This window comes from Ascidiella aspersa, chromosome 1 (assembly GCF_963924565.1).
Source record: "Ascidiella aspersa chromosome 1, kaAscAspe10.2, whole genome shotgun sequence".
Lineage (NCBI taxonomy): Eukaryota > Metazoa > Chordata > Ascidiacea > Phlebobranchia > Ascidiidae > Ascidiella > Ascidiella aspersa.
In genome coordinates, this window is record NC_139447.1 from 2,617,811 (window position 1) to 2,739,706 (window position 121,896).

The 121,896-nt window shown below is 33.3% G+C and overlaps 6 protein-coding genes, 1 long non-coding RNA gene and 1 pseudogene across 7 annotated transcripts; 1 reads left to right on the forward strand and 7 right to left on the reverse strand.

Moving 5' to 3' along the window:
- Positions 1–9,675: 9,675 nt before the first annotated feature.
- Positions 9,676–15,688, reverse strand: LOC146166533 (uncharacterized). The gene is made up of 4 exons (XM_083388766.1): positions 15,314–15,688; positions 10,752–10,887; positions 10,165–10,544; positions 9,676–10,080 (listed from the first exon to the last, which is right to left on the reverse strand). Exons 1-4 carry the CDS (start codon positions 15,686–15,688, stop codon positions 9,676–9,678), a joined length of 1,296 nt encoding a protein of 431 aa, XP_083244892.1.
- A 14,166-nt stretch (positions 15,689–29,854) lies between these two features.
- On the reverse strand, positions 29,855–42,146 carry LOC146166534 (uncharacterized). Its single transcript, XM_083388777.1, has 3 exons — positions 41,342–42,146; positions 30,177–30,819; positions 29,855–30,092 (listed from the first exon to the last, which is right to left on the reverse strand). The coding sequence occupies exons 1-3, from the start codon at positions 42,144–42,146 to the stop codon at positions 29,855–29,857; spliced, it is 1,686 nt and encodes a 561-aa protein (XP_083244903.1).
- Positions 37,387–38,907, forward strand: LOC146166535 (uncharacterized). Its single transcript, XR_014498700.1, has 4 exons — positions 37,387–37,586; positions 37,702–37,777; positions 38,054–38,153; positions 38,790–38,907. It is a non-coding gene; the product is annotated as an uncharacterized LOC146166535 (long non-coding RNA).
- A 2,143-nt stretch (positions 42,147–44,289) lies between the features above and the next one.
- On the reverse strand, positions 44,290–44,932 carry LOC146166536 (uncharacterized). The gene has a single exon (XM_083388814.1). The coding sequence runs from the start codon at positions 44,887–44,889 to the stop codon at positions 44,290–44,292; it is 600 nt and encodes a 199-aa protein (XP_083244940.1). The 5' UTR covers positions 44,890–44,932.
- An 11,435-nt stretch (positions 44,933–56,367) lies between these two features.
- Positions 56,368–63,315, reverse strand: LOC146166537 (uncharacterized; annotated as a pseudogene).
- A 21,877-nt stretch (positions 63,316–85,192) lies between these two features.
- LOC146166538 (uncharacterized) lies at positions 85,193–86,443 on the reverse strand. Its single transcript, XM_083388916.1, has 2 exons — positions 85,495–86,443; positions 85,193–85,359 (listed from the first exon to the last, which is right to left on the reverse strand). The coding sequence occupies exons 1-2, from the start codon at positions 86,441–86,443 to the stop codon at positions 85,193–85,195; spliced, it is 1,116 nt and encodes a 371-aa protein (XP_083245042.1).
- A 17,149-nt stretch (positions 86,444–103,592) lies between these two features.
- On the reverse strand, positions 103,593–104,893 carry LOC146166539 (uncharacterized). The gene is made up of 2 exons (XM_083388961.1): positions 103,937–104,893; positions 103,593–103,868 (listed from the first exon to the last, which is right to left on the reverse strand). The coding sequence occupies exons 1-2, from the start codon at positions 104,891–104,893 to the stop codon at positions 103,593–103,595; spliced, it is 1,233 nt and encodes a 410-aa protein (XP_083245087.1).
- An 11,907-nt stretch (positions 104,894–116,800) lies between these two features.
- Positions 116,801–121,463, reverse strand: LOC146166540 (uncharacterized). The gene is made up of 2 exons (XM_083389067.1): positions 120,727–121,463; positions 116,801–116,918 (listed from the first exon to the last, which is right to left on the reverse strand). The coding sequence occupies exons 1-2, from the start codon at positions 121,461–121,463 to the stop codon at positions 116,801–116,803; spliced, it is 855 nt and encodes a 284-aa protein (XP_083245193.1).
- Between the last annotated feature and the right edge of the window lie 433 nt (positions 121,464–121,896).

The window sequence follows — 121,896 nt, forward strand, 5'->3', positions numbered from 1 at the left end:
ATACAAGTTAGCATGTATTGTCGTAACAGAACACAATAAACAAAATGACCTAATTTTTGGTTTCCTAACTTGACATCTGTTCGGCCTATTTGGCATCATTACATTTTATAAATATAACGACACTCATCAAAATACGGGTTTGTGTTCTTGACGTGCCATTAAATCCAATATTTGATTTCATTGATGTCGCTTGCGAATAACTTTGTACCACCCAAGTAAAAAGCGAAGCTGTGCGGTCTTGCGCCGCCATGACCTACTTAAATTGCGCCAGCAATAAAATACGCGTGACGAAAACAATCTTTGGAAAGGATTTTTTCTAGGGCAAAGCTGTATCGCCATGAAGCTGATATATTTTTCAAGAACGTATGACGAATAGTAAGTATTATTTATTAAATGTTTGATTTACGATATATTTTAACTATTTATAGTATATTTTGTTTTGTTTTAAAACAAGTTTCTTTCATATTGTACATATAAAGTACATTCAATAGATAAATTCATGATTGAAATTATTTGAAATTGATTCGGTCCGATGAACATTTACAAAGCATCCACTAGTGTCTGACGCTGTGACGAACGCGGGATTTCAAAATGCCGAAAAAAGTTTGAACCGTTCAAGTTATATTACAGTTAAAGAAGCTTTTGCGTATTTTTGGCTTTTTAGTTGCTAAGATTGATGGTAAACAAATACTAAAGTGTATAGTGGTGATGTATATAAATATTACTTATTTTAGTTTGCTTTTTGATAGATGTGTAGTTATAATGTTTCATTAGCTGTGCAAGACTGACAGGTCTAGGATGTGAAAAGTATGTTAAAAGGAGTTTTCCAGGGGAAAACGAAATGCCTAAAATTGGATTTTTGTTTCAGAGTTTTAGGTATTTCATTCATAAATCCAAAAGCAATGAAAGTTTTAAAAGACTATTTCATAATAGTTTGGTGCTTACACATGTAGACATGAAGAGATTAAATGAAACAGGTTTGTAAGCTATTTCTTGTCCACTCCTAAGTAGCAATTTAATTATTCTGTTAAACAATCAAGTATTATTAAATTAATAATTATTAAAGGTATTTAGATTACACTTCTTTGTTTCAGGGTGCAGATCATTGACAGCAAACTTTTGCTCTTTCCACTTCAAAAAAACTTGGTTCACAGGAGATTAGGTTAAAAATGTAAGTAAATTATAATGCTTGGCTTATCAGTAACTAATTAAATAAGAACGCAACAACACCATTGAAAAATCTATACCGAATATCGCAACGAGACTAACAGCGGTATCTTAACTTTATTACGATAGTAATATTAAATTTTTTCGTGAAAGTTTGTCCACTGCTTGACCTGCATGCCGCCCAACTACATCACATTTACCAGCTCTGTATACAACCCTACACATATAAGCTTATATACTTAAATGTCCTACTGACCAACAATGTAAACAACTTTACATAATAGGTTACTGAGCGTAATGTACACTGTTACACACTTTACTCAAAGGCTCTAACGTCCTATAGTCGTTTATCACTGTTGACAACTGTGTTGTTATACAAACCTTAAAACTGCTGCCTAAATGCGGTTCGTACATAGCTGCTTTAAAAAGCACAACGCTTTTATCGCACATTGCTACTTTATGTGCCACTGCACGCATTACAGAAGTGCGTCTGCACACTGTACAGCTTGTCTGAAACCAATAACTTCCGTTTTCTCAAGCGCGAAACGCGTGGCTTGTTCTATAAAGCGCAAAGCTAATTTTACATATAAACAGAGTTAGTGTAGTTTATTTATTGTTGGGAACTTAAACAGTCAAGTTGTTATTATTTTCACATTAGTCAGTTTCGACAGATGTCAATGAAAAAATACAAGGATTTGTATTTAAGTCCGAAACGCATGGCTGGTTTCACATACATACAGCTTTAGCGTACACTGTCAGAACGGTGTTTTAATTTAAACACCAAAACGGTCTATGCACGTTTAAAATCTAAACACTTAAACACCTAATTTAAACACCTTCGTGTTTAATTTTAGTTTTGGTGTTTAAATTATAAACACCTGAACGATTTTATGTTAAACACCTGATATTTTGACGTGTTTAACAACGATTATTGGGAGATTTTAAGCACAATTGACGTATTTAAACATGTTTACGATTAAACACTTCAAATTTTAACACGCCAATTGTTAGACATGTTTAATTCGATACATTCTTGTTAAGTAATAGCTCAAGCCATTTATGTTGGAATATGTTGATGAGGGGTATTGGTACTTTAAAGCACTGATCAGTTGTTTTATGTACGAGTTCGTCTATCAATTTTGTCAAATATTTAACCATACAAGTTAGCATGTATTGTCGTAACAGAACACAATAAACAAAATGACCTAATTTTTGGTTTCCTAACTTGACATCTGTTCGGCCTATTTGGCATCATTACATTTTATAAATATAACGACACTCATCAAAATACGGGTTTGTGTTCTTGACGTGCCATTAAATCCAATATTTGATTTCATTGATGTCGCTTGCGAATAACTTTGTACCACCCAAGTAAAAAGCGAAGCTGTGCGGTCTTGCGCCGCCATGACCTACTTAAATTGCGCCAGCAATAAAATACGCGTGACGAAAACAATCTTTGGAAAGGATTTTTTCTAGGGCAAAGCTGTATCGCCATGAAGCTGATATATTTTTCAAGAACGTATGACGAATAGTAAGTATTATTTATTAAATGTTTGATTTACGATATATTTTAACTATTTATAGTATATTTTGTTTTGTTTTAAAACAAGTTTCTTTCATATTGTACATATAAAGTACATTCAATAGATAAATTCATGATTGAAATTATTTGAAATTGATTCGGTCCGATGAACATTTACAAAGCATCCACTAGTGTCTGACGCTGTGACGAACGCGGGATTTCAAAATGCCGAAAAAAGTTTGAACCGTTCAAGTTATATTACAGTTAAAGAAGCTTTTGCGTATTTTTGGCTTTTTAGTTGCTAAGATTGATGGTAAACAAATACTAAAGTGTATAGTGGTGATGTATATGAATATTACTTATTTTAGTTTGCTTTTTGATAGATGTGTAGTTATAATGTTTCATTAGCTGTGCAAGACTGACAGGTCTAGGATGTGAAAAGTATGTTAAAAGGAGTTTTCCAGGGGAAAACGAAATGCCTAAAATTGGATTTTTGTTTCAGAGTTTTAGGTATTTCATTCATAAATCCAAAAGCAATGAAAGTTTTAAAAGACTATTTCATAATAGTTTGGTGCTTACACATGTAGACATGAAGAGATTAAATGAAACAGGTTTGTAAGCTATTTCTTGTCCACTCCTAAGTAGCAATTTAATTATTCTGTTAAACAATCAAGTATTATTAAATTAATAATTATTAAAGGTATTTAGATTACACTTCTTTGTTTCAGGGTGCAGATCATTGACAGCAAATTTTGCTCTTTCCACTTCAAAAAAACTTGGTTCACAGGAGATTAGGTTAAAAATGTAAGTAAATTTTACTTACATGTTTTACATTAATATAGTTTATTCGCTTTTGGCTTTTATTTTGGTAGTAGCAGCCAGAAAATTAATGTTTTTTAATCTCTGTAAAATTTCTGAAGTACTTTAATATGTCTTTTAGTTTTAATTTATGATTTCCATTGTTTAAATATTACATTCAAGCTTTAAATGTAAAATTTAATCTGTAGTACTTTTGGTATGCTACTCACCCTTTAATAAAATGATATAGTTTAAATAATTATAGTTTTTATTTATTTACAGGAATTTAAATCCAGTGTAAGATGGTAAAATAAAAGTCTGTGACAAAGTTCAAGCGGAAAACAACAAAAGAGTACAGATCTACTGAAATTGATACACAAGGTAAACAAACTGAAATTTTCTTCTTAAGTTCTTTTATCGAACTTTAAAATTTGTGGTAAATACATAGTTAAATAGATATTTAATTTATATGTGTTGTGTTACACAACTTTTGTATAATGTTTGGTCTGCATGTCCCAGTAATGGGTGACTTTTTTGTGTCAGATTGTGTATCACTAGTTTAAGCAACTATTTTAATAGAACATAATGGCCAATACAATATTCTGGCCTACATTTTTACTTTTTATCTGAAATTATTTAATGGTTCAATTGGTTTTCAAAGTAGGGTTAAACCTTTTTTTTTTAATTTTAGAGGGTCATGGAAATATCAATACAAATAAAAATGAACTTATTTTGTAATCATTGTGCTGTCATTAAGTTACAGTGTAACATAAATATTAATTAATACATTTTATAATGCTATGCTTAAAGAGTACATTGCCACCAAACCTAGAACACATCATAATAATATGCTTTTCTAGTGATAGGTGACAAACTAAAACATAGTTTTATGACGTGGCATGTAGTGGTTTTGGTGAATAACAGCAAATGAACAAAAAGTTGTTCAGTGACAGTGTATAATTTAATTATTGCAGTATATTATATTGATCTAAATTTTATTTTTTAGGCAGCCATGATCAACTCGTCTTAAAGAAGAACTCTTTAAGGCCTTTAACAGGCAAACCTTTGTACGGCACAGCAGCATTTCTGCATTTGTATATTAGTGGATGGACATTAAATTTGTGGAAGAACAACACTTATTGAACGAATTGTTAAGTTATATATCATTGATATTCGAGCCTGTTAATATGCACGGGATTTAAGTTATCCACCCTGTTGCTCTGTGTTTATATGTTTTTAAACCACCTACTTAAGGCCCCACCTTGAAAATTTGCCAAGCATAGCAATTATAAATCTTATAATAAAGGTTTTAACTTTGTAATATATCTCCTTTTTCTGTGCTTTTTTTTTACTTTTTCTGTTTTTTATCACATTTTGTTTGCAAAAACAATTTGAACTATTACTCAATTTGGTTTCAAACAACCTACTAAAGACCCAACCTTGAAAATTCGCCAAGAATAGAACTTATAAATATTAAAAAAATATATCTTTTGTTGTTTTTATTTACTTTTTCTCTTTTTTATTTTTTGTCGCATACATATTTCTGTTTGCATAAACACTTTCATTGTTGTTTTCTGTTTTCCTACCTCTTTTTATTTCTAATATGAGCACTTCAATTTTTAATGTATAGTGTCCTTTCCAAGTTTAACCCTTTTTTTCAACTTTAACTGTGTTGAGCTTTTTGTGTTGTTTTTCACCTTTTTCGCACAATAAACTGGTTTACCTAATGAAATTTTTGTGGAATTGATTTGGAAACACTGAATACTAGCCCTAAACACCTGACCGAATAAACGGCAAAACGTCTAAACACCTGAAATTTAAACACGTTTATTTTTAAACATGTTACATTTTCGCCCATTTCAGGTGTTTAATTTTGGTGTTTAATCGAATGACAGTGAAAACACTTCTTCGTCAAACTGCAAACTTCAAGTGATGAAGTCCTTTGGGATTGTCGGATTGACTCAGGTATCCTATAAATGGCAAATGTGATGGTAAGAACACCGGATAAAACATCTGACCGGCAAGTTTTCCAAAGAAATAGACCAAAGGCCAGTTAAATGGCACTCAGATCTGTTGTAAAACCAGACGAACACTCATTTATTAGATCTTCACATAAAACAAGTTTCTTATAACAAATACGCGGACCTATATTAATATTGATGGAATACATGTCTTAAATACCTGCTACAAATGCTTTACACCATAGACGGAGCTGATGAGTAGAATCAAGTTACATATTAAAACAGTATCGACAGTTGCACTTTATAATTTGTACTCAAGGTTCGCGCAATATTTACATTTCCTTTATGATCAACCTTTGTTTAAGTCACAAAAACTTTTTTATCTTATTTACAAATTATAGTTTGTTGATTTTTTGATGAGATTTTTTTCTCAATTTGTCCATTAATTACGCTGGTGAAAGTGTTTTTCAAAAAGTATTATATCTAGAGTTTTTCTTCAAGTTTTGTTTTTGAAATATTTCTCTCAGAGTGAGTAATTTTATGTTTGTTAAAATGTCCCGTTTGGCGAAAACATTTTCCACAAACTTTGCATTTGTAAAGTTTTTCATCGGTATGAGTTTCTTCATGTCTTTTGATATGTCCTGCCTAGGTGAAATATTTTTCGCATTTGTAAGGTTTTTCTCCGGTGTGAATTCTTTCATGGCTTTTAAGATTTCCACTCCTGAAAAAATGTTTCCCACATTCTTTGCATTTGTATAATTTTTCTCCCGTGTGAATTCGTTTGTGTAATTTTAAGGCAGTTGAATGACTGAAACATTTTCCACAAACTTTGCATTTGTAAGGTTTTTCTCCAGTGTGAACTCGTTTGTGTCTTTTTAAGTTAGTTGAATAACTGAACCATTTAAAGCAATAATTACATCTATAAGGTTTCTCTCCAGTGTGAATTCGTTTGTGTGCTTTCAAGGTATCAGCTCGGTGGAAACATTTGACGCAATCAACACATTTGTATGGTTTTTCTCCAGTGTGAATTCTCATGTGTTTGTTGAGTGTTTTTGTTCTAAGAAACATTTTACCACAAACCTCGCATTTGTGTTTTTTGAGGTGAACCGTAGCCATATGTGCTTATCGGAAACTTAGTTTTCCGTTTTGTCTTTGCTGTAATTTCTTTCTTTCGCTGTTTGTCTGATTTTTTATTTTACATTGTTCTTCATAATCCAACGCTTTACTGATACAAAATTAATCCGGAAGTTTGACATACTTTCTCCTAAAAAGTACAAAATAAACACAGATTATTCGTGGCACTTTTAAACTATTGTGATGGCAAATGTGTTAAACTATCACTGTTCAAATGGGCGAAATATATTCACAGCCATACCGCCATAGCGTTTAATGTTCGCGATTGGTTGGTATATTTTAGTTTTACTTGAGAATGATATATAAGTGCACTGCACATGTAAAAATAGCACGTATAACATGAATGTAAAAAGTCACACAAAACATCACAGACTCCCTGAGACACAGTCGCCGGTGGTCCTAGTCTAGTCGATTCAAAGAAAGGTAGAAACCTTTACGTAATTCTCTGCCGATTGTAAAAGTTACTTGCATGTTGCAAAATGTTAGATTTTTTGTCACATAATATCATAATAAAAAAGCTCCTATTTATTTTCACTGTGACATCTTGGTGTAGTTTACTGCCAATAAAACATACTTTTGCATAAGAGTAGGAGTTCTAGTCGTCCAACTACATTATATCGCTTAACCAGGGCTGCCACTCTCAAAATTAAAAAAACACTAGATTGGACCATAAAAAAACACTAGATCCAGAGAAAAAACACTAGATTGTTATCGCGAAAACATATTGCCATTTTTATGTTGATTTAACATCTCCAGACGTTTAATCAATGTAAAAACAGACTATTTTTTAAGTCTGTGTGCCATAATTGCGTTATTAAAGCTACTATTTGCTAAATATACACAACAAAAGCTCTGCTTTTATTACTGTTTTTTGTTGAATATTAAGGCACCTACTTAAAAAAATGTAGCAACAGTGGTTTTGAGTTTAGCAGTATTATTCTTTTATGCTTAACACTGTCTTTGTAAGGTACATTAAACGCCACTTGTGTTTGGTTGTTTTAACTTTATATAGCAAGCTTGGCATATTGCTGAATATCTATGAGTCTTGTCCGGTTTCAGTCAGGCTTTAAAGTGTCATTATTCAACTAATTCACGGTAAAACAGGCGATAAAAACTTGTTTTTTCGTGGTGGAGTTACGTCACACTCCGACTAAGATATCAATTGAACTGTAAAGTACAATAAAAGGCCTAGGGGCAGTTCTATTCACTATAAATGAGTATAACTGGCCCTGGGGGTCCTAGCCAGAGATTGCCAAAAATTCCTCCCTAAAGGTCGACTTTTTGAAAGAATTTTTTTTTATTTTGCCGGCTAGTTTATCAGCTTTACCTATATACCCTACCTAGACCTGCTCCTTCCTCTAACTCCCTTCTTCTCCCTTTAGCACCTTTGGTTGGCAAGCGGTGATTAAATAGGCCCACACCCTACAGTGCAGCACTACAGCTGTACAAACTTCTAAATATAGTCTGGTGCCCGGCACTAACAGTAATCAGTATAGAAACTTGTTATTAACAAGCATCGAACCATTGACGATCACCAAACATGATTTTCTAGTTGTTGACATTTGCACAGATATTTATGTTTTTTTCGGTGGTTTTTAATGTGACTTTCCTCCACAATTCAAAAGTTTTATTCATATTTTAATAGAAATGGAAAATATAAATGGTGTTTTTGGTTCTATATCAATTGGTGCTAGCGGGCTAGTTTGGAGTAAAGTACATAATAGCTAATATTTAGTCGAAATGGTATTGTAACCAAGGCTTCCCCGTGAAAGGAACAAAAACTATATCAACATTTAAATAATAACTCCTCAGCTTCAGTAAATATAAAAAATGAAAAGCAAAGTTATGTGGTATGTTGCTGCAACATAAAATTGTAATGTGTGTTTTTTGCGCATCAATCACAGCTCCACATTCAATAAATCAACAATCTTATATCAAATAAAACAACTGCGTAATGAAAAGAGATGGGTGCACAACGTCCTAAAATATTTTGTAACAAAAATGATATTTTGTATTCCCTTTACTTAACAAGATTGCTTAGAAGCCTTAGATTTTTAATTGCGAAAAGTAAAAGTCATGACAGCGTTTGAAATGACTGATACACACAAATGGTATATGGGTAATTACAAACGCTTTATTTACCACTATTGCGACGAGTAAAAAAGACCAATATTAAATAAAGTTTCCACAAAACATCCTCATTAATTGGTTCGTCCTACTTTGACGAAGTGGCATAAAAAATAAAATGAATGAAAACAACACGCAATCTAATTTCAAATGATTTATATTTGTGGGTTTTAAAAGTTTTTGGAAGTAATTTTTTTACAAAAAAAAACTTCTTTAAGATTTTTGGTTAAAATTTTCTAAATTTAATTGCAAAACTTCACCTGAAAACTTTAGATGTAAAGAACGAAGACGTTTATAAATACTCTATTACACGTAGCGTTTTGCAAAAAACATCACTTAACATATGTATATTCCTTTACACAACAATCCGAAAAGTAAAAGTTATCACCGCGTTTGAAACGCTGTTGATTTAAAAGACCAGGAAATAAAGTTTCACAACTTAAAGCAACTGTTTTAATAATAATAATGGATTACGCAAAATGAATAGAGCTAATAGAGGTTCAGTGCGAAAAACAAGCAAAATTCTGCTTATTTATTGATTTAATAAATTGAATATATACTTATTAAGTAATACTTCCTTGTTACTTTTGCTTAGTGGTATAAAGTACTGCATAGAAAGTTACGCATTAATGTATGTTCAAAGCTCGCACATATTCACATTTCCTTTTACAATTATATTTCAATTTTACAATCATTGTTGTGTTTCATTTCCTGTAAAGCAATTTCCACTTAAATATATTAGAAAACAAATTTACAGGTATAACTATTTGTGAGATTTAACACTCATCACAAGTTTTGTTTTTTAAATGTTTCTTCTCTAGAGTGCGTTCTTTTGTGTCTAATAAGATTTGATGTCAAGCTAAAACACTTTCCACATTCTAAACAAACAATTTCCCACATTCTTTACATTTGTAAGGTGTTTCACTAATATGAATTCTTTCATAATCTTTAAGATGTGCTGCCTGGTTAAAACACTTTGCATTTGTAAGGTTTTTCTCCAGTGTGAATTCTTTCATGTCTTTTAAGACTTCCTGCATGGTTAAAACACTTTCCACAAACTTTGCATTCGTAAGGTTTTTCTCCAGTGTGAATTCTTTCATGATATTTAAGACTTCCTGTATGGCTAAAATACTTTCCACATTTTTTACATTTGTAAGGTTTTTCTCCAGTGTGAATTCCTTCATGATATTTAAGATGTCCTTCCGTGGTGAAACATTTTCCACATTCTTTGCATTTGTAAGGTTTTTCTCCGGTGTGAATTCTCGCATGAACTTTAAGACTTCCTGCATGGTTAAAACACTTTCCACATTCTTTGCATTCATAAGGTTTTTCACCAGTGTGAATTCTTTCATGTCTTTTAAGATGGCCTGCCTGTTTAAAACACTTTTCACAAACTTTGCATTTGTAAGGTTTTTCTCCAGTGTGAATTCTTTCATGTATTTTAAGACTTCCTGCCTCACCAAAACACTTTCCACATTCTTTGCATATGTAAGGTCTTTCTCCAGTGTGAATTCTCGCATGAACTTTAAGATGTCCTGCCTGGCTAAAACGTTTTCGGCAATATTTGCATTGGTGAGGTTTTTCTCCAGTGTGGATTCGTTTGTGTGCTTTCAAGTGTTGAGCTATGTTGAAACATTTATCGCAATAAGCACATTTAAAGGGTTTTTCTCCAGTATGAATTCTTTTGTGATCTTTAAGACTTCCTGCTTGGTTAAAATACTTTCCACATTCTTTGCATTTGTGCGGTCTTTCCCCAGTGTGAATTCGTTCGTGCGATTTCAATGTTTGGACATAGTTAAAATATTTGTTGCAATAAGCACATTTAAAGGGTTTTTCTCCGGTGTGAATTCGAGAGTGGTTTACAAGTTCGGTAATTGTTGCAAAAAGTTCCCTACAATTCTTGCATTTGTGTTTCTTGAAGTGAATCCTAGACAAATGTGTATTGAGTTTATGACGCTTTTAGAACAACTTTTCGCAAATGTTACATCGAAACTCCATGTTGTTGTTTTTAAATTTTTCCTTTTTTGTTCGATTAGCCTTACTTATTATATCATTCTTAGAAGTGGCCATTTGATCCAAGTCACTTTGTTCTTTACAATCGGAATCTTCACTTACATCTGTTATCGTGGCAACAGAATCATCAGAAAATCCATCATCGCTCTCTGTTTTTAACTGATTCTTAACAAAATCACTTTGGTGGTTTGACATGTTTTAGTTTTATGTCTGAAATGTATTAAGTAGCTCACTAATAATACGAAGCACTGTGTATCCACGACCTTTTGCCCATGCTCTATTATTTTGTGTACTTATAGTTTTTTCATTGATGCAACAAAGTTAAACCCCTTTTTTCACACGTGATTTAATTTTTATATATTTCTTAAGCCCCAATATGTGACCAGACTTTTATTGTTTTATTTGCGCTATTAACATGAAATTTTTTGAACCGGAACCTTTTATTAGCAGTTTGCTTTCCAAACTTGCACCAAATGCTTGGTTTATCAGTAAAAATAACAACGCAAAAAATCTAAAACCAATATCGCAACGAGACTAACAGCGATCTTTTAACTTTAATCCAATAACAATATTAAACAAAAATGAAACTTAAAAGTCTTTCACTTACGTTCGTCACCTACAGTTTGAAATGTAACATTATATTCTAATATGTACAGTAAGTATAAGGAGCAAGGCATTCCAATACTTCCTCGCGTTCATAAAACGCCCCTCAATCAAAAAACTGTTAGGTAAGTCCTTTTATTAACTAATGTGCAAAATTAGTTCTAGCGTTAAACGCAGCGTTCAGTGTTTTGACATCATAGAAGTCTGTCTACTGCCTGACCAGCATGCCGTCCAACTAACACCACTTACCAGCTCTGTATACAACCCTACATATATAAGCTACTGAGAGTAATGTACACTGGTGCACTTTACTCAAACAACTGCCTTGATATACAAAGCTTAGAACTGTTACCTTGCTGTGTATAGGTGCTATGTGCACACTAAAGTATACTTGTGTTTCACCTTATAATTCATAATCTTAAGCAATGTTGAACGTTTTTATTGCACATTGCTACTTTATGTGCCACTGAACGCATAACTGATGTGCGACTATGCACACTGTGCAGCTTGTCTGAAACTAATAAACTTCCGTTCCCGTACGCACGAAACGCGTGGCTGGTTCTATGAAAGCATGACTGGTTTCACATACAAACAGCCTTAGCGTAGGTAGTTTATTGTTTTCAATAAATAAATGTAAAAATACTCCATAAAAGTCATATATTGGCAGATTTCAAGAATACTTATTTTAGGTGAAAACTCTGTTGTTCAGTTATAATATATAAAACGAACGAATTGCAAAGATGCTTGTTGTAATTGTAATGTCATGTTGCGTATATATAGGTCATCACTAAAACAAGATAATAGAATCAATACAGCCTTTGTAAACATATAACATCTAGTTGCACAATACATCCCCTGTTTTTCGATAATAATAAAACTGTTTAAAAAGTAGAAGCATGACCAACTAAGAACGTATAGATTCGGTTTGGAATAGCAATACAGAATCACGTGTAACTTTAGTATTGTTATTTCACAGGTATGTATTAACCTATAACTTATATAGTTGGTTATATGCTGAATGTTTTCACCAGCTGATAATATCGTAGGTATTTATTTACTCTGTCATTAAAAAGGTTTGTTGTTATTTTTTTCCCGTAAATATATGGTTTGCATTTTGGTTGTTTCATTTGTTTAAAATTTAAAGTAATTTTTTTAAAGGTTTTTAAGTGTGAGTTAATTCATAAGTTTTAAGGCTTGATGATTTGGCAAAGCATTTTTCACATTCTTTACTTTTTCAATTTGTTTTTGTGTGCTAAAATATCTCTTGCTAAGCCTTTCAAACATCATCTACCAACTTTCATTTGTAAAGTTTTTTCTAGTGTGAATTCTTACATGAGCTCTAAGTTAAAAAGCTTTCTTACCATTGTGAAACCATTCATTCATTTTTACACACATTTTGGCCTAGGATAAAATGTTTATACTAGTTGAAAATAATGCCGGACTGATTTTTGTCATGGTGTGTCTGGCGATCGAAGCGATCCGAATTTTATTTTGATATACTGGCATTTCTTTTGAATTTCTTAGTTTTTAATTACATTGCCAAAAATGGAAAAATGTTAAACAAATGTCCAATATTTTTGAATACGTTTTCTTTCTGCAACCTTCCACGGCACAACGGTAACAAAGCGCTTATCTATAGTTTAAAAGACAGCATCAAAACGTAAACAAACCGGACGACGTTGAATGGTCATTTACGCGAAGCGCCCTTGCGTAGTTAAAATAGTCAGAAAGTAGAAATGGACTCGTGTCTAGTTTGTAGAGGCGGCGGGCTGTCGGATGAAATACATTGGCGGATCCGGCCTGCGGGTCATAGGTTGCCGACCCCTGCTTTAAATATACAAACATTTTGCCGTGTATAAAACGCTGAAGCGCAACCACAACCAACAATCTTACATGAGGAAGCCAATTAAAACGTGATAAACTACTACAAGTTTGCTTTACTAAAGTTGCCTTTCAAGCTTAAACGTTACATTACAGTGATGTTTCTACTATTTTTTATGTGATAAAAAAATTGCGGGAAAGTTATTTTATAACGCCCCTTTTGTGCGTTCAGCGCCCCGTTTTGGGTTAAAAGATATACGATAAATTTTCTACAAACAAATCAAGGAAACAACGACAAATTTGTTATTAAAGCGAGCCGTATACCTCGTATTCAAGTTAATTCATTCAAGCCTAGATCCTCGTGCGAACTGAACCAATTTTGGGGTCTCTTATATTTATGTTATTTCTTTTAACATGCATTGTAAAGCTTAAAGTAGGGATTTGCTTACCTAACTAGCTTGTATACGAGGTTGAGGCCCGGCTCTTATTTGCTAACATAAATATGTATATATATATTGTACCAACTAGTGAATACAGCCGTGTATACAATAAACTCCACTCAGTCGAAACATTAATGTGGCAGTAAACAAATTTACTTGATCCTGGCGCGGGGATTAACAAAGCGGCGAACACTGCACAGTAAGCCAGGATAACGACGGGTTCGATCCACGCAACGTTGCTGTTATTTGTCGCAGGACAAATCAGATTATTGCCTGTATGTTTGATGATACCTCAGTATTCAACACTATAAACATGAGAAAACTGTGTGGCCTTAAATAGCGAACAAACATCAGTTGTTCGACAAGGATTTTGTAAAGCTGAACGAAAGATAAGTAGATTTGTGTAACGTTTATTAAGTTTGGAAGCTAAACACATTTTTATTTTAGGTTTATTTGTTTATTAAGTTGTTGGCCTGGGATGAAATATTTGGACTTTTGTCCACTTTAGCTGGAAATAATGACTGGCTAATTAAATTTCACTGGATTACGACAATAATATTATATGATCGACCTGGAATAGTAATACCTTGAAACATTAATCAATGTTAAAACCTTTTCTATATTAGAACACCGTTGTCTTTTTTACATAATTGTAACCAGGTTTATTTTTACACAAATGTGCTGGCCTTTAAAGAAATATTTTTAGTAGAACTAGCTGGTGAAAAGGCTTGTTTGATTTGATTATTTTTTACTTTTGCTAACTTGAAACTTTTATCAAGTAATCTATCAAACGTATCGACAATTGTAATTTAAATATGTGTTGAACGCTCGCGCAATATTTACATTTTCTTTATTATGAAATTTTTGCTAAAGCGACAAAAAAGCATTTCCCACACTATTTACATTAATAGTTTGTTTTGTTCTTTTTGTTATCTCAATGTTTAATTGGCTAAAAGTGTTTTAGATAAAGTATTTCATACATTGGAAACGAATCTTTATTAGAGAGTTTTCGACAAGTTTTGTTTTACAATCGTTTCTTTAGAGTGAATTTTTTTGTGTCTATTAAGACATGATGCCCGTCTAAAACACTTTCCACATTCTTCACATTTGTAAGGTTTTTCTCCAGTGTGGATTCTTTCATGAACTTTAAGATATCCAACATAACTAAAACACTTTTCACAAACTTTGCATACAAAGGGTCTTTCCCCAGTGTGAATTCGTTGGTGTACTTTTAGGCTTTGAGCATAGTTGAAACATTTATCGCAGTGAGCACATTTAAAGGGCTCTTGTCCGTTGTGAGTTAGTTCATGCTGTTTAAGATTTCCTGATTGGCTAAAACACCTGCCGCAAACTTTACATTTGAAAGGTTTTTCTCCGGTGTGCATTTTTTTATGTTGACTGAGATATGACGGTCGTTTGAAACTTTTTTCACAATATTTGCATTCATACGGTCTTTCCGCAGTATGAATTCGTTCATGTCCTTTCAAGGTGTGAGCATGGCTAAAACATTTAGCACAATAATCACATTTAAAAGGTTTTTCTCCAGTGTGAATTCGTTCATGATATCTAAGATGTCCTGCCCGGGTGAAAAATCTGCCACAAACTTTGCACCCATATGGTCTTTCCCCAGTATGAATTCGTTCGTGAGCTTTCAAGATGTGAGCACGATTGAAACATTTATCGCAATATGCACATTTAAAGGGCTTTTCACCAGTGTGAATTCTCACGTGGTTTTTCAGTGCGGCCATTTCTCCAAACAGTTTTCCACAAAATTTGCATTTGTGTTTCTTGAAGTGTAATCTGGACAAATGTTTGTTGAGCTTATGTCGCTTTTTGAACAACTTTTCGCAAATGTTGCATCGAAACTCGATGTTGTTGTTTGTAATTTTGTTCTTATTTGTTGGATTAACTTTACTCATATTCTTCTGGGGAGTGTCTATTTGATCCAAGTCACTTTGTCCTTCACAATCGGACGCTTCACTTACAGCTTGATGTTCTTGTGATGACCAATCTGTAATCGTGGCAACAGAATCGTCAGAAAATCCATCATCGCTCTCTTCCGTCAGTTCCGTCGCAACAAAATCGCTTTGGTGGTTAGACATGTTTTTAAATTTTACTTCTGAAAAGTATCAAGTAACTCAATAATATTACAAAGCACTTTTACTTTTTCTGATATTATAAACTTGGTTATTCTCTTCTTCTGAAATTTATTTTTTTCAATCCTAACAACTTAATTCAATAAAATATTAAAAAACCTAGGCGCACATTAATGCCCTTACCACAAAACATCAAAGGTCATATAACACAATAGACTAGATGAACTACGTTGCCCAGGTTAAACACAGTATCTACTAGTTCAATTGTAACTATATAGAATCAAATTAATTACACCTGCAATATCAACACGACAATGTATACGAAGTCTACCTGAAATCTATGCTGTGGGCCTGTCGCAGACTAGATCAGTACACAATCACCAAAGTAGATGCTAAGGATAGGAATGACTTTACTTTCTCGAGCAAGACGTTTATTGGACAGAACGACAATCTGTATACGGCAAATAACCATGCACACCAAGTGCTCGCATAAGGCTATAGCTTGTCTCTAACCAACGAGATTGCAAACTGTGTTCAAAATGCGTCCGATTCTCTCGGTATCAAACCGACAAATAAATCATCAAAATGACACCACGCAATAACAAACGAAATCGACACAAAGATATCACCCAGCGCTGAGAAAAGGGAGGCTACGAAACTCACACAAAGTTATATTCCTGAGGGGAAACCGTGGCGGCGGGTAGCTGACCCGAACGGCAGTTTCCGCGGCCTAAACCATTAGTTACGCTTCAAAGGGTTACGACAGGGCCCTTCATCACTATTGCACATTACGTTGTAACATGTTAAACAGCTAGCCTTGTGTTAGCCTATGATAATAAAATAAATGTGAAAATCAGCATACAACAAGAAATTAATTATATTTTGAAAGGCATAACATTTTACTTATGCGTTTGCACTTCGTGTAAATAAATATAAATTTCAATTCAAAATACAAAATTTGTTATACAGCCAATTGCCATCGTTTATTGACAATATAAAAAAGTTGTGGCAATCACGACAACTAACATTTACTTCTGATATTATAACATTATGTTTGGAGACTAGCATTTACACAATTATATAGCTTGGTGTGAAGAAGCGAAAAGTCAGCCCACCGACGGACAGCTTACATGAATCATTTTTACTACACATCATAAGGTCAATCTATCTTCATAGTTTGCTTAAAACAAACGCATGCAAAGAGGCAGTTTTGTCAATTGTAAATGTTTTGATTGATTAAATAAACAAATTTTGGAGCATAATGGTTGGAGGTAGTAAGACGTAATAAAAATATCAAAGTACATACAAATAAACAAATGTTTTTCATGTGTAAATAAACGGTTTTATTTTTGCAAAAGCGCTTTCAAGATTAAAAAAAATTAGTGTCGAAACTCTGGCACGAAAAAAAGTAATATGACAAAATTTGGCGGCCCGCTATGTTTGAGTTGGGCACCCTTGGTTTAGGCCTACACTGTAACCAGGGCGCTGGCCGTCCCTATTCTGTCTGACGCCAAGTGTTTCTGAAATCGGCTAACCTATAACTTACTGCATTTTTCGGCATGAGCCACATACCTAACTTATAACTTGCATATTCAACAAAGAGCCACATTCCTTACGTCCAACAAATGCGTTTTTAAATACAAACGAAAACAGCAAAGCAATGAAACACAATTTTAACTTATCAAACTATATAGGATCAGTGGCGTAATTATCGACGTTAACATTCAAAAAAACTTTTATCTGCATAGAAATTTTCCGTTAGCTAGTCACCTACAACTACTAAATCAGTCAGCAACGCAAGTAGTTAACAACAGAAAAAACTATAGCATTAGCAGCAGAAAACAAGTTAGCGTATGACATAATTGTCGTAAAATAATCAGCAAATTTTCCTAACAGTTTAACATGTATTATGCAAAAAACCCATTTCTTATTCCAGTGCCAACATATATTATCCACAAAAACACATTCGTTAATTCTGAATTCATGTGTTGTTCGCAAACAACCAGACCTTTATGGGAGGATTATGACAAAAACGTTACTAATAATTATTACTAACCAATGGATATTAGATGATAAAAATGGTACAAACCTATATAATAATAGTCTAATTGCAGAAAGGTACACTGAACCTATATATAATACTGTAATTGCAAAAGTTACTTGCAACATTTTCTGTAAAATACTTACTATAATGAAATAGCTCCTAATTTTTCTAAGGTTGCATCTTGCTGCAGTTTGCTGCCAAGAAAATTACTGGACCTAAGTTAACTTACAAAAGCCTAAGGCTATATTACTAGCACCGTGCGCACTGGAGCGTAGCAGCAGAGCGTGACAAAAAAAAGGTTTAATCAGTGGCTGCTCGAGTTTTCGATGCTGCTTTTTTAATGCTCTTTATTCTTACTATTGTTTGGAATGGTTTGGCGAATTTTGCTGTAATAAATTCTGCATTTATTCTTGACGAAATTGTTGCTTTCCTAAACCAACACATACAAACCACTAACTAATAATCTCGCTGTTTAGATTAATACTCACCTGGCCTCCACTGATTAGACTCACACTTACCAGCACTGTAAACAACCTTATACATAAGCTACTGAGAATAACGCATACTTCAGTGTTCTATAGAGCTTTATCTGTTTTGATGTACAAGATTAAAACTGTGGCCTACCTGTTGTTAGTATTATGCTGTCAGATCCACGATAAATATAATGTAATCTAAATATATAGGTGACATAAGTAGTAAAGCAACACTTTGACATCACTTTGTCAAACTATATGCCACTGCAAGCATTACAGAAGTGCATTCTAAACGAACAACTTTCATTTGCTTAAGCCCCGAACGCATGGCTTTATATACGCATGGTTGGTTTTGTGTAACGCATGTCTAGTTTTACTTAACGGATGACTGGTTTTTATGTAACGGATGGCTGGGTTTATTTACCAGCTAGGATTGGAGTGGAAACTTTGATGTTGGAAAAATTTTATACTATCTCTACGGTTAGTAGTCATTTCTAGTTTGCCGTTTGCAAATATGTTTATTTATTTTTTGGTGGTTTCAATGTGACTTGGCCCACAGTTCAAAAGCTATATTTATATTTTAATACAAATGGAATACAAAGTACAAGTGATGTTGTTTGTTGTATATCAATTGGTGATAGCGGGGCTAGTTTTTGTACAGAATAACTAAATTCTGGTCAAACTGATAATGTTACCAAGGCTGCCGTGTGAAAGGAAAAAAGTTGACCTAGATTAACTCTTCAATATGAACTGCTTAATTTTAATAAATATGCAAAACAAAACTTAAAGGTGTTTGGTGTATTGCGAGAACATAAAATTGTAATGAGTTTTTTTTGCACATCAATACAAATAGCTCCACATTCCATAAATCATCTCATACCAAAAAAAAAATAACCTTGCAATCTTAAGACAGGGGTGTACAACGTCTTAAAATATAGCGATTTATAAAAGAAATAAGTAGTTCCTTTACTTAACAAGATTGCTTAAATTTTAAAATCCGAAAACTAAAGCTTAATACATACGGATGGCACAGGGATAATTGCAAACCCTTTATTTAAGTAAAATTAATAAAGGATCATTGGGTAAAAATTATCCCGTTGCTATATTGATGTTAGAAATTGAATATATCCTTATTAGGCCTAAGTGGTCCTTCCTTTAATTTATGTTGAAGTGGCATACAGAATAGGAAGTTGCACTATGATATATATTCGAAGCTCGCACTTATTTATATTTCCTATAAATTGCAGATATATCTTGAACTTATATAACCATAACATTGTTGTGTTTCATTTCCTGTTTGTGTGATTTAAAACTAGTCACAAGTTTTGGTTTTAAAGGTTTCTTCTTTAGGATGCGTTTTCTTCTTTAGGATGCGTTAATTAAGACTTGAGGCATGGCGATAAAACTTTCCACATTCGTTGCATTTGTAGGGCTTTTCTCCAGTGTGAACTCTTTCATGGCCTTTGAGATGGCCTGCATGGCTAAAACACTTTTCACAATCTTTGCATTTGTAAGGTCTTTCTCCAGTGTGAATTCTTTCATGATATTTAAGATTTCCTACCTGGGTAAAACATCTGCCACGATATTTGCACGCATATGGTTTTTCTCCAGTGTGAGTTCGTTCGTGTTCTTTTAAAATACTAGCTCGTTTGAAACATTTAGAGCAATAATTACATTCAAATGGATTTTCTCCAGTGTGAGTTCTGACATGATTTTCAAGTTTAAAACTTGTTCCGAATAGTTTCCCACAAACCTCGCATTGATATTTCTTGAAATGAACTTTCGACAAATGATCTTTTAGCGCGTGGCGATTTTTGAAACACTTTTCGCAAATGTGACAACGGAACTCTGTAGTTGTTTGATTCTTGCATTGTTCTTTCCTGGTATCAATTTGGTCCAAGTTACTCTGTCCTACGCAAGCCATCGCAAACAAAACGTTTTGGCGGTTCGCCTGCTTCTGTCTTTTGACAAATCTTTTTTAAATTTTAACAAATCAATTTCTTTAAATTATTAAAACCTAGATGCACGTTCAGCTACAAATATTTAAAGTTACGAGGCGTTTCAACAAAGGTCATGTAGCACATTGCTATCGTTTCATACTTTTGCAAATTCTTATCCGTGTCCCTTTCATTCAATTGACATTTAACATTAACTTTTAAAACTTTCAAAAACCCGTAAAAAAACTCGCGGTTCCTACCACAAACCCTCTTTCACGGCAAGTAAAACGCGGTAAGTCGTGTCTGATTGTCGCGCGTAAGATTTGCGTCAAGTCTGGTCGGTAGAGACGCGACACAAAAGAAGCAGCGTTACACCTCATTAGTCTCCACCATTCTAGTTTAAAGCGTTTTTGAATAAACGGTGGGGATTCAGCCTTACATCTTCGCACTAATTTGATTCAACGGTGGCGGTCATTAAAATCCCGTTCGGTTTCAGGATGTACCGCCCACTTTGGGAACCACTGAACTAAACGAATCATTTTTTACGTTTTGCCTGAAAGGGTTAACGCAGTGGTTCTTAAACAGGGCTCTATGGACTCCCAGGGTTAACAGAAATATTTGAGGTCCGTGAGCTTTACATGCATTTAAGATCTATGCAAAATAATAAAACAAATTACCCGCATGCGTGTTTCAATATGCAAAAGACGACACTTGTCATACTAAAAACTACTATATAGGTTAACACTATTCATTTACAGGTTGGTGTTCTTTTGATGACCAATCTGTAATCGTGGCAACAGAATCATCAGAAAATCCATCATCGCTCTCTTTTATCAAATCCGTCGTAACAAAATCGCTTTGCTGGTTTGACATGTTTTAGTTTCACTTCTGAAAAGTATTAAAGTAGCTTACTAATAATACAAAGCACTGTATACCCACGACCTTTTGCCAATGATCTTATATTGTAATGTATACCTATATTTTTTTTATTGATGCAACTAAGTTAATTCTATTTTTTACATGCGATTTAATTTTTATTTACTTCTTAAGGGCAAATCTGTATCATTATTGTTTTTTTGTTAACGTTTATCGAACCCAAATCTTTCAATAGCAACTAGCTTTCCGAACTTGCACCAAATGCTTGGCTTATCAGTAACTAATTAAATAAGAACGCAACAACACCATTGAAAAATCTATACCGAATATCGCAACGAGACTAACAGCGGTATCCTAACTTTATTACGATAGTAATATTAAATTTTTTCGTGAAAGTTTGTCCACTTCTTGACCTGCATGCCGCCCAACTACATCACATTTACCAGCTCTGTATACAACCCTACACATATAAGCTTATATACTTAAATGTCCTACTGACCAACAATGTAAACAACTTTACATAATAGGTTACTGAGCGTAATGTACACTGTTACACACTTTACTCAAAGGCTCTAACGTCCTATAGTCGTTTATCACTGTTGACAACTGTGTTGTTATACAAACCTTAAAACTGCTGCCTAAATGCGGTTCGTACATAGCTGCTTTAAAAAGCACAACGCTTTTATCGCACATTGCTACTTTATGTGCCACTGCACGCATTACAGAAGTGCGTCTGCACACTGTACAGCTTGTCTGAAACCAATAACTTCCGTTTTCTCAAGCGCGAAACGCGTGGCTTGTTCTATAAAGCGCAAAGCTAATTTTACATATAACAGAGTTAGTGTAGTTTATTTATTGTTGGGAACTTAAACAGTCAAGTTGTTATTATTTTCACATTAGTCAGTTTCGACAGATGTCAATGAAAAAATACAAGGATTTGTATTTAAGTCCGAAACGCATGGCTGGTTTCACATACATACAGCTTTAGCGTATCACTGTCAGAACGGTGTTTTAATTTAAACACCAAAACGGTCTATGCACGTTTAAAATCTAAACACTTAAACACCTAATTTAAACACCTTCGTGTTTAATTTTAGTTTTGGTGTTTAAATTATAAACACCTGAACGATTTTATGTTAAACACCTGATATTTTGACGTGTTTAACAACGATTATTGGGAGATTTTAAGCACAATTGACGTATTTAAACATGTTTACGATTAAACACTTCAAATTTTAACACGCCAATTGTTAGACATGTTTAATTCGATACATTCTTGTTAAGTAATAGCTCAAGCCATTTATGTTGGAATATGTTGATGAGGGGTATTGGTACTTTAAAGCACTGATCAGTTGTTTTATGTACGAGTTCGTCTATCAATTTTGTCAAATATTTAACCATACAAGTTAGCATGTATTGTCGTAACAGAACACAATAAACAAAATGACCTAATTTTTGGTTTCCTAACTTGACATCTGTTCGGCCTATTTGGCATCATTACATTTTATAAATATAACGACACTCATCAAAATACGGGTTTGTGTTCTTGACGTGCCATTAAATCCAATATTTGATTTCATTGATGTCGCTTGCGAATAACTTTGTACCACCCAAGTAAAAAGCGAAGCTGTGCGGTCTTGCGCCGCCATGACCTACTTAAATTGCGCCAGCAATAAAATACGCGTGACGAAAACAATCTTTGGAAAGGATTTTTTCTAGGGCAAAGCTGTATCGCCATGAAGCTGATATATTTTTCAAGAACGTATGACGAATAGTAAGTATTATTTATTAAATGTTTGATTTACGATATATTTTAACTATTTATAGTATATTTTGTTTTGTTTTAAAACAAGTTTCTTTCATATTGTACATATAAAGTACATTCAATAGATAAATTCATGATTGAAATTATTTGAAATTGATTCGGTCCGATGAACATTTACAAAGCATCCACTAGTGTCTGACGCTGTGACGAACGCGGGATTTCAAAATGCCGAAAAAAGTTTGAACCGTTCAAGTTATATTACAGTTAAAGAAGCTTTTGCGTATTTTTGGCTTTTTAGTTGCTAAGATTGATGGTAAACAAATACTAAAGTGTATAGTGGTGATGTATATAAATATTACTTATTTTAGTTTGCTTTTTGATAGATGTGTAGTTATAATGTTTCATTAGCTGTGCAAGACTGACAGGTCTAGGATGTGAAAAGTATGTTAAAAGGAGTTTTCCAGGGGAAAACGAAATGCCTAAAATTGGATTTTTGTTTCAGAGTTTTAGGTATTTCATTCATAAATCCAAAAGCAATGAAAGTTTTAAAAGACTATTTCATAATAGTTTGGTGCTTACACATGTAGACATGAAGAGATTAAATGAAACAGGTTTGTAAGCTATTTCTTGTCCACTCCTAAGTAGCAATTTAATTATTCTGTTAAACAATCAAGTATTATTAAATTAATAATTATTAAAGGTATTTAGATTACACTTCTTTGTTTCAGGGTGCAGATCATTGACAGCAAACTTTTGCTCTTTCCACTTCAAAAAAACTTGGTTCACAGGAGATTAGGTTAAAAATGTAAGTAAATTTTACTTACATGTTTTACATTAATATAGTTTATTCGCTTTTGGCTTTTATTTTGGTAGTAGCAGCCAGAAAATTAATTTTTTTTAATCTCTGTAAAATTTCTGAAGTACTTTAATATGTCTTTTAGTTTTAATTTATGGTTTCCATTGTTTAAATATTACATTCAAGCTTTAAATGTAAAATTTAATCTGTAGTACTTTTGGTATGCTACTCACCCTTTAATAAAATGATATAGTTTAAATAATTATAGTTTTTATTTATTTACAGGAATTTAAATCCAGTGTAAGATGGCAAAATAAAAGTCTGTGACAAAGTTCAAGCGGAAAACAACAAAAGAGTACAGATCTACTGAAATTGATACACAAGGTAAACAAACTGAAATTTTCTTCTTAAGTTCTTTTATCGAACTTTAAAATTTGTGGTAAATACATAGTTAAATAGATATTTAATTTATATGTGTTGTGTTACACAACTTTTGTATAATGTTTGGTCTGCATGCCCCAGTAATGGGTGACTTTTTTGTGTCAGATTGTGTATCACTAGTTTAAGCAACTATTTTAATAGAACATAATGGCCAATACAATATTCTGGCCTACATTTTTACTTTTTATCTGAAATTATTTAATGGTTCAATTGGTTTTCAAAGTAGGGTTAAACCTTTTTTTTTTAATTTTAGAGGGTCATGGAAATATCAATACAAATAAAAATGAACTTATTTTGTAATCATTGTGCTGTCATTAAGTTACAGTGTAACATAAATATTAATTAATACATTTTATAATGCTATGCTTAAAGAGTACATTGCCACCAAACCTAGAACACATCATAATAATATGCTTTTGTAGTGATAGGTGACAAACTAAAACATAGTTTTATGACGTGGCATGAAGTGGTGTTGGTGAATAACAGCAAATGAACAAAAAGTTGTTCAGTGACAGTGTATAATTTAATTATTGCAGTATATTATATTGATCTAAATTTTATTTTTTAGGCAGCCATGATCAACTCGTCTTAAAGAAGAACTCTTTAAGGCCTTTAACAGGCAAACCTTTGTACGGCACAGCAGCATTTCTGCATTTGTATATTAGTGGATGGACATTAAATTTGTGGAAGAACAACACTTATTGAACGAATTGTTAAGTTATATATCATTGATATTCGAGCCTGTTAATATGCACGGGATTTAAGTTATCCACCCTGTTGCTCTGTGTTTATATGTTTTTAAACCACCTACTTAAGGCCCCACCTTAAAAATTTGCCAAGCATAGCAATTATAAATCTTATAATAAAGGTTTTAACTTTGTAATATATCTCCTTTTTCTGTGCTTTTTTTTTACTTTTTCTGTTTTTTTATCACATTTTGTTTGCAAAAACAATTTGAACTATTACTCAATTTGGTTTCAAACAACCTACTAAAGACCCAACCTTGAAAATTCGCCAAGAATAGAACTTATAAATATTAAAAAAATATATTTTTTGTTGTTTTTATTTACTTTTTCTCTTTTTTATTTTTTGTCGCATACATATTTCTGTTTGCATAAACACTTTCATTGTTGTTTTCTGTTTTCCTACCTCTTTTTATTTCTAATATGAGCACTTCAATTTTTAATGTATAGTTTTCCTTTCCAAGTTTAACCCTTTTTTTCAACTTTAACTGTGTTGAGCTTTTTGTGTTGTTTTTCACCTTTTTCGCACAATAAACTGGTTTACCTAATGAAATTTTTGTGGAATTGATTTGGAAACACTGAATACTAGCCCTAAACACCTGACCGAATAAACGGCAAAACGTCTAAACACCTGAAATTTAAACACGTTTATTTTTAAACATGTTACATTTTCGCCCATTTCAGGTGTTTAATTTTGGTGTTTAATCGAATGACAGTGAAAACACTTCTTCGTCAAACTGCAAACTTCAAGTGATGAAGTCCTTTGGGATTGTCGGATTGACTCAGGTATCCTATAAATGGCAAATGTGATGGTAAGAACACCGGATAAAACATCTGACCGGCAAGTTTTCCAAAGAAATAGACCAAAGGCCAGTTAAATGGCACTCAGATCTGTTGTAAAACCAGACGAACACTCATTTATTAGATCTTCACATAAAACAAGTTTCTTATAACAAATACGCGGACCTATATTAATATTGATGGAATACATGTCTTAAATACCTGCTACAAATGCTTTACACCATAGACGGAGCTGATGAGTAGAATCAAGTTACATATTAAAACAGTATCGACAGTTGCAATTTATAATTTGTACTAAGGTTCGCGCAATATTTACATTTCCTTTATGATCAACCTTTGTTTAAGTCACAAAAACTTTTTTATCTTATTTACAAATTATAGTTTGTTGATTTTTTGATGAGATTTTTTTCTCAATTTGTCCATTAATTACGCTGGTGAAAGTGTTTTTCAAAAAGTATTATATCTAGAGTTTTTCTTCAAGTTTTGTTTTTGAAATATTTCTCTCAGAGTGAGTAATTTTATGTTTGTTAAAATGGCGAAAACATTTTCCACAAACTTTGCATTTGTAAAGTTTTTCATCGGTATGAGTTTCTTCATGTCTTTTGAGATGTCCTGCCTAGGTAAATTATTTTTCGCAAACTTTGCATTTGTAAGGTTTTTCTCCAGTGTGAATAATTTTGTGTCTGTCGAGGTTTCCTGCCCGGTCAAAACACTTTCCACAAACTTTGCATTTGTAAGGTTTTTCTCCGGTGTGAATTCTTTCATGGCTTTTAAGATTTCCACTCCTGAAAAAATGTTTCCCACATTCTTTGCATTTGTATAATTTTTCTCCCGTGTGAATTCGTTTGTGTAATTTTAAGGCAGTTGAATGACTGAAACATTTTCCACAAACTTTACATTTGTATGGTTTTTCTCCAGTGTGAACTCGTTTGTGTCTTTTTAAGTTAGTTGAATAACTGAACCATTTAAAGCAATAATTACATCTATAAGGTTTCTCTCCAGTGTGAATTCGTTTGTGTGCTCTCAAGGTATCAGCTCGGTGGAAAAATTTGACGCAATAACACATTTGTATGGTTTTTCTCCAGTGTGAATTCTCATGTGTTTGTTGAGTGTTTTTGTTCTAAGAAACATTTTACCACAAACCTCGCATTTGTGTTTTTTGAGGTGAACCGTAGCCATATGTGCTTATCGGAAAATTAGTTTTCCGTTTTGTCTTTGCTGTAATTTCTTTCTTTCGCTGTTTGTCTGATGTTTTATTTTACATTGTTCTTCATAATCCAACGCTTTACTGATACAAAATTAATCCGGAAGTTTGACATACTTTCTCCTAAAAAGTACAAAATAAACACAGATTATTCGTGGCACTTTTAAACTATTGTGATGGCAAATGTGTTAAACTATCACTGTTCAAATGGGCGAAATATATTCACAACCATACCGCCATAGCGTTTAATGTTCGCGATTGGTTGGTATATTTTAGTTTTACTTGAGAATGATATATAAGTGCACTGCACATGTAAAAATAGCACGTATAACATGAATGTAAAAAGTCACACAAAACATCACAGACTCCCTGAGACACAGTCGCAGGTGGTCCTAGTCTAGTCGATTCAAAGAAAGGTAGAAACCTTTACGTAATTCTCTGCCGATTGTAAAAGTTACTTGCATGTTGCAAAATTTTAGATTTTTTGTCACGTAATATCATAATAAAATAGCTCCTATTTATTTTCACTGTGACATCTTGGTGTAGTTTACTGCCAATAAAACATACTTTTGCATAAGAGTAGGAGTTCTAATCGTCCAACTACATTAGATCGCTTAACCAGGGCTGCCACTCTCAAAATTAAAAAAACACTAGATTGGACCATAAAAAAACACTAGATCCAGAGAAAAACCACTAGATTGTTATCGCGACAACATATTGCCATTTTTATGTTGATTTAACATCTCCAGACGTTTAATCAATGTAAAAACAGACTATTTTTTAAGTCTGTGTGCCATAATTGCGTTATTAAAGCTACTATTTGTTAAATATACACAACAAAAGCTCTGCTTTTATTACTGTTTTTTGTTGAATATTAAGGCACCTACTTAAAAAAATGTAGCAACAGTGGTTTTGAGTTTAGCAGTATTATTCTTTTATGCTTAACACTGTCTTTGTAAGGTACATTAAACGCCACTTGTGTTTGGTTGTTTTAACTTTATATAGCAAGCTTGGCATATTGCTGAATATCTATGAGTCTTGTCCGGTTTCAGTCAGGCTTTAAAGTGTCATTATTCAACTAATTCACGGTAAAACAGGCGATTAAAACTTGTTTTTTCGTGGTGGAGTTACGTCACACTCCGACTATGATATCAATTGAACTGTAAAGTACAATAAAAGGCCTGGGGGCAGTTCTATTCACTATAAATGAGTATAACTGGCCCTGGGGGTCCTAGCCAGAGATTGCCAAAAATTCCTCCCTAAAGGTCGACTTTTTGAAAGAATTTTTTTTTTATTTTGCCGGCTAATTTATCAGCTTTACCTATATACCCTACCTAGACCTGCTCCTTCCTCTAACTCCCCTCTTCTCCCTTTAGCACCTTTGGTTGGCAAGCGGTGATTAAATAGGCCCACACCCTATAGTGCAGCACTACAGCTGTACAAACTTCTAAATATAGTCTGCTGCCCGGCACTAACAGTAATCAGTATAGAAACTTGTTATTAACAAGCATCGAACCATTGACGATCACCAAACATGATTTTCTAGTTGTTGACATTTGCACAGATATTTATGTTTTTTTCGGTGGTTTTTAATGTGACTTTCCTCCACAATTCAAAAGTTTTATTCATATTTTAATAGAAATGGAAAATATAAATGGTGTTTTTGGTTCTATATCAATTGGTGCTAGCGGGCTAGTTTGGAGTAAAGTACATAATAGCTAATATTTAGTCGAAATGGTATTGTAACCAAGGCTTCCCCGTGAAAGGAACAAAAACTATATCAACATTTAAATAATAACTCCTCAGCTTCAATAAATATAAAAAATGAAAAGCAAAGTTATGTGGTATGTTGCTGCAACATAAAATTGTAATGTGTGTGTTTTTGCGCATCAATCACAGCTCCACATTCAATAAATCAACAATCTTATATCAAATAAAACAACTGCTTAATGAAAAGAGATGGGTGCACAACGTCCTAAAATATTTTGTAACAAAAATGATATTTATGTATTCCCTTTACTTAACAAGATTGCTTAGAAGCCTTAGATTTTTAATTGCGAAAAGTAAAAGTCATTACAGCGTTTGAAATGACTGATACACACAAATGGTATATGGGTAATTACAAACGCTTTATTTACCACTATTGCGACGAGTAAAAAAGACCAATATTAAATAAAGTTTCCACAAAACATCCTCATTAATTGGTTCGTCCTACTTTGACGAAGTGGCATAAAAAATAAAATGTATGAAAACAACACGCAATCTAATTTCAAATGTTTTATATTTGTGTGTTTTAAAAGTTTTTGGAAGTAATTTTTTTACAAAAAAAAACTTCTTTAAGATTTTTAGTTAAAATTTTCTAAATTTAATTGCAAAACTTCACCTAAAAACTTTAGATGTAAAGAACGAAGACGTTTATAAATACTCTATTACACGTAGCGTTTTGCAAAAAACATCACTTAACATATATGTATATTCCTTTACACAACAATCCGAAAAGTAAAAGTTATCAACGCGTTTGAAACGCTGTTGATTTAAAAGACCAGGAAATAAAGTTTCACAACTTAAAGCAACTGTTTTAATAATAATAATGGATTACGCAAAATGAATAGAGCTAATAGAGGTTCAGTGCGAAAAACAAGCAAAATTCTGCTTATTTATTGATTTAATAAATTGAATATATACTTATTAAGTAATACTTCCTTGTTACTTTTGCTTAAGTGGTATAAAGTACAGCATAGAAACTTACGCATTAATGTATGTTCAAAGCTCGCACATATTCACATTTCCTTTTACAATTATATTTCAATTTTACAATCATTGTTGTGTTTCATTTCCTGTAAAGCAATTTCCACTTAAATATATTAGAAAACAAATTTACAGGTATAACTATTTGTGAGATTTAACACTCATCACAAGTTTTGTTTTTTAAATGTTTCTTCTCTAGAGTGCGTTCTTTTGTGTCTAATAAGATTTGATGTCAAGCTAAAACACTTTCCACATTCTAAACAAACAATTTCCCACATTCTTTACATTTGTAAGGTGTTTCACTAATATGAATTCTTTCATAATCTTTAAGATGTGCTGCCTGGTTAAAACACTTTGCATTTGTAAGGTTTTTCTCCAGTGTGAATTCTTTCATGTCTTTTAAGACTTCCTGCATGGTTAAAACACTTTCCACAAACTTTGCATTCGTAAGGTTTTTCTCCAGTGTGAATTCTTTCATGTCTTTTAAGATTTCCTGCCAGGTTAAAACACTTTTTACAAAATTTGCATTCATAAGGTTTTTCTCCAGTGTGAATTCTTTCATGATATTTAAGACTTCCTGTATGGCTAAAATACTTTCCACATTTTTTACATTTGTAAGGTTTTTCTCCAGTGTGAATTCCTTCATGATATTTAAGATGTCCTTCCGTGGTGAAACATTTTCCACATTTTTTGCATTTGTAAGGTTTTTCTCCGGTGTGAATTCTCGCATGAACTTTAAGACTTCCTGCATGGTTAAAACACTTTCCACATTCTTTGCATTCATAAGGTTTTTCACCAGTGTGAATTCTTTCATGTCTTTTAAGATGGCCTGCCTGTTTAAAACACTTTTCACAAACTTTGCATTTGTAAGGTTTTTCTCCAGTGTGAATTCTTTCATGTATTTTAAGACTTCCTGCCTCACCAAAACACTTTCCACATTCTTTGCATATGTAAGGTCTTTCTCCAGTGTGAATTCTCGCATGAACTTTAAGATGTCCTGCCTGGCTAAAACGTTTTCGGCAATATTTGCATTGGTGAGGTTTTTCTCCAGTGTGGATTCGTTTGTGTGCTTTCAAGTGTTGAGCTATGTTGAAACATTTATCGCAATAAGCACATTTAAAGGGTTTTTCTCCAGTATGAATTCTTTTGTGATCTTTAAGACTTCCTGCTTGGTTAAAATACTTTCCACATTCTTTGCATTTGTGCGGTCTTTCCCCAGTGTGAATTCGTTCGTGCGATTTCAATGTTTGGACATAGTTAAAATATTTGTTGCAATAAGCACATTTAAAGGGTTTTTCTCCGGTGTGAATTCGAGAGTGGTTTACAAGTTCGGTAATTGTTGCAAAAAGTTCCCTACAATTCTTGCATTTGTGTTTCTTGAAGTGAATCCTAGACAAATGTGTATTGAGTTTATGACGCTTTTTGAACAACTTTTCGCAAATGTTACATCGAAACTCCATGTTGTTGTTTTTCAATTTTTCCTTTTTTGTTCGATTAGCCTTACTTATTATATCCTTCTTAGAAGTGGCCATTTGATCCAAGTCACTTTGTTCTTTACAATCGGAATCTTCACTTACATCTGTTATCGTGGCAACAGAATCATCAGAAAATCCATCATCGCTCTCTGTTTTTAACTGATTCTTAACAAAATCACTTTGGTGGTTTGACATGTTTTAGTTTTATGTCTGAAATGTATTAAGTAGCTCACTAATAATACGAAGCACTGTGTATCCACGACCTTTTGCCCATGCTCTACTATTTTGTGTACTTATAGTTTTTTCATTGATGCAACAAAGTTAAACCCTTTTTTTCACACGTGATTTAATTTTTATATATTTCTTAAGCCCCAATATGTGACCAGACTATTATTATTTTATTTGCGCTATTAACATGAAATTTTTTGAACCGGAACCTTTTATTAGCAGTTTGCTTTCCAAACTTGCACCAAATGCTTGGTTTATCAGTAAAAATAACAACGCAAAAAATCTAAAACCAATATCGCAACGAGACTAACAGCGATCTTTTAACTTTAATCCAATAACAATATTAAACAAAAATGAAACTTAAAAGTCTTTCACTTACGTTCGTCACCTACAGTTTGAAATGTAACATTATATTCTAATATGTACAGTAAGTATAAGGAGCAAGGCATTCCAATACTTCCTCGCGTTCATAAAACGACCCTCAATCAAAAAACTGTTAGGTAAGTCCTTTTATTAACTATGTGCAAAATTAGTTCTAGCGTTAAACGCAGCGTTCAGTGTTTTGACATCATAGAAGTCTGTCTACTGCCTGACCAGCATGCCGTCCAACTAACACCACTTACCAGCTCTGTATACAACCCTACATATATAAGCTACTGAGAGTAATGTACACTGGTGCACTTTACTCAAACAACTGCCTTCATATACAAAGCTTAGAACTGTTACCTTGCTGTGTATAGGTGCTATGTGCACACTAAAGTATACTTGTGTTTCACCTTATAATTCATAGTCTTAAGCTATGTTGAACGTTTTTATTGCACATTGCTACTTTATGTGCCACTGAACGCATAACTGATGTGCGACTATGCACACTGTGCAGCTTGTCTGAAACTAATAAACTTCCGTTCCCGTACGCACGAAACGCGTGGCTGGTTCTATGAAAGCATGACTGGTTTCACATACAAACAGCCTTAGCGTAGGTAGTTTATTGTTTTCAATAAATAAATGTAAAAATACTCCATAAAAGTCATATATTGGCAGATTTCAAGAATACTTATTTTAGGTGAAAACTCTGTTGTTCAGTTATAATATAAAAAACGAACAATTGCAAAGATGCTTGTTGTAACTGTTGTATTGTAATGTCATGTTGCGTATATATAGGTCATCACTAAAACAAGATAATAGAATCAATACAGCCTTTGTAAACATATAACATCTAGTTGCACAATACATCCCCTGTTTTTCGATAATAATAAAACTGTTTAAAAAGTAGAAGCATGACCAACTAAGAACGTATAGATTCGGTTTGGAATAGCAATACAGAATCACGTGTAACTTTAGTATTGTTATTTCACAGGTATGTATTAACCTATAACTTATATAGTTGGTTATATGCTGAATGTTTTCACCAGCTGATAATATCGTAGGTATTTATTTACTCTGTCATTAAAAAGGTTTGTTGTTATTTTTTTCCCGTAAATATATGGTTTGCATTTTGGTTGTTTCATTTGTTTAAAATTTAAAGTAATTTTTTTAAAGGTTTTTAAGTGTGAGTTAATTCATAAGTTTTGAGGCTTGATGATTTGGCAAAGCATTTTTCACATTCTTTACTTTTTCAATTTGTTTAAACCATTCATTCATTTTTACACACATTTTGGCCTAGGATAAAATGTTTATACTACACTGTCATTCGATTAAACACCAAAATTAAACACCTGAAATGGGCGAAAATGTAACATGTTTAAAAATAAACGTGTTTAAATTTCAGGTGTTTAGACGTTTTGCCGTTTATTCGGTCAGGTGTTTAATGCTAGTATTCAGTGTTTCCAAATCAATTCCACAAAATTTCATTGGGTAAACCATTTTATTGCGCGAAAAAGGTGAAAAACAACACAAAAAGCTTAACACAGTGAAAGTTTCAAAAAATGCAAAACTTGGAAAAGAAAACTATACATTAAAAATTGAAGAGCTTATATTAGAAATGAAAAGAAGTAGGCAAACGGAAAACATATATAATACACAAAATAACATGTTGGAATTGGATACAATGAAAGTGTTTACGGAAACCAAAATATATCTGCAACAAAAATTACAAAAGAGAAAAAGTAAATAAAAACAACAAAAAAAGATATATATGTTTTAATATTTATAATTTCTATACTTGGCAAAATTTTCATAGTGGGGTCTTTAGTGGGTTGTTTAAAACCATATTTAGTAGTAGTATAAATATCGCATGTTAAATACAATGAAGGCGTTAATGCAAACAAAACTGTGTGTGATAAACAGTAAAAAAAAACAGAAAAAGTTAAAAAAACACAGAAAAAGGAGATATTTTATTATAATATTTATAATTGTTATGCTTGGCAAATTTTCAAGGTGGGGCCTTAATTAGGTGGTTTAAAAACATATAAACACAAGAGCAACAGGGTGGATAACTTAAATCCTGTGTATATTTACAGGCTTGAATATCAATGAAACTAGAACTAAACAATTTGTTCAACAAGTGTTGTTCTTTCACAAATTTAATGTCCGTTCCATCCACTAATATACAAATGCAGAAATGCTGCTGTGCCCTACAAAGGTTTGCCCAATAAAGGCCTTGAAGAGCTTTTCTATAAGATTAGTTGAGCATGGCTGCCTAAAAAATAAAATTTAGATCAATATAATATACTGCAATAATTAAATTAAACATTGTCACTGAGCAACTGTTTTTTTTACTTGCTAAACATAGTAAAATTTTCAAGTTACCGACTAGAACCACTACAAGTCATGTCATAAAAATATGTTTTAGTCTGTCATTAACCACCACAAAAACATATTATTATGACTTGTACTAAGTTTGTGGCAATGCATTCTTTAAGCATAGCATTGAGGAATGTATTATTTATGTTACACTTTACCTGAATGACAGTGCAATGATTGCGAAACAAGTTCATTTTTATTGTAATTGATATCTTCATAACCCACAAAAATTAAAAATAGGTTCACCCTACTTTGAAAACAAATTAAATCATTAAATAATTCCATAGAAAAAGGTAATATGTGTTCCAGATTATTGTATTGGACATTATGTGCTATTGAAATTTTTGCTTAAACTGGTGATATACAATCTAACCCAAAAAAGTTGCCGATTACTGGAATATGCAGACCAAACATTAGACACAACACATGCAAATTAAATGTATTTACCGCAAATTAAAAAATTGGATAAATGAACTTAAGATTAAGAAAAAGAAGTAAAATTTACTTACATTTTTAACCTTAATCGTCCATGAAGCAAGTAATTTTTGAAGTCGAAAAGAGCAATCGGTTGGCTGTCATTGATTGCCCTGAAACAAAGCAGTGTAATCTTAGTATCTTTAATATTATTAAATTGTTAAAAGCATACTTGATTGTTTAACAGAAAAATTAAATTTCTATTTAGGATAAAAAAACATACAAACCTTGAATGATTCATTTAATTTAATCCTTTCATAAAGTGTAAAGCAACAAATCATCACGAAATAGTCTTTTACAACTTTCATTGCTTTTGGATTTATGAATAAAATACCTTAAATTCTGAAACAAAAATCCAAATTCAGTTACTTCGTTTTCCAAGACAAGGCTTTTGTAACATACATTTTAGATTCTAAACCTGACAGTCTTGCACAGCTAATAAAACATTATTACTACACATTTATCAAAAAGCAAATTAAAGTATATATGTCACCACTATACACTTTATAGTATTTGTTTGACATAAATGTTAGTAACTCGAAAGCCAAATACACGCAAAACCGGCTTTAACTGTAATGTATAACTTGTAAAAGTTCCAAGCATTTTCTCTGTTTGACGTTTCAATATCCCGCGTTCGTCACAGGCCAGTGCGTTGTTCAGCGGACCGAATCAATTTCAAATACCTTATAACTTTATTTATTGAATGAACTTTATATGACACAGAAAATTGTTTTACAACAAAAGATAATTACTATAATTAGTTAAATTATATCGTAAATAGAACACTTAATAAAGAATACTTACTGTTCGTCATATGTCAAACAATTTATTCTTGAAAAATATACAAGCTTCATGGCGATACAGCTTTTCTCTAGAAAAAATCCGTGCCGTAGATTGTTTTCATCGCGCGTATTTTTATTGCTGGCGCAATTTAAGTAGGTCATGGCGGCACAAAACCGCACAGCTTCGCTTTGTACTTTGGTATAAAGCTATAGGCAAGCTATATTAATGAAATCATATCTTGGATTTAATGGCGCGTTAAGCGCACTAAACCGTATATTTATTATTTTAACATAATGCCAAATAGGCCGAACAGATGTTAAGTTAGGAAACCATGATTTAAGCAATATTGTTTATTGTGATCTGTTACGGCCATATATGTTAACTTGTTAAATATTTGACGAAATCGATAGACGCAATCGTACGTAAAACAACCGCTCAGTGCTTTAAAATAACAATACCTCTCTCAACAACATAAAAAAACATGTCTCACAATCAACGTGTTAAAATATCAAGTGTTTAATCGTCAACGTGTTTAAAAACGTTAATTGTGCTTAAAATCTCCCAATATTCGTTGTTAAACACGTCAAAATATCAGGTGTTTAGCATAAAATCGTTCAGGTGTTTAGAATTTAAACATCAAAATTCAAATTAAACACAAAGGTGTTTAAATTAGGTGTTTAAGTGTTTAGATTTTAAACGTGTATAGACCGTTTTGGTGTTCAAATTTAAACACCGTTCTGACAGTGTAGTTGAAAATAATGCCGGACTGATTTTTGTCATGGTGTGTCTGGCGATCGAAGCGATCCGAATTTTATTTTGATATACTGGCATTTCTTTTGAATTTCTTAGTTTTTAATTACATTGCCAAAAATGGAAAAATGTTAAACAAATGTCCAATATTTTTGAATACGTTTTCTTTCTGCAACCTTCCACGGCACAACGGTAACAAAGCGCTTATCTACACTGTCAGAACGGTGTTTAAATTTGAACACCAAAACGGTCTATACACGTTTAAAATCTAAACACTTAAACACCTAATTTAAACACCTTTGTGTTTAATTTTAGTTTTGGTGTTTAAATTATAAACACCTGAACGATTTTATGTTAAACACCTGATATTTTGACGTGTTTAACAACGATTATTGGGTGATTTTAAGCACAATTGACGAATTTAAACGTGTTTACGATTAAACACTTCATAATTTAACACGTCAATTATTAGACATGTCAATTCGATACATTCTTGTAAAGCAATAGCTCAAGTCATTTATGTTGACGTTATAAGATGTTGATTAGGGGTATTGGTATTTTAAAGCACTGGACAGTTGTTTTATGTACGATTTCGTCAAATATTTAACTATACAAGTTTGCATGTATTATCGATTGATCGTAACAGATCACAATCAACGGAATGACTTAATTCATGGTTTCACTTAACATCTGTACGGCTTATTAGGCATCATTTCATTTTTTAAATATAACGACAATCATGAAAATACGGGTTTGTGTTCTTGACGTGCCATTAAATCCAATATTTGATTTCATTATGTAGCTTGCGAATAACTTTGTACCACCCAAGTAAAAAGCGAAGCTGTGCGGTCTTGCGCCGCCATGACCTACTTAAATTGCGCCAGCAATAAAATACGCGTGACGAACACAATCTTTGGGAAGGACTTTTTTCTAGGGCAATGCTGTATCGCCGTGAAGCTTATATATTTTTCAAGTTTAAATTGTTTAACGTATGATGAATAGTAAGTATTATTTATTAAATGTTTGATTGACGATATATTTTAACTATTTATAGTAAATTTTGTTTTGTTATAAAACAAGTTTTTGTCATATTGTACATATTAAGTACATTCAATAAATCAACTCATGATTGAAATTATTTGAAATTGATTCGGTCCGATGAACATCAACAAAGCATATCCACTGGTCTGTGACTGTGACCAACGCGGGAATTCAAAATGCCGAAAAAAAGTTTGACTTTTAACCAGTACAAGTTATACATTACAGTTAAAGACGGTTTTGCGTATTTTTGGCTTTCGAGTTACCAAGATTGAGGTAAAACAAATACTAATGTGTATAGGGGTGATTTATATATATATTATTTATTTTAATTTGCTTTTTCATAAATGTGTAGTGATAATGTTTTGTTAGCTGTGCAAGACGCTTGAAGACGGGCAGGTCTAGAGTGTGAAATTTATGTTTAAAAAAAGTTTTCCAAGCGAAAACGAAATGTCTGAAATTGGATTTTTGTTTCAGAATTTTAGGTATTTCATTCATAAATCCAAAAGCAATGAAAGTTGTAAAAGACTACTTCATAATAGTTTGGTGCCATACACATGTAGACATGGAAAATTAAACGAAACAGGTTTGTAAGCTATTTCTTGTCTAAAGTAGCACTTTAATTATTCTCTTAACAATCAAGTATGCTTTTATTAAATCATTATTTTTAAAGGTATTTAAATTACACTGCTTTGTTTCAGGGCAATCAATGACAGCAAACCATTTGCTCTTTTCAACTTCAGAAAAACTTGGTTCACAGGAGATTAGGTTAACAATGTAAGTAAATTTTACTTACATGTTTTACATTAATATAGTTTATTCCCATTTGGCTTTTATTTTGTTAGTAGCAGCCAGCAAATTATTTTTTTTTTATCTATGTAAAATTTCTGAAGTACTTTAATATGTGTTTTAGTTTTAATTTATCATTTCCATAGTTTAAATCTTACATTGAAGCTTTAAATGTAAAATTTAATATGTAGTACTTTTGGTATGCTACTGACGCTTTAATAAAATGATATAGTTTACATAATTAGAGTTTTTATTTATTTACAGGAATTTTAACTGCAGTGTAAGATGGTAAAATAAAAGTCTGTGACAAAGTTCAAGTGGAAAACAACAAAAGAGTACAGATCTACTGAAATTGATACACAAGGTAAACAAACTAAAATTTTCTTCTTCCCAAGTTCATTTATCGAACCTTAAAATTTGTGGTAAATACATATAATTGAATAGATATTTAATTTATTTGTTGTGTTCCATAACTTGTGCATAATGTTTGGTCTGCATGTCCCAGTAATGGGCGACTTTTTTTGGTCAGATTGTTTATCACTAGTTTAAGCAATTATTTTGATAAAACATAATGGCCAATGCAATATTCTGGCTCACATATTTACTTTTTATCTGAAATTATTTAATGATTTAATTGGGTTTTCATAGTAGGGTGAACCTTTTTTTTTAATTTTAGTGGGTCATGGAGATATTAATACAATAAAAATGAACTTGTTTTGTAATCATTGCGATGTCTTTAGGTTACAGTGTAACATAAATAATACATTTTCTAATGCTATACTCAAAGAGTACATTGCCACCAAACCTAGTACATGTCATAATAATATGCTTTTGTAGTGATTGGTGACAAACTAAAACATATTTTTATGACATGACATGTAGTGGTTCTGGTGAATAACTTGAAAAATTTACTATGAGCAAATGAATAAAGAGTTGTTTAGTGATAGTGTATAATTTAATCACTGCAGTGTATTATATTGATCTAAATTTTATTTCTTAGGCAGCCATGCTCAACTCGTCTTCTAAAAAGAAAAGCTCTTTGAGGCCTTTATTGGGCAAACCTTTGGAGTGGACGGCACAGCAGCTTTTTTGCATTGGTATATTAGTGGATGGAATGGACATTAAATTTATGGAAGAACAACACTTGTTGAACAAATTGTTAAATTATATTTCATTGATATTCGAGCCTGTTAACATACACGGGATTTAAGTTATCCATCCTACTGCTCTGTGTTTTTATATGTTTTTAAACAATGTACAAAAGGCCCCACCTTGAAAATTTGCCAAACATAGCAATTATAAATATTAAAAAAAGGTTTCAAATTTGTAAAATATCTTCTTTTTCTCTGTTTTTCTTTTTATTCCATACGCATTTTTGTTTGCATAAACACCTGCATTGTATTAAAAATGCGATATTTATATTATTATTCGTTTTGTTTGGTATAATAAAATTGTTTACCTCATAATAGATTGTGAAATTTGTTTGGAAACACTGAATACTAGCATTAAACACCTGGCAGAATAAACGGCAAAAGCCTAAACACCTGGAATTTAAACATGTTTAATTTTAAACGTGCTGACATTTCGCCCCTTTCAGGTGTTTAATTTTGGTGTTTAATCGAATGACAGTGTAGTTTAAAAGACAGCATCAAAACGTAAACAAACCGGACGACGTTGAATGGTCATTTACGCGAAGCGCCCTTGCGTAGTTAAAATAGTCAAAAAGTAGAAATGGACTCGTGTCTAGTTTGTAGAGGCGGCGGGCTGTCGGATGAAATACATTGGCGGATCCGGCCTGCGGGTCATAGGTTGCCGACCTCTGCTTTAAATATACAAACATTTTGCCGTGTATAAAACGCTGAAGCGCAACCACAACCAACAATCTTACATGAGGAAGCCAATTAAAACGTGATAAACTACTACAAGTTTGCTTTACTAAAGTTGCCTTTCAAGCTTAAACGTTACATTACAGTGATGTTTCTACTATTTTTTATGTGATAAAAAAATTGCGGGAAAGTTATTTTATAACGCCCCTTTTGTGCGTTCAGCGCCCCGTTTTGGGTTAAAAGATATACGATAAATTTTCTACAAACAAATCAAGGAAACAACGACAAATTTGTTATTAAAGCGAGCCGTATACCTCGTATTCAAGTTAATTCTTTCAAGCCTAGATCCTCGTGCGAACTGAACCAATTTTGGGGTCTCTTATATTTAAGTTATTTCTTTTAACATGCATTGTAAAGCTTAAAGTAGGGATTTGCTTACCTAACTAGCTTGTATACGAGGTTGAGGCCCGGCTCTTATTTGCTAACATAAATATGTATATATATATTGTACCAACTAGTGAATACAGCCGTGTATACAATAAACTCCACTCAGTCGAAACATTAATGTGGCAGTAAACAAATTTACTTGATCCTGGCGCGGGGATTAACAAAGCGGCGAACACTGCACAGTAAGCCAGGATAACGACGGGTTCGATCCACGCAACGTTGCTGTTATTTGTCGCAGGACAAATCAGATTATTGCCTGTATGTTTGATGATACCTCAGTATTCAACACTGTAAACATGAGAAAACTGTGTGGCCTTAAATAGCGAACAAACATCAGTTGTTCGACAAGGATTATGTAAAGCTGAACGAAAGATAAGTAGATTTGTGTAACGTTTATTAAGTTTGGAAGCTAAACACATTTTTATTTTAGGTTTATTTGTTTATTAAGTTGTTGGCCTGGGATGAAATATTTGGACTTTTGTCCACTTTAGCTGGAAATAATGACTGGCTAATTAAATTTCACTGGATTACGACAATAATATTATATGATCGACCTGGAATAGTAATACCTTGAAACATTAATCAATGTTAAAACCTTTTCTATATTAGAACACCGTTGTCTTTTTTACATAATTGTAACCAGGTTTATTTTTACACAAATGTGCTGGCCTTTAAAGAAATATTTTTAGTAGAACTAGCTGGTGAAAAGGCTTGTTTGATTTGATTATTTTTTACTTTTGCTAACTTGAAACTTTTATCAAGTAATCTATCAAACGTATCGACAATTGTAATTTAAATATGTGTTGAACGCTCGCGCAATATTTACATTTTCTTTATTATGAAATTTTTGCTAAAGCGACAAAAAAGCATTTCCCACACTATTTACATTAATAGTTTGTTTTGTTCTTTTTGTTATCTCAATGTTTAATTGGCTAAAAGTGTTTTAGATAAAGTATTTCATTCATTGGAAACGAATCTTTATTAGAGAGTTTTCGACAAGTTTTGTTTTACAATCGTTTCTTTAGAGTGAATTTTTTTGTGTCTATTAAGACATGATGCCCGTCTAAAACACTTTCACATTCTTCACATTTGTAAGGTTTTTCTCCAGTGTGGATTCTTTCATGAACTTTAAGATATCCAACATAACTAAAACACTTTTCACAAACTTTGCATACAAAGGGTCTTTCCCCAGTGTGAATTCGTTGGTGTACTTTTAGGCTTTGAGCATAGTTGAAACATTTATCGCAGTGAGCACATTTAAAGGGCTCTTGTCCGTTGTGAGTTAGTTCATGCTGTTTAAGATTTCCTGATTGGCTAAAACACCTGCCGCAAACTTTACATTTGAAAGGTTTTTCTCCGGTGTGCATTTTTTTATGTTGACTGAGATATGACGGTCGTTTGAAACTTTTTTCACAATATTTGCATTCATACGGTCTTTCCGCAGTATGAATTCGTTCATGTCCTTTCAAGGTGTGAGCATGGCTAAAACATTTAGCACAATAATCACATTTAAAAGGTTTTTCTCCAGTGTGAATTCGTTCATGATATCTAAGATGTCCTGCCCGGGTGAAAAATCTGCCACAAACTTTGCACCCATATGGTCTTTCCCCAGTATGAGTTCGTTCGTGAGCTTTCAAGATGTGAGCACGATTGAAACATTTATCGCAATATGCACATTTAAAGGGCTTTTCACCAGTGTGAATTCTCACGTGGTTTTTCAGTGCGGCCATTTCTCCAAACAGCTTTCCACAAAATTTGCATTTGTGTTTCTTGAAGTGGAGTCTAGACAAATGTTTGTTGAGCTTATGTCGCTTTTTGAACAACTTTTCGCAAATGTTGCATCGAAACTCGATGTTGTTGTTTGTAATTTTGTTCTTATTTGTTGGATTAACTTTACTTATATCCTTCTGGGGAATGTCTATTTGATCCAAGCCACTTGGTCCTTCACAATCGGAATCTTCACTTACAGCCTGATGTTCTTTTGATGACCAATCTGTTTTCGTAGGAACGGAATCATCAGAAAATTCACCATCGCTCTCTTCCGTCAGTTCCGTCGCAACAAAACCGATTTGGTGGTTAGACATGTTTTAAAATTTTACTTCTGAAAAGTATCAAGTAACTCAATAATATTACAAAGCACTTTTACTTTTTCTGATATTATAAACTTGGTTATTCTCTTTTATCTAAGTTAATTGCCTTTTTCTCATGTGACTTAATTTTTATTTCCTCGTAAACGCAAATATTTGACCAGACTATTATTGCTTTGTTTGCGCGACTAACATGCAAACGTTTATCGAACTTGAATCTCTCAAAAGCAATTTGCTTGCTATTCTTAAATCAAATGCTTGGTTTATCAGTTGGAAAACTACATCGAATATCGCAACGAGACTAATAGCGGTATGTTAACTAAAACTTAGGTAAAAAAATAGACAATTGCGTCAGTTTGGAACTTGTACAATATTTTGGTATGTGTGTCGCCATCAATGTTATCAGGGTTTCGCATGACAATATTAGAGGATATAACTATGAATTATCTTGCTCGCAATGATCCACAGCTTTAAAGTTACAAATGGTTTTGTATTACTGCTAAAAAACATTTCTTTTTTTCTCATTCCTATAAATTAACAAATATATACGTTCTATATTGTTCATATATAACTAACAAACCGCCCTGGAATATGTATAACATTTAGGCTAAATTTGCCACTTTCGTACGGAGAACTTGATTCTTGGTTTGGAAACGCAAGAATTTGTCATGTTTTTTGTCATGTTTTTTATCTTCTGAAATTTATTTTTTTCAATCCTAACAACTTAATTCAATAAAATATTAAAAAACCTAGACGCACATTAATGCCCTTACCACAAAACATCAAAGGTCATATAACACATTAGACTAGATGAACTACGTTGCCCAGGTTAAACACAGTATCTACTAGTTCAATTGTAACTATATAGAATCAAATTAATTACACCTACAATATCCACACGACAATGTATACGAAGTCTACCTGAAATCTATGCTGTGGGCCTGTCGCAGACTAGATCAGGACACAATCACCAAAGTAGCTGCTAAGGATAGGAATGACTTTACTTTCTCGAGCAAGACGTTTATTGGACAGAACGACAATCTGTATACGGCAAATAACCATGCACACCAAGTGCTCGCATAAGGCTATAGCTTGTCTCTAACCAACGAGATTGCAAACTGTGTTCAAAATGCGTCCGATTCTCTCGGCGTTTTATAAAACCAAAACAAATTATAAGTTATATTTCGTTTACGCAACAAGATTGTTTATATAATAAAATCTGAAAAGTAAAGTCATGGCAGCGTTTAAAGCGAATTATACGCAAAAATGGTAGGGATAATTGATTACAAACGCTTCCTTGGCGACGAGAAAAATAACTGGATTAAAAATACAGAATACTGTTACTTTATCGATATCACATCCTTATTAGCTGGTCTGTCTGTTTTACTTTGGCTAAAGTGGCAAAATTTAAAGCATAGACCAATGTTTCTCAACCTTTTTTAACTCATTGTAAGTAAACACAAATTTAAGTTTTCCCAAATTTGAATGATATCTTGCCTAGAACCAATCCCAGTAATCCAACCAAGTGAACTACAGCAGTGGATAACGAAGTTTGTGTCGCGGGCAGTAGGTTGAGAAACACTGGTATAAGCAGTTGCACTTCGATATATGTTCGAAGCTCGCGCAACATTCATATTTTTAATTTGCAGACATTATGTTTTGTGTTTTATATTCTATGAAGTTTTGGTTAGCAGGTTTTTTCGCAATTTTTTTTAACAAATAACTGAAATGTTTTACAGATATATTTTTGTAGGCTGAATAGACAAAACAACGCCAAACTTTGTAGTGAGAGGGTATGAGACTACTAATTTATTTAACACAATTTATTTAAAAGACTCCACAAATTAAAGCCACGGTTTTATCGATAATAATAGCTTAAAATGTATAGATGTCCAGTGGGTAAGAAAATATAGAATTCTTAAACTTTATCAATTTTTGAAAACTCAATGCTGTCTTATGAAATGGTACTTCACTTTTACTTTTGCTAAAGTGGCATGAAGAGCAGCATATGAAGTTGCACATCGATATATAGTCGACGCTCGCTCAATATTCATATCTCTTTTATGTTGCAGATTATTTACTTTGTTTTTAAAAGGTTCTTCTTTACAGTGCGTTCTTTTGTGTCTATTAAGATTTGTTTTTACTCAAGTGGTTTTTCCCCATTGTGAATTCGTTCATGTAGTTTCAAGCTATATTTTCGGTTAAAACATTTATCGCAATAAGTACATTTGTAAGGTCTTTCTCCAGTGTGAATTCTTTCATGGACCTTAAGATCTCCTGCCTTGGTAAAACACGTTTCACATTCTTTACATTTGTAAGGTTTTTCTCCAGTGTGAACTTTTTCATGATATTTAAGATGTTCTGCCCGGCTAAAGCACTTTCCACATTCTTTACATTTGTAAGGTTTTTCTCCAGTGTGAATTCTTTCATGTTTTTGAAGATTTCCTGACTTGGTAAAACATCGGCCACAAACTTTACACTCATACGGTCTTTCCCCAGTGTGTATTCGTTCGTGTGATTTTAAGTTTTGAGCTACTTTGAAATATTTAGAGCAATAAGCACATTTAAAGGGCGTTTCTCCAGTATGACTTCTCACGTGGTCTTCAAGTTCGCTATTTCTCCCAAACAGTTTCCCACAAACCTCGCATTTGTGTTTCTTGAAGTGAAATGTGGACAAATGTGCGTTGAGCTTAAAGCGCTTTTTAAACAACTTTTCGCAAATATTGCAACGAAACTCCATGTTGTTGTTTTCGATTTTTTTCTTTTTTGTTGGATTATCCTTACTTATTTCCTACTTAGAAAGTATCCATTTGACCCAAGTCCCTTTGTCCTTTACAATCAGACTCTTCACTTACAGGTTGATGTTCTTGTGATGACCAATCTGCAATCGTGGCAACAGAACCATCAGAAAATCAATCTTCGCTCTCTTTTTTCAGATTCATCGTTACAAAATCGGTTTGGTTTTTTGACATTTTTAATCTCTTAAAAAAATATTAAATGCTTACTTAATTGTAATTTGATTTAATAGGCGTTACAACAAAACTCTTATATGCAAATAAAATTGTTCGTAAACGAATTACTCGCAAATACTAAATCAGCCAGCAACAGAAGTAGTTACCAATAAAAACAAGCCAACGTGTGATGTAATAAACCTAATTCTGGTTATAAGCAATTTTTAAGCAACAGTTTAACATGTATTATGTCTGAAAAACAAACACATTTCTTACTTCAAACTTAATGTATTATGCCAACAAACATATTTTGTACTTCTCACTTAATGTATTATCCACTTCCACGAAGGTGTGATGGGATGATGTTACAACAACGTTAGTTTTAATTAACCATTGGATATCAAGTAACTGATGGATAACTGATAACCTCCATTATCTTAAAATTATTTGAAACATTCACAAAATGTTTTCTACTTTTGCATGGACATTGAATATAAGATAATATCTAGTTAATCGCTTCAAAAATGCTTGTGCAAACATCAGTAACTTAACAAAATCTGCACTGTACGTCTACGACACACAAATATAACGTGAACGTTAAAGCAACACATAGAGTTGCACGTGGCTTTAGCCAATTCAACTATAATTCTCCGATTGTATACGTTACTTGCAACATTTCCTGTCAAATGACTTGGTATAATAAAATAGCTCCTAATGTTTCTCTGTGACACCTTGCAGCAGTTAACAGTACATATACATTTGCGTAAGAGTAAGTGCCCTAACTGTTAAACTCCACTTACTCGCTCGATCACTTGATCTAAGTTAGCTCACAATCACAAAAGCCTCATACTACCAACCGTGCGCACTGACGCGTAGCAGCAAAGCGTGACAACAAAAAAAGGTTTAGTCAGTGTCTGCTCGAGTTTTCGATGCTGCTTTTTCAAATGCTATATCCTTACACTAGATTGCTTGGCGACTTTTGCTTTCATACATACCGCATTTATCGTTGATGAAACAAATGCTTCCCCAACCCAACATATAAACCACTGAAAAATATTTTTGCTGTTTAATTTATTGCTTAACTTGCTTCCACCAATTTGCACTACACTTACCAGCACTGTAATCAACCTTATAAATATAAGCTACTGAACGTAACGCATACTGAGCAGTCCTATGGTGTTGATATACAAGGCTTAAAACTGTTGCCTGACTGCGGTTAATGTAATGCTTCAAATATACAATAAAATATAGGTGCTATGTGTTTTAAAGCAACACTTTAATCTCACTTTGTTTAACGCCCCAGGCTATATTCCTAGCAACCGTGTGTACTGAAACGTAGCAGCAGAGTTGACAACTAACCCAAGACAAACTGCATTTTTTCTTGCTACAATTTTAGATGCTTCCCTAAACCAACACATAGAACAAGTGATCTTGCTGTTTAAAATAATACTAAACTTGCTTTCACACAGAAGCATCACACTTACCAGCACTGTAAACAACCAAACACATGTAAGCTACTGAGCGTAATACATACTTAGACGTCATACTTACCAGCAATGTAAGCAATTCACCCTACATACATAATAATCTACTGTAAATAAACGTCCTATAGTGGTTCATTGTTGTTGATATACAAGGATTAAAACTGTAGCCTAGCTGTTCTTAAAAAATGCTGTCAAGTGTGCATTAATATATAATGGAATCTAAATATATAGCTGCGATCTATTTTGAAGCTTTTTACAGACATTGTTCACATATGTGCCACTGCACACATTACAGAGGTGAACACTATCCTCACTGTACAGATTGTCGCCAATAGTTAAGTTTTCTTAAGCGTGGTAACGCATGTTTGGTTTTATGTCTCTGTCACTAGCTCCGTGCGCACTGGAGCGTAGCAGCAGAGAGTAACAACAAAATAAGTTTTTTTTCGATGCTGCTTTTTGAATGATCTTATTCTTGTCATTATATTGAAATGGGTTGGAGACTTTTGCTCTAATGAATGCCGCATTTGATTGTGATGAAATTGATGCTTCCCTAACCCGACACACTTAAGCCAATAACAAATCATCATACTTACTTACCAGCAATGTAAACAACCAAACCTAAATAACTTCCGCTTTCTTAAGCCCCAAATGCATTGCTTTAAATACGCATGGTTGATTTTGTGTAACACATGTCTAGTTTCATGTAGCATTACATCATTTGAAACGAATTGTGCATACAAATGCTAGGGATAATTACTAACGATTTATTTCAAAATAATGAATAACTCTAAATAAAAAGATGTTCAGTGAAGGATCATGTTATTGTTTCTATTTTAGAAAATAAATCCATCCTTAGCTGGTCCTTCCTTTACTTTCGCTTAAGTGGGACAAACTAAACCACAGAAAGTTTTAAATCGATATATGTTCGAAACTTACACAATTCTTATGTTATGCCAAAACGACTGGAATCTCTACTTTGTGGTTTAATGCCTGAACGCTCTACTCGAGGCGTCTTGCACTTGTATTCGCTATAAGAGGCATAAAAAACAATTAAACACGAAAAACATGAAAAGCGCCAGCGTTTAAAAACGGACGTAAACGTAGCCGGTATCATTTGGTCACGATATCAGCATACTACAACCTGACTGTTTATCACTTACAATCGTTTTTTTAAGTTTTAAAATTAATCACAAGTTTTGTCTTCAAAAGGTTTTTTCTAAAGTGCGTTGTTTTGTGTATATTAAGATTAGATGTCTGGCTTAAACAATTTCCACATTCTTTACATTTGTAAGGTTTTTTCTCCAGTGTGAATCCTTTCCTGATATTCAAGATTTGCACTCACAGGATGTTTCCCCATAGTAGTTTCGTTCCTGTACTATTAAGGTTTGAGCATGGCAGAAACATTTACGATTTCCAGGATAAAAAATACTTTGGTTGAAAAAACGTTGCAATTTTTTGGATTTAATGCATAATTCTGTGATTCGTTAAACAAATCTGTAGATCTGCGCTTGATCCAAGCTGCATTGCGAACTTTATGTGTTGAAACGCAAGGTGAAGAAAGTTAGGATATGTGAAAGTCAAGTTAGCAGACTAATAAGAAATAAAAGATTACTTTATTAAATTATGAATAGTTAAAAGGTTTAAACAACTCAGGAAAAAAATTTTACAAAAAATTAAAAATTAATAAATTTGTAAAATATATTTTTCAGGCGCGTTCTTAGGAACACCGCCAGTTAAAAGCGTTAGATTTTTTACTCACGGTGCTTGAGTTTTCGCTGTGTATTCCTTGAATTCGCTGCCATGTATCGTAAAGAAGGAATGTTTAAACTATTGAAGGAAAAAATAAAGTTAGGGGGTGTATCGTTGATCAATCGGCGGGTCGCAATTGGCTCGCGAGTTTGTAGTTGAACCTTGCTTCTTCCAAACATTTTAGGCCTTGGTGTTGTTTTTATAACCTGATATGACCGATTCATTTAAAGTAAAGAAGGGATGTTTAAACGAATGGATGTTTAAACTCATGAAATGTGGAATGCAAGTTACGCGAAAAAGTGACGTCACAAAGTTCCTCACTTTTCAGTCAAAAATTATCTGAGAACTATAAAACCAAATTGTTTAAATGTTATTTTTAATTTTACTTGATAACATCGAATTTTTCCAAATTAGAAATTTAGATAAACCATAGGCCAGTAGCAGATATACTCAAAAAATGAAACGGAAAAACATCCGGAAACAACAGAAATTATCCAAGTATATTGACTTTCTATATTTTATTGACGAAAATTTAGTTCAACAAAAATTCCCTTGACTAAGAGAGAAAACGAAATCGTGTTGTCTGTCCTTCTTAGTAGTGGCACCCGCACCACGCATATATATATAAAATAAAAAGCTGAATTTCCGTCTATGAATTTGGTAACAAGAAGTCAAAAGTCCCTGTTTCCTTCTTTCTAACGGCTGTCTTAGCAGTAAATATACACCTTTATCAACGCTTTCTTTCTATGTTGAAAATAATTAAAGCGTTATTCGAAAAGTTGAAAATGATACCTACTTTTGCATGGGATTTGATATTCACGTTACGTCTTACTATAAACTCCGGCCATTATGCCGTATTTACAATTTTGCAATTGTTTAAAATTTATTTACCGTAAAATATGATTTATTGGCCTATATTTAACGATTTTTCGACGGTACGCCTTTTATAAAAGAGCATTCGCTATAGTAAAATTTTATGTAAACGGTATAGGTTCTAAAAACTGGGATCTATTAAAAGTATCACCTAATAGTGCGTATTTACAGCAATATGTAAAAAGCCTTTGCAACGAAATGTTATTTAATGCTACAGAACATGTTGTGCAATTACTTTTATGTTTTTCAATGCCGCGTATCACAATTTATAAAATTGAAATGTATGAGAACAATGCGCAATCAAATATAAAATGTTTTTTATTTGTGTATTTTAAACGATTTTTGAACGAAAAAGTTTTACCAAAAATATATTACTAATGTGAACTTATATGAAAGGCGTTTGTTACGGCTCTATCACCAATAAGTTAATTATTACAAAAATACTTTATTTAAGCCGTTAGTGAGTTCTTAGTCGGGATTTTAGATTGAACTAGTAATGATGAAAATAACCTGGCAAACACAACATTTAACCCAGTATATAGATTTATTAAGCACCGCTTAGTCAATAACTACAATTCAAACCAAGTTAACTATTTCTAAACGAAATCATGACCTCAAACCACGAAAGTATTCAACAGGAACTTTTTGCCATAACTGCCTACACACAGAATATTTCGCACATATATTCACCAGAACAAACGGTTTTTCCATAATAGCGTTACAAAATAATATAACGGTTTCTTCAGAAATGACCGTTGACAACAAACACTAAAAAAACGTTAACAATCGGAATAACAAACTTCATTTACCAACGGCTAAAGACCAACCGTTTGTTCGATGACCAACTGTTTTTTCAGTGACCAACTGTTTTTTCGGTGACCAACCGTTTTTCCGGTGACCATTGACCAACCGTCTTTCATAACGGTTCATTTCAAAACACCTACAAGCAACTGTTATTCAAGCGCCTGTCAGTTTGAAAAAGGCGACTGAAAATCTGACAAAAAAAGGAACGGATAATATTACGTCTAGCGCTCAAGCATGTAGCTGTTCGCAGATAATGGCCGAAAGTCAGATTGAAACACAGTGAAAATAAGCATATAGAAAAATAGATAAAATTTTAACTTTACTCAAATTATAAAATCATGCAATGATACAATTTATCACTTCGAAATACGAAAACTTTTCCTAAACCCTATATTAAAGGATAAACGCGAACTATTAATTGTTAGAATACACAATTGATTATTTGGCGAATGATATGAATCTAGATGTTAATGCACACGTAAGACGTAGATAAGTTTAATTATCTCGTTTAGACTTCCCCCTTTGTTTCTTCTACTGTATTAAGATTTTTGGTTAAAATGTTCCACATATTTTTCTGTTTTTGTCAATTCTTGTGTGTTTGAATCGCAAAACTTTACCCAGAAACTTCAGATGTGTAATGAACAAACACCTTTATAGATACTTTATTTTACACAAAGCGTTCTGTAAAACACAACACTTAACATTTGTTTATTCCGTTAGGCAACATTCCGAAACATGACGGCGTTTGAAACGAATTATATATATAAATGCAAAAGGGATAATTAGCAACCCTTTGTTTAATACCATTGCGACAAGAAAAAAACAGGAAATAATATTTCACAACTTAAAGCAACTATTTTAATAAAAATAATAATAGTTAACGTAAAATAAATAGAGCTAATAGGGGTTTATGCATCAATATATGTTCGAAGCTCACGCACACATTCACATTTCGTTTAGCAATTATATTTAAAGTTTTACTATCATTGTTGTGTTACATCTACTGTAAAACAATTTCTACGTTCAGTATATTCGAAAAAAGTTTTACATGTTTAACTTGGTGAGATTTAACACTGATTACAAGTTCTGTAAGCTATTTCCACATTCTTGACATTTATAAGGTTTTTCACCAGTATGAATTTTTCTATGACTTTTAAGACTTGATGCTTGGCTAAAACAGTTTCCACATTCTTCACATTTGTAAGGCTTTTCTCCAGTGTGAACTCTTTCATGAACTTTAAGATGTCCTGCCTGGCTAAAACACTTGGCACAAACTTCACATCTGTATGGTTTTTCTCCGGTGTGTATTTTATTATGAGTTTTGAGGTTAGACAAACGAGAGAAACACTTTCCACAATGTTTGCACACATATGGTCTTTCCCCAGTGTGAAATCGTTCGTGTACTTTCAAGTTTTGAGGATGATTGAAACATTTATCGCAATAAGCACATTTAAAAGGTTTTTCGCCAGTGTGAATTAGCATGTGAATTTCAAGTGCGGTTGCAGTTCCGAAAAGTTTCCCACAATTCTTGCATTTGTGTTTCTTGAAGTGAACTGTGGACAAATGTCTACTAAGCATACGACGATTTTTAAACAACTTTTCGCAAATGTTGCATCGAAACTCCATGTTGTTGTTTGTAATTTTGTCCTTCTTTGTTGGATTATCCTTACTTATTTCCTTCGTAGAAGTATCCAATTGATCCAAGTCACTTTGTTCTTCACAATCGGACTCTTCACTTACAGGTTGATGTTCTTGTGATGACCAATCTGTAATCGTGGCAACAGAATCATCAGAAAATCCATCTTCGCTTTCTTTTGTCAGTTCCGTCGTACAAAAAACACTTTGATTGTTTGACATGTTTTAATTTTTCTTTCTGAAAAATAACAAGTATAAGCTCACTAATAATACGAAGCACTTCATAACCACAACCTCTGGCCAATGCTCTTTAATATTATATAGATAGTTTTGCTGATTAATGAAAGTAAGTTAAATTCCCTTTTTCTCATGTAAAAGCGCACATCTGTGACCAGACTGTTATTGATTTGTTGCGCAATTAACATGAAAAACGTTTATCGAACCCGAACCTTTCAATAGCAACCAAGCTTTCCAAACTTGCACCAAAGGCTTGGTTTAAAATGAAATTATAAAAACAACGCAACAACACCATTAGATTGATAACGAATATCGCGACGAAACTAACAGCGGCCTCTTGACCAAAAAGTTTGAAACTTGTACGTTATTCAAATGCGCCACTACGATGCTATTTAAAAATATATGTTAATAATGATAACGAATTACTTATAAAAGTTTGGACGCAATTGTTTTCATTCTGACAAAACATGTGTATAGGGCTGATGACTGCTATACGTTTACAATAAGATGTAGAAAATAGATTTTGAGCAAACATAGATTGATTTAACCTTGTCTCGCGTAAGTACAAGCAGTGATAAACTAGAACTGCAACTATAAGTTGGCTTGCCACACACTGAGGCCCTATCACCAAATGTCGTCTATTATTGCGTCATATTATCGCCTAAACATGTTTTTCACTATATTTTATACCTTTTTTATAACAGGTATACACTCCCTGGATTAAAATTGGGTTTAATAACATTTTGCTTCATACTTCGAACTTGTGCGATATTAGGGTGTGCAGATTCGATACCGACTTTCTTTATGCGTTTAAGCAATGTTTGGCGATCCAGCGTGAAGTTTTTCTGCTTGAAAACGTCATTTACAATGCCACAGGTTAACATATTGCTCTTAATAGTTCTTTTAAAACCTTAACTTCTAATATTGACAAATCTTATAAAGATTTAAACTAAACGGTGTTGACTGATAACAACTAAAATACTATAACAACAAAGAGTAGCGTTATCGTTTCTTGTGATAATTTTTAAGCGTTTTTCCAAGATATTTTTTAACAACGACATTAAAATCTAACCTTCCGACAGAAACTCAATAACAATTGAACGCCTTTGAACGTTCTAAACAATCTCTAGAAGCACTTTTTCTCTTGAATAAATGTGAACTTTTCAACTACTTAATGGTTACGATAAAACTAATGTAAAATGATTAGCGAAATGGTAAATAAGTTAACGCATGTGTTGTACTTACTCAGATATTACCACACATTTGTATTCCTGGTCCTTTTTGAAAAACTAACTGCGTGTTGTAAGTTTAAAAAAATATATATTAAAGCAATTTTCTGACTAGATTAAAATCAAAACAAATCAACTATTATGACACCTTTAAAAATGCTCTACCTTCTGCTGATATACTTCACTAACGCTAACCTTGTCAAGTGCGAAGTATAAGCCGTGATAAAGTAAAACTGCAACTCTAAGTTGGCTAACTACACCCTGAGGCTGTAATTAAATTTTGCGCAGCGAACGGATAGCAACAACGCACGTACAGCGGGTAAAACAACAGCGCTGAAGATTTAAATAGCTAGCGGGTGTAGGTTATACAAGATTTTTGATGGTAGTTTTCACCGGAATGTCGTTATGGTTTCGTTTGAAATTTAAGTGCATTACAAAACTAAAATTTAAAAACATATATTAAGCAAACACCGGCTAGAAATGAGCTTTTAAAAACTGAAAATAACGTTTAATATTCTATATATACATTGTCGTTTTCCTCTTACACTATTATATGCTTGACTGCTGCTCTTTAAAACATAACAAAATCGAATTTGTAAGTTCTAACAAAACACATTTGTTGATTAGTTTCAAAGCAGGTTAAAAATAATTTAAAAACCTTGTGATTTATCTTCTCTAAATAGTCTTGGGTATCACAAGCCTTGTCTAGTGCGTGTGATAAACTAGAACTGCAACTCCAAGTTGGCTCGCCATACCCTGAGGCTATATTTCCTACAGTCTTACGCAGCAAAACAAAAGCGATAAAGGTTTAAACAGCTAGCGGCTGTAACACATTGTATAAACTGTTTTATAAGGCAGGTTATACAAGATGTTTGATCGTAGTTTTTACCGGAATTTCGCTATGGTTTAGTTTGAAATTTATGCTTATCACAAAACTAAAATTTAAAAACGCATATAAGAGGGTCCTTTAGAAAACTGAAAATAACATTTAACTTTTCTTTCAAAGCTTTGTCGTTTTCCTGCTTCCCTATTGGTATGCTGGACTGCTGATCTTCAAAAACAAGCTAAAAAAAGGTGTAAGTGCTAATAAAACAAACACGTTGATTATTTTTAAAGCATGCTAAAACAATTTGAAGACCATTTGAACTATAACTGATTCTAACAAACGCTTATCTTCCCTAAATATACTTGACTGTATTACTAGCCTCACACCCTGAGGCTATATTTCCTACAGTCTTGCGCAGCGGACGGTAACATTGCATATACAGCGTGAAAACGCAAAAGCAGTTAAGATTTATATAGCTAGAGGGTGTAAGACAAAACAGTATAGACTTTCTTGTCTGCTATTTATCTTCTGCTATATCCAACAGATAATACGGAGGTTGGGCAACAAATTGAACGTTTGCAACACCATTATGTTATGTATCATAAAAGTTATTTATTAAACAAACCGTTGCTTCCCGAGTGTTTTTACGTTCAATTTGTTGCCCAACCTCCGTATTATCTGTTGGATATAGCAGAAGATAAATGGCACAATAAAGTTCATGCAAGTATTAATATACAAAAAATGGTTCTACCCGGTATTAAATAACTATTTGTCTCCTTGGTTTTGCTTTTTATTTTGCATTGTTTTATCTTTTATTTTAGTTGCAATGGGCTTCTACCGTTTGCCTAATCGCCTTTGTTGTCACCTCTTGCCACCCCTTTTTTTCCTTTTTTCTTTTCTTTTCGCTTTACCAACACAGCTGGTTGTTGTTTTTCCCTAGACTTGGGTAGCAGGATGGTCCGGTTTTCTATAGCCCTATAACTTTTATCTTCTATACTTTTATATTTTTAACCTGGTCGCGTAGTTTGTTGCTCCAGGTTTTTTGATTATTTTCCTATTATTTTAAAATTCTACCACCTGGTTTACGTGTTAACATTATTTTGTATTCGTTTTTTAGAGACTGATGATGCCGTGATTGGCGAAATATATTTCTCTTTTATAAACTAGAACCTATAGTGACTGATCTTGACTGAGACAAAAAAGTCCATACTATTTTGCTACCATTCGAAGTCATTGTCGTCACTAACGTGCATTAGGGCGAGGAGATATCTTCTTTTTCAAATATTCGGGTGTAAGACTATTGTTTTACAAGGCTTTACGGTTTTTACTTGTTACGTTAAACAATGTCTGGCAATGTTCCAGTTTAGTCGGTTCATAACAAAGTTGAAACCTCAATTCTCAGCAGGGATTGCAGTTACTTTGCTTTGTTTGATTTTTAAGGTTCGAACCATGGTAAGTTATATGCTTGCTGCATTTTTGTTAACCCTATTTTAAAACACTTTACTTAGAAATGTAACTAATTTTCCAACAAAAATTAAATACCAACGAACAAAGAACGAGTTTGTATAACAAAACAAGATATTTTAACTTTTGTTTTAATTTGACTTGATAATATCGAATTTGCTAAAATAAGAAATTTAAACAACCTTAAGCCAGCAACAGATAAAAAGGAAAGTATACGGAAACAACAGAAACCAACCAATCCAAGTATTTTCGCTTTCTTTAGTTTATTGGCGCAACTCTAGTTAAATGAAAATTACCATAGCTATGAGAAAAACGGGAAATCGTGTTGTGTGAAAGTTGTTATCAGTAGTCGCACCCGCACCACGCAAAATATAAAGAGCTAAATTTTTATCTATCAATGTTATAACAACAGGTCTGAAGTAACACTTTACATTTTACAATTATTGGAAGTTAACATTATACCCGATGTACGCAATTTACAAAAGGCATTCGAACTTTTATGTTAACTGTAGGTTTTAATTAACTGAGATCTGTTAATAATATTATCCAATTGCTGGTGATTGAACCCTTTGCAATGATATTTCCATCAATATTACAGGTTATGTCTTACCATTCCCGTATAAGACACCTATAATAACCGATCATTTTTTATATATATTGCCTTCATATGCTTTTCTGTAATGTCTATTTCTTTAAAAAACATACGCCGCAGTGTTTGTCAACCTTTTTCATTTGTAGATATGGGTTCCATTATTTACAACCATTCTTGTGTTTTGTATTCTGTAAAATTTAGGTTGCAGTTTCTTTGCTTATATTGCAAAAAAACAAGTTTTGTTTTTGAAAATTTCTTCTATAGAGTGCGTTGTTCTGTGTTTATTTAGATTTGACATTTGTCTAAAGAACTTTCCACATTCTTTACATTTCTAAGGTTTTTCTACGGTGTGACTTTTTTCGTGAACTTTAAGATTATCTGGCCGACAAAAACACACATTTTTCACATTTGTAAGGTTTTTCTCCAGTGTGAACTTTTTCATGCTCTTTAAGATGTCCTCGTCGACAAAAACGCTTTCCACATTCTATGCATTTGTAAGGTCTTTCTCCGGTGTGAACTCTTGCATGAAATATAACACTTCCTTCCTGGGTAAAACATCTGTCACAAACTTTGCACACATACGGTCTTTCCCCAGTATGAATTCTTTCGTGTAGTTTCAAGTTTTGAGCTACGTTAAAACATTTATCGCAATAAGCACATTTAAAGGATTTTTCTCCAGTGTGAATTCGCACGTGGTTTGTCAGTGCGGTAATCGTTCCATATAGTTCCCCACAATTCTTGCATTTGTGTTTCTTGAAGTGAATTGTGGACAAATGTCTACTAAGCATACGACAATTTTTAAACAACTTTTCGCAAATGTTGCATCGGAACTCCGTGTTGTTTGAAATTTTGTCGTTTGTTGTATAATCCTCATTTATATCCTTCTTAAAAGTATCCATTTGATCGAAGTCACTTTGTTGTTCACAATCGGACTCTTCGCTTACAGGTTCTTGTGATGACCAATCTGTAATCGTGGCAACAGAATCATCTGAAAATCCATCATCGCTGTCTTTTTTCGAATAATTTGTTGCAAAATTGGTCTGGTGGTTTGACATGTTTATTTATTTCCTGAAAGATAAAAGTGTACCGAACTATATTTAATACTGATTTATCAAATTAACATCCCAACAAAGATGTACAAGCTAACCTTATAACATCAAATTAAGGCGCGTTTAAATAACGACCATGACAATGTACGATGTCCGCTGCATAAACAATTCGCTGCGAAGAATGCAACATTATAGCGTCGGTACTGCATACCCATGTGTAATTATACAACGCCGGTTATCGCCCTAATTTTTAGTAACCCTATATACAGCGTATCTTGTCCAAAATTTACCATCGAGTGTTCATTTGCAATACAAACGCATTTCAAAGACGCGAACTGATATTACAAGTTCGCCGCTTGCCCAATAACATCTGATTGGCACTTGGTTAAAATTAGTCGAAGGCAGGAAGGATTCACAACCACAACAACGTTTTATGGCGATAATATATTTCAAATAAGCATGTATTTATCCAATTAAAACATAAGTAGATAGCAGAAGTGGGCAATTGTTTTAACCGCGGACAACTTGACAAACTTAAAATGTTGTGGCGGGCCAGGTCAAAAATAGGATCTTAAATACATGCAGTGTGACGTCTTGCTCTGGCGGTATAAAACAAATAGGCCAACGAACTTGTTACGTTTGTAGTTTGCTGTTACGTTTGTAGTTTGAAAAATTGCAATTTAAGTCGAATTTAAAGAAGACTTCGTAACAAAAATGCCAGTATATTTGTGTTAAAATACCAACTTTAATTTAGATATTAAGACGTGACGCATTGAGCACAAATACAAAACGTACATATCTTGTTGATATATTAGAATTTATCAAGTTGTGGGCGCGTTGACCCACAAGTTAGGATTAAAATACGCACGTCTCACAAAAAACTTACTGTTTACTTTTCTTTTAAAGGCTTCAAGTTTTGTTTGAACACAACAGCCATATTGCAAAGACGGTATAAATCGGGAGAAACACACAACATGGCATTCATTAACTAAATTAGGTTGACAAAATGCGAATCGTTATGTTTCAGAGTTTGGAAATCGGCTGGTATTTAGTTCATATTTTATAGACTGAATACATTCGACCGAAGCGCAAAAAATATATAGGATAGGTTTGTTAAACTTTAGTTGGAAAGAGTATCATAATGCAGAGGACGCTTTTTTTTATTCAAAACAGGCTAAAAATAGAGTTTTGTAGGGAATAGATCTCTGGAAAGAGTGTTTAAGATGCTTATATGTATTTTAGGAAAAATTTACACTGGCCGATTAAATTGTTTGGCGGGCCGTATGTTGCCCAGGTCTGGTATATAGGATTACAAAGCTCCCTAGAACATGTAAACGAGCTTTGCATGAAGTCATGTCTCTCCCAGCTACTTTATATTAACAACGACTGTTTGAAATAGCTCTAGTTCTTATAATATAAAAATCTGTTTTAAACAACCTTAGCTTCCATTCTTTGTTTCTAAAACTCTCAAGAATTTAATTAAAGTGCTTTTATAAGAAATATCACCAACCGCTTATTAAACTTACATCTGCTGGCATCAATTAGAAGAGACCTAATGAAACTCTCACTCAGCGACTAAAAACGTTGTATTTTTATCGGCTGTCAGTGTTTTATATAAATGGCTTGTATTAAAACATAAAATTAACAAATGTATATACTTTAAATATTCCTTTCAGCTTTAAAGCCTTTCATTTATTAAAATTCTCAAAAGATTGTTCCAGCAACTAGTCTGTACAGCCTTGTACAGTAAACTCCTCTCATTCCAAACACTAAAATGACGCTAAGCACATTTGCTTGGTTAGTTTTGTTGGGTCGAACGACAAGATGTTTCCTGCTCAGGGAAACGAGAGCTAATTGTCCTGGCGCGGGGATTAACAAAGCGGCGAACACTGCACAGTAAGCCAGGATAACGACGAGTTCGATCCACGCAACGCTGCTGCTAGCAGAATGTTATTTATCGCAGCTGCAAATGAGATAAAACGCTTGTACGTTTGACAATATTTAGATTGACACTTAATAATGATTATATTAATGTAGGAAGGCTATCACACAATTAAACGCTTAAGCTAACGACGTCTTACGGAGATAATAAATATATTTCAAATTAGCATTACAAACGTTTACAGCGAAATGACTGATAACACACGTTGGATATTACGAACACACATAACACGTAGAAATTATGAAGAGCCATTTGCGGTTCATTTATTTAAGGATCTGTTATTGGATATGTGTTTAATGGACTATCACCTTATATATATATTCACTTTTAACATGTAACGCTTTTCAAAACATTAATGTCCATAATCAACTTACAATATTTGCTTGGATTGCAAAATTCAGCTTAAACACATTTGGCAACAACTATAGTTTAAAATCACAGGTAAAAAATAAAACGCAATATATCATTACCATTTCGACGAAGAAAATCTATAGCATTAATAAAGAAAAGTGATCCGTCTTTTTTGGCGAACTAAAACCATTAAAATGCTCACTGAAAGAACCCGGTTTATTTCTTATAATAATTAATTATCCAGGTACAAATGAAACATACATTTACGAAAGGTAGCAAACTGTGAATCGCCTGCCACATGGGATTCTTTAATATATTTTCATCAAAGATTGATAATGTTACGAATCTATTAATAATTAAATTGTTACAAGACAACCGGAAACAACAGAAATCAGCCGATCCAAGTATATTCACTTTCTTTATTTGATTGACGAAAATTTAGTTCAACAAAAATACCTTGACTAAGAGAGAAAAGGGAAATTGTGTTGTCTGTTCTTTTAGTAGTCGCATCGCACCACGCATATACATAAAATAAAAAGCTGAATTTCCGTCTATGAATTTTGTAACAAGAAGTCGAAAGTCCTTGTTTCCTTCTTTCTAACGGCTGTCTCAGCAGTAAATATACATTTTTATCAGCGCTTTCTCTCTATGTTGAAAATAATTAAAGAGTTATTCGAAAAGTTGAAAATGATACCTACTTTTGCATGGGATTTGATATTCACATTACGTCTTACTATAAACTCCAGCCGTTATGCCGTATTTACAATTTTACGATTGTTTAAAATTTATTTAACGTAAAATATAATATATTGGTGGATATTTAACGATTTTTCGACGGTACGCCTTTTATAAGAGCATTCGCTATAGCAAAATTTTATGTAAACTGTAGGTTCTAAACACTGAGATCTATTAAAAATATCACATAATAGTGCGTATTTACAGCAATATGTAAAAAGCCTTTGCAACGAAATGTTATTCAATGCTACAGAACATGTTGTGCAATTAGTTTTATGTTTTTCAATGCCGCGTATCACAATTTATAAAGTTGAAATGTATGAGAACAATGCGCAATCAAATTTCAAATGTTTTTTATTTGTGTATTTTAAACGATTTTTGAAAGAAAAAGTTTTACCAAAAAGATTTTATTACTAATGTGAACTTATATGAAAGACGTTTGTTACGGCTCTATCACCAATAAGTTAATTATTACATAAATACTTTATTTCAGTGAGTTCTTAGTCGGGATTTTAGATTGAATTAGTAATGATGAAAATAACCTGACAAACACAACATTTAACCCAGTATATAGATTTATTAATCACCGCTTAGTCAATAACTACAATTTAAACCAAGTTAACTATTTCTAAACGAAATCATGACCTCAAACCACGAAAGTATTCAACAGGAACTTTTTGCCATAACTGCCTACACACAGAATATTTCGCACATATATTCACCAGAACAAACGGTTTTTCCATAATAGCGTTACAAAATAATATAACGGTTTCTTCAGAAATGACCGTTGACAACAAACACTAAAACCAACCGTTTGTTCGATGACCAACCGTTTTTTCGGTGACCAACTGTTTGTTCAGTGACCAACCGTTTTTTCGGTGACCAACCGTTTTTTCGATGACCATTGACCAACCGTCTTTCATAACGGTTCATTTCAAAACACCTACAAGCAACTGTTATTCAAGCGCCTGTCAGTTTGAAAAAGGCGACTGAAAAGCTGACAAAAAAAAGAAAGGATGATATTACGTCTGGCGCTCAAGCATGTAGCTGTTCGCAGATAATGGCCGAAAGTCAGATTGAAACACAGTGAAAATAAGCATATAGAAAAATAGATAAAATCTTAACTTTATTCAAATTATAAAATCATGCAATGATACAATTTATCACTTCGAAATACGAAAACTTTTCCTAAACCCTATATTAAAGGATAAACGCGAACTATTAATTGTTAGAATACACAATTGATTATTTGGCGAATGATATGAATCTAGATGTTAATGCACACGTAAGACGTAGATAAGTTTAATTATCTCGTTTAGACTTCCCCTTTGTTTCTTCTATATTATTAAGATTTTTGGTTAAAATGTTCCACATATTTTTCTGTTTTTGTCAATTCTTGTGTGTTTGAATCGCAAAACTTTACCCAGAAACTTCAGATGTGTAATGAACAAACACCTTTATAGATACTTTATTTTACACAAAGCGTTCTGTAAAACACAACACTTAACATTTGTTTATTCCGTTAGGCAACATTCCGAAACATGACGGCGTTTGAAACGAATTATATATATAAATGCAAAAGGGATAATTAGCAACCCTTTGTTTAATACCATTGTGACAAGAAAAAAACAGGAAATAATATTTCACAACTTAAAGCAACTATTTTAATAAAAATAATAATAGTTAACGTAAAATAAATAGAGCTAATAGGGGTTTAGTGCGAAAATCAAGCAGAAATCTGCTCATTTATTGATTTAATAACTTAAATATATTCTTTTTTTTTTTACATTTGCGCGAGTGGCATACAGTACATCATCAGAAGTTATGCATCAATATATGTTCGAAGCTTACGCACACATTCAAATTTCGTTTAGCAATTATATTTAAAGTTTTACTATCATTGTTGTGTTACATTTACTGTAAAACAATTTCTACGTTCAGTATATTCGAAAAAAGTTTTACATGTTTAACTTTGTGAGATTTAACACTGATTACAAGTTCTGTAAGCTATTTCCACATTCTTGACATTTATAAGGTTTTTCACCAGTATGAATTTTTCTATGACTTTTAAGACTTGATGCTTGGCTAAAACAGTTTCCACATTCTTCACATTTGTAAGGCTTTTCTCCAGTGTGAACTCTTTTATGAACTTTAAGATGTCCTGTATTGATAAAACACTTTCCACATGTACTGGATTGTTCTAAGCCTTATACCAAAGTTTATTTCTAAGCACTATAAGGTGTGTTGTTGTTACGAAGTATTTATTTGATGTGAGTCTTTTGATGTTTTCGAAGCTTTCCCAGCTGGGAAAAGTATTTTTCGCAATCTTTACATTTGTAAGGTTTTTCTCCGGTGTGAGTCCGTTCATGAACTTTGAGATGTCCTGTCCGGCTAAAACACTTTCCACATTCTTTGCATTCGTAAGGTCTTTCTCCGGTGTGAATTCTTTTATGTTTTTTAAGATCCCCTGTTTGGGTAAAACACTTTCCACATTCGTTGCATTCGTAAGGTTTTTCACCAGTGTGAATCCGTTCATGATCTTTGAGACTTCCTGCCTGGCTAAAACACTTGACACAAATTTTACATTTGTATGGTTTTTCACCAGTGTGAATCCGTTCATGATCTTTGAGACTTCTTGCCTGGCTAAAACACTTGACACAAATTTTACATTTGTATGGTTTTTCTCCGGTGTGTATTTTATTATGAGTTTTGAGGCCGGACAATTGAGTGAAACATTTTCCTCAAACTTTGCACTCATGTGGTCTTTCCCCAGTATGAATTCGTTCGTGTACTTTCAAGTTTTGAGCATGATTGAAACATTTATCGCAATAAGCACATTTAAAAGGTTTTTCGCCAGTGTGAATTAGCATGTGAATTTGAAGTGCGGTTGCAGTTCCGAAAAGTTTCCCACAATTCTTGCATTTGTGTTTTTTGAAGTGAACTGTGGACAAATGTATATTAAGCTTACGACGATTTTTAAACAACTTTTCGCAAATGTTGCATCGAAACTCCAAGATGTTGTTTGTAATTTTGTCCTTCTTTGTTGTATAATCCTTACTTATTTCCTTCTTAGAAGTATCCAATTGATCTAAGTCACTTTGTTCTTCACAATCGGACTCTTCACTTACAGGTTGATGTTCTTGTGATGACCAATCTGTTACCGTGGCAACAGAATCATCAGAAAATCCATCTTCGCTTTCTTTTGTCAGTTCCGTCGTACAAAAATCACTTTGATTGTTTGACATGTTTTAATTTTTCTTTCTGAAAAATAACAAGTATAAGCTCACTAATAATACGAAGCACTTCATAACCACAACCTCTGGCCAATGCTCTTTAATATTATATAGATAGTTTTGCTGATTAATGCAAGTAAGTTAAATTCCCTTTTTCTCATGTACAAGCGCACATCTGTGACCAGACTGTTATTGATTTGTTGCGCAATTAACATAAAAAACGTTTATCGAACCCGAACCTTTCAATAGGAACTATGCATTCCAAACTTGCACCAAATGCTTGGTTTATAATGAAATTATAAAAAAACAACGCAACAACACCATTAGATTGATAACGAATATCGCGACGAAACTAACAGCGGCCTCTTAACCAAAAAAGTTTGGAACTTGTACGTTATTCAAATGTGTCAGTCCTCATGCCGATTCAAAAATATATGTTAGTAATGATAACGAATTACTTATAAAAGTTTGGACGCAATTGTTTTCATTCTGACAAAGCATGTGTATAAGACTGATGACTGCTATACGTTTACAATAAGATGTAGAAAATAGATTTTGAGCAAACATAGATTGATTTAACCTTGTCTAGTGCGTAAGTACAAGCAATGATAAGCTAGAACTGCAACTATAAGTTGGCTCGCCACACACTGAGGCCATATTACCAAATCTTGTCTACTATTATTGCGTCATATTATCGCCTAAACATGTTTTTCACTATATTTTATACCTTTTTTATAACAGGTATACACTCCCTGGATTAAAATTGGGTTTAATAACATTTTGCTTCATACTTCGAACTTGTGCGATATTAGGGTGTGCAGATTCGATACCGACTTTCTTTATGCGTTTAAGCAATGTTTGGCGATCCAGCGTGAAGTTTTTCTGCTTGAAAACGTCATTTACAATGCCACAGGTTAACATATTGCTCTTAATAGTTCTTTTAAAACCTTAACTTCTAATATTGACAAATCTTATAAAGATTTAAACTAAACGATGTTGACTGATAACAACTAAAATACTATAACAACAAAGAGTAGCGTTATCGTTTCTTGTGATAATTTTTAAGCGTTTTTCCAAGATATTTTTTAACAACGACATTAAAATCTAACCTTCCGACAGAAACTCAATAACAATTGAACGCCTTTAAACGTTCTAAACAATCTCTAGAAGCACTTTTTCTTTTTAATAAATGTGAACTTTTCAACTACTTAATGGTTACGATAAAACTAATGTAAAATGATTAGCGAAATGGTAATTAAGTTAACGCATGTGTTAAAACTGTACTTACTCAGATATAAGCACACATTTGTATTCCTGGTCCTTTTTGAAAAACTAACTGCGTGTTGTAAGTTTAAAAAAATATATATTAAAGCAACTTTCTGACTAGATTAAAATCAAAACAAATCAACTATTATTACACCTTTAAAAATGCTCTACCTTCTGCTGATATACTTCGCTAATGCTAGCCTTGTCAAGTGCGAAGTATAAGCCGTGATAAAGTAGAACTGCAACTCTAAGTTGGCTAACTACACCCTGAGGCTGTAATTAAAGTTTTGCGCTGCGAACGGATAGCAACAACGCACGTACAGCGGGTAAAACAACAGCGCTGAAGATTTAAATAGCTAGCGGGTGTAGGTTATACAAGATTTTTGACGGTAATTTTCACCGGAATGTCGTTATGGTTTCGTTTGAAATTTACGTGCATTACAAAACTAAAATTTAAAAACATACATTAAGCAAACACCGGCAAGAAATGAGCTTTAAAAAACTGAAAATAACGTTTAATATTCTATATATACATTGTCGTTTTCCTCTTACACTATTATATGCTTGACTGCTGCTCTTTAAAACATAACAAAATCGAATTTGTAAGTTCTAACAAAACACATTTGTTGATTAGTTTCAAAGCAGGTTAAAAATAATTTAAAAACCTTGTGATTTATCTTCTCTAAATAGTCTTGGGTATCACACGCCTTGTCTAGTGCGTGTGATAAACTAGAACTGCAACTCCAAGTTGGCTCGCCATACCCTGAGGCTATATTTCCTACAGTCTTACGCAGCAAAACAAAAGCGATAAAGGTTTAAACAGCTAGCGGCTGTAACACATTGTATAAACTGTTTTATAAGGCAGGTTATACAAGATGTTTGATCGTAGTTTTTACCGGAATGTCGCTATGGTTTAGTTTGAAATTTATGCTTATCACAAAACTAAAATTTAAAAACACATATAAGAGGGTCCTTTAGAAAACTGAAAATAACATTTAACTTTTCTTTCAAAGCTTTGTCGTTTTCCTACTTCCCTATTGCTATGCTGGACTGCTGATCTTCAAAAACAAGCTAAAAAAAGGTGTAAGTGCTAATAAAACAAACACGTTGATTATTTTTAAAGCATGCTAAAACAATTTGAAGACCATTTGAACTATAACTGATTCTAAAAAACGCTTTATCTTCCCTAAATATACTTGACTGTTTTACTAGCCTCACACCCTGAGGCTATATTTCCTACAGTCATGCGCAGCGGACTGTAACATTGCATATACAGCGTGAAAACGCAAAAGCAGTTAAGATTTAAATAGCTAGCGGGTGTAAGACAAAACAGTATAGACTTTCTTGTCTGCTATTTATCTTCTGCTATATCCAACAGATAATACGGAGGTTGGGCAACAAATTGAACGTTTGCAACACCATTATGTTATGTATCATAAAAGTTATTTATTAAACAAACCGTTGCTTCCCGAGTGTTTTTACGTTCAATTTGTTGCCCAACCTCCGTATTATCTGTTGGATATAGCAGAAGATAAATGGCACAATAAAGTTCATGCAAGTATTAATATACAAAAAATGGTTCTACCCGGTATTAAATAACTATTTGTCTCCTTGGTTTTGCTTTTTATTTTGCATTGTTTTATCTTTTATTTTAGTTGCAATGGGCTTCTACCGTTTGCCTAATCGCCTTTGTTGTCACCTCTTGCCACCCCTTTTTTTCCTTTTTTCTTTTCTTTTCGCTTTACCAACACAGCTGGTTGTTGTTTTTCCCTAGACTTGGGTAGCAGGATGGTCCGGTTTTCTATAGCCCTATAACTTTTATCTTCTATACTTTTATATTTTTAACCTGGTCGCGTAGTTTGTTGCTCCAGGTTTTTTGATTATTTTCCTATTATTTTTCAATTCTACCACCTGGTTTACGTGTTAACATTATTTTGTATTCGTTTTTTAGAGACTGATGATGCCGTGATTGGCGAAATATATTTCTCTTTTATAAACTAGAACCTATAGTGACTGATCTTGACTGAGACAAAAAAGTCCATACTATTTTGCTACCATTCGAAGTCATTGTCGTCACTAACGTGCATTAGGGCGAGGAGATATCTTCTTTTTCAAATATTCGGGTGTAAGACTATTGTTTTACAAGGCTTTACGGTTTTTACTTGTTACGTTAAACAATGTCTGGCAATGTTCCAGTTTAGTCGGTTCATAACAAAGTTGAAACCTCAATTCTCAGCAGGGATTGCAGTTACTTTGCTTTGTTTGATTTTTAAGGTTCGAACCATGGTAAGTTATATGCTCGCTGCATTTTTGTTAACCCTATTTTAAAACACTTTACTTAGAAATGTAACTAATTTTCCAACAAAAATTAAATACCAACGAACAAAGAACGAGTTTGTATAACAAAACAAGATATTTTAACTTTTGTTTTAATTTGACGAATTTGCTAAAATAAGAAATTTAATATAATCGAATTTGCTAAAATAAGAAAATTAAACAACCTTAAGCCAGCAACAGATAAAAAGGAAAGTATACGGAAACAACAGAAACCAACCAATCCAAGTATTTTCGCTTTCTTTAGTTTATTGGCGCAACTCTAGTTAAATGAAAATTACCATAGCTATGAGAAAAACGGGAAATAGTGTTGTGTGAAAGTTGTTATCAGTAGTCGCACCCGCACCACGCAAAATATAAAGAGCTAAATTTTTATCTATCAATGTTATAACAACAGGTCTGAAGTAACACTTTACATTTTACAATTATTGGAAGTTAACATTATACCCGATGTACGCAATTTACAAAAGGCATTCGAACTTTTATGTTAACTGTAGGTTTTAATTAACTGAGATCTGTTAATAATATTATCCAATTGCTGGTGATTGAACCTTTTGCAATGATATTTCCATCAATATTACAGGTTATGTCTTACCATTCCCGTATAAGACACCTATAATAACCGATCATTTTTTATATATATTGCCTTCATATGCTTTTCTGTAATGTCTATTTCTTTAAAAAACATACGCCGCAGTGTTTGTCAACCTTTTTCATTTGTAGATATGGGTTCCATTATTTACAACCATTCTTGTGTTTTGTATTCTGTAAAATTTAGGTTGCAGTTTCTTTGCTTATATTGCAAAAAAACAAGTTTTGTTTTTGAAAATTTCTTCTATAGTGTGCGTTGTTCTGTGTTTATTTAGATTTGACATTTGTCTAAAGAACTTTCCACATTCTTTACATTTCTAAGGTTTTTCTACGGTGTGACTTTTTTCGTGAACTTTAAGATTATCTGGCCGACAAAAACACTTCCCACATTTTTCACATTTGTAAGGTTTTTCTCCAGTGTGAACTTTTTCATGCTCTTTAAGATGTCCTCGTCGACAAAAACGCTTTCCACATTCTATGCATTTGTAAGGTCTTTCTCCGGTGTGAACTCTTGCATGAAATATAACACTTCCTTCCTGGGTAAAACATCTGTCACAAACTTTGCACACATACGGTCTTTCCCCAGTATGAATTCTTTCGTGTAGTTTCAAGTTTTGAGCTACGTTAAAACATTTATCGCAATAAGCACATTTAAAGGATTTTTCTCCAGTGTGAATTCGCACGTGGTTTGTCAGTGCGGTAATCGTTCCATATAGTTCCCCACAATTCTTGCATTTGTGTTTCTTGAAGTGAATTGTGGACAAATGTCTACTAAGCATACGACAATTTTTAAACAACTTTTCGCAAATGTTGCATCGGAACTCCGTGTTGTTTGAAATTTTGTCGTTTGTTGGATAATCCTCATTTCCTTCTTATAAGTATCCATTTGATCGAAGTCACTTTGTTGTTCACAATCGGACTCTTCGCTTACAGGTTCTTGTGATGACCAATCTGTAATCGTGGCAACAGAATCATCTGAAAATCCATCATCGCTGTCTTTTTTCGAATAATTTGTTGCAAAATTGGTCTGGTGGTTTGACATGTTTATTTATTTCCTGAAAGATAAAAGTGTACCGAACTATATTTAATACTGATTTATCAAATTAACATCCCAACAAAGATGTACAAGCTAACCTTATAACATCAAATTAAGGCGCGTTTAAATAACGACCATGACAATGTACGATGTCCGCTGCATAAACAATTCGCTGCGAAGAATGCAACATTATAGCGTCGGTACTGCATACCCATGTGTCATTATACAACGCCGGTTATCGCCCTAATTTTTAGTAACCCTATATACAGCGTATCTTGTCCAAAATTTACCATCGAGTGTTCATTTGCAATACAAACGCATTTCAAAGACGCGAACTGATATTACAAGTTCGCCGCTTGCCGAATAACATCTGATTGGCACTTGGTTAAAATTAGTCGAAGGCAGGAAGGATTCACAACCACAACAACGTTTTATGGCGATAATATATTTCAAATAAGCATGTATTTATCCAATTAAAACATAAGTAGATAGCAGAAGTGGGCAATTGTTTTAACCGCGGACAGCTTGACAAACTTAAAATGTTGTAGCGAGCCAGGTCAAAAATAAGATCTTAAATACACGCAGTGTGACGTCTTGCTCTGGCGGTATAAAACAAATAAGCTAACGAACTTGTTATTACGTTTGTAGTTCAATAATTTGCAATTTAAGTCGAATTTAAAGACGCCGCGAAAAAATATTGCCACTATATTTGTTTTAAAATACCAACTTTAATTTAGATTTATAGGGGGGCGTGACGCATTGAGCACAAATACAAAATGTACACATCTTGTTGATATATTAGAATTTATCAAGTTGTGGGGCGGGTTACCCAAAAGTTAGTATTAAAATAGGCACGTCTCACAAAAAACTTACTGTTTATTTTTTTTTAAAGGCTTCAAGTTTTGTTTGAACACATCAGCCATATTGCATAGACGATACATATCGGGAGAAACACACAACATGGCATTCATTAACTAAATCAGGTTGACAAAATGCGAATCGGTATGTTTCAGAGTTTGGAAATCGGCTGGTATTTAGTTCATATTTTATAGACTGAAATCATTCGACCGAAGCGCAAAAAATATATAGGATAGGTTTGTTAAACTTTAGTTGGAAAGAGTATCATAATGCAGAGGACGCTTTTTTTTATTCAAAACAGGCTAAAAATAGAGTTTTGTAGGGTCATGAATAGATCTCTGGAAAGAGTGTTTAAGATGCTTATGTATTTTAGCAAAAAATTTACGCTGGCCGATTAAATTGCTTGGCGGGCCGTATGTTGCCCAGGTCTGGTATATAAGATTACAAAGCTCCCTAGAACATGTAAACGAGCTTTGCATGAAGTCATGTCTCTCCCAGCTACTTTATATTAACAACGACTGTTTGAAATAGCTCTAGTTCTTATGATATAAAAATCTGTTTTAAACAACCTTAGCTTCCATTCTTTGTTTTTAAAACTCTCAAGAATTTAATTAAAGTGCTTTTATAAGAAATGTCACCAACCGCTTATTAAACTTACATCTGCTGGCATCAATTAGAAGAGACCTAATGAAAACCTGACTCAGCGACTAAAAACGTTGTATTTTTTATCGGCTGTCAGTGTTGTACATAAATGGCTTGTATTAAAACATAAAATTAACAAATGTATATACTTTAAATATTCCTTTTAGCTTTAAAGCCTTTCATTTATCAAAATTCTCAAAAGATTGTTCCAGCAACTAGTCTGTACAGCCTTGTACAGTAAACTCCTCTCATTCCAAACACTAATATGACGCTAAGCACATTTGCTTGGTTGGTTTTGTCGGGTCGAACGACAAGATGCTTCCTGCTCAGGGAAACAAGAGCTAATTGTCCTGGCGCGGGGATTAACAAAGCGGCGAACACTGCACAGTAAGCCAGGATAACGACGGGTTCGATCCACGCAACGCTGCTGCTAGCAGAGTGTTATTTATCGCAGCTGCAATTGAGATAAAACGCTTGTACGTTTGACAATATTTAGATTGACACTTAATAATGATTATATTAATGTAGGAAGGCTATCATACAATTAAACGCTTAAGCTAACGACGTCTTACGGAGATAATAAATTTATTTCAAATTAGCATTACAAACGTTTATAGCGAAATGACTGATAACACACGTTGGATATTACGAACACACATAACACGTAGAAATTACGAAGAGCCTGTTGCGGTTCGATTCTTTAATGGATCTGTTATTGGATATGTGTATAATGGACTGTCGCCTTATATATATATATTCACTTTTAACATGTAACGCTTTTCAAAACATTATCCATAATCAACTTACAATATTTGCTTGGATTGCAAAATTCAGCTTAAACACATTTGGCAACAACTATAGTTTAAAATCACAGGTAAAAAATAAAACGCAATATATCATTACCATTTCGACGAAGAAAATCTATAGCATTCATAAAGAAAAGTGATCCGTCTTTTTTGGCGAACTGAAACCATTAAAATGCTCACTGAAAAAACCCGGTTTATTTCTTATAATAATTAATTATCCAGGTACAAATGAAACATACATTTACGAAAGGTAGCAAACTGTGACTCACAGGCGACATGCGACTCTTTGAGATATTTTTAACAAAGATTGATAAAGTTATGCTACGAATCTATTAATTGTTATATTGTCACAATACAGTAATGTTTTTTCATAAAATTCCGCAACAAACTAGTTTATACTGTAGCATTTAAGTGTTGCTGCTTAAAAGAACGAAAACACGACGATGTTCGGCTGTTATATGAGCTTAAAAAAACACTCTGTAAAATAACCATAATATTCATCATTTGTTTTCATGTTTCAACATTCTGTTCTTCGAAACCCTCGTGTGGTTGTATAAATATATACCGTACTATAATTAATTTACTGTGAATGTTTAAACTCATGAATTATGGAATGCAAGTTACGCCAAAGCGTTAAGTCACCATGTTACTCACTTTTCAGTCAAAAAATATCTGAGAACTATAAAAAACCAAATTGTTTAAATGTTATTTTTAATTTTACTTATTAATATCAAATTTTCCCAAATTAGAAATTTAGATAAACCATAGGCCAGTAACAGATACATCAAAAAACTGAAACGGTAAAGTAACCGGAAACAACAGAAATCACCCGATCCAAGTATATTCACTTTCTTTATTTTATTGACGAAAATTTAGTTCAACAAAAATTACCTTGACTAAGAGAGAAAAGGAAAATCGTGTTGTCTGTTCTTTTAGTAGTCGCATCGCACCACGCATATACATAAAATAAAAAGCTGAATTTCCGTCTATGAATTTTGTAACAAGAAGTCGAAAGTCCTTGTTTCCTTCTTTCTAACGGCTGTCTAAGCAGTAAATATACACTTTCATCAGCGCTTTCTCTCTATGTTGAAAATAATTAAAGAGTTATTCGAAAAGTTGAAAGTTGTACCTACTTCTGCATAGGCTTTGATATTCACATTACGTCTTACTATAAACTCCGGCCATTATGCCGTATTTACAATTTTACGATTGTTTAAAATTTATTTAACGTAAAATATAATTTATTGGTGTATATTTAACGATTTTTCGACGGTACGCCTTTTATAAGAGCATTCGCTATAGCAAAATTTTATGTAAACTGTAGGTTCTAAACACTGGGATCTATTAAAAGTATCACCTAATAGTGCGTATTTACAGCAATATGTAAAAAGCCTTTGCAATGAAATGTTATTCCATGCTACAGAACATGTTGTGCAATTACTTTTGTGTTTTTCAATGCCGCGTATCACAATTCATCAAGTTGAAATGTATAAGAACAATGCGCAATCAATTTTCAAATGTTTTTTATTTGTGTATTTTAAACGATTTTTGAAAGAAAAAGTTTTACCAAAAAGATTTTATTACTAATGTGAACTTATATAAAAGGCGTTTGTTACGGCTCTATCACCAATAAGTTAAATATTACAAAAATACTTTATTTAAGCCGTTAGTGAGTTCTTAGTCGGGATTTTAGATTGAACTAGTAATGATGAAAATAACCTGACAAACACAACATTTAACCCAGTATATAGATTTATTTAGCATTGCACCGCTTAGTCAATAACTACAATTCAAACCAAGTTAACTATTTCTAAACGAAATCATAACCCCAAACCACGAAAGTATTCAACAGTAACTTTTTGCTATAACTGCCTACACACAGAATATTTCGCACATATATTCACCAGAACAAACGGTTTTTCCATAATAGCGTTACAAAATGATATAACGATTTCTTCAGAAATGACCGTTGACAACAAACACTAAAAAAAACGTTAACAATCGGAATAACAAACTTAATTTACCAACGGCTAACGACCAACCGTTTGTTCGATGACCAACCGTTTTTTCAGTGACCAACCGTTTTTTCGGTGACCAACCGTTTTTTCGATGACCATTGACCAACCGTCTTTCATAACGGTTCATTTCAAAACACCTACAAGTAACTGTTATTTCAAGCGCCTGTCAGTTTGAAAAAGGCGACTGAAAAGCTGACAAAAAAGGAACGGATGATATTACGTCTGGCGCTCAAGCATGTAGCTGTTCGCAGATAATGGCCGAAGGTCAGATTGAAACACAGTGAAAATAAGCATATAGAAAAATAGATAAAATTTTAACTTTACTCAAATTATAAAATCATGCAATGATACAATTTATCACTTCGAAATAGGAAAACTTTTCCTAAACCCTATATTAAAAGATAAACGCGAACTATTAATTGTTAGAATACACAATTGGTTATTTGGCGAATGATATGAATCTAGATGTTAATGCACACGTAAGACGTAGATAAGTTTAATTATCTCGTTTAGACTTCCCCTTTGTTTCTTCTATATTATTAAGATTTTTGGTTAAAATGTTCAACATATTTTTCTGTTTTTGTCAATTCTTGTGTGTTTGAATCGCAAAACTTTACCCAGAAACTTCAGATGTGTAATGAACAAACACCTTTATATATACTTTATTTTACACAAAGCGTTCTGTAAAACACAACACTTAACATTTGTTTATTCCGTTAGGCAACATTCCGAAACATGACGGCGTTTGAAACGAATTACATATATAAATGCAAAAGGGATAATTAGCAACCCTTTGTTTAATACCATTGCGACAAGAAAAAAACAGGAAATAATATTTCACAACTTAAAGCAACTATTTTAATAAAAATAATAATAGTTAACGTAAAATAAATAGAGCTAATAGGGGTTTAGTGCGAAAATCAAGCAGAATTCTGCTCATTTATTGATTTAATAACTTAAATATATTCTTATAAAGTGATCCTTATTTTTTACATTTGCGCGAGTGGCATACAGTACATCATCAGAAGTTATGCATCAATATATGTTCGAAGCTTACGCACACATTCAAATTTCGTTTAGCAATTATGTTTAAAGTTTTACTATCATTGTTGTGTTACATTTACTGTAAAACAATTTCTACGTTCAGTATATTCGAAAAAAGTTTGACATGTTTAACTTTGTGAGATTTAACACTGATTACAAGTTCTGTAAACTATTTCCACATTCTTGACATTTATAAGGTTTTTCACCAGTATGAATTTTTCTATGACTTTTAAGACTTGATGCTTGGCTAAAACAGTTTCCACATTCTTCACATTTGTAAGGCTTTTCTCCAGTGTGAACTCTTTTATGAACTTTAAGATGTCCTGTATTGATAAAACACTTTCCACATGTACTGGATTGTTCTAAGCCTTATACCAAAGTTTATTTCTAAGCACTATAAGGTTTGTTGTTGTTACGAAGTATTTATTTGATGTGAGTCTTTTGATGTTTTCGAAGATTTCCCAGCTGGGAAAAGTATTTTTCGCAATCTTTACATTTGTAAGGTTTTTCTCCGGTGTGAGTCCGTTCATGAAGTTTGAGATGTCCTGTATGGCTAAAACACTTTCCACATTCTTTGCATTCGTAAGGTCTTTCTCTGGTGTGAATTCTTTTATGTTTTTTAAGATCCCCTGTGTTGGTAAAACACTTTCCACATTCGTTGCATTCGTAAGGTTTTTCACCAGTGTGAATCCGTTCATGATCTTTGAGACTTCTTGCCTGGCTAAAACACTTGACACAAATTTTACATTTGTATGGTTTTTCTCCGGTGTGTATTTTATTATGAGTTTTGAGGCCGGACAATTGAGTGAAACATTTTCCACAAACTTTGCACTCATGTGGTCTTTCTCCAGTATGAATTCGTTCGTGTACTTTCAAGATTTGAGCACGATTGAAACATTTATCGCAATAAGCACATTTAAAAGGTTTTTCGCCAGTGTGAATTAGCATGTGAATTTGAAGTGCGGTTGCAGTTCCGAAAAGTTTCCCACAATTCTTGCATTTGTGTTTTTTGAAGTGAACTGTGGACAAATGTATATTAAGCTTACGACGATTTTTAAACAACTTTTCGCAAATGTTGCATCGAAACTCCAAGATGTTGTTTGTAATTTTGTCCTTCTTTGTTGTATAATCCTTACTTATTTCCTTCGTAGAAGTATCCAATTGATCCAAGTCACTTTGTTCTTCACAATCGGACTCTTCACTTACAGGTTGATGTTCTTGTGATGACCAATCTGTTACCGTGGCAACAGAATCATCAGAAAATCCATCTTCGCTTTCTTTTGTCAGTTCCGTCGTACAAAAATCACTTTGGTGGGTTGACATGTTTTAATTTTTCTTTCTGAAAAATAACAAGTATAAGCTCACTAATATTACGAAGCACTTCATAACCACAACCTCTGGCCAATGCTCTTTAATATTATATAGATAGTTTTGCTGATTAATGAAAGTAAGTTAAATTCCCTTTTTCTCATGTAAAAGCGCACATCTGTGACCAGACTGTTATTGATTTGTTGCGCAATTAACATAAAAAACGTTTATCGAACCCGAACCTTTCAATAGCAACTAAGCATTCCAAACTTGCACCAAATGCTTGGTTTAAAATGAAATTATAAAAAAACAACGCAACAACACCATTAGATTGATAACGAATATCGCGACGAAACTAACAGCGGCCTCTTGACCAAAAAGTTTGGAACTTGTAGGTTATTCAAATGCGCCAGTCTGATGCTATTTAAAAATATATGTTAATAATGATAACGAATTACTTATAAAAGTTTGGACGCAATTGTTTTCATTCTGACAAAGCATGTGTATAAAACTGATGACTGCTATACGTTTACAATAAGATGTAAAAATAGATTTTGAGCAAACATACATTGATTTAACCTTGTCTCGCGTAAGTACAAGCAATGATAAACTAGAACTGCAACTATAAGTTGGCTCGCCACACACTAAGGCCCTATCACCAAATCTCGTCTACTATTATTGCGTCATATTAACGCCTAAATATGTTTTTCACTATTTTTTATACCTTTTTTATAACAGGTATACACTCCCTGGATTAAAACTGGGTTTAATAACATTTTGCTTCATACTTCGAACTTGTGCGATATTAGGGTGTGCAGATTCGATACCGACTTTCTTTATGCGTTTAAGCAATGTTTGGCGATCCAGCGTGAAGTTTTTCTGCTTGAAAACGTCATTTACAATGCCACAGGTTAACATATTGCTCTTAATAGTTCTTTTAAAACCTTAACTTCTAATATTGACAAATCTTATAATGATTTAAACTAAACGGTGTTGACTGATAACAACTAAAATACTATAACAACAAAGAGTAGTGTTATCGTTTCTTGTGATAATTTTTAAGTGTTTTCCAAGATATTTTTTAACAAAGACATTAAAATCTAACCTTCCGACAGAAACTCAATAACAATTGAACGCCTTTGAACGTTCTAAACAATCTCTAGAAGCACTTTTTCTTTTTAATAAATGTGAACTTTTCAACTACTTAATGGTTACGATAAAACTAATGTAAAATGATTAGCGAAATGGTAAATAAGTTAACGCATGTGTTAAAACTGTACTGACTCAGATATTACCACACATTTGTATTCCTGGTCCTTTTTGAAAAACTAACTGCGTGTTGTAAGTTTAAAAAAATATATATTAAAGCAATTTTCTGACTAGATTAAAATCAAAACAAATCAACTATTATTACACCTTTAAAAATGCTCTACCTTCTGCTGATATACTTCACTAATGCTAACCTTGTCAAGTGCGAAGTATAAGCCGTGATAAAGAAGAACTGCAACTCTAAGTTGGCTAACTACACCCTGAGGCTGTAATTAAATTTTGCGCTGCGAACGGATAGCAACAATGCACGTACAGCGGGTAAAACAACAGCGCTGAAGATTTAAATAGCTAGCGGGTGTATGTTATACAAGATTTTTGATGGTAGTTTTCACCGGAATGTCGTTATGGTTTCGTTTGAAATTTACGTGCATTACAAAACTAAAATTTAAAAACATATATTAAGCAAACACCGGCAAGAAATGAGCTTTAAAAAACTGAAAATAACGTTTAATATTCTATATATACATTGTCGTTTTCCTCTTACACTATTATATGCTTGACTGCTGCTCTTTAAAACATAACAAAATCGAATTTGTAAGTTCTAACAAAACACATTTGTTGATTAGTTTCAAAGCAGGTTAAAAATAATTTAAAAACCTTGTGATTTATCTTCTCTAAATAGTCTTGGGTATCACACGCCTTGTCTAGTGCGTGTGATAAACTAGAACTGCAACTCCAAGTTGGCTCACCATACCCTGAGGCTATATTTCCTACAGTCTTACGCAGCAAAACAAAAGCGATAAAGGTTTAAACAGCTAGCGGCTGTAACACATTGTATAAACTGTTTTATAAGGCAGGTTATACAAGATGTTTGATCGTAGTTTTTACCGGAATGTCGCTATGGTTTAGTTTGAAATTTATGCTTATCACAAAACTAAAATTTAAAAACACATATAAGAGGGTCCTTTAGAAAACTGAAAATAACATTGAACTTTTCTTTCAAAGCTTTGTCGTTTTCCTTCTTCCCTATTGCTATGCTAGACTGCTGATCTTCAAAAACAAGCTAAAAAAAGGTGTAAGTGCTAATAAAACAAACACGTTGATTATTTTTAAAGCATGCTAAAACAATTTGAAGACCATTTGAACTATAACTGATTCTAACAAACGCTTTATCTTCCCTAAATATACTTGACTGTATTACTAGCCTCACACCCTGAGGCTATATTTCCTACAGTCATGCGCAGCGGACTGTAACATTGCATATACAGCGTGAAAAAGCAAAAGCAGTTAAGATTTAAATAGCTAGCGGGTGTAAGACAAAACAGTATAGACTTTCTTGTCTCAGTCACTATAGGTTCTAGTTTATAAAAGAGAAATATATTTCGCCAATCACGGCATCATCAGTTTCAAAAAACGAATACAAAATAATGTTAACACGTAAACCAGGTGGTAGAATTTATAAATAATAGGAAAATAATCATAAAACCTAGAGAGCAACAAACTACGCGACCAGGTTAACAATATAGAAGATAAAAGTTATAGGTATAGGGCTATAGAAAACCGGACCATCCTGCTACCCAAGTCTAGGGAAAAACAACAACCAGCTGTGTTGGTAAAGCGAAAAGAAAAGAAAAAAGGAAAAAAAGGGGTGGCAAGAGGTGACAACAAAGACGATAAGGCAAACGGTAGAAGCCCATTGCAACTAAAATAAAAGATAAAACAATGCAAAATAAAAAATAAAACCAAGGAGACAAATAGTTATTTAATACCGGGTAAAACCATTTTTTGTATATTAATACTGGCATGAACTTTATTGTGCCATTTATCTTCTGCTATATCCAACAGATAATACGGAGGTTGGGCAACAAATTGAACGTAAAAACACTCGGGAAGCAACGGTTTGTTTAATAAATAACTTTTATGATACATAACATAATGGTGTTGCAAATGTCTTCCGAAATGTCTATTTCTTTGTTGTTTTAAAAGCGCAACTTCTCTAAAAAACCTCAGATGCGTGTTTATCCAACACCTTTTTATATGCGTCTTTCTAACTTGTGGCGTTTAAAAAACACAACACTAAACATTTGTATATTTAAGATTGCTTGTATAGTGAAATCCAGAACACAAAAGCCATGACAGAGTTTTAAACGAATTATACACATAAATGGTACAGGTATAATTCATTGGTAAAGCTTTATTCACCACCATTGCGACGAGAAACCAAACAGGTTTAAACAGAGATTCACTTAAAGGACTATTTTAATGACAATAAATAATCAATAGTTCGGTGGATAAATACCGAATTCGGTTAATTAACCAAGTTTGGAAATTGAATACATTCGTATTACCAGGTCCACCGTTTTTACTTTAGCCAAACTGAAAAACATACGCCGCAGTGTTTCTCAACCTTTTTCATTTGTAGATATAGGTTCCATTATTTACAACCATTCTTGTGTTTGGTATTCTTTAAATTTTAGTTTGCAGTTTCTTTGCTTATATTGCAAAAAATAAAGTTTTGTTTTTGAAAATTTCTTCTATAGAGTGCGTTGTTTTGTGTTTATTTAGATTTGACATCTGTCTAAAACACTTTCCACATTCTTTACATTTCTAAGGTTTTTCTCCGGTGTGAACTTTTTCGTGAACTTTAAGATTATCTGGCCGACAAAAACGCTTTCCACATTCTTTGCATTTGTAAGGTTTTTCTCCGGTATGAATTCTTTCATGAATTTTAAGACTTCCTGTATGGCTAAAACACTTCCCACATTTTTTCACATTTGTAAGGTCTTTCTCCGGTGTGAACTCTTGCATGAAATATAACACTTCCTTCCTGGGTAAAACATCTGCCACAAACTTTGCACACATACGGTCTTTCCCCAGTATGAATTCTTTCGTGTACTTTCAAGGTTTGAGCTACGTTAAAACATTTATCGCAATAAGCACATTTAAAGGGTTTTTCTCCAGTGTGAATTCGCACGTGGTTTGTCAGTGCGGTAATCGTTCCATATAGTTTCCCACAATTCTTGCATTTGTGTTTCTTGAATGAACTGTGGACAAATGTCTACTAAGCATACGACGATTTTTAAACAACTTTTCGCAAATGTTGCATCGGAACTCCGTGTTGTTTGAAATTTTGTCGTTTGTTGGATAATCCTCATTTCCTTCTTATAAGTATCCATTTGATCGAAGTCACTTTGTTGTTCACAATCGGACTCTTCGCTTACAGGTTATTGTGATGACCAATCTGTAATCGTGGCAACAGAATCATCTGAAAATCCATCATCGCTGTCTTTTTTCGAATAATTTGCTGCAAAATTGGTCTGGTGGTTTGACATGTTTATTTATTTCCTGAAAGATAAAAGTGTACCGAACCATATTTAATACTGATTTATCAAATTAACATCCCAACAAAGATGTACAAGCTAACCTTATAACATCAAATTAAGGCGCGTTTAAATAACGACCATGACAATGTACGATGTCCGCTGCATAAACAATTCGCTGCGAAGAATGCAACATTATAGCGTCGGTACTGCATACCCATGTGTAATTATACAACGCCGGTTATCGCCCTAATTTTTAGTAACCCTATATACAGCGTATCTTGTCCAAAATTTACCATCGAGTGTTCATTTGCAATACAAACGCATTTCAAAGACGCGAACTGATATTACAAGTTCGCCGCTTGCCCAATAACATCTGATTGGCACTTGATTAAAATTAGTCGAAGGCAGGAAGGATTCACAACCACAACAACGTTTTATGGCGATAATATATTTCAAATAAGCATGTATTTATCCAATTAAAACATAAGTAGATAGCAGAAGTGGGCAATTGTTTTAACCGCGGACAGCTTGACAAACTTGAAATGTTGTAGCGAGCCAGGTCAAAAATAAGATCTTAAATACACGCAGTGTGACGTCTTGCTCTGGCGGTATAAAACAAATAAGCTAACGAACTTGTTATTACGTTTGTAGTTCAATAATTTGCAATTTAAGTCGAATTTAAAGACGCCGCGAAAAAATATTGCCACTATATTTGTTTTAAAATACCAACTTTAATTTAGATTTATAGGGGGGCGTGACGCATTGAGCACAAATACAAAATGTACACATCTTGTTGATATATTAGAATTTATCAAGTTGTGGGGCGGGTTACCCAAAAGTTAGTATTAAAATAGGCACGTCTCACAAAAAACTTACTGTTTATTTTTTTTTAAAGGCTTCAAGTTTTGTTTGAACACATCAGCCATATTGCATAGACGATACATATCGGGAGAAACACACAACATGGCATTCATTAACTAAATCAGGTTGACAAAATGCGAATCGGTATGTTTCAGAGTTTGGAAATCGGCTGGTATTTAGTTCATATTTTATAGACTGAAATCATTCGACCGAAGCGCAAAAAATATATAGGATAGGTTTGTTAAACTTTAGTTGGAAAGAGTATCATAATGCAGAGGACGCTTTTTTTTATTCAAAACAGGCTAAAAATAGAGTTTTGTAGGGTCATGAATAGATCTCTGGAAAGGGTGTTTAAGATGCTTATATGTATTTTAGGAAATATTTACGCTGGCCGATTAAATTGCTTGGCGGGCCGTATGTTGCCCAGGTCTGGTGTATAGGATTACAAAGCTCCCTAGCACATGTAAACGAGCTTTGCATGAAATCATGTCTCTCCCAGCTACTTTATATTAACAACGACTGTTTGAAATAGCTCTAGTTCTTATGATATAAAAATCTGTTTTAAACAACCTTAGCTTCCATTCTTTGTTTCTAAAGTGCTTTTATAAGAAATATCACCAACCGCTTATTAAACTTTCATCTGCTGGCATCAATTAGAACAGACCTAATGATAACCTGACTCGGCGACTAAAAACGTTGTATTTAAAAAAAACGTTTGTATATATATTTTTTTAACGTTGTACAAAAGTATATACTTTAATATTCCTTTCAGCTTTAAAACCTTTCATTTATCAAAATTCTCAAAAGATTGTTCCAGCAACTAGTCTGTACAGCCTTGTACAGTAAACTCCTCTCATTCCAAACACTAATATGACGCTGAACACATTTGCTTGGTTGGTTTTGTCGGGTCGAACGACGAGATGCTTCCTGCTCAGGGAAACGAGAGCTAATTGTCCTGGCGCGGGGATTAACAAAGCGGCGAACACTGCACAGTAAGCCAGGATAACGACGGGTTCGATCCACGCAACGCTGCTGCTAGCAGAGTGTTATTTATCGCAGCTGCAAATGAGATAAAACGCTTGTACGTTTGACAATATTTAGATTGACACTTAATAATGATTATATTAATGTAGGAAGGCTATCACACAATTAAACGCTTAAGCTAACGACGTCTTACGGAGATAATAAATATATTTCAAATTAGCATTACAAACGTTTACAGCGAAATGACTGATAACACACGTTGGATATTACGAACACACATAACACGTAGAAATTCCGATGAGCCATTTGCGGTTCGATTCTTTAATGGATCTGTTATTGGATATGTGTTTAATGGACTGTCACCATATATTTATATATCCACTTTTAACATGTAACGTTTTTTAAAACATTAATGTCCATAATCAACTTACAATATTTGCTTGGATTGCAAAATTCAGCTTAAACACATTTGGCAACAACTATAGTTTAAAATCACAGGTAAAAAATAAAACGCAATATATCATTACCATTTCGACGAAGAAAATCTATAGCATTCATAAAGAAAAGTGATCCGTCTTTTTTGGCGAACTGAAACCATTAAAATGCTCACTGAAAAAACCCGGTTTATTTCTTATAATAATTAATTATCCAGGTAAGGTAGCAAACTGTGACTCACAGGCGACATGCGACTCTTTGAGATATTTTTAACAAAGATTGATAAAGTTATGCTACGAATCTATTAATTGTTATATTGTCACAAGACAGTAATGTTTTTTCATAAAATTCCGCAATAAACTAGTTTATCCTGTAGCATTTAAGTGTTGCTGCTTAAAAGAACGAAAACACGACGATGTTCGGCTGTTATATGAGCTTAAAAAAACACTCTGTAAAATAACCATAATATTCATCATTTGTTTTCATGTTTCAACATTCTGTTCTTCGAAACCCTCGTGTGGTTGTATAAATATATACCGTACTTTAATCAATTTACTGTGAATGTTTAAACTCATGAATTATGGAATGCAAGTTACGCCAAAGCGTTAAGTCACCATGTTACTCACTTTTCAGTCAAAAAATATCTGAGAATTATAAAAAACCAAATTGTTTAATTCCCAAATTAGAAATTTAGATAAACCATAGGCCAGTAACAGATATATCAAAAAACTGAAACGGTAAAGTAACCGGAAACAACAGAAATCACCCGATCCAAGTATATTCACTTTCTTTATTTTATTGACGAAAATTTAGTTCAACAAAAATTACCTTGACTAAGAGAGAAAAGGAAAATCGTGTTGTCTGTTCTTTTAGTAGTCGCATCTCACCACGCATATATATAAAATAAAAATCTGAATTTCCGTCTATGAATTTTGTAACAAGAAGTCGAAAGTCCCTGTTTCCTTCTTTCTAACGGCTGTCTCAGCAGTAAATATACACTTTTATTAGCGCTTTCTCTCTATGTTGAAAATAATTAAAGAGTTATTCGAAAAGTTCAAAATGATACCTACTTTTGCATAGGCTTTGATATTCACATTACGTCTTACTATAAACTCCAGCCATTATGCCGTATTTACAATTTTACGATTGTTTAAAATTTATTTAACGTAAAATATAATTCATTGGCCTATATTTAACGATTTTTCGACGGTACGCCTTTTATGAGCATTCGCTATAGCAAAATTTTATGTAAACTGTAGGTTCTAAACACTAGGATCTATTAAAAGTATCACCTAAAAGTGCGTATTTACAGCAATATGTAAAAAGCCTTTGCAACGAAATTTTATTCAATGCTACAGAAAATATGTTGTGCAATTACTTTTATGTTTTTCAATGCCGCGTATCACAATTCATAAAGTTGAAATGTATAAGAACAATGCGCAATCAAATTTCAAATGTTTTTTATTTGTGTATTTTAAACGATTTTTGAAAAAAAAAGTTTTACCAAAAAGATTATATTATTAATGTGAACTTATATAAAAGGCGTTTGTTACGGCTCTATCACCAATAAGTTAATTATTACAAAAATACTTTATTAACCCGTAAGTGAGTTCTTAGTCGGGATTTTAGATTGAATTAGTAATGATGAAAATAACCTGGCAAACACAACATTTAACCCAGTATATAGATTTATTAAGCATTGCACCGCTTAGTCAATAACTACAATTCAAACCAAGTTAACTATTTCTAAACTAAATCATGACCTCAAACCACGAAAGTATTAAACAGGAACTTTTTGCCATAACTGCCTACACACAGAATATTTCGCACATATATTCACCAGAACAAACGGTTTTTCCATAATAGCGTTACAAAATAATATAACGGTTTCTTCAGAAATGACCGTTGACAACAAACACTAAAAAAAAACGTTAAGAATGGGAATAACAAACTTCATTTACCAACGGCTAACGACCAACCGTTTTTTCGATGACCAACCGTTTTTCCGGTGACCATTGACCAACCGTCTTTCATAACGGTTCATTTCAAAACACCTACAAGCAACTGTTATTCAAGCGCCTGTCAGTTTGAAAAAGGCGACTGAAAAGCTGTCAAAAAAAGGAACCGATAATATTACGTCTAGCGCTCAAGCATGTAGCTGTTCGCAGATAATGGCCGAAGGTCAGATTGAAACACAGTGAAAATAAGCATATAGAAAAATAGATAAAATTTTAACTTTACTCAAATTATAAAATCATACAATGATACAATTTATCACTTCGAAATACGAAAACTTTTCCTAAACCCTATATCAAAAGATAAACGCGAACTATTAATTGTTAGAATACACAATTCGTTATTTGGCGAATGATATGAATCTAGATGTTAATGCACACGTAAGACGTAGATAAGTTTAATTATCTCGTTTAGACTTCCCCTTTGTTTCTTCTATATTATTAAGATTTTTGGTTAAAATGTTCCACATATTTTTCTGTTTTTGTCAATTCTTGTGTGTTTGAATCGCAAAACTTTACCCAGAAACTTCAGATGTGTAATGAACAAACACCTTTATAGATACTTTATTTTACACAAAGCGTTCTGTAAAACACAACACTTAACATTTGTTTATTCCGTTAGGCAACATTCCGAAACATGACGGCGTTTGAAACGAATTGCATATATAAATGCAAAAGGGATAATTAGCAACCCTTTGTTTAATACCATTGCGACAAGAAAAAAACAGGAAATAATATTTCACAACTTAAAGCAACTATTTTAATAAAAATAATAATAGTTAACGTAAAATAAATAGAGCTAATAGGGGTTTAGTGCGAAAATCAAGCAGAATTCTGCTCATTTATTGATTTAATAACTTAAATATATTCTTATAAAGTGATCCTTATTTTTTACATTTGCGCGAGTGGCATACAGTACATCATCAGAAGTTATGCATCAATACATGTTCGAAGCTTACGCACACATTCAAATTTCGTTTAGCAATTATATTTAAAGTTTTACTATCATTGTTGTGTTACATTTACTGTAAAAAAATTTCTACGTTCAGTATATTCGAAAAAAGTTTTACATGTTTAACTTTGTGAGATTTAACACTGATTACAAGTTCTGTAAGCTATTTCCACATTCTTGACATTTATAAGGTTTTTCACCAGTATGAATTTTTCTATGACTTTTAAGACTTGATGCTTGGCTAAAACAGTTTCCACATTCTTCACATTTGTAAGGCTTTTCTCCAGTGTGAACTCTTTTATGAACTTTAAGATGTCCTGTATTGATAAAACACTTTCCACATGTAATGGATTGTTCTAAGCCTTATATCAAAGTTTATTTCTAAGCACTATAAGGTTTGTTGTTACGAAGTATTTATTTGATGTGAGTCTTTTGATGTTTTCGAAGCTTTCCCAGCTGGGAAAAGTATTTTTCGCAATCTTTACATTTGTAAGGTTTTTCTCCGGTGTGAGTCCGTTCATGAAGTTTGAGATGTCCTGTCTGGCTAAAACACTTTCCACATTCGTTGCATTTGTAAGGTCTTTCTCCGGTGTGAATTCTTTTATGTTTTTTAAGATCCCCTGTTTGGGTAAAACACTTTCCACATTCGTTGCATTCGTAAGGTTTTTCACCAGTGTGAATCCGTTCATGATCTTTGAGACTTCCTGCCTGGCTAAAACACTTGACACAAATTTTACATTTGTATGGTTTTTCACCAGTGTGAATCCGTTCATGATCTTTGAGACTTCTTGCCTGGCTAAAACACTTGACACAAACTTTACATTCGTAAGGTTTTTCTCCGGTGTGTATTTTATTATGAGTTTTGAGGCCGGACAATTGAGTGAAACATTTTCCACAAACTTTGCACTCATGTGGTCTTTCTCCAGTATGAATTCGTTCGTGTACTTTCAAGATTTGAGCACGATTGAAACATTTATCGCAATAAGCACATTTAAAAGGTTTTTCGCCAGTGTGAATTAGCATGTGAATTTGAAGTGCGGTTGCAGTTCCGAAAAGTTTCCCACAATTCTTGCATTTGTGTTTTTTGAAGTGAACTGTGGACAAATGTATATTAAGCTTACGACGATTTTTAAACAACTTTTCGCAAATGTTGCATCGAAACTCCAAGATGTTGTTTGTAATTTTGTCCTTCTTTGTTGTATAATCCTTACTTATTTCCTTCTTAGAAGTATCCAATTGATCCAAGTCACTTTGTTCTTCACAATCGGACTCTTCACTTACAGGTTGATGTTCTTGTGATGACCAATCTGTTACCGTGGCAACAGAATCATCAGAAAATCCATCTTCGCTTTCTTTTGTCAGTTCCGTCGTACAAAAAACACTTTGATTGTTTGACATGTTTTAATTTTTCTTTCTGAAAAGTAACAAGTACAAGCTAACTAATAATACGAAGCACTTCATAACCACAACCTCTGGCCAATGCTCTTTAATATTATATAGATAGTTTTGCTGATTAATGAAAGTAAGTTAAATTCCCTTTTTCTCATGTGAAAGCGCACATCTGTGACCAGACTGTTATTGATTTGTTGCGCAATTAACATAAAAAACGTTTATCGAACCCGAACCTTTCAATAGCAACTAAGCATTCCAAACTTGCACCAAATGCTTGGTTTAAAATGAAATTATAAAAAACAACGCAACAACACCATTAGATTGATAACGAATATCGCGACGAAACTAACAGCGGCCTCTTGACCAAAAAGTTTGGAACTTGTACGTTATTCGAGTGTACCAGTCCGGTGCTATTTAAAAATATATGTTAATAATGATAACGAATTACTTGTAAAAGTTTGGACGCAATTGTTTTCATTCTGACAAAACATGTGTATAGGGCTGATGACTGCTATACGTTTACAATAAGATGTAGAAAATAGATTTTGAGCAAACATAGATTGATTTAACCTTGTCTCGCGTAAGTACAAGCAGTGATAAACTAGAACTACAACTATAAGTTGGCTCGCCACACACTGAGGCCCTCACCATCACCAAATCTCGTCTATTATTGCGTCATATTATCGCCTAAACATGTTTTTCACTATATTTTATACCTTTTTTATAACAGGTATACACTCCCTGGATTAAAACTGGGTTTAATAACATTTTGCTTCATACTTCGAACTTGTGCGATATTAGGGTGTGCAGATTCGATACCGACTTTCTTTATGCGTTTAAGCAATGTTTGGCGATCCAGCGTGAAGTTTTTCTGCTTGAAAACGTCATTTACAATGCCACAGGTTAACATATTGCTCTTAATAGTTCTTTTAAAACCTTAACTTCTAATATTGACAAATCTTATAAAGATTTAAACTAAACGATGTTGACTGATAACAACTAAAATACTATAACAACAAAGAGTAGTGTTATCGTTTCTTGTGATTAACAAAGACATTAAAATCTAACCTTCCGACAGAAACTCAATAACAATTGAACGCCTTTGAACGTTCTAAACAATCTCTAGAAGCACTTTTTCTCTTTAATAAATGTGAACTTTTCAACTACTTAATGGTTACGATAAAACTAATGTAAAATGATTAGCGAAATGGTAAATAAGTTAACGCATGTGTTAAAACTGTACTTACTCAGATATTACCACACATTTGTATTCCTGGTCCTTTTTGAAAAACTAACTGCGTGTTGTAAGTTTAAAAAAATATATATTAAAGCAACTTTCTGACTAGATTAAAATCAAAACAAATCAACTATTATTACACCTTTAAAAATGCTCTACCTTCTGCTGATATCCTTCGCTAATGCTAGCCTTGTCAAGTGCGAAGTATAAGCCGTGATAAAGTAGAACTGCAACTTTAAGTTGGCTAACTACACCCTGAGGCTGTAATTAAAGTTTTGCGCTGCGAACGGATAGCAACAACGCACGTACAGCGGGTAAAACAACAGCGCTGAAGATTTAAATAGCTAGCGGGTGTAGGTTATACAAGATTTTTGACGGTAATTTTCACCGGAATGTCGTTATGGTTTCGTTTGAAATTTACGTGCATTACAAAACTAAAATTTAAAAACATACATTAAGCAAACACCGGCAAGAAATGAGCTTTAAAAAACTGAAAATAACGTTTAATATTCTATATATACATTGTCGTTTTCCTCTTACACTATTATATGCTTGACTGCTGCTCTTTAAAACATAACAAAATCGAATTTGTAAGTTCTAACAAAACACATTTGTTGATTAGTTTCAAAGCAGGTTAAAAATAATTTAAAAACCTTGTGATTTATCTTCTCTAAATAGTCTTGGGTATCACACGCCTTGTCTAGTGCGTGTGATAAACTAGAACTGCAACTCCAAGTTGGCTCGCCATACCCTGAGGCTATATTTCCTACAGTCTTACGCAGCAAAACAAAAGCGATAAAGGTTTAAACAGCTAGCGGCTGTAACACATTGTATAAACTGTTTTATAAGGCAGGTTATACAAGATGTTTGATCGTAGTTTTTACCGGAATGTCGCTATGGTTTAGTTTGAAATTTATGCTTATCACAAAACTAAAATTTAAAAACACATATAAGAGGGTCCTTTAGAAAACTGAAAATAACATTTAACTTTTCTTTCAAAGCTTTGTCGTTTTCCTACTTCCCTATTGCTATGCTGGACTGCTGATCTTCAAAAACAAGCTAAAAAAAGGTGTAAGTGCTAATAAAACAAACACGTTGATTATTTTTAAAGCATGCTAAAACAATTTGAAGACCATTTGAACTATAACTGATTCTAAAAAACGCTTTATCTTCCCTAAATATACTTGACTGTATTACTAGCCTCACACCCTGAGGCTATATTTCCTACAGTCATGCGCAGCGGACTGTAACATTGCATATACAGCGTGAAAACGCAAAAGCAGTTAAGATTTAAATAGCTAGCGGGTGTAAGACAAAACAGTATAGACTTTCTTGTCTGCTATTTATCTTCTGCTATATCCAACAGATAATACGGAGGTTGGGCAACAAATTGAACGTTTGCAACACCAATTATGTTATGTATCATAAAAGTTATTTATTAAACAAACCGTTGCTTCCCGAGTGTTTTTACGTTCAATTTGTTGCCCAACCTCCGTATTATCTGTTGGATATAGCAGAAGATAAATGGCACAATAAAGTTCATGCAAGTATTAATATACAAAAAATGGTTCTACCCGGTATTAAATAACTATTTGTCTCCTTGGTTTTGCTTTTTATTTTGCATTGTTTTATCTTTTATTTTAGTTGCAATGGGCTTCTACCGTTTGCCTAATCGCCTTTGTTGTCACCTCTTGCCACCTCTTTTTTTCCTTTTTTCTTTTCTTTTCGCTTTACCAACACAGCTGGTTGTTGTTTTTCCCTAGACTTGGGTAGCAGGATGGTCCGGTTTTCTATAGCCCTATAACTTTTATCTTCTATACTTTTATATTTTTAACCTGGTCGCGTAGTTTGTTGCTCCAGGTTTTTTGATTATTTTCCTATTATTTTTAAATTCTACCACCTTTTATTTTGTATTCGTTTTTTAGAGACTAATGATGCCGTGATTGGCGAAATATATTTCTCTTTTATAAACTAGAACCTATAGTGACTGATCTTGACTGAGACAAAAAAGTCCATACTATTTTGCTACCATTCGAAGTCATTGTCGTCACTAACGTGCATTAGGGCGAGGAGATATCTTCTTTTTCAAATATTCGGGTGTAAGACTATTGTTTTACAAGGCTTTACGGTTTTTACTTGTTACGTTAAACAATGTCTGGCAATGTTCCAGTTTAGTCGGTTCATAACAAAGTTGAAACCTCAATTCTCAGCAGGGATTGCAGTTACTTTGCTTTGTTTTATTTTTAAGGTTCGAACCATGGTAAGTTATATGCTTGCTGCATTTTTGTTAACCCTATTTTAAAACACTTTACTTAGAAATGTAACTAATTTTCCAACAAAAATTAAATACCAACGAACAAAGAACGAGTTTGTATAACAAAACAAGATATTTTAACTTTTGTTTTAATTTGACTTGATAATATCGAATTTGCTAAAATAAGAAATTTAAACAACCTTAAGCCAGCAACAGATAAAAAGGAAAGTATACGGAAACAACAGAAACCAACCAATCCAAGTATTTTCGCTTTCTTTAGTTTATTGGCGCAACTCTAGTTAAATGAAAATTACCATAGCTATGAGAAAAACGGGAAATCGTGTTGTGTGAAAGTTGTTATCAGTAGTCGCACCCGCACCACGCAAAATATAAAGAGCTAAATTTTTATCTATCAATGTTATAACAACAGGTCTGAAGTAACACTTTACATTTTACAATTATTGGAAGTTAACATTATACCCGATGTACGCAATTTACAAAAGGCATTCGAACTTTTATGTTAACTGTAGGTTTTAATTAACTGAGATCTGTTAATAATATTATCCAATTGCTGGTGATTGAACCCTTTGCAATGATATTTCCATCAATATTACAGGTTATGTCTTACCATTCCCGTATAAGACACCTATAATAACCGATCATTTTTTATATATATTGCCTTCATATGCTTTTCTGTAATGTCTATTTCTTTAAAAAACATACGCCGCAGTGTTTGTCAACCTTTTTCATTTGTAGATATGGGTTCCATTATTTACAACCATTCTTGTGTTTTGTATTCTGTAAAATTTAGGTTGCAGTTTCTTTGCTTATATTGCAAAAAAACAAGTTTTGTTTTTGAAAATTTCTTCTATAGTGTGCGTTGTTCTGTGTTTATTTAGATTTGACATTTGTCTAAAGAACTTTCCACATTCTTTACATTTCTAAGGTTTTTCTACGGTGTGACTTTTTTCGTGAACTTTAAGATTATCTGGCCGACAAAAACACTTCCCACATTTTTCACATTTGTAAGGTTTTTCTCCAGTGTGAACTTTTTCATGCTCTTTAAGATGTCCTCGTCGACAAAAACGCTTTCCACATTCTATGCATTTGTAAGGTCTTTCTCCGGTGTGAACTCTTGCATGAAATATAACACTTCCTTCCTGGGTAAAACATCTGTCACAAACTTTGCACACATACGGTCTTTCCCCAGTATGAATTCTTTCGTGTAGTTTCAAGTTTTGAGCTACGTTAAAACATTTATCGCAATAAGCACATTTAAAGGATTTTTCTCCAGTGTGAATTCGCACGTGGTTTGTCAGTGCGGTAATCGTTCCATATAGTTCCCCACAATTCTTGCATTTGTGTTTCTTGAAGTGAATTGTGGACAAATGTCTACTAAGCATACGACAATTTTTAAACAACTTTTCGCAAATGTTGCATCGGAACTCCGTGTTGTTTGAAATTTTGTCGTTTGTTGTATAATCCTCATTTATATCCTTCTTATAAGTATCCATTTGATCGAAGTCACTTTGTTGTTCACAATCGGACTCTTCGCTTACAGGTTCTTGTGATGACCAATCTGTAATCGTGGCAACAGAATCATCTGAAAATCCATCATCGCTGTCTTTTTTCGAATAATTTGTTGCAAAATTGGTCTGGTGGTTTGACATGTTTATTTATTTCCTGAAAGATAAAAGTGTACCGAACTATATTTAATACTGATTTATCAAATTAACATCCCAACAAAGATGTACAAGCTAACCTTATAACATCAAATTAAGGCGCGTTTAAATAACGACCATGACAATGTACGATGTCCGCTGCATAAACAATTCGCTGCGAAGAATGCAACATTATAGCGTCGGTACTGCATACCCATGTGTAATTATACAACGCCGGTTATCGCCCTAATTTTTAGTAACCCTATATACAGCGTATCTTGTCCAAAATTTACCATCGAGTGTTCATTTGCAATACAAACGCATTTCAAAGACGCGAACTGATATTACAAGTTCGCCGCTTGCCCAATAACATCTGATTGGCACTTGATTAAAATTAGTCGAAGGCAGGAAGGATTCACAACCACAACAACGTTTTATGGCGATAATATATTTCAAATAAGCATGTATTTATCCAATTGAAACATAAGTAGATAGCAGAAGTGGGAAATTTGTTTAACCGCGGACAGCTTGACAAACTTAAAATGTTGTGGCGGGCCGGGTCAAAAATAAGATCTTAAATACACGCAGTGTGACGTCTTGCTCTGGCGGTATAAAACAAATAAGCTAACGAACTTGTTATTACGTTTGTAGTTCGATAATTTGCAATTTAAGTCGAATTTAAAGACGTCGCGAAAAAATATTGCCACTTTATTTGTTTTAAAATACCAACTTTAATTTAGATTTATAGGTTGTTGGCAACAGCTATAGTTATGACTTTTAAGACTTGATACTTGGCTAAAACAGTTTCCACATTCTTCTCATTTGTAAGGCTTTTCTCCAGTGTGAACTCTTTCATGAACTTTAAGATGTCCTGTATTGATAAAACACTTTCCACATTCGTTGCATTCGTAAGGTCTTTCACCGGTGTGAATCCGTTCATGATCTTTGAGACTTCCTGCCTGGCTAAAACACTTGACACAAATTTTACATTTGTATGGTTTTTCTCCGGTGTGTATTTTATTATGAGTTTTGAGGTTACACAATTGAGTGAAACATTTTCCACAAACTTTGCACTCATGTGGTCTTTCCCCGGTGTGAATTCGTTCGTGTACTTTCAAGATTTGTGCATGATTGAAACATTTATCGCAGTAAGCACATTTGAAATTTTTTTCGCCAGTGTGAATTAGCATGTGTTTTTTAAGTGCGTTAATTTATTCAAAAAGATGTTGTTAACATATTAAAGTAAAGTATCCCCACTCTCTTTCGGTGGATTTTAATGTGGCTTGGCCCCATAATCCAAGAGTTCGCTTCATATTTTCTAATATAAATGGAATTTTCTAATATAAATGAAATATAACGTAAAGTGCAAGTAGTGTTTTTTGTTGTATATCAAATGGTGCTAGTGGGGCTATAGTTTGATGTAAGCGCATAATAGCTAAAATCTAGTCAAACTGGTAACGTAACCACGGCTGCCCTTTATAAGGAAACATTTCAATATTAACTGCGTAGTTTTGATAAATAAGGAAAACTAAAAGCAAAGGTGTTTGGTGTATTGCTAGAACATAAAATTATAATGTGTGATTTTTGCGTATCAATATACAGTTCCACATGCCATAAATCGACCATGTCATATCACAACGTCTTAAAATATAGCGTTTTATCAAAATAAGTTCTATTGGTATATTCCCTTTACTTAATAAGATTGCTTAGATATTAAAATCTGAAAACTAAAAGTCCTAAGCGTTTGAAACGAATTATAAATACAGATGGTAGGGATTATTATAAAAGCTCTATTTAACACCATTGTGACAATAATAAAAACAGATTTAAATGACGATTATACAAATTAAGACAACAGTTTCAATAATAATAAATACTCAAAGATTCGTTGAACAAATGTAGGATTCAGTTCGATGTATCTTAGAAGCTCGCACATATTCACATTTCCTTTAAATTGCAATTTCTACGTTTCATATATTGGAGAAAAAGTTCTACACATATAAGTTGTGAGATTTAAAACAAATCACAAATTTTTGTTTTAAAAAGTTTCTTCTTTTGAGTGCCCTCTTTTGTGTCTATTAAGACTTGATGCCTGGCTGAAACACTTTCCACATTCTTTGCATTCGTAAGGTCTTTTTCCAGTGTGAATTCTTTCATGAACTTTAAGATTTCCTGTACGGCTAAAACACTTTCCACATTCTTTACATTTGTAAGGTTTATCTCCGGTGTGAACTCTTTCATGAACTTTAAGGTCACCTGCCTTGGTGAAACGCTTGACACAAACTTTACATTTGTATGGTTTTTCTCCAGTGTGTATTTTATTATGAGTTTTGAGGTTAGTCAAATGAGTGAAACACTTTCCACAAAATTTGCACTCATATGGTCTTTCCCCGGTGTGAATTCGTTCGTGTACTTTCAAGTTTTGTGCTAGATTGAAACATTTATCGCAGTGAGCACATTTGAAATGTTTTTCGCCAGTGTTAATTAGCATGTGAATTTCAAGTGCGGTTGCAGTTCCGAAAAGTTTCCCACAATTCTTGCATTTGTGTTTCTTGAAGTGAACTGTGGACAAATGTCTACTAAGCATACGACGATTTTTAAACAACTTTTCGCAAATGTTGCATCGAAACTCCAAGATGTTGTTTGGAATTTTGTCCTTCTTTGTTGGATTATCCTTACTTATTTCCTTCGTAGAAGTATCCAATTGATCTAAGTCACTTTGTTCTTCACAATCAGACTCTTCACTTACAGGTTGATGTACTTGTGATGACCAATCTGTAATGGTGGCAACAGAGTCGTCAGAAAATCCATCTTCGCTTTCTTTTGTCAGTTCCGTCGTACAAAAATCACTTTGGTGGTTTGACATGTTTTAATTTTTCTTTCTGAAAAATAACAAGTATAAGCTCACTAATAATACGAAGCACTGCATAACCACAACCTCTGGTCAATGCTCTTTAATATTATATAGATAGTTTTGCTCATTGATGCAACTAACTTAAATTTCCTTTTTTCTCATGTGACTTAATTTGTATTTTCCTCTTAAGCGCCAATCTGTGACAAGACTGTTATTGATTTGTTGCACAATTAGCATAAAAAAACGTTTAGGCGACAGACAGAGCATAATGAAACTTAAAGTTTTACTCGCTAATTTCACAAGGCTTCACCCAGACGTCTCTCTCCGCTGTAGGCGGTGAGCCGCTCGTAATATACGCTAAAACAAAACTCCTTTTCACGAGAACCGACGCGCTCCCGGAAACCCCAGGCCTGCCTTACAGGGCGGCCGTTTCGTGGAAAGATAACATTGGGCGGACCTTTTAGTGAGAAGTTAAACCGCGCCGGAAAACAAGCGATAAATAATCGTGAGATTTGCAGAAATGTTTGGAGACAGGAAAAAAAACATGTCCAAAGTCCAATTAACGGCGAACACCACAGCGCGCAAGAATATTACGTTAATATACAATTATACATGTCTCGAAATGTGAAAACCTAATTCCTAGCCCTACATTTAAGAACAAAGGCGCAAAATTAATAATGAATGTTAGAATTTACAGTCGGCGTAATTAGCAACCGGTGATAATTTTGTAGTGCTAATTAAGCACGTAACATCGAACCCGAACCTTTCAATAGCAACTAAGCTTTCCAAACTCGCTCAAAATGCTTGGTTTATAATGAAATTATAAAAAAACAACGCAACAACACCATTAGATTGATAACGAATATCGCGACGAAACTAACAGCGGCCTCTTGACCAAAAGTTTGGAACTTGTAGGTTATTCGAATGCGCCAGTCCGATGCTATTTAGAAATATATTTTCACGTTTCGATACGAAGTTGTGGCGCGGGGGACGGTGCAATTGATTTCATTCTGAGTTGCTATTATTGGGACCAATATTTAGCACCTTCAGGTGTAACTAATTTAATGGTTTTCCACAACAATGTAAACAATAATAATAAACAAAGCATGTGTATAGGGCTGATGACTGCTATACGTTTGCAATAAGATGTGGAAAATAGATTTTAAGCAGACATACATTGATTTAACCTTGTCTCGCGTAAGTACAAGCAATGATAAACTAGAACTACAACTATAAGTTGGCTCGCCACGCACTGAGGCCATATCAACAAATCTCGTCTACTATTATTGCGTCATATTATCGCCTAAACATGTTTTTCACTATAGTTTATACCTTTTTATAACAGGTATACACTCCCTGGATTAAAACTGGGTTTAATAACATTTGCTTCATACTTCCTCGCGTTCATATACAGTAGCTCGTTTTTTAAACAGCTAGAAGAAACGCTGCGGAAGTTATTGACATTCCATCAGTCTATTCGCTTTTTGACCGGCATAAATACTGTAAGCTTAAGCATACTGTAATCTGAAGCATCAACAAAAATCTATGGATGGCCAAATTACTATTCTTAACCTAGAAGTTACAGCTTGCTGAATAAGCTACTGGGCGTTATGTAGTCATTTATACTAAAATGCTTTAACCTCTTACAGGGAATGATGGTGTATCCTTTTTGGCAATTGTGTTCATAAGGCCTAGTACTGTAGATGTGGTTTGTTAATATGTAGCTGCCACATAAATAATAACATTATATTATAATTATATGTAACCACATCTGCAGTTTCCAAGCAAACGTATAAATAATGGCTGTCATCGATTAACTAATAAATCATAATTTTAAGAAGCAATGTTGAACGCTTTTACCGCGATAAGCTAAACTAATTGTCACTGCCTGCTTTACAGAAATGCAACTATAAACATCGCGCAGCTTTTTTAACTTCCGTTTTCGCAAGACTGAAACGCATTGCTCATTTAATGCAACGCATGACTAGTTATAAGTTAGGCATGGATAGTAAAATATAGGCTAAGCGTATAGTTTATTTTTGGTATGCGAATAAATCAAACAAACTTTATAAGTATTCATAGTTGGTTCATGTGGCAGTTTTTTAAGACTTGTATTTTTTCTCATAGGTTTCTGCTCGATATTAATGAATGGATTTAACAAAATACAACATTGCTATGTTTAACCGGTACATTATAAGAACTGATTGCGTATCAGTATATAGCATTTAGCGATTAGTAGACGTATTTACGGGTAAGGCCGCTAAAATGACTGTCCTAAACTTATGGTGCTCTAGATAGAGTCACTTCACTCAGTTGATATTGCTCGGTGAGTATATTCATAAATCTCAGAACACACGATAAAAGAACGCAGTTATTCAAGCCGCTATTCTACAAGCTTCAAAAAGTGCAATGCATCGAAAAACGCCTATAATGCACGGTTTTGGTCACGCGTCAGTAGACAACAGTCACGTGCATTGTGACGTCAAATGTAGCAATGCAGGCTAATAATGTTGAATAAAGGCTTCAAACAAAACATTAGAAATCAAAATAACAGATATGCATACAGTTACACAATACAAACCCTGTCTATTGATAAAATTGAACAACACTTTAACCGAGAATAAATATGCTGTTGCCACCAGGCATAGTATATTTATAATTGGTTCCTCTGGCATATATTTCTTCAACCAACGTTTCGGCTTATTATAAGCGAGAATTATGACAAACTAAGAACGTATAGGCTACGTCAGGGATATCCAACCAGCCAGATATCAAGAGCCGCATTTTCTTACTTGGTTAACCGCAAAGGGCCACACTTTACACCATGGAAAGAAAAGAACAGCTTATCACTACATTTCTTGCTCACTCCCTAGAAGCAATCGCGAAAAAAATTGCCTTTATTTAGTTAAAAAAAACGACCAGACGCTTTGGTTAGACCCCGCAAGTGTTATTAATAACCGTAAGTGTTACTAATAATGGCCTTGAGTCGGAACCGACAATATTCCACATTGACCCAAACGAAATCGAAACATTCTAAAACAAAGTAAAACATGAGAGTCACATAACACTGGGTGAAGAGCCGCATGTGGCTCGCGAGCCGCGTGTTGGCCATCCCTGGGCTAGGTGGAGAGCGATACAAAATCTCGTTTTGCTTTAGCAAGCCTAACTATACGCATCTTCTATAAGTTGGCTTGCCACACCCCGACATTTACTGCAGTTTACCGTAACATTAATACAAAAATAAAAAACAGACACGGTTAAGCTCTCATCACCAGCGGGTCTAAGCATACTGTTTTTGGAGGATTTAAGAATATTTTACATGTAGCTGAATGTACAGAAGTCTGGTAATGTATTAAATTAGTCGATTGCATAAATAAAGCCTAAAATTCCAACATCTAAATTAGTGCGGACAGAGATTAATAAGGTCAAACCATTTTACTTGACAAGCATGGGATTGACAAGAACGCATATTGCAGATCAAATTATATAACAACTTGGATTAGAACCAATTTATTTTTCAATATAACTTGATTATACCAAATTTGGTAAAAGTTGAAATTAAACTTAAGCTAAAAACTGATATATTCTAAATATGAAACAAACAAGTATACGGAAACAACACAAACCACAAATACAAGTACATTGACTTTTTTTGGTTTATTTGCGCAACTCTATTGTTAAACGAAATCAACATAAAAAAGAGAGATTAGGGCAAAATTGTGTTTTGTGAAAGTTCTTATCGGTAGTCGCAACAGCACCACTCTAAGTTAAACAAACAGCTAAAATTCCATCTATCAACGTTATAACAAGAGGTCGAAAGTTTACAATTTTACGAATGTTGGAAATATTTTTAACGTAAATTAGTATTATTGGTCTATTTAAATTATACCTGAAGTACGCCATTGATAATTTGGCATTTGCAATTTTAAAACTTTAATGTAAACTTTAGGTTTCAATAACCGTATAAAATTTAAAAATATAATCTAATTTTGCGTAATTAAACAAACTGTGAGAAGTCTTTAAGCTGTGGCCTCTCTGAATCAATATTACTAAATACGTCTTATCATCACCATTTAAGTTTTTCAATGCCGACTATCAGCTATAACATTAAAATCTGTGTGAGAACGACATGCAATCAAATTTTAAAAGTTTTTAAATTTATCAAGATACCTCAGATGCGTGTTTATTGAACTATCACCTTTACATATGCACCTGTACCATGCAGCGTTATATGGAGCGCAAAAAAATACAATTTGAATATTCCGTTACGCAACACTATTGCTTAGATTAGATATTAGATACATCTTAAAGTTTTACAACCATTGTTGTGTTATCATTTTCTGCAAAGTTTTGTTCGCAATTTCTACGTTTATTAAGTTAGAAAAAAGTTTTACAGGTATACCTATTTGTCAGATATGAAACTATAATCACAAGTTTTGTTTAAATGGTTTCGTTGTTAGAGTGCGTTCTTTTGTGTTGGTTAAGATTTGATGTATAGCGAAAACACTTTCCGCATTCTTTGCATTGGTAATGCTTTTCTCCAGTATGAATCCTTTTATGATATTTAAGATCTTCTGCCTGGGTAAAATACTTTCCACATTCTTCGCATTTGTAAGGCTTTTCGCCAGTATGAATCCTTTTATGATATTTAAGATCTTCTGCCTGGGTAAAATACTTTCCACATTCTTCGCATTTGTAAGGCTTTTCGCCAGTATGAATCCTTTTATGATATTTAAGATCTTCTGCCTGGGTAAAATACTTTCCACATTCTTCGCATTTGTAAGGCTTTTCGCCAGTATGAATCCTTTTATGGCGTCCAAGATGTCCTGTCTGGCTGAAACACTTTCCACATTCTTCACATTTGTAAGGTTTTTCTCCGGTGTGAACTCTTTCGTGGCATTTAAGACTTCTTGCATGACGAAAACACTTTCCACATTCTTTGCATTTGTATGGTCTTTCATCGATGTGAACTTTTTCATGATCTTTAAGATTTCCTGCCATTTTAAAACACCGGCCACAAACTTTGCACGCATATGGTCTTTTCCCAGTGTGGATTCTTTCGTGTAATTTCACGGTTTGAGCTCGTTTGAAACATTTATCGCAATGAGCACATTTAAAGGGTTTTTCCCCAGTGTGAATTCGCATGTGGTTTTCAAGTTCATTAATGTCTCCAAACAGTTTCGCACAAACCTTGCATTTGTGTTTCTTGAAGTGAACTCTGGACAAATGCGCTTTTAATAAGTAACGATTGTTGAACAGCTTTTCGCAAATGTGACATCGGAACTCTGTCTTCTGCGTTGAAATATTCTTGCTTTGTTTTTGCCTAGTTTTAGTTTGATCCAAGTCACTTTGTTCTACACAATTGGACTTTTCACTTGCAGGATGATGTTCTTTTGATGACCAATCTGTTGTCGTATTAACAAAACCATTGAACAATCGATCATCGATTTTGTTTTTCAAATATTTTGTTGCAAAATCGGTCTGGTGTTTTGACATGTTTATTTATTTCCTGAAAGATAAAAATGTCTTGAACTATATTTATTACTGATTTATCAAATTAACAGCCCAAGAAAGATGGTCAAGCTAACCTTATAACATTAAATTAAGGCGCGTTTAAATATCGACTATAATAATTTATAATGTCCATACCGCAACCATTCTTCACTGCGAAGAATGCAACATTACTAGAGTCGGTTCTGCAAACCCATGTGTAACTATATACAACGCCGGTATTGCCCCGACTTTGTTAGTAACCCTATACAGCTTATCTTGGCGATCGAGTGTTACTTTGCGGTACAAACGCATTTCAAAGAAGCGCATTGATATTACAAGTTCGCCGCTTGCCCAATAACATTTAATTGGCAATTGATTATAATTAGACTACAGAAGTAAGGATATCACAACCACAACGACGTTTCACGGCGATAATATATTTCAAATAAGCGCTACTAATGTTTATAGTACAATATTCACTTAGGCAATTGAAACATAAGTATATAGCAGGAGCGGACAATTTTTTAACCGCGGACAACTTGACAAACTTAAAATGTTGTGGCGGGCCAGGTCAAAAATAGAATCTTAAATACATGCAGTGTGACGTCTTGCTCTGGCGGTATAAAACAAATAGGCTAACGAACTTGTTACGTTTGTAGTTTGTTATTACGTTTGTAGTTTGAAAAATTGCAATTTAAGTCGAATTCAAAAAAGACGTCGTAACAAAAATGCCAGTATATTTGTTTTAAAATACCAACTTTAATTTAGATATTAAGACGTGACGCATTGAGCACAAATACAAAACGTACATATCTTGTATTAGAATTTATCAAGTGGTGGGCGCGTTGACCCAAAATTTAAGATTAAAATGCGTAAAAACGTCTCACAAAAAACTTACAATGTTTACTTTGCTTTTTAAGGCTTCAAGTTTTGTGATACAACGGCCATATTGCAAAGACGATATAAATCGGGAGAAACACACAACATGGCATTCATTAACTAAATTAGGTTGACAAAATGCGAATCGGTATGTTTGAGAGTTTGGAAATCGGCTGGTATTTAGTTCATATTTTATAGGCGGAATACATTCGACCGAAGCTTAAAATGTATATAAAATTAGGATAGGTTTGTTAAACTTTCGTTGGAGAGAGTAGCATAATGCTGAGAGCGCTTTTGTCAGAAAAGATTCGCGCGAACCGCGAAAACAATTTCCATTTTAGTATTCAAAACCGGTTAAAAATAAGGTTTTGTGGGGTCATGAATAGATCCATCTCTGGAAAGAGTGTTTAAGATGATTATATGTATTTTGGGAAAAAATTTACGCTGGCCGTATGTTGCCCAGGTCTGGTATATAGGATTACAAAGCTCCCTAGCGCATGAAAACGAGCTTTGCATGAAATTATATCTCTCCCAGCTACTTTATATTAACAACAACTGTTTGAAATAGCTCTAGTTCTTATGATGTTAAAATCTACTTTAAACTACCTTAGCTTCCATTCATTGTTTCTAAAGCTTTCAAGAATTTCTAGCTACCTGATTAAAGCGCGTTTATAAGAAATATCACCAACCCTTTATCAAATTTATATCTGCTGGCATTAATTAGAAGTTAGATAGACCTAATGAAAACCTAACTCGGCATACTTAAACAATCGGCGGTCATTGTAGTATATAAATGGCTTGCAATACAAAATAAAATTAACAAATGTATATTTTTTAAATATTCCATACAGCTTTAAAGCCTTTGATTTATTAAAATTCCCAAAAGATATCTCCAGCAACTAGTCTGTTCAGCCTTGTACAGTAAACTCCACTCAGTACAAACACTAATATGACGTTAAACACATTTGCTTGGTTGGTTTTATCGACCGTACAGCCTTGTACAGTAAACTGCACTCAGTTCAGACACTAATGTGACGTTAAACACACGTTTGCTTGGTTGGTTTTATCGGGTCGAACAACAAGATGCTTCCTGTTCAGATAAACGGTGATAATTGTCCTGGCGCCGGATTAACAAAGCGGCGAACACTGCACAGTAAGCCAGGATAACGACGGGTACGATCCACGCAACGCTGCTGCTAGCAGAGTGTTATTTATCGCAGCTGCAAAGAGATTATCGCTTGTACCATGATGTCTTGATTTATAACTTATTTAGTTTTAAACAATTATAAAAATTTTCACCTTAGAACACCATGCTGTCTTTCTGGGCAAACCGAAACCAGTATTAAGTTCACTGCAAGAACGCGTTCTATTTCGTATATTATCCAGGTACAAACAAAGTATACATAAACAGGTTTAAAAACTGTGGCTCGTAGGCCACATGCGACTCTTTGAGAGATTTGTTTCAAAGATTGATAAAGTTCTGTTGCGCATCTACAGTATTAATTATGATCAAATTGTTTCAAATCAGAAATAATTTTTTGTATAATTCCGCAACAAACTAGTTTATCCTGTGTTGTTGTACTATTTCAGTGTTGCTGCTTCAAAGAACGAAAATACTACGATGTTTGGCTGTTACAGTGGCTTTAAAGAACCCACTCTGTAAAATTACCATGATATTCATCATTTGTTTTCATGTTTCAACCTTCTATTGTGGAAGCCCTCGCGTGGTTGCATAAATATATACTTTAATTAATTTAATGCAGATGCTTAAACCTATGAATTGTAGAATGCAAGTTACTCACTTTTGCGTCGAAATTGTCTAATAACTATAAAACTTTAAAATACCACTAACTTATATATCCAAAAATGTAAACGGAAACAACAGAAACCAGCATCCAGGTATGCTTATTATATTTAGTTTATTGCAGCAAATCTAGTTAAAGGCAATTGCCTTGAGCGAGAAAATGAAATCGTGTTGTGTTAAAAGTTATTACCACAGTCGCACTCGGACGACGTAAAGATAAATTGAAAAGCTGAATCAACGTTATAACTAGGATTAAATACCAGAGAAAATTTAAATCTAAGTTTCCATTATGCGTAATTAAAGTATTTAAAAGACTTGTATCATAACCTCACATTTTTAACATATTTTGCACTCAAATTTTTCTGTAATGTTAATTTCTGTGTGGTTTGAAATACGCAACTCTTTCCAAAAACCTCGAATGCGTGTTGTTGAATAATCATTTTTATTATAAAACACAAAACATGTAATTTGTATATTCCTTTACGCTACAAGATGGCTTACATTTTTAAATGCGAAGCGTAAATGTCATTAAAGCGTTTGAAACACAAATTGTACATCGACAATTACAAACGCTTTAAAACCATTTCGATCGGAAAACTAACAATATTAAGTGAAAATTTCACACTTTAAACGGTTCGGTGGTAAAAAAATACAGCATCCCGTTTCGTTTAAAACAATAAATACATCCTTATGAACTGGTCCGCCGTTTTTACTTTTGTTAAAGAAGCATAAGTCCAGCATAGGAAGTTGCCCATCGATATATGTTCGAAGCTCGAATATATTTACATTTCCTTAAAATTGCAGATATATTTTTAATTATTTTCAACCATTGTGTAATCTTTTTTGCAAAGTTTTTGTTTGTTATTTCTGTGTTTAATATATTACCTATAAGTTTTACAAATATGTGTTTTTGCTAGATTCAAAGCTAAACAGAAGTTTTGTTTTAAAGCGTTTCTTCTTTGGAGTGCGTTTTCTAGTGTTTATTAAGACTTGATGTCCGGCTAAAGCACTTTCCACATTCTTCACATTTGTAAGGTTTTTCTCCAGTGTGAATCCTATGATGAGCTTTGAGAACTGATGTCTGGCGAAAACACTTTCCATATTCTTCACATTTGTAAGGTTTTTCTCCAGTGTGAATCCTATGATGAGCTTTGAGATTTGATGTCCGGCTAAAGCACATTCCACATTCTTCACATTTGTATGGTTTATCTCCAGTATGAATCTTTTTATGACCTTTCAGACTTTCTGCCTGGCTAAAGCACTTTCCGCATTTTTGTATTCGTAAAGTTTTTTTCCTGAGTGATATCGTTCATGAACTTTGAGACCATCTAATCGACCAAAACACTTTCCACATTGCTTGCACTTATATGGTTTTTCTCCAGTGTGAGTTGTTTTATGTTTTTTAAGATTTCCTGTTTGGGTAAAACACTTTCCACATTCGTTGCATTCGTAAGGTCTTTCTCCAGTGTGAACGCGTTCATGATCTTTAAGATTTTCTGCCTGGCTAAAACACTTTCCACATTCGTTGCATTTGTAAGGTCTTTCTCCGGTGTGAATTCTTTTATGTTTTTTAAGATTTCCTGTTTGGGTAAAACACTTTCCACATTCGTTGCATTCGTAAGGTTTTTCACCGGTGTGAATCCGTTCATGATCTTTGAGACTTACTGCCCGGCTAAAACACTTTCCACATTCGTTGCATTTGTAAGGTCTTTCTCCGGTGTGAATCCGTTCATGATGTTTGAGACTTCCTGCCTGGCTAAAACACTTGACACAAATTTTACATTTGTATGGTTTTTCTCCGGTGTGTATTTTATTATGAGTTTTGAGGTTAGACAAATGAGAGAAACACTTTCCACAATGTTTGCACTCATGTGGTCTTTCGCCAGTGTGAATTAGCATGTGAATTTGAAGTGCGGTTGCAGTTCCGAAAAGTTTCCCACAATTCTTGCATTTGTGTTTTTTGAAGTGAACTGTGGACAAATGTATATTAAACTTAAGACGTTTTTTAAACAACTTTTCGCAAATGTTGCATCGAAACTCCATGTTGTTGTTTGGAATTTTTTCCTTCTTTGTTGTATAATCCTTACTTATTTCCTTCTTAGAAGTATCCAATTGATCTAAGTCACTTTGTTCTTCACAATCGGACTCTTCACTTACAGGTTGATGTTCTTGTGATGACCAATCTGTTACCGTGGCAACAGAATCATCAGAAAATCCATCTTCGCTTTCTTTTGTCAGTTCCGTCGTACAATAATCACTTTGATTGTTTGACATATTTTAATTTTTCTTTCTGAAAAATAACAAGAATAAGCTCACTAATAATACGAAGCACTTCATAACCACAACCTCTGGCCAATACTCTTTAATATTATATAAATAGTTTTGTTGATTAATGCAAGTAAGTTAAAGTCCCTTTTTCTCATGTAAAAGCGCACATCTGTGACCAGACTGTTATTGATTTGTTGCGCAATTAACATGAAAAACGTTTATCGAACCCGAACCTTTCAATAGGAACTAAGCATTCCAAACTTGCACCAAATGCTTGGTTTATGATGAAATTATAAAAAAACAACGCAACAACACCATTAGATTGATAACGAATATCGCGACGAAACTAACAGCGGCCTCTTGACCAAAAGTTTGGAACTTGTAGGTTATTCAAATGCGCCAGTCCGATGCTATTTAAAAATATATGTTAATAATGATAACGAATTACTTATAAAAAAAAAAAAATTACTTATAAAAAGTTTGGACGCAATTGTTTTCATTCTGACAAAGCATGTGTATAGGGCTGATGACTGCTATACGTTTACAATAAGATGTAGAAAATAGATTTTGAGCAAACATAGATTGATTTAACCTTGTCTAGTGCGTAAATACAAGCAGTGATAAACTAGAACTGCAACTATAAGTTGGCTCGCCACACACTGAGGCCCTCACCATCACCAAATCTCGTCTATTATTGCGTCATATTATCGCCTAAACATGTTTTTCACTATATTTTATACCTTTTTTATAACAGGTATACACTCCCTGGATTAAAACTGGGTTTAATAACATTTTGCTTCATACTTCGAACTTGTGCGATATTAGGGTATGCAGATTCGATACCGACTTTCTTTATGCGTTTAAGCAATGTTTGGCGATCCAGCGTGAAGTTTTTCTGCTTGAAAACGTCATTTACAATGCCACAGGTTAACATATTGCTCTTAATAGTTCTTTTAAAACCTTAACTTCTAATATTGACAAATCTTATAAAGATTTAAACTAAACGGTGTTGACTGATAACAACTAAAATACTATAACAACAAAGAGTAGTGTTATCGTTTCTTGTGATAATTTTTAAGTGTTTTTCCAAGATATTTTTTAACAAAGACATTAAAATCTAACCTTCCGACAGAAACTCAATAACAATTGAACGCCTTTGAACGTTCTAAACAATCTCTAGAAGCACTTTTTCTCTTTAATAAATGTGAACTTTTCAACTACTTAATGGTTACGATAAAACTAATGTAAAATGATTAGCGAAATGGTAAATAAGTTAACGCATGTGTTGTACTTACTCAGATATTACCACACATTTGTATTCCTGGTCCTTTTTGAAAAACTAACTGCGTGTTGTAAGTTTAAAAAAATATATATTAAAGCAATTTTCTGACTAGATTAAAATCAAAACAAATCAACTATTATGACACCTTTAAAAATGCTCTACCTTCTGCTGATATACTTCACTAACGCTAACCTTGTCAAGTGCGAAGTATAAGCCGTGATAAAGTAGAACTGCAACTCTAAGTTGGCTAACTACACCCTGAGGCTGTAATTAAATTTTGCGCAGCGAACGGATAGCAACAACGCACGTACAGCGGGTAAAACAACAGCGCTGAAGATTTAAATAGCTAGCGGGTGTAGGTTATACAAGATTTTTGATGGTAGTTTTCACCGGAATGTCGTTATGGTTTCGTTTGAAATTTAAGTGCATTACAAAACTAAAATTTAAAAACATATATTAAGCAAACACCGGCTAGAAATGAGCTTTTAAAAACTGAAAATAACGTTTAATATTCTATATATACATTGTCGTTTTCCTCTTACACTATTATATGCTTGACTGCTGCTCTTTAAAACATAACAAAATCGAATTTGTAAGTTCTAACAAAACACATTTGTTGATTAGTTTCAAAGCAGGTTAAAAATAATTTAAAAACCTTGTGATTTATCTTCTCTAAATAGTCTTGGGTATCACACGCCTTGTCTAGTGCGTGTGATAAACTAGAACTGCAACTCCAAGTTGGCTCGCCATACCCTGAGGCTATATTTCCTACAGTCTTACGCAGCAAAACAAAAGCGATAAAGGTTTAAACAGCTAGCGGCTGTAACACATTGTATAAACTGTTTTATAAGGCAGGTTATACAAGATGTTTGATCGTATTTTTTACCGGAATTTCGCTATAGTTTAGTTTGAAATTTATGCTTATCACAAAACTAAAATTTAAAAACACATATAAGAGGGTCCTTTAGAAAACTGAAAATAACATTTAACTTTTCTTTCAAAGCTTTGTCGTTTTCCTACTTCCCTATTGGTATGCTGGACTGCTGATCTTCAAAAACAAGCTAAAAAAAGATGTAAGTGCTAATAAAACAAACACGTTGATTATTTTTAAAGCATGCTAAAACAATTTGAAGACCATTTGAACTATAACTGATTCTAACAAACGCTTATCTTCCCTAAATATACTTGACTGTATTACTAGCCTCACACCCTGAGGCTGTATTTCCTACAGTCTTGCGCAGCGGACTGTAACATTGCATATACAGCGTGAAAACGCAAAAGCAGTTAAGATTTAAATAGCTAGCGGGTGTAAGACAAAACAGTATAGACTTTCTTTTCTCAGTCACTATAGGTTCTAGTTTATAAAAGAGAAATATATTTCGCCAATCACGGCATCACCAGTCTCTAAAAAACGAATAAAAAATAATGTTAACACGAAAACCAGGTGGTAGAATTTAAAAATAATAGGAAAATAATCATAAAACCTAGAGAGCAAACTACGCGACCAGGTTAAAAATATAAAAATTTAGAAGATAAAAGTTATAGGTATAGGGCTATAGAAAACCGGACCATCCTGCTACCCAAGTCTACACTGTCAGAACGGTGTTTAAATTTGAACACCAAAACGGTCTATACACGTTTAAAATCTAAACACTTAAACACCTAATTTAAACACCTTTGTGTTTAATTTTAGTTTTGGTGTTTAAGTTATAAACACCTGAACGCTTTTATGTTAAACACCTGATATTTTGACGTGTTTAACAACGATTATTGGGTGATTTTAAGCACAATTGACGAATTTAAACATGTTTACGATTAAACACTTCATAATTTAACACGTCAATTATTAGACATGTCAATTCGATACATTCTTGTAAAGCAATAGCTCAAGTCATTTATGCTGACGTTATAAGATGTTGATTAGGGGTATTGGTATTTTAAAGCACTGAACAGTTGTTTTATGTACGATTTCAAATATTTAACTATACAAGTTTGCATGTATGATCGATTGATCGTAACAGATCACAATAAACGGAATGACTTAATTCATGGTTTCACTTAACATCTGTACGGCTTATTAGGCGTCATTTCATTTTTTAAATATAACGACAATCATGAAAATACTGGTTTGTGTTCTTGACGTGCCATTAAATCCAATATTTGATTTCATTATGTAGCTTGCGAATAACTTTGTACTACCCAAGTAAAAAGCGAAGCTGTGCGGTCTTGCGCCGCCATGACCTATTTAAATTGCGCCAGCAATAAAATACGCGTGATGAACACAATCTTTGGGAAGGACTTTTTCTAGGGCAATGCTGTATCGCTGTGAAGCTTATATATTTTTCAAGTTTAAATTGTTTAACGTACGACGAATAGTAAGTATTATTTATTAAATGTTTGATTTACGATATATTTTAACTATTTATAGTAAATTTTGTTTTGTTATAAAACAAGTTTTTGTCATATTGTACATTCTAAGTACATTCAATAAATCAACTCATGATTGAAATTATTTGAAATTGATTCGGTCCGATGAACATCAACAAAGCATATCCACTGGTCTGTGACTGTGACCAACGCGGGAATTCAAAATGCCGAAAAAAAGTTTGACTTTTAACCAGTACAAGTTATACATTACAGTTAAAGACGGTTTGGCGTATTTTTGGCTTTCGAGTTACTAAGATTGATGTAAAACAAATACTAATGTGTATAGTGGTGATTTATATATATATTATTTATTTTAATTTGCTTTTTCATAAATGTGTAGTGATAATGTTTTATTAGCTGTGCAAGACGCTTGAAGACGGGCAGGTCTAGAGTGTGAAATTTATGTTTAAAAAAAGTTTTCCAAGCGAAAACGAAATGTCTGAAATTGGATTATTGTTTCAGAATTGTAGGTATTTCATTCATAAATCCAAAAGCAATGAAAGTTGTAAAAGACTACTTCATAATAGTTTGGTGCCATACAAATGTAGACATGGAAAATTAAACGAAACAGGTTGGTAAGCTATTTCTTGTCTAAAGTAGCACTTTAATTATTCTGTTAACAGCCAAGTATGCTTTTATTAAATCATTATTATTAAAGGTATTTAGATTACACTGCTTTGTTTCAGGGCAATCAATGACAGCAAACCATTTGCTCTTTTCAACTTCAGAAAAACTTGGTTCACAGCAGATTAGGTTAAAAATGTAAGTAAATTTTACTTACATGTTTTACATTAATATAGTTTATTCCCATTTGGCTTTTATTTTGTTAGTAGCAGCCAGCAAATTATTTTTTTTATCTCTGTAAAATTTCTGAAGTACTTTAATATGTGTTTTAGTTTTAATTTATTTAAATCTTACATTAAAGCTTTAAATGTATTTGTTTAAATCTTACATTGAAGCTTTAAATGTAAAATTTAATATGTAGTACTTTTGGTATGCTACTGACGCTTTAATAAAATGATATAGTTTACATAATTAGAGTTTTTATTTATTTGCAGGAATTTTAACTGCAGTGTAAGATGGTAAAATAAAAGTCTGTGACAAAGTTCAATTGGAAAACAATAAAAGAGTATAGATCTACTAAAATTGATACACAAGGTAAACAAACTAAAAGTTTCTTCTTCCCAAGTTCATTTATCGAACCTTAAAATTTGTGGTAAATACATATAATTGAATAGATATTTAATTTATGTGTTGTGTTCCATAACTTGTGTATAATGTTTGGTCTGCATGTCCCAGTAATGGGCGACTTTTTTTGGTCAGATTGTTTATCACTAGTTTAAGCAATTATTTTGATAAAACATAATGGCCAATACAATATTTTGGTTCACATATTTACTTTTGATCTGAAATTATTTAATGATTTAATTGGGTTTTCATAGTAGGGTGAACCTTTTTTTTTATTTTAGTGGGTCATGAAGATATTAATACAATAAAAATGAACTTGTTTTGTAATCATTGCGATGTCTTTAGGTTACAGTGTAACATAAATAATACATTTTCTAATGCTATGCTCAAAGAGTACATTGCCACCAAACCTAGTACATGTCATAATAATATGCTTTTGTAGTGATTGGTGACAAACTAAAACATATTTTTATGACATGACATGTAGTGGTTCTGGTGAATAACTTGAAAAATTTACTATGAGCAAAGGAATAAAGAGTTGTTCAGTGATAGTGTATAATTTAATCACTGCAGTGTAATATATTGATCTAAATTTATTTCTTAGGCAGCCATGCTCAACTCGTCTTCTAAAAAGAAAAGCTCTTCGAGGCCTTTATTGGGCAAACCTTTGGGGTGGACGGCACAGCAGCTTTTCTGCATTGGTATATTAGTGGATGGAATGGACATTACATTTGTGGAAGAACAACACTTGTTGAACGAATTGTTAAATTATATTTCATTGATATTCGAGCCTGTTAATATACACGGGATTTAAGTTATCCATCCTACTGCTCTGTGTTTTTATATGTTTTTAAACAATGTACGAAAGGCCCCACCTTAAAAATTTGCCAAACATAGCAATTATAAATATTAAAAAAAGGTTTCAAATTTGTAAAATATCTTCTTTTTCTCTGTTTTTCTTTTTATCACATACGCATTTTTGTTTGCATAAACACCTGCATTGTATTAAAAATGCGATATTTATATTATTATTCGCTTTGTTTGGAATAATAAAATTGTATACCTCATAATATATTGTGAAATTTGTTTGGAAACACTGAATACTAGCATTAAACACCTGGCAGAATAAACGGCAAAAGCCTAAACACCTGGAATTTAAACATGTTTAATTTTAAACGTGCTGACATTTCGCCCCTTTCAGGTGTTTAATTTTGGTGTTTAATCGAATGACAGTGTAGGGAAAAACAACAACCAGCTGTGTTGGTAAAGCGAAAAGAAAAGAAAAAAGGAAAAAAAGGGGTGGCAAGAGGTGACAACAAAGACGATAAGGCAAACGGTAGAGGCCCATTGCAACTAAAATAAAAGATAAAACAATGCAAAATAAAAGAGAAACCAAGGAGACAAATAGTTATTTAATACCGGGTAAAACCATTTTTTGTATATTAATACTTGCATGAACTTTATTGTGCCATTTATCTTCTGCTATATCCAACAGATAATACGGAGGTTGGGCAACAAATTGAACGTAAAAACACTCGGGAAGCAACGGTTTGTTTAATAAATAACTTTTATGATACATAACATAATGGTGTTGCAAATGTCTTCTGAAATGTCTATTTCTTTGTTGTTTTAAAAGCGCAACTTCTCCAAAAACCTCAGATGCGTGTTTATCCAACACCTTTTTATATGCGTCTTTCTAACTTGTGGCGTTTAAAAAACACAACACTAAACATTTGTATATTTAAGATTGCTTATATAGTGAAATCCAGAACACTAAAGCCATGACAGAGTTTTAAACGAATTATACACATAAATGGTACAGGTATAATTCATTGGTAAAGCTTTATTTACCACCATTGCGACGAGAAACCAAACAGGTTTAAATAGAGATTCACCAACTTAAAGGACTATTTTAATGACAATAAATAATCAATAGTTCGGTGGATAAATACTGAATTCGGTTAATTAACCAAGTTTGGAAATTGAATACATTCGTATTACCAGGTCCACCGTTTTTACTTTAGCCAAACTGAAAAACATACGCCGCAGTGTTTCTCAACCTTTTTCATTTGTAGATAAGGGTTCCATTATTTACAACCATTCTTGTGTTTGGTATTCTGTAAAATCTTAGTTTGCAGTTTCTTTGCTTATATTGCAAAAAATCAAGTTTTGTTTTTGAAAATTTCTTCTATAGAGTGCGTTATTTTGTGTTTATTTAGATTTGACATCTGTCTAAAGCACTTTCCACATTCTTTACATTTCTAAGGTTTTTCTCCGGTGTGAACTTTTTCGTGAACTTTAAGATTATCTGGCCGACAAAAACACTTTCCACATTCTTTGCATTTGTAAGGTTTTTCTCCGGTATGAATTCTTTCATGAATTTTAAGACTTCCTGTATGGCTAAAACACTTCCCACATTTTTCACATTTGTAAGGTTTTTCTCCAGTGTGAACTTTTTCATGCTCTTTAAGATGTCCTCGTCGACAAAAACACTTTCCACATTCTATGCATTTGTAAGGTCTTTCTCCGGTGTGAACTCTTGCATGAAATATAACACTTCCTTCCTGGGTAAAACATTTGCCACAAACTTTGCACACATATGGTCTTTCCCCAGTATGAATTCTTTCGTGTACTTTCAAGGTTTGAGCTACGTTAAAACATTTATCGCAATAAGCACATTTAAAGGGTTTTTCTCCAGTGTGAATTCGCACGTGGTTTGTCAGTGCGGTAATCGTTCCATATAGTTTCCCACAATTCTTGCATTTGTGTTTCTTGAAGTGAACTGTGGACAAATGTCTACTAAGCATACGACGATTTTTAAACAACTTTTCGCAAATGTTGCATCGGAACTCCGTGTTGTTTGTAATTTTGTCGTTGTTGGATAATCCTCATTTATATCCTTCTTAGAAGTATCCATTTGATCCAAGTCACTTTGTTCTTCACAATCAGACTCTTCACTTACAGCTTTGTGTTCTTGTGATGACCAATCTGTAATCGTGGCAACAGAATCATCTGAAAATCCATCTTCGCTTTCTTTTGTCAGTTCCGTCGTACAAAAATCACTTTGGTGGTTTGACATGTTTTAATTTTTCTTTCTGAAAAATAACAAGTATAAGCTCACTAATAATACGAAGCACTGCATAACCACAACCTCTGGTCAATGCTCTTTAATATTATACAGATAGTTTTGCTCATTGATGCAACTAACTTAAATTTCCTTTTTTCTCATGTGACTTAATTTGTATTTTCCTCTTAAGCGCCAATCTGTGACAAGACTGTTATTGATTTGTTGCACAATTAGCATAAAAAAACGTTTAGGCGACAGACAGAGCATAATGAAACTTAAAGTTTTACTCGCTAATTTCACAAGGCTACACCCAGACGTCTCTCTCCGCTGTAGGCGGTGAGCCGCTCGTAATATACGCTAAAACAAAACTCCTTTTCACGAGAACCGACGCGCTCCCGGAAACCCCAGGCCTGCCTTACAGGGCGGCCGTTTCGTGGAAAGATAACATTGGGCGGACCTTTTAGTGAGAAGTTAAACCGCGCCGGAAAACAAGCGATAAATAATCGTGAGATTTGCAGAAATGTTTGGAGACAGGAAAAAAAACATGTCCAAAGTCCAATTAACGGCGAACACCACAGCGCGCAAGAATATTACGTTAATATACAATTATACATGTCTCGAAATGTGAAAACCTAATTCCTAGCCCTACACTGTCAGAACGATGTTTAAATTTAAACACCAAAACGGTCTAAGCACGTTTAAAATCTAAACACTTAAACACCTAATTTAAACACCTTTGTGTTTAATTTGAATTTTGATGTTTAAATTCTAAACACCTGAACGATTTTATGCTAAACACCTGATATTTTGACGTGTTTAACAACGAATATTGGGAGATTTTAAGCACAATTAACGATTTTAAACATATTGACGATTAAACACTTGATATTTTTAACACGTTGATTGTTAGACGTGTTTAATTCGATGCATTCTTGCAAAGTTATAGCTTAAGCCATTTATGTTGATGTGATGGGATGTTGTTGAGAGAGGTATTGTTATTTTAAAGCACTGAGCGGTTGTTTTATGTACGATTGCGTCTATCGATTTCGTCAAATATTTAACAAGTTAGCATATATGGCCGTGACAGATCACAATAAACAAAATGACTTAAGTCATGGTTTCCTAACTTAAAATCTGTTCGGCCTATTTGGCATTATTTTATTTTTGTAAATGTGGAAATAATAAATATACGGGTTAGAGTGCTCAACGTGCCATTTAATCCAATATTTGATTTCATTAATGTAGCTTGCCTATAGCTTTGTACCTAAGCACAAAGCGAGGCTGTGCGGCCTTGTGCCGCCATGACCTACTTAAATTGCGCCAGCAATAAAAAAACGCGCGATGAAAACAATCTACGGCACAGATTTATTCTAAGGAAAGCTGTCTCGCAATGAAGCTTATATATTTTTCAAGATTAAATTGTTTGACCAAGCCTATCTGGTTTGACATATGACGAACAGTAAGTATTCTTTATTAAGTGTTTGATTGACGATATATTTTAACTAATTATAGTAATTATATTTTGTTTCAATACAATTTTCTGCGTACATATAAATTTCATTCAATAAATAAATCATAAGGTATTTGAAATTGATTCGGTCCGCTGAACAACGCACTGGCGTGTGACGAACGCGGGATATTGAAACCTCAAACAGAGAAAATGCTTAGCACTTTTACAAGTTATACATTACTGTTAAAGCCGGTTTTGCGTATATTTGGCTTTCGAGTTACCAACATTTATGTTAAACAAATACTAATGTGTATAGTGGTGACATATATACTTTAATATACTTTTGATAAATGTGTAGTAATAATGTTTTATTAGCTGTGCAAGACTGTCAGGTTGAGAATCTGAAATGTATGTTACAAAAGCCATGTCTTGGAAAATGAAGTGACTGAATTGGGGTTTTTGTTTCAGAATTATAGGTATTTCATTCATCAATCCAAAAGCAATGAAAGTTGTAAAATACTATTTCATGATGATTCATGGCTTTACACTTTGTACACATTAAAGGATTATCTTAGATGAAACATTTAAGGTTTGTATGCTTTTAAATAGAAATTTAATTTTTCTGTTAAACTATCAAGTATGCTTTTAACAATTTATTATTATTAAATATACTTAATTACACTGCTTTGTTTCAGGGAAATCAATGACAGCAAACAAATTGCCCTTTTCGACTTCAAAAACAACTTCACGGACGATCAAGGTTAAAATGCAATTACATTTTACTTACATGTTTTACATGAAAATAGTTTATTCGCATTTGGCTTTTATTTCATATGTAGCGGCCAGCGAGGAAAACTATTGCCTTCCGCAATTGGCTAATATATAAGTTTTTGCTTAGAATCTTTCATCATAGAATACGTAAAAAAATATGTTACATATTGTTCCAGCATTTTCGCCAATTTTGATGTTTTTTTAATCTATAAAATTTCTGAGGTGCTTTTTTTGTTTTAGTTTGAATTTATCATTTCCATTATTTAAATCTTACATTGAAGTTTTAAATGTAAAATTTAATCTGTAGTCTTTTGGAATGCTAATGGCCCTTTTAATAAATTATATAGTATAATTTTCTTTATTTTCAGCAATTTTAACTGCAAAGTGCACGATGGGAAAATAAAAGTCTGTGACAAAGTGCAAGTGGAAATCAACAAAAGAATATGGATCACAAGGTAAACAAACTCATTTTTTTTTTAAATTTGTGGAAAATACATTTAATTTATATATGTTGTGTATAGTGTCTGGTCTGAATGTCCCAGTAATGGGCAACTTTTGGGGGTTACATTGTGTATCACTAGTTTAAGCACAAATTTTAATAGCACATAATGTCCAATACAATAATCTGGCACACATATTTACTTTTTGTATGAAATAATGATTTAATTTGTTTTCAAAGTAGGGTGAACCTTTTTTTTAATTTTAGTCGGTTATGAAGATATCAATTACAATAAAAATGAACTTGTTTCGCAATCATTGCACTGTCATTCAGTTACAGCAGGGGCGGGCAACATACAGGATTTTAAGCGGCCCGTAGACAGCTTCCGGCCTTAAATGATCCACATTTCGCAACTAAAATCATTATACTTATGATGCTTTTAGTAGCGAAATATTGTTATCTTATTCCTTTAAGTTCCAAACAAACTGATTTTCGGTTTACTAAGTTCTGAACTTAGTTTATTTTTCTTCAAGTCGGGAAGTAATCAGTATGTTTAATGTGCAATGAAAGTGTGGCAGTGTGTAAAGAGTACAACATTAGCGGCCATTATGCGACAAAATATGCAAGATTTGGCAGTACTTAATCCGGCCCGCCAAGTACTTCATTTTCCCATATCTGGCCCGCCAACCGGAGAAGTTGCCCACCCTTTAGTTACAGTGAAACATAAATAAAACATTTCCTAATGCTACAAATTAGTACATGTCTTAATAATATGTTTTGTGGTGATTAGTGACAGACTAAAACATGTTTTTATAACATTACATGTAGTGGTTCTGGATGGTAACTTCAAATTGTTACTATGTTAGGCAAATAAAAAAAAAAGTTGTTCAGTGACAGTGTATAATTTAATTATTGCAGTATATTATATTGATCTAAATTTTATTTTCTAGGCAGCCATGCTCAACTCGTCTTAAAGAAAAGCTCTTCAAGGCCTTTATTGGGCTAACCTTTGTACATCACATCAGCATTTCTGCATTTGTATATTAGTGGATGGAATGGCTGTTAAATTAGACTTAGCGGAAGAACAGCACTTTTGAACAAATTGTTAAGTTATATTTCATTGATATTCGAGCCTGTTAATATGCACAGGATTCAAGTTATCAATTAACTTCATGTTGCTCTGTGTTTGTATGTTTTTAAACCACCGACTTAAGGCCCAACCTTGAAAATTTGCCAAGTGTAGAAATTATAAATATTAAAAAATATATATCTTTTTTTGTTGTTTTTATTTACTTTTTTATTTTTTGTTGCATATATATTTTTGTTTGCATTAACACTTTCATTGTCTCCATTTCCAACATGTTATTTTGTGTATTATGTAAGTTTTCCGTTATCCTACTCATTTTCCTTTTTAATGTAAGCACTTCAATTTTTAATGTGTAGTTTTCTTTTCCAAGTTTTACATTTTTTGAAACTTTCACTGTGTTGAGCTTTTTGTGTTGTTTTTCACCTTTTTCGCGCAATAAAATGGTTTACCCAATGAAATTTTTGTGGAATTGATTTGGAAACACTGAATACTAGCCCTAAACACCTGACCGAATAAACGGCAAAACGTCTAAACACCTGAAATTTAAACATGTTTAATTTTAAACGTGCTGACATTTCGCCCCTTTCAGGTGTTTAATTTTGGTGTTTAATCGAATGACAGTGTACATTTAAGAACAAAGGCGCAAAATTAATAATGAATATTAGAATTTACAGTCGGCGTAATTAGCAACCGGTGATAATTTTGTAGTGCTAATTAAGCACGTAACATCGAACCCGAACCTTTCAATAGCAACTAAGCTTTCCAAACTCGCTCAAAATGCTTGGTTTATAATGAAATTATAAAAAAACAACGCAACAACACCATTAGATTGATAACGAATATCGCGACGAAACTAACAGCGGCCTCTTGACCAAAAGTTTGGAACTTGTAGGTTATTCGAATGCGCCAGTCCGATGCTATTTAGAAATATATTTTCACGTTTCGATACGAAGTTGTGGCGCGGGGGACGGTGCAATTGATTTCATTCTGAGTTGCTATTATTGGGACCAATATTTAGCACCTTCAGGTGTAACTAATTTAATGGTTTTCCACAACAATGTAAACAATAATAATAAACAAAGCATGTGTATAGGGCTGATGACTGCTATACGTTTGCAATAAGATGTGGAAAATAGATTTTAAGCAGACATACATTGATTTAACCTTGTCTCGCGTAAGTACAAGCAATGATAAACTAGAACTGCAACTATAAGTTGGCTCGCCACGCACTGAGGCCATATCACCAAATCTCGTCTACTATTATTGCGTCATATTATCGCCTAAACATGTTTTTCACTATAGTTTATACCTTTTTATAACAGGTATACACTCCCTGGATTAAAACTGGGTTTAATAACATTTGCTTCATACTTCCTCGCGTTCATATACAGTAGCTCGTTTTTTAAACAGCTAGAAGAAACGCTGCGGAAGTTATTGACATCCCATCAGTCGGTTCGCTTTTTGACCGGCATAAATACTGTAAGTTTAAGCATACTGTAATCTGAAGCATCAACAAAAATCTATGGATGGCCAAATTACTATTCTTAACCTAGAAGTTACAGCTTGCTGAATAAGCTACTAGGCGTTATGTAGTCATTTATACTAAAATGCTTTAACCTCTTACAGGGAATGATGGTGTATCCTTTTTGGCAATTGTGTTCATAAGGCCTAGTACTGTAGATGTGGTTTGTTAATATGTAGCTGCCACATAAATAATAACATTATATTATAACTATATGTAACCACATCTGCAGTTTCCAAGCAAACGTATAAATATATATGGCTGTCATCGATTAACTAATAAATCATAATTTTAAGAAGCAATGTTGAACGCTTTTACCGCGATAAGCTAAACTAATTGTCACTGCCTGCTTTACAGAAATGCAACTATAAACATCGCACAGCTTTTTTAACTTCCGTTTTCGCAAGACTGAAACGCATTGCTCATTTAATGCAACGCATGACTAGTTATAAGTTAGGCATGGATAGTAAAATATAGGCTAAGCGTATAGTTTATTTTTGGTATGCGAATAAATCAAACAAACTTTATAAGTATTCATAGTTGGTTCATGTGGCAGTTTTTTAAGACTTGTATTTTTTCTCATAGGTTTCTGCTCGATATTAATGAATGGATTTAACAAAATACAACATTGCTATGTTTAACCGGTACATTATAAGAACTGATTGCGTATCAGTATATAGCATTTAGCGATTAGTAGACGTATTTACGGGTAAGGCCGCTAAAATGACTGTTCGAAACTTATGGTGCTCTAGATAGAGTCACTTCACTCAGTTGATATTGATCGGTGAGTATATATTCATAAATCTCAGAACACACGATAAAAGAACGCAGTTATTCAAGCCGCTATTCTACAAGCTTCAAAAAGTGCAATGCATCGAAAAACGCCGATAATGCACGGTTTTGGTCACGCGTCAGTAGACAACAGTCACGTGCATTGTGACGTCAAATGTAGCAATGCAGGCTAATAATGTTGAATAAAGGCTTCAAACAAAACATTAGAAATCAAAATAACAGATATGCATACAGTTACACAATACAAACCCTGTCTATTGATAAAATTGAACAAGACTTTAACCGAGAATAAATATGCTGTTGCTACCAGGCATAGTATATTTAAAATTGGTTCCTCTGGCATATATTTCTTTAACCAGCGTTTCGGCTTATTATAAGCGAGAATTATGACAAACTAAGAACGTATAGGCTACGTCAGGGGTATCCAACCAGCCAGATATCAAGAGCCGCATTTTCTTACTTGGTTAACCGCAAAGGGCCACACTTTACACCATGAAAAGAACAGCTTATCACTACATTTCTTGCTCACTCCCTAGAAGCAATCGCGAAAAAAATGCCTTTATTTAGTTAAAACACGACCAGACGCTTTGGTTAGAATAACGACCCCGTAAGTGTTACTAATAACCGTAAGTGTTACTAATAATGGCCTTGAGTCGGAACCGACAATATTCCACATTGACCCAAACGAAATCGAAACATTCTAAACCAAAGTAAAACATGAGAGTCACATAACACTGGGTGAAGAGCCGCATGTGGCTCGCGAGCCGCGTGTTGGCCATCCCTGGGCTAGGTGAAGAGCAATTCAAAATCTCGTTTTGCTTTAGCAAGCCTAACTATACGCATCTTCTATAAGTTGGCTTGCCACACCCCGACATTTACTGCAGTTTACCGTAACATTAATACAGAAAGAAAAAACAGAAGAAGTCTTTAAGCCGTGGCCTCTCTAAATCAATATTACTGAATACGTCTTATCTTCACCATTTCAGTTTTTCAATGCCGACTATCAGCTATAACATTAAAATTTGTGTAAGAGCGACATGCAATCAAATTTTAAAAGTTTTTTTAAATTATCAAGATACCTCAGATGCGTGTTTATTGAACTATCACCTTTACATATGCACCTGTACCATGTAGCGCTATATGGAGCGCAAAAAATTACAATTTGAATATTCCGTTACGCAACACTATTGCTTAGATTTGATATTCCGAAAAGTGAAATTATACACATAAATCGTATAGGGATAATTGCAAACGCTTTATTTAACACCATTTCTACGAGAATAAAAAAGGATTAAATAACGATTACACAACTTAAAGCAACTGGGAACGAAAATAAATGCTTAGAGGTTCGGTGGGTAAATGCAAAATCCTGTAACTTTATCGATTTTAGAAATAGAATACATACTTATAAACTGATCGTTCCTTTTACTTTTTTTCAAGTGCGATAAAGTCCAGCATAGGAAGTTGCATATCGATATAAGTTCAAAGCTCACACTTATTCACATTTCCTTTAAATTTCAGATACATCTTTAAGTTTTACAATCATTGTTGTGTTATTATTTTCTGCAAAGTTTTGTTCGTAATTTCTACGTTTATTAAATTAGAAAAAAGTTTTACAGGTATAACTATTTGTCAGATATGAAACTATAATCACAAGTTTTGTTTAAAAGGTTTCTACGTTAGAGTGCGTTCTTTTGTGTTGGTTAAGATTTGATGTATAGCGAAAACACTTTCCGCATTCTTTGCATTGGAAATGCTTTTCTCTAGTATGAATCCTTTTATGATATTTAAGATCTTCTGCCTGGGTAAAATACTTTCCATATTCTTCGCATTTGTAAGGCTTTTCGCCAGTGTGAATCCTTTTATGGCGTCTAAGATGTCCTGTCTGGCTAAAACACTTTCCACATTCTTCACATTTGTAAGGTTTTTCTCCGGTGTGAACTCTTTCGTGGCATTTAAGACTTCTTGCATGACGAAAACACTTTCCACATTCTTTGCATTTGTATGGTCTTTCATCGATGTGAACTTTTTCATGATCTTTAAGATTTCCTGCCATTTTAAAACACCGGCCACAAACTTTGCACGCATATGGTCTTTCCCCAGTGTGGATTCTTTCGTGTAATTTCACGGTTTGAGCTCGTTTGAAACATTTATCGCAATGGGCACATTTAAAGGGTTTTTCCCCAGTGTGAATTCGCATGTGGTTTTCAAGTTCATTAATGTCTCCAAACAGTTTCGCACAAACCTTGCATTTGTGTTTCTTGAAGTGAACTCTGGACAAATGCGCTTTTAATAAGTAACGATTGTTGAACAGCTTTTCGCAAATGTGACATCGGAACTCTGTCTTCTGCGTTGAAATATTCTTGCTTTGTTTTTGCCTAGTTTTAGTTTGATCCAAGTCACTTTGTTCTACACAATTGGACTTTTCACTTGCAGGATGATGTTCTTTTGATGACCAATCTGTTGACGTATTAACAAAACCATTGAACAATCGATCATCGATTTTGCTTTTCAAATATTTTGTTGCAAAATCGGTCTGGTGTTTTGACATGTTTATTTATTTCCTGAAAGATAAAAATGTCTTGAACTATATTTATTACTGATTTATCAAATTAACAGCCCAAGAAAGATGGTCAAGCTAACCTTATAACATTAAATTAAGGCGCGTTTAAATATCGACTGTAATAATTTATAATGTCCATACCGCAACCATTCTTCACTGCGAAGAATGCAACATTACTAGAGTCGGTTCTGCAAACCCATGTGTAACTATATACAACGCCGGTATTGCCCCGACTTTGTTAGTAACCTATACAGCTTATCTTGACGATCGAGTGTTACTTTGCAGTACAAACGCATTTCAAAGAAGCGCATTGATATTACAAGTTCGCCGCTTGCCCAATAACATTTAATTGGCAATTGATTATAATCAGACGACAGAAGGAAGGATATCACAACCACAACCACGTTTCACGGCGATAATA

Bases quoted from the DNA above. Each gene is read 5' to 3' on its own strand.
- LOC146166536 (XM_083388814.1), bottom strand. From the start codon at position 44,889: ATGGAGTTTCGTTGCAATATTTGCGAAAAGTTGTTTAAAAAGCGCTTT.
- LOC146166538 (XM_083388916.1), bottom strand. From the start codon at position 86,443: ATGTCAAACAATCAAAGTGTTTTTTGTACGACGGAACTGACAAAAGAA. The intron at 85,360-85,494 runs AGCTTCGAAAAC...TCAATACAGGAC, and splicing joins ATACTTTTCCCAGCTGGGAA to ATCTTAAAGTTCATAAAAGA.
- LOC146166533 (XM_083388766.1), bottom strand. From the start codon at position 15,688: ATGTCTAACCACCAAAGCGATTTTGTTGCGACGGAACTGACGGAAGAG. The intron at 10,545-10,751 runs GTAAGGCTAATC...TTCACACCGGAG, and splicing joins TTCTAAGAATGATATAATAA to AAAAACCCTTTAAATGTGCT. The intron at 10,081-10,164 runs GCAGGAAGTCTT...TGTTTTAAACAG, and splicing joins GTGGAAAGTGTTTTGGTGAG to GCAGGCCATCTTAAAAGACA.
- LOC146166540 (XM_083389067.1), bottom strand. From the start codon at position 121,463: ATGTCAAAACACCAGACCGATTTTGCAACAAAATATTTGAAAAGCAAA. The intron at 116,919-120,726 runs GTATTTTACCCA...TACATTAAAAAG, and splicing joins AAATGCGAAGAATATGGAAA to GAAAATGAGTAGGATAACGG.
- LOC146166534 (XM_083388777.1), bottom strand. From the start codon at position 42,146: ATGTCTAACCACCAAATCGGTTTTGTTGCGACGGAACTGACGGAAGAG. The intron at 30,820-41,341 runs ACAACGGACAAG...ACCACTCTCGAA, and splicing joins TAAACAGCATGAACTAACTC to TTCACACCGGAGAAAAACCC. The intron at 30,093-30,176 runs GGAAGGACATCT...GTATTTTAGCCA, and splicing joins TGTGGAAAATGTTTCACCAC to TACAGGAAGTCTTAAATATC.
- LOC146166539 (XM_083388961.1), bottom strand. From the start codon at position 104,893: ATGTCAAACAATCAAAGTGATTATTGTACGACGGAACTGACAAAAGAA. The intron at 103,869-103,936 runs GTTCATGAACGA...TGCTTTAGCCAG, and splicing joins GTCGATTAGATGGTCTCAAA to GCAGAAAGTCTGAAAGGTCA.